At 36.1% G+C, this 144,179-nt stretch overlaps 13 protein-coding genes and 2 non-coding genes across 20 annotated transcripts; 8 read left to right on the top strand and 7 right to left on the bottom strand.

Moving 5' to 3' along the window:
* Positions 1–17,031: 17,031 nt before the first annotated feature.
* Positions 17,032–19,106, bottom strand: LOC140893091 (uncharacterized). Its single transcript, XM_073302160.1, has 4 exons — positions 18,916–19,106; positions 18,267–18,593; positions 18,045–18,152; positions 17,032–17,489 (listed from the first exon to the last, which is right to left on the bottom strand). Exons 2-4 carry the CDS (start codon positions 18,555–18,557, stop codon positions 17,181–17,183), a joined length of 708 nt encoding a protein of 235 aa, XP_073158261.1. The 5' UTR covers positions 18,558–18,593; positions 18,916–19,106; the 3' UTR covers positions 17,032–17,180.
* A 391-nt stretch (positions 19,107–19,497) lies between these two features.
* On the bottom strand, positions 19,498–21,070 carry LOC140892692 (uncharacterized). Its single transcript, XM_073301655.1, has one exon. The coding sequence runs from the start codon at positions 21,032–21,034 to the stop codon at positions 19,661–19,663; it is 1,374 nt and encodes a 457-aa protein (XP_073157756.1). The 5' UTR covers positions 21,035–21,070; the 3' UTR covers positions 19,498–19,660.
* A 558-nt stretch (positions 21,071–21,628) lies between these two features.
* Positions 21,629–27,833, bottom strand: LOC140887053 (probable CoA ligase CCL6). The gene is made up of 19 exons (XM_073294066.1): positions 27,531–27,833; positions 26,988–27,051; positions 26,571–26,660; positions 26,178–26,234; positions 26,050–26,098; positions 25,751–25,827; positions 25,576–25,615; positions 25,390–25,484; positions 24,997–25,161; positions 24,795–24,905; positions 24,582–24,669; positions 23,949–24,015; positions 23,794–23,869; positions 23,456–23,573; positions 23,003–23,248; positions 22,765–22,904; positions 22,485–22,667; positions 22,301–22,420; positions 21,629–21,888 (listed from the first exon to the last, which is right to left on the bottom strand). Exons 1-19 carry the CDS (start codon positions 27,680–27,682, stop codon positions 21,829–21,831), a joined length of 1,998 nt encoding a protein of 665 aa, XP_073150167.1. The 5' UTR covers positions 27,683–27,833; the 3' UTR covers positions 21,629–21,828.
* Positions 27,226–27,299, top strand: TRNAI-AAU (transfer RNA isoleucine (anticodon AAU)). Its single transcript has one exon. It is a non-coding gene; the product is annotated as a tRNA-Ile (tRNA).
* Positions 27,834–33,140: 5,307 nt separating the features above from the next.
* LOC140893122 (uncharacterized) lies at positions 33,141–35,919 on the top strand. The gene is made up of 2 exons (XM_073302185.1): positions 33,141–33,757; positions 35,533–35,919. Exons 1-2 carry the CDS (start codon positions 33,309–33,311, stop codon positions 35,831–35,833), a joined length of 750 nt encoding a protein of 249 aa, XP_073158286.1. The 5' UTR covers positions 33,141–33,308; the 3' UTR covers positions 35,834–35,919.
* Positions 35,920–72,377: 36,458 nt separating this feature from the next.
* LOC140893459 (uncharacterized) lies at positions 72,378–73,045 on the top strand. The gene has a single exon (XM_073302528.1). It carries the CDS (start codon positions 72,392–72,394, stop codon positions 72,905–72,907), a length of 516 nt encoding a protein of 171 aa, XP_073158629.1. The 5' UTR covers positions 72,378–72,391; the 3' UTR covers positions 72,908–73,045.
* Positions 73,046–73,919: 874 nt separating this feature from the next.
* LOC140893199 (fasciclin-like arabinogalactan protein 21) lies at positions 73,920–75,201 on the top strand. Its single transcript, XM_073302262.1, has one exon. The coding sequence runs from the start codon at positions 74,027–74,029 to the stop codon at positions 75,152–75,154; it is 1,128 nt and encodes a 375-aa protein (XP_073158363.1). The 5' UTR covers positions 73,920–74,026; the 3' UTR covers positions 75,155–75,201.
* Positions 75,202–75,629: 428 nt separating this feature from the next.
* On the bottom strand, positions 75,630–79,672 carry LOC140887055 (probable E3 ubiquitin-protein ligase ARI2). The gene is made up of 7 exons (XM_073294067.1): positions 79,306–79,672; positions 78,768–78,802; positions 78,237–78,516; positions 77,643–78,123; positions 76,601–77,149; positions 76,367–76,530; positions 75,630–76,229 (listed from the first exon to the last, which is right to left on the bottom strand). Exons 1-7 carry the CDS (start codon positions 79,433–79,435, stop codon positions 76,084–76,086), a joined length of 1,785 nt encoding a protein of 594 aa, XP_073150168.1. The 5' UTR covers positions 79,436–79,672; the 3' UTR covers positions 75,630–76,083.
* A 2,881-nt stretch (positions 79,673–82,553) lies between these two features.
* LOC140886248 (protein TIC 62, chloroplastic) lies at positions 82,554–88,169 on the bottom strand. Its single transcript, XM_073292767.1, has 12 exons — positions 87,881–88,169; positions 86,415–86,532; positions 86,249–86,321; positions 86,122–86,164; positions 85,764–85,940; positions 85,096–85,177; positions 84,890–84,962; positions 84,514–84,624; positions 84,131–84,283; positions 83,688–83,800; positions 83,141–83,248; positions 82,554–82,858 (listed from the first exon to the last, which is right to left on the bottom strand). Exons 1-11 carry the CDS (start codon positions 88,050–88,052, stop codon positions 83,185–83,187), a joined length of 1,179 nt encoding a protein of 392 aa, XP_073148868.1. The 5' UTR covers positions 88,053–88,169; the 3' UTR covers positions 82,554–82,858; positions 83,141–83,184.
* A 571-nt stretch (positions 88,170–88,740) lies between these two features.
* Positions 88,741–93,734, bottom strand: LOC140886247 (4-hydroxy-3-methylbut-2-enyl diphosphate reductase, chloroplastic-like). Its single transcript, XM_073292766.1, has 11 exons — positions 93,683–93,734; positions 92,204–92,560; positions 91,862–92,058; positions 90,964–91,143; positions 90,732–90,863; positions 90,543–90,617; positions 90,367–90,472; positions 90,193–90,287; positions 89,871–90,056; positions 89,708–89,794; positions 88,741–89,118 (listed from the first exon to the last, which is right to left on the bottom strand). Exons 1-11 carry the CDS (start codon positions 93,717–93,719, stop codon positions 89,053–89,055), a joined length of 1,518 nt encoding a protein of 505 aa, XP_073148867.1. The 5' UTR covers positions 93,720–93,734; the 3' UTR covers positions 88,741–89,052.
* A 77-nt stretch (positions 93,735–93,811) lies between these two features.
* Positions 93,812–93,940, top strand: LOC140893683 (small nucleolar RNA snoR83). Its single transcript, XR_012153274.1, has one exon. It is a non-coding gene; the product is annotated as a small nucleolar RNA snoR83 (small nucleolar RNA).
* Positions 93,941–95,114: 1,174 nt separating this feature from the next.
* LOC140887957 (dolichyl-diphosphooligosaccharide--protein glycosyltransferase 48 kDa subunit-like) lies at positions 95,115–99,225 on the bottom strand. The gene is made up of 13 exons (XM_073295603.1): positions 98,855–99,225; positions 98,608–98,744; positions 98,329–98,454; positions 98,003–98,056; positions 97,793–97,906; positions 97,541–97,596; positions 97,428–97,469; positions 97,002–97,077; positions 96,685–96,756; positions 96,452–96,577; positions 96,245–96,349; positions 95,872–95,955; positions 95,115–95,469 (listed from the first exon to the last, which is right to left on the bottom strand). Exons 1-13 carry the CDS (start codon positions 99,126–99,128, stop codon positions 95,422–95,424), a joined length of 1,314 nt encoding a protein of 437 aa, XP_073151704.1. The 5' UTR covers positions 99,129–99,225; the 3' UTR covers positions 95,115–95,421.
* A 3,817-nt stretch (positions 99,226–103,042) lies between these two features.
* Positions 103,043–106,627, top strand: LOC140888554 (uncharacterized). Its single transcript, XM_073296246.1, has 3 exons — positions 103,043–105,672; positions 105,759–105,867; positions 105,965–106,627. Exons 1-3 carry the CDS (start codon positions 104,387–104,389, stop codon positions 106,625–106,627), a joined length of 2,058 nt encoding a protein of 685 aa, XP_073152347.1. The 5' UTR covers positions 103,043–104,386.
* LOC140888555 (uncharacterized) lies at positions 103,075–104,314 on the top strand. Its single transcript, XM_073296247.1, has 3 exons — positions 103,075–103,665; positions 103,821–104,058; positions 104,283–104,314. The coding sequence occupies exons 1-3, from the start codon at positions 103,075–103,077 to the stop codon at positions 104,312–104,314; spliced, it is 861 nt and encodes a 286-aa protein (XP_073152348.1).
* A 2,467-nt stretch (positions 106,628–109,094) lies between the features above and the next one.
* LOC140892924 (uncharacterized) lies at positions 109,095–112,287 on the top strand. 6 transcript variants are annotated; one of them, XM_073301975.1, is made up of 9 exons: positions 109,095–109,252; positions 109,982–110,166; positions 110,253–110,512; positions 110,583–110,786; positions 110,865–110,957; positions 111,251–111,358; positions 111,433–111,518; positions 111,741–111,958; positions 112,040–112,287. In XM_073301975.1, exons 2-4 carry the CDS (start codon positions 109,995–109,997, stop codon positions 110,610–110,612), a joined length of 462 nt encoding a protein of 153 aa, XP_073158076.1. In that variant the 5' UTR covers positions 109,095–109,252; positions 109,982–109,994; the 3' UTR covers positions 110,613–110,786; positions 110,865–110,957; positions 111,251–111,358; positions 111,433–111,518; positions 111,741–111,958; positions 112,040–112,287. The 6 variants fall into 5 exon arrangements, with proteins under 6 accessions (XP_073158076.1, XP_073158077.1, XP_073158074.1 ...); XM_073301973.1 differs by having other exon boundaries at positions 111,732–111,958; XM_073301972.1 differs by having other exon boundaries at positions 110,279–110,512; positions 111,433–111,958.
* Positions 112,288–144,179: the final 31,892 nt, after the last annotated feature.

Genomic DNA, 144,179 nt, shown 5'->3' with positions numbered 1-144,179 from the left:
TTTACGGGACATATATCATGGTGAATGTTAACTGTGGCAATATTGCTACGATTTTTCTATAACCGTAGCAATATTGTCATGGTTTGAGTTAAACTGTGACAAATTTAATTAATTAATTATTTTTATTATTAAATATGATGTAATTTTGTTGTAAACACAAAATTACGATATTTTACGGGACATATATATGTAATATATATATCATAAACTAAATTTACATATAATTAATTTACAGCTAAAATTTAATGAATTAATTTATTTTTCCACGATTAAAATTAATCATGGCAATATTGCTACGTTTTAACTAACACCGTGGCAAATATTTTGCCACGATTTTTATAACCCGTGGCAATTTACGACGATTCTTAAAAACCGTGGCATTTAATTTAAAACGTGGCAATAATTTTGCCACAGTTAATTGACACCGTGGCAACATTTGTTAACCTTGGAAAATTGCCACGGATTATTCCAACCGTAGCAAATTGCCGTTTTTTTTAATAGTGAAAATCGACTACCCAGGCTGCTAACAAACTTCCTATGTAGTTCACTTTAATTAAAAATAAATAAATTTAAAAATATTAATGATTTTTTAAAAAAAAATGGTTGAAAAAACTTATGCATATATATTTTATTGAAATCTATGAGCATTAATAAGCATGGTTGGAAAATTTTTAATGAAAAAGTTGAACATAATTATGCATATTTTGACTAATTTTAGATATTATATATAAAATATTTTATGTATTGTTATAATTTATTAAAATATTTTTAAAAAATCAGTTAACGCTTTTAACCATCGATGATGCGTTTGTTTCCATGGCCCATGATTGTCGTTGGAATTATATTGCTACCAATATATATACCTTCATGAACCGCAAAACATCTTAGCTAGATTGGCTAAAAAGAGTCCCAGGAATCAATGTAACAAATTAAATTTGGCTGAACAAACCGCTCTTTGTTCATGTCTAGCAACCGTGAAGATCGAGGCAGCCAAATGGTACCACACTTTCAAGTGGATTTCGCATTCCGACAGCCCCAGAAGGGTATTTATTTATATTATTTTAATTAATAAAGTTTACGATTTTCTGATTTTATTTCGTTACATAGTCTCATGAATGTTAAATTTTTTTTTAATTGACGATTTTGGTTTGAGTTTGGGCCTTTTGGCATGAAAAACCTATCTGGAGCATAATTTAATGATGATTGGACGTCAAAGCTTGCCTTGCCTATTTGACATAAAAATCGTGGATCTTTCAAGATCGCACTCTTGTTCGTGTTCCCCGTATCGATATTTCTCAAACTCAATTTTTAAATATCTCCCATTTATAAAACTCGAGCGAGTAGGGATTTTCCTAGCCAAAGTCGGACCAAAATTACCAAAAAATTGAACATACAAACTAGGATGACAATTTGATTTTACAGAGGACGAATCAAAATAGAAACAAATATAACAAACTGAAAAAAAATTCCCAAAATTTATATTATCCCAATAGGAAGTTGTTACAATCTTATTTTTCTAAAATAGCTTATCGAAATTTTTATTAGCTATTTTTTTTAATAGTTTAGCAAAATAGACTTTAATTTTATATATTAATTAATGAGCAGCGTCTATGTAGTACGCAGCTCCGAAAATTCAATTGGTAACTCCGACACATGAAAATATATTGGATCTACAATATTGTCATAACTCATTGCTCCGTCGAATCATTGAGTGTCTCAGAGTACCTTATCATCCAAAAAATTATGGAATAGGGTTGAACGACCTACTAGATGATATGATTATCTCAAAAAAGATAATAAGTCTAACATATATGATCTACACTGCAAAATATATATATATATATATATATATCAATAGGGATATTATATGCTACAGTACCAGGAGAGATACATTCTCTTCGGTGTTTTTTTTTCCAGATGTTCGCACGAACTTCATGCTAAAAAACACTAGATGTTCGTGTGAACATCTTACGGAGAAAAAAAATATGTGAACCCCAACAATAACTTTTTTGGTTTTTTAACATGATGTTCGCGCGAAGATCTAAAAAAAAATGAGTGTATCTTTCATGATGTAGCATAGACCAACCCTATATCAATATGTGTGTGTGTGATATAAGTCTACATCCAACACATAGAAATGGGATTTGGATCCCCTACTGTCCGGATGAAATTTGGATCCCCTACTGTGGCATCCCCATAGTAGGGGCATGCTGTGGGGGTAAACGACCCCCACAGCCCAATTTTCTTTTTTTTTTTTCAGTTTTTTTTTATTTTTTAAATATATTTTAACTCTTCTTCTTTTTTTTTTCTTATTTTTTGGATTTTATTTAAAATTTATTCTATATCAAAATATTATTTCTTTATATTTTGTCATATATATATATATGTATATTTATTTTTCATATTTTTTGTTTCTCTTAACTAAATTTATTCAAAAATCGATGTAATTAAACCGAATTAAATGTGGTTCGTTTGGTCGGTGACCACATTAAACAATTTAGTTTTTTAAAATATTTTAAAAATAAAAATTATAAAATTAATAATTGAATATGTTATTTTTATGATAGTAAAACACATTATGCTTGAGAAAATAAAAAATAAAAAAAATTAAATATATAAACATTAACAAATACTGTATAAAAAATCAAAATATAATTGATTATTTATAATTATGTTAATTCGGTAAATTGATTTTTTATGAAAGCAAAAAATCGAATCCAATAATTAAAATTTTCTAAAAATAAAATCGAATTTTTTAATTAACCGAACCGAATTTTTGGTTCGATTGGTAATTAAAGCACACAACATATAAATTATTTATTTGGGTTTTTATATTAACAATAATTAGTTGGTTCATTATTATGTAGTATTGAAATATAAATTATAAAAAAGAAAAAATGATACAAGAAAATTTGACAAAATAAAAAAAAGAATTAGAATGTATAATAAAAACAAAAAAAAGAGAAATAAAAACCCCAAAATTTTAGCAAAAATAAAAACTTCAACAATAAAAAAAAATTAAAGAATCAAAATATATATATTTTTAAAAAAGCCAAAAAAAGAAAAAAAAAAAAAAAAAACAAAGTGGGTTGTGGGGGTAAACCACAACGTTTACCGGTTTACCCCACATCATCTCCTACTATGGGATGTCACAGTAGGGGATCCAAATCCATAGAAATACTCAATCGATCATTTTTATTAATACTCATACACCTTTATATTTGGTATAAGATTGTCTATGTTCCGACTTCCCGTCCTAGACATCACAGTCGAGTAACGACATTACTAACTTTTTATATTTGAATACACTTTTCTTAATATGCTTTGTAATTTCTCACTCTTATATATCCTCAACTACTTATGAATTTATTTTGAAATTACATATACCTTTGTCTAACGTTAGCCATTTAAGAATGTCTGTTTCGCTTGCTCGTTTCTCGTCTACTTTGGAAACACTTCACCACTCGACTAACTTATAGAAATAGAACAGAAATGCCTTAGATACCATTAGAACTAGAGAGAGATATGTGCAAATGATGCCTTGAAACTAATGTAGCCTGATTTTTGGAATTTTCAAACTATCTCGGTTTATACTTATCATGCTCGAGTTGCCATTTATATGAGAAATTGAGTTTGAAAGTTTCGATCGAGCCAGGGTTCAAAAGCTCCGAATTATTACGTGTTATATTGAACACATAGATGGTTTGTTGGTTGGTTGGGTTCGAAAGATCCGAATTGATTTTCGTTGGTTCCAAACTATCTTAATTAACCAAAGTTGATCAATTAATGAAATCATAATCATTTTTAAATAGGACTTTATTCAATATCATGCATATTATTGAATTAGATCCTTTTTTTTTTTTTTACCAATATTCTAAAATCACAAGAAATTTCACGTTTATTTAGTTTTTTTTAAGGGAAACTTCCACTTATTGTTGCTCCACGAGAATTGGTCTCAGCATTCTGGATTCTCAATGAAGTTTAAATAGATAAATATAAATAAATAATAAAACGAGTAAACGCAAAATATTCATGCAGATCATTGCACGCAAAATCTTGAAATAATTACTAGATAACTTATTTAAATAAAAATATTAAAATTTTCAAACATGTCAATGATAATCATAATAGTAGATTCCCCATCAATAAATAATGTCCCTTTGCGAATAATAGCTTGCCATTTGCCATTATATACACATACATGTTGGCACAAGTAGCCCAAATCATTGCAATTCAAATGGAATATGCCTTTTTCTCATATTCAATATAAATTTCCATATTTTTTAATTTTCTTTGGTCATCAAATATTAAATGTCTACTAGTAGAAGAAAATATGGATAAGACCATGTTCAACTCAACAACCCCAATAAATAATTACACCACATTCGACATTTGAAATATAGTTTATATTTGATCAAAATATATATACAGTTTATATTATATATTCTTTATATATTCTTACATGTATAATAAAACAACAATCCCCGTTAACCTTTCCTTATCCCCTAAACGCATCAATCCCTTGTGTCTCTTCAATTTGAAACAAGAAAAATCAAATATTATATTGGGATACAATAATTATTCTCATTGAGAAAATAATTGGTAAAATAATCGAAACCTGATGTTTTAATTTTCGTCCTATAGTTATTTTTCAAACGAACCATACGGAAAATACTTGAACAAATGACGTGGTATAAAATGTTGATTATTATATATATATAAAATAATTCGAAGAATCAAAGTTATCGTGCCAGCTAATAATATAAGTGAAAGTCTTTGAAATGTATATTTATAATAATTTTTTTTAAAATTTTTTTTTTTAAAAAAAATAGCTCGATTTAACTCATGTCTACAATATAAAACAATATTTTTTTATGAGCAAAATACAATAAAATTTTTTTAACAAAATCGAGACGTCTCATAACAATTTTTGTAATTTGAGTCGGATTAACTTGACATCGCGTCGCCAAACCAAACTTGACGGGTGATGCTACATGTACACGGAAGGTTACACGTTGAATTATACGTTACACTTGACATTACATAAATATCCTTGATGTATTTTGGAAAGAATTTTTTCAAATAAAGTGGAGAAATAATTTTGTAATTTCATGTAAAATGTGTAACTCAATGTGTAACATTTGATGTACATGTAGCATTTCCCAACTTGAGAATTGACAATATGATCAGTCGTTGGGATATTTATGAATCCATTTCCACGTGGTTTCTTTTTTAATTTTCTTAATGAATAAATGAATTCTGAGTTGGAGCTGGGTGCCATTTTTTATTTCGACCCTTGGGAAGTCGGAAGGCCAAAGATCTCGCATTTCCCATTAATAAATAAATGATTCAATAATAATTTATTTGAAACAAGTGGAAATATGCGGAAAATAGAATATAAAAAAGAAACTATATATATAGTGGAGAAAAAGCAAGATTTATAATTATAATATAAGATAAGATATCGAGAAGTGAAATAAACGATGGTGTCTCAAAGGCTTGAAATGTGCTTTGAATTGTGGAAGCTTTTCATGAAGTGTGCTGTAGTTTTTGTGGAAGCAGTTGGCTGTGTAATTAGTCACGCCAATTCTTTGATTCCCTCTAATCAAAATTATCTCATTTCTTCCACTCCTTATATTGGTATTCTCCCATGATTTTTTTTTTGGGTTGTAATTCAAGAAATTACTAAGAGGATCATATATAGTTTGTATAAGATATAGTTTACATATTATTTATTTTTCGTCAGTAAATTATTAAATTGTATTTGTTTGTGAATGTATTTCTCGTAGCTTCTCATACATATATATAGCAGAAGCCGAAAATTTTTGTATTGCTACAAGATTATTGGATTCAAGATGTATGAAGGTTAAAAGTTCGTTCGTTCTTTAATTTCTTTTTTTCTTTTTTTTTTTCCTTTCTTGTTTTTGGATCAATTCTCGGTGGCTTTATTTTTTCTTTTCTTTGGGTGTTTGAAATTATTTTTACTGAATCCATTTTTTGCCTGAATTTAAGAAAAGAAATAGGAAATTTGGAGTTTTGGGGAATCTTTTGGGAAAATAAAATGGATGTTTGGTTCTGGTTTGAGGAAAGTACATTCTTATATTTAAAAGTAAAAAAAATATGTATTTGTTTTAAATTGAAGATGAGTTGCTTTTGAAAAAAGCTATAGAGGATGAGTTGCTTTTGAAAAAACCTATAGATTGTCCATTTTTTGATCCATCCAAATTGTCTTTTTACAAATTGGCTTAATGCAGATTTAAGAGTTGATATTTATATATATATATATTTATATATATATATGTTTTATTAATCTCACAAATATTGATAAATCATCTATTGTTGTCACTACAAATAACCTTTAAATTTGTTGTCATTGTAAATATTGATAAATCTTCATTTTGAAATACATTATTGGGATAATGACGAGAAAATAAGATGAAATTATCCTTTCAAATCCATGGGAGGAAGAAATATGTTTGGTTCAAAACAAGACATAAAACGTGCGAACAAACGATAATGAATGACTTTATTCACATTCCAACAAATTGGGTCCCAATATGGTGAAAACATTAATTATTAAAGACCAAAATAAACTAGTTTGGCCTACCGAAATAAATCATTACTTTATGTTAAAAAAAAATAACAATAAATCATTACTTTTATTCTATACATGTAAAACAAATAAATATATATAATCTCACTATTAAAATCCCATGGAACGATTAAAAACATTATCTAATCAACTAGCCATTGCATTTTGTTTTGTCCGGTGATTAAGGTAGTGTTTGGGAGAGCTAAATTTAAAATTTTGTGAAATTTTATTAACGAAAAACTGATAAATGCTTTCTAGAAGCTTTCTCAAACACTACCTAAAAAGGTTTGAAAAAACTTTTCATTCTGATATATTTTGAAAAACGATCGTACAACTTCGTTTCTTGATTGTGCCATGCATATACTTGTCCAACACTTTGAAGAAAGATGATTTTGAAATAGATTTGGTATTGGGATTGGGATTGTTGTACGGTAAGAGGAGCCATGGCAGGAGGCAATAGAAACCGTGGTGGTATTGATTTTTGTTTGAGAAATGGGTTCATTAACGTTAGTATTTTCTCGGATTGCTTGGAGGCCATTAGATCAGTAAAATGTCCCGAGGAAGATGACAACTCTAATGGAATTATATCACCAAAAATTAGGCAACTTCTTCAGTCTCCTTCCTTCTTATCGCTTCAACATATGCGTCATACAACAAATGACATGACACACCGTTTAGCTCGTAAAGTTTTGGGTCAGGCTGGAAATGTTGAATGGATGGGCGGAGTTGGTCCTAGCTGGTTTAATTGTATTATAATGAATGATTTGTATTAATGTTATGTAGTGACCCTGCATGGTATCACCTACTAACTGGCAACTAATAGCATGCATTAAACTTAATACAGCAAAATAACTTAACAGAGTAAAACATGCGGAAACAAAACCATAATTTACATATCAGCTTAGTAACATAATCCAGGCTTAAATCTGTAGTGATACAACCAAATCGAAACCTTAAACAGTAAATATTATACAGCTATATCGAATCCTGCTGTATAATAAAATCCTCAAGGCTCCTGCTCTCTAGTCCTGCCTTGAACTACCAGCTCCGTCCATCCTGCGACCTGCCCCATGGAATAGGGTGTCCAAGATAACAATTAGGACGTGAGCACTAACGCCAGTACATAGACATGAGTAAACATATGTATATAATGCATGCAACATGATGACTGGTACAGGGTCATCTGAAAAATCATGCTCAGAACCGGCGCCACATGAGTGCTGCCACCGCACGGATCAATCTTTGGGTGCAACCACACTCGTCTAGTACACCAGAGTAGACAGACATAAATGCCCCCACCGTCGCGGTACTCTCAGTGACAGACTATCGAGTATAGAGCTGAGCGGCTCTATAGTCAGGTATAACAAGGTATAGGCTCAACATGTATATGCACATGGCATATGAATATAGAAAGCGGTAAATCATATCTCATGCCATATAATAATGCCAAATAAATGCAACATATAAACATGTATACTCGCTGGCAATCTCAGTCAATGTGTACGTACCTCTAGGCTAGTTCAAGTATAATAGGATCCTAGGTTCCAAGCCTATATTCAAAAGTTCACCGTATCACTACATAAATTCTATAAGCCTTAACTAAGCTAATAAGTACTCCCAAAACTTAAATAGATTCCCGGACCATACCTTCGTCCGTAGTTAGCCCTTTGGAGTCGCTAGTCCCGGATGACTATAACCACACCTTGGTTATTCCAGAACCTCTATTATAACCGATAGGGCCCTCAAGTGTATATCTCACACTATATAACTGAAGAAAGAAACTCGGGAATTCGTATTTCAAAATGAAATCGAACGAGGCCTATTTATAAGAAAATTTCCGGACGAGTTCGGATCCTCCGAAGCTGAGTTCGGATCGTCCGTTCCAACTCACTGTCTGCATGCCAGACACGTCGAGTTCGGACCGTCCGAACGTCTCTTCGGGTCGTCCGAAGTGACCTAAATCCGACACTTGTCAAAACACCATGCTGAGTAATCCTGCTTGCTTGGCACAAGGGAGTTCGGGCCGTCCGAAGTCCTCTTCGGATCGTCCGAACATACCTTAACTCCGAAGTCAACAAGCTTACCTTCGGAGCCCCCGGTGATCAAGTTCGGGCCGTCCGAAGTCCTCTTCGGATCTTCCGAACTGGCTCAGACAATGAAATTTTGTTTCTTGCTTCTGAAGTCCGATTAAATCCCGAAATTGGTTAATTACCAATCCTTAATCATGTTTAACATATTATTATCTTAAAATGAGTTCTGGGTTACTACATTCTCCCCACCTTAAGACATTTCGTCCGCGAAATAACATCTAAAGACAAATCAAGATAACAATATGAAACATCAAACCATGTTTTATTACAACAACTGTAATTACATCTTACATGGTAAATCAAAAGTATAAAGCAAACAACTCAGGATATTCCGCTTGCATACGACTCTCAGTTTCCCAAGTTGCTTCTTCAACGCCTCGGCGCTGCCACTGTACCATCACAAGTGGTATAGTCTTGTTCCGAAGAATTTTCTCCTTCCTGTCTAGGATACGGATTGGTCGTTCAACAAAAGATAGATCTGGCTCTAGCTGAATATCAGTAGACTGAATCACATGAGATTCATCAGCTATATACTGTCGAAGCAACGACACATGAAAAACATTATGTATACTGGAAAGATTTGGCGGTAAAGCCAAACGATATGCAACATCTTCGATCTTTACCAGTATTTGGAAAGGTCCAATAAAACGAGGAGACAACTTGCCTTTCACGCCGAATCTCATCACCTTTCTGAAAGGTGATACTCGGAGAAACACATATTCACCAGGCTCAAACTGAAGTGGCCTGCGACGAATATTAACATAATTGGCTTGTCTATCTTGAGCAACTTTGATCCTATGCTTTATCAAATCTACCTTGTCTATCTGCTGCACCAATTTAGGACCCTCGACTTGTCGTTCTCCGACTTCATCCCAGAATAACGGAGTACGACACCGTCGAACGTACAATGCCTCGAAAGGTGCCATATCAATACTACGATGATAACTGTTATTGTAGGCAAATTCGATCAAAGGTAACTGATCCTGCCAAGATAAGCCAAAATCCATGACAGAAGAACGTAGCATATCCTTCAGCGTACGAATCGTCCGTTCTGACTGCCCGTCAGTCTCCGGATGATATGCAGTACTCAAAATCAGAGTGGTACCCAACGCTTCCTGAAAACTACCCCAAAAACGTGAGGTAAATCGCGGGTCTCTATCACTGACTATGCTCACTGGAATCCCATGTAATCGCACTATCTCCTGGATGTATAAACGTGTCATGCGATCATAAGAATACTCCCGGTTATAAGGAATAAAGTGTGCTGATTTCGTCAAACGGTCAACGACAACCCAGATAGCATCACACTGACGTGTAGTCATAGGCAAGTGGGTAACAAAGTTCATAGTCACGTGCTCCCACTTTCATTCGGGAATCTCAAGATTCTGCAGTAATCCCCCTGGTCGTCGATGTTCATCCTTGACCTGTTGACAAACCAAACATCTAGAAACAAATTGATACACACTTCACTTCATCCCTTTCCACCAGAATCTAGTTCGCAAGTCCTTATACATTTTCATGCTTCCAGGATGAACTGATAATCGACTCCTGTGAGCTTGAGAAAGAATATCGTTCCTGAGCTCCGCAACATTAGGTAAAACCACTCGATTAGATAGGCAAAATAAACCATCTGCCTGAAAATGGAATCCAGATGTATTAACTCCATTGGCTAAACGTGCCAATCGCTGAGTCTTAACATCAGATATCTGAGCATCTCTGATCCGAGAATACAATGCTGGCTCAGATAGAATAGTATACAAACGAATCCTATTCCTCCCTTTCTTGTGTTTGAGCGTAAAACTCAATGAACAGCACTCTTGAATCATATGAGATATTTCATTAGTCTGAAGTGCAGAAAGTCTCACCTGCCGACTCAAGACATCAGCAGTAAGATTGGCAGAACTTGGATGATATTTGATTTCACAATCATAATCTTTTAGAAGATCCATCCAGCGTCTCTGTCACATATTCAACTCCGCCTGAGTGAATAAATACTTCAAACTCTTGTGATCCGTGAATATCTCAAATTTCTCACCATAAAGATAATGCCTCCAAATCTTGAGCGCAAATACAATGGCGGCCAACTCGAGATCATGCACTGGATAGTTAGTCTCATGCGTCTTCAACTGTCGAGAAGCATAGGCAATAATATGTTCATGTTGTGTCTGAACACATCCTAACCCCTGACCAGAGGCATCAGTATAAACAACATAACCTCCTGATCCAGAAGGTAGAGCTAGCACAGGTGCAGTAGTAAGACGTCCATGCAGCTCGTGAAATGACTCCTCACAATCCGAGGACCCTATGAAGGAAACATCTTTCCGAGTAAGCTGAGTCAAAGGCCTGGCCAACTATGAAAAATTCTCGATGAACCGACGGTAATATCCAGCTAGACCCAAGAAACTACGAATCTCAGCAACCGTCATCGGACGAGACCAGTTCAGCACTGCCTCTATCTTACTAGGATCAACAGATATCCCTTCATTAGAAATCACATGACCGAGAAACACTACCTGATCAAGCCAAAATTCACACTTGCTCAATTTTGCATACAGCTGCTTATCTCATAACGTCTGTAAAATAATTCTTAGATGCTGTGCATGCTCATCCTTGTCATGAGAATAGATAAGAATATCATCAATGAAGACGATGACAAATCTATCCAGATACTCTCAAAATATCTGATTCATCAGATTCATAAAGACTGCCGGTGCATTTGTCAAACCAAATGACATCATCAGAAATTCATAATACCCGTATCTGGTCCTGAAAGCAGTCGTAGATATATCTGAGTCTCGTACCCGCATCTGGTGGTATCCAGATCTCAGATCTATCTTCGAGTAAATAGAAGTACCCTGTAGTTGATCGAATAGATCATCAATCCGCGGCAAAGGATACTTATTCTTGATGGTGACACGATTCAACTGCCTGTAATCAATACACAATCGCATCGATCCATCCTTCTTCTTGACAAACAAAACAGGTGCTCCCCACGGAGAAACACTCGGACGAATATATCCCTTATCAAGCAGATCCTGTAACTGCTGTTTCAATTCCCTCATCTCTGAAGGTGCTAGACGATAAGGCGCTCGGGATATAGACATAGTTCCTGGTACTAAATCAATACCAAATTCAACCTCTCGCACCGGAGGAAAACCAGGAATCTCATCAGGGAATACATCAGGAAACTCGCTGACAACCGGTAACTGATCAATACCCGTACTACTCGTGGACATATCAACTGCATAGATGAGGTAGCCCTCCCCACCTGACTCCAAAACATGACATGCCTTCAGAGCCAAAACAAGTGGCATCGGAGGTCGCGCACCCTCACCATAAAAATACCAGCTATCACCCTCAACTGGATGAAATTGTACCAGACGCTGATAACAATTCACAGTAGCGTGATACAAAGTCAGCATATCTATTCCCAAGATACAATCAAAATCTGCCATCGCTAATATCATCAAATTAGCTGCTAACACATTACCCTCAAACTCCAGAAGACAACCCATCACTAGACGCTTAGTTACTATCTCTTGCTCCAATGGAGTAGATACAACTAAATCCATATCTAATGATACATAAGGTAATCTATGTCTCTTAACAAAGCGACTAAAAATAAAGGAATGCGATGTTCCAGTATCAATTAATACAAGTGCAGAAATACCACATAACAGAAAGGTACCTGCCAACATGCGATCGCTTCCCTTTGTAGCCTGCTCCTGAGATAGAGCAAACACCTGCCCTTGAGTCTGGGGACGATATCCATAAGAACTCTGTGGTGCTGGCTGCTGACGTGAAACAATAGAAGCTTGAGATCCAACCTGTGATCCCGATCCACTAGTAGAACCCATGCGCTGAGGACAATCTCTCCGCAAATGTCCCTGCTGACCACAAATATAACAAGCACCAGTAGCTCTTCGACATGAAGCTGCAGGATGCTTCCCTCCACAGTGACTACAAAACTCCTCCTTCTTCTTCTTCTTCCCAAAACGGAACATACCTCGTGAACCACGAGATCCAGATGAAGTAGTAGGAGTAGAAGAAGACGTAGGTCCAGATTGCACAACAGATTGAGCTCGAGGCTCAAAAGATCCACTAGGCTGTCCTGGCATCATCAACTGTGTCCGCCTGTTGCTAGTCTCCACAAGACGGCAACGGTTCACCAAAGTCTCAAAAGATACCGGGTCATCACAGACAACAGCCTGTGAGTAGATATCTTGGTTCAAACCTTGTAGAAAGATATCATACTTCGACACACCACTCTCATTGATATGAGGACTGAAAGGTAGCAGATCAAGAAATCGTTGCTGATATTGATCAATAGTCATTGATCCTTGCCTCAGAGTAAGCAACTCCATAGATCGTGCTTGGCGAACAGCCGGAGGAAAATACAATTTCTGGAACTCCCGACAGAAATCCCCCAAAGTCACCTGTCCTCTCTCAGTACGAGCCTGAGCAGCTTTGGCATCCCACCAAAAACGTGCTCGATCCTCTAGAAAAAATTCTAGAACTTCCAATTTCTGATCCTCAGTACAATCGAAAGCACGAAAAGTACTCTCGAGTTTAGACATCCAACTCCTCGCCTATTCAGGATTCTTGCCTCCCACCAAGGGTTTCGGTCCTACTTGCATGAACTTATTGATAGAGTAGCGACGTCTACCCTCATGATGATGATGATGATCATCATGATGATGATGGCGACGATGATGATGACCACCTCCCTGGCCAACACTATCGTGACTCTCGTCAGCCATATCCTGAAAAGAATTGCATATTAAAATCCTAAATGCGCAAGAATTACTCAAAACTAATTCTACATCCCAAGTACTAATCCCAAAATCTAAGCATGCTTTGATACCAAAAATATAGTGACCCTGCATGGTATCACCTACTAACTGGCAACTAATAGCATGTATTAAACTTAATACAGTAAAATAACTTAACAGAGTAAAACATGCGGAAACAAAACCATAATTTACATATCAGCTTAGTAACATAATCCGGGCTCAAATCTGTAGTGATACAACCAAATCGAAACCTTAAATAGTAAACATTATACAGCTATATCGAATCCTGCTGTATAATAAAATCCTCAAGGCTCCTGCTCTCTAGTCCTGCTTTGAACTACCAGCTCCGTCCATCCTGCGACCTGCCCCATAGAATAGGGTGTCCAAGATAACAACTAGGACGTGAGCACTAACGCCCAGTACATAGATATGAGTAAACATATGTATATAATGCATGCAACATGATGACTGGTACAGGGTCATCTGAAAAATCATGCTCAGAACCGGCGCCACATGAGTGCTGCCACCACACGGATCAACCTCTGGGTGCAACCACACTCGTCTAGTACACCAGAGTAGACAGACATAAATGCCCCCACCGTCGCGGTACTCTCAGTGACAGACTATCGAGTATAGAGCTGAGCGGCTCTATAGTCAGGTATAACAAGGTATAGGCTCAACATGTATATGCACATGACATATGAATATAGAAAGCGGTAAATCATATTTCATGCCATATAATAATGCAAAATAAATGCAACATATAAACATGTATACTCGCTGGCAATCTCAGTCAATGTGTACGTACCTCTAGGCTAGTTCAAGTATAATAGGATCCTAGGTTCCAAGCCTATATTCAAAAGTTCACCGTATCACTACATAAATTCTATAAGCCTTAACTAAGCTAATAAGTACTCCCAAAACTTAAATAGATTCCCGGACCATACCTTCGTCCGTAGTTAGCCCTTTGGAGTTGCTAGTCCCGGATGACTATAACCACACCTTGGTTATTCCAGAACCTCTATTATAACCGATAGGGCCCTCAAGTGTATATCTCATACTATATAACTGAAGAAAGAAACTCGGGAATTCGTATTTCAAAATGAAATCGAACGAGGCCTATTTATAAGAAAATTTTCGGATGAGTTCGGATCCTCCGAAGCTGAGTTCGGATCGTCCGTTCCAACTCACTGTCTGCATGCGAGACACGTCGAGTTTGGACCGTCCGAACGTCTCTTCGGGCCGTTCGAAGTGACCTAAATCCGACACTTGTCAAAACACCATGCTGAGTAATCCTGTTTGCTTGGCACAAGGGAGTTCGGGCCGTCCGAAGTCCTCTTCGGATCGTCCGAACTGGCTCAGACAATGAAATTTCGTTTCTTGCTTCTGAAGTCCGATTAAATCCCGAATTTGGTTAATTACCAACCCTTAATCATGTTTAACATATTATTATCTTAAAATGAGTTTTGGGTTACTACATATTATGTTTTATTTTTTTGAAAAAATGATTAATGATTTTCACATAAATAGTATAATATTAATTATATTTAAATATAGAGATATGAATAATTTTTTTTTGAATCCGAGATATAAATAATTAGATACATGATTTGTATACTATTTTAAAAGTGCATGATCTAGTTAACCAAAACATGTATCCGCGTACATGATGTTGTGATACAATCACAAAATGGACATAGCACTCTCAACCTATCACCTATGATATATTGATATGCAATACTAAGGGATATTACGCGCGATACGTGCTCATGTATATTTATATATGATAATTTTTTTTAATGAAATTTGAATTTTGATAAAATTATTATTATTATTATTATTATTATTATTATTATTATTATTATTATTATTATTATTATTATTATTGTATTTTTAGTATTGTTTCTGTGGGCTCTCCGCTATTATTTTATTTAAAAAAATCGTAAATTTGTAGAGATAGTTATCTAAAAATATTAATCATAAAATGTTCTTTAAAAAAATTTGCAAATTTCCAGAGATAGTTGTCTAAAAAGATTATTTATAAAATATTTTTTAAAAAATTGCAAACGTTTAGAGATAATATAGAATTTTCGATTTTCTTTGGATAAGTTATGACACAAATATTTGTAAATAAACTTAATTTTACAATTTTAGAGTGGTCATATTATCAAGGTAGTTTTTCTTGCTCTCTTTTCATAACACAGATAATATAGAATTTTTTTGAACGAAATAAATTGATTATACTCAATTATCATTCGAACTAGTTATGAAAAATCTCACAAAATACTATGTAAATACTAGAAAAAAACATGTATCCGCATAATTAGATGCATTATTAATTATATTTAAATATAGAGATATGAATAATTAGATGCATTATTTGTGTACTATTTTAAAAGTGTATGATTTATTTAACCAAAACATGTATCCGCATACATGATGTTGTGATACATCACAAAATGGACATATCACTCTCAGGCTACGTTTACTCTGAATGATGAGATTGAGCAATGATAGATTAAAGTATGATTATTAATATAATTTGATATGATAGAGAGTGGTTATGGATAAATAATAATATGTATAGTAGGATGGATTAATTTTGGGATTGAAATTATAATTAAGAACATATTACAATTTCACCCATTAGCTATCATAATAATCATATGTTCGGCAAAAAAGAAAAGAATGTGGAAGATAAAAAAGAAGAACATAATTGATTTTTTTCATTTCTCACTCCATAATATTTATAATCTCATTAAAAATTTAGGACTAAAAATCATCTCTCAATCATTTCATTAACGGGCCTAAAAATTTATACCATTTTTCAATTTTGCAAGTAAACATAGGATTACTTGGTTATCTATGTTATCCTTCATTTATCAAGGCAAGTAAACACAGCCTCAACCTATGATATATTGATATGCAAATTATATATTAGGGATACTACTCGCGATGCGTGCTCATGTATATTTATATATGATAATTTTTTTAATGAAATTTGAATTTTGATAAAATTATTATTATAATTTTTATTTTTATTTTTATTATTTTTGTATTTTTAGTATTGTTCCATGTGGGCTCTCCGCTTATTTTATTTTATTTAAAAAAATCGTAAATTTGTAGAGATAGTTTTCTAAAAAGATTAACTATAAAATGTTCTTTAAAAAAAATTGCAAATTTCCAGAGATAGTTGTCTACAAGATTATTTATAAAATATTTTTTAAAAAAATTGCAAACGTTTAGAGAGAGTGATCTAAAAAGATTAAATTAATTAATAAGAAAACTATATTTCGATTTTCTTTGGATAAGTTATGACACAAATATTTGTAAATAAACTTAATTTTACAATTTTAGAGTGGTCATATTATCAAGGTAGTTTTTCTTGCTCTCTTTTCATAACACAGATAATATAGAATTTTTTTGAAAGAAATAAATTGATTATACTCAATTATCATTCGAACTAGTTATGAAAAATCTCACAAAATACTATGTAAAAACTAGAAAAAAAAAATCACTAAAAAAATTTCACATATATACAATTTGTGCATGAGATTATAACAAATATTTATCAATGAATTCCAACAAACAACAATGTATGAACTTTCTCCAAGTTTACACGGATAGTTTCATGTACAAGTACAATCATGTCTCTCCTAAGTCAGTGCGATACGTATGACTAAATGAACAACAAACCTTAAACTCTCAGAAGAGATTTGTGAACTGAGATGTAATAGAATCCCGAAGATCAGAGTAGAGGCCATAGAGTGAGTACTGCCGGAGATTAGCAACCTCGTACCACGAATTCAGGACCTCGTCGTTTTTGTCGGTGCCGGAGAAAGCCAACTGTATGCCGATGTCACAGCCGATAGTCCCTCCATTGTTTTTACATTTGGAGTTCGGTATCGCACAATCCGTGTTGTTAAGGCAAACCAACAAGTCTCCGGTGCAAGAACCGCACCCGAACTTTTTCCAGAACAGGTTTTGGAGTGTGCCTTTCTGGAACTCAAGAACCTGTGGGGAAAAAGTGCCGAGTAAGTTGGAGAAATGTGAAGAAAAGGGTCGATATGCCATCGATCGATAGTGTTTGAAACGAACTCCAACAGTCGAAAAGCACGTGCCTAATATCACATGTTTGCCATAAAAAATAATACTTTTAATCAATTGTGTCGAATATGAGATCCATCTTATAAATTTAACTTATAACACAATATCATAGGAGTTTTCGTGATATCAAAGAGTCGAGAGACATAAAGAGTGCGATGAAACAGAGTTGGCATATCTTTAAAATTCAAATCCGAGCTCGACTGGCTTTTTGAAGATTTGGTATCAGAGCTACATTAAGATAGTGTTTGCAACCTCTAAAATAAGCTAAGAAAATCTTCAAAATCAATTATTTTTAGAGATTGCAAACACTAACTAAGTAAATGCTCGAATTCAGATTCGTGTTCGCGGGGGCGATCACCACCACACTATATCCACTATTAAAATCCACCCCCATCCAAATATATTGGGAAATGCTGCAAAGAGAAACCTTGATTTGGTGGATGAACATGCATGAACTCTTACCAGAGTGAAGCTGGTTATAGTGTGACTGTTATCTGCAACAAGTACTGGGAATGATCTTGCTGCGAATCGTCGTCCCCCAAACGCTACCATGTATCCTCCGGACATGCTCTGTACACAATCTTGTAAACATTAGAAAACAACAGAGTTAAAAAGTAACATTCAATGCTGAACTCGAAACCAAATTAGTTCATCTAAAGATTAGAGATGGAAGTATACTCATACCGGGCTAAAGGACCTATTGCTATCGACTGTAAGCAGCGAAATCTCGTCAACCTTTGGCCTAAACACTGCAAGTTGAGCCGAACCAGGGAGGGAGAGACGGCTGTCACACGGCGAAAACTGCGTGTGGTTGAAGAAAAAAGAGTCCTTGGAAGAAAACACGACGCCAAACGAAAAGCCATCCGATCTCGCAACTTTGGCATCCGAACAAGGATCATATACAGGATTGTTGTCTCCAGCAAATGCGGCCCGGATCGGTATGATCATCATCAAAAGTACAATTTCCTTCACCATGGCTGCCTAAATCATCAAACACACGCCTCTAGCCCCCTATTTTACACAATTCTAGTTCAGAAGCAGCAACAACAAAATTCTTTTATCTCATAAAAAGGGTTCAAATTTTAAGTTATATGCTTGTAAAACAAAGCGTATGATCAATTCTGTATTCCATATACTCTCAAGAATCATTACAATGAACAAAAAAGGAATCCTTTGATTAATAAACAAATTATAGTTTTGATTCCGACCCGGGTTTCAAATTTCTTGATACAATCAAATCCACAGCTCTTCATGATAAACACATAATACATCATCAAGATACAAAAATCCAAGCCACCTTCAATGAATACCAAGAAGAATCAAAATAACTCACCAGACTCTGCGCGGAAATTCTTGTTCTTTCCCCTTTCGCTTTCTCGAATATTTTTCGTTCAATGTATCAATTAATGATAATTACGCGATTTGCTAAACGAAAGAAACGGCCGGCCCGAAGTATTATTTTTGAAATGCAAATAAATATAATATCTTGGAATTCAAGGTGAAGGAAACAAAAAGAGATTTGGTGTCGTTTTCCGATGAAAGAAATTATATTATACGGAAGAAATGGATCTTGCCTCCAAGACAGTTATGGAAGTTATGTTGGCGTTGGATGCAAGGAATGCGATTATTTGACTGATTCACTTTCTCGTGGAAAATGTATCAAAAGCGTGTTTCTTATTGTGATAATATAGATTATATAGGAGAGGATCTATGTTACACTGGTTTGTTCGTGAATTTGTATAAGATGCTTGCGCGGACATTTCAGTGTAAAACAAAAAAGTGAACAAAAAGTAATCACTACAAAAGCAAAAAACAAGACGGTATTTCTCTCGATGTAGCATAGATCCACCTTATGCATAAACACCAACAGTGGAAAGATAAACCCACTAAGTTTTTTTTTGGTTCGAAGGAAAAAAAAACATCTTTGCATAAAGAACAACGCATAATCATACATGATACAAGAAATCAACATAACATTGGAGCATCTCTTACAATTTAGTGTAATGTAAGTCACACAAATCACACCATTCTAGCTAGTTTTTAGTTGTCCTCTTCTTCAAATTTGATGAAACTAAGGTTCAAAATTCATCTCTTATGGTATCATCCGTAAACGGAATCTTCCACTTCGCGGTCCAAATGATGGACACCCGTGACCACAGTGGCAGCCCAGGATACCGTCGTTCCATTGGTGAGACGGTTAAAGGCAGCCACAGGTACCTCGAGTCCCTTAAATCAGCTGTATTCCATCTATCCGCCATGAAAACAAACGATCCAAGAGGCGATCCCGGAGGCATTGGGATCACGAATGTACCCTGAGAAAAGAATGTAGCAGCTCTAAAAACTTTGTTTGCACCCACACAAGGGTTCCCTATAGTCTCCCAAGGCCCGGAAATGGTCTCTGCCTCATGCACCAATGCCTCGTTGGGCGCCAAACCGCTGCACCCCGACGTGATCATGTAGTAAATCCCCTGATTCTTGAACAAAACAGGCGCTGCCCGGTGCTGACCCACGAGTACCTTAGCCATATCAGACGTTACATCAAGATAATCTTCATTCAAGCTAGTAATGTGAATTTCCCTGTTCTCCAAAGCAGAGTATATCAGATAGGCGCCTATCCCATCGTCGTCCTGGAAAACCGTCATATCCCTGCTGTCGAATCCATTCGGTCTCCGGCTGGAAAGATACTCAAACGGGCCGGCGGGGGAATCGCTGACGGCCACCCCGACGGAGGCTTTCGTGTAGGCGACATCATCGACATGGATCCACATGACATATTTTCCACTCCTCTCATTGTATATCACTCTAGGCCTTTCGACCACATTCATCTTGTACAGATCATGAGCCTCATTCCTTTCCTCTGCAGGTAACACGACTCCTTCATTCTTCCAACTCCACAAATCTTTCGAAGAATAGCAGCAGATGCCGATAAAATCGACACGGGGCGTGCCCGTTTCAGGGGAAACATAAGTGGATCCATTCTTGCTCTCACCATACCAATAATAAGTTTTCGATTTCTTATCAAACAAAATGCCTCCTCCATGCGCCTGGATTGGATTTCCATCCGTGTCAAGCCACACACGATCTGGTAAGTAATACAATCTTGTTGCATTATCTGCATTGTTTCTTGGATCCACAAGACCAAAATATTCAGGACTTGGGAAGAAGATGGACCGAGTACGGGACGAGGGATCGAGAAATTCGTCGTTGAAATTGGTTTTCTCAGAAGATTTGAGTCCATATGGTGGGAGAAGTGTCATTTGCTCAACTAGACCAATGTCATGGAGATATAAAGGGTGGATGGAAAGAATGCCAGCAAGTTTGAGTTTCTCAACTTGTATGTTAACTTTTTGGACGAAAGATTTCAACTGGAAGAAAAGAAAGCAGCCAACAACACCGCAGATGACAACCCGCCGGCTGGAAAATGGAGCTCCGGCGGATAACCACCGTGACATGGCGGCGGGTCAACAAGCTAGAGATTTGTGTACAGAGCTTGATAATTTTCGATCCCTGCTGAATTAATAGGAGGTGTGAAGTGGAAGTCAACTTCTTGATGGCCAAGTATTCAACTTTGATTGATTTCTTTTAATTATTGTTGAGTTGGGAGCAAGTTGTTGTATGGATGGCAGATGCATTGGAGTTTCTTGAGAAGGGAACGAAGCATTAAACTAATAACTTTGAATTGGAATATTAATGGAGTTTCTTGAGATGCAAAAGTGAATTGAAGGCATACATTTAAGAAAAAATATTTATTAAAAAATAAATATATATTAATTTGTGTTTCCAAAAACTAAGAATATTTCCACAAATATTGGACAAACATTTGCGTAAATTTTCAAGGTTAAATGTGTAATTTTATACTTTCTTGTTTATTGTATTCATCAAAAAGCCAATAAAGTGATGGGAATTTCAAATTAAAGGGCATATTTAATTTGAATATTCGTAATAAATTTAATTTGTAAATAGTACTTTTCATATCACGATTAACAAAATAATTGGTTCCCTATGTATTTAAATAATACAAATTATTCAGAGAACCACGTCATACATTACATAATTCGTATTTTTATTTGAGTGAAAGAAAATTCAGAGACAAACAAATAAAATGCATGTTTCTGCAGTTGTTCTCTTAATTTTACTTAGTTGAAAGTTATTGCAACCTTTTTCATTGTATATATATATAGATAGTTATTAACAATATGAAACAAAGAACTAGCATGCTAATCCCCGACATTTGACTATTGCGGAATCAACTAGGTGCTATACCATTTTGTCCTTTCACGCCACTGTACATTTGGTCGATGTAATCCTGCAAATACATGTATGTATTAGAACGTCTTTGCCACGCCCAGGCCTAAATGTAAGCCTCAGCCAAGAGCGATCCGAGTTTTAAAATCACTTAGCACTCACCTTCTATTCGATTATGGTAAAAAAAAACGAGACAGAAATAAAACAATGAGATATTGGGAGAAACATTGTAGCAACTACCCGTTCAAGTGAGTCGAGTATGGGGTGCTTTACTCTCAAGCTCTGGGGTCATTTATTTCTAGTTAACTTCGTGAGTTCATAAAATTTCATGATCTAGATCCACGCAGAAACCACATACCAACAACTAAAGTCATAGTATATGATGAAAAAACAGCTGTGTTCTATGTCACTGGTCCTAAGTGCAAATATCCAAGGCAGGCACGAAAACATTAGATGAATCAAACTTTGAATACCTTGTAATATTTGAGCAATTGTGGCCTTTTAAGCTTAAAAGTTGGAGTCACGAGATCACGGTCAATGTCAAAAGGAACAGGCTCCAGATGAATTGCTCTTAACATTTCGAAACCACGCAGCTGAAAAAAACAATTTGAAGGTTAGATGAAGAACCGAATACTACATGGAACTCGTGTAGCATACCTTGTGTTGTTTGGCAGTGCTGTTGAGCTCATCTAAAATGTATTTCCTGGCGTTTGAATTGCCACACAAAGACTTGAAATCCCCTTTTTCTTCATTCTTTTCTGCCCATTCTTCAAGTGGCTTTCGCTCCGGTACAACCACAGCCACCAGAAATGACTCAAAACTGTTCCCATATACCCAGATCTAAAGAACAGTTAAAGCCATTTACACCACCTGTGGTAGATGATTACACAATATAGCGCACACAAAGAAACTGTTTCTTGAATTTCCTATGACTTACTGATGTTACAAGAGGGCATCGTGAGTAGACACTTTCAATGTTTTCCACGGCAACATATTCCCCTTGAGACAGCTTGAAAATATTCTTCTTCCTATCAATGATTTTCATCTCCCCATTAGGCTGCCACTCTCCAATATCACCTGCAATATTTAAAATCCACACTTCATTACCTGATGAAGATACCCGAGTTCCATTCTCTCTACAAGAAGAAAGATGATTTATGGTTATCTAATTTTACCAGTATGGAACCATCCGTCCACAAGTACTTCATTTGTGAGATCCTCGCGTTTATAGTACCCAGAGAACAACGTTGTTCCCCGTAGACAAATTTCACCTCTTGGAAGAACAGAACATGCATCGTATCCCATCTCAGGTACTGATTCAAGCCTGACTTCGATGGTACTCATTGGGACACCCACAGTTCCCATCATTGAAAACACGTTAGCTATGGAAGTGCAACATCCACCACAACTTTCTGTTAGCCCTGAAGTGAATTTGAAGTGAACCCAATATATCAGTTAAAACAAGAATGATATGAAGGAAAACTACAGGAATTAGAACCTTTTCTAGTTCAAACAAGAAAACAAGTCATTGCACCAAAAGCTACAGCCAGGGGAGTTGGCTCTCCCCAGCAAAAAATACGAAATAAAAACTCGCATGATCCTTCATTTGTTAATTTTTTTCGCATTACCGTATCCTTGCGATAACACACAACAACTTGTCACTCTTAGAAACTCCTCGATGTGCTTAGGTAAAGGTGCAGCTCCAGACAATATAAGACGGACACGTCCCCCAAATGCTTGTTTAATCTGAAATGCAAAGTAATAAATGTACAATCATGCAAACTATATATAGCAGCGGTGGAGGCAGGATTGTCAGTTAGGGGGTGAATTTAAACTTCTAAAGCTCGAAAATAAAAGTATATAAATTTATATAGAAACAGGAGGGAGTCCACTGCCATAGTCTGCTCCATCTGCTCCACCAACATGGTAGAGATCATAATGTAGGAAAAGATGGTAGGTCACCAACCTTATCAAAGACGAGTTTGTCGAAGAATGGAGATGCTTCTTCTTGCTTAAGTCCTTTCTCCATATTACCCAATTTACTGTTCAAAAATACTTTATTAGTTGGTACGAGGGTCTAAAGAGAATTAAGCTTGAATATGCTTCGAAAATGGAACATACTAATTGTATGCGAACTGGAATAGCGACTTTTTCAATAAACCACCAGCCGCAATTTTTTCCATGATGCCTACGAACACAATAGTAAATAAATTAATTTCACAGAAATGCCACTATTCTACAATATATAACTTCGTTAGGATTCATTTGGGAAAACGTTCATTTCTCAAAATACATTTCCATCATATTCTGTATTTTCTTAGATTATCATGACTCCTGTTAAACTTTTCACTTCTTTCCAATAACAACTAAATTCATATTCTAACCCAATAAAAAATATCTTCCAACTGTAAGTATCCCACAAAATATTTAAATATCAAACTACCCTGAATATTTTATTTCTACATGGCATGTTGAGCAATTGATGACAGGTGAATAAAGCGTGTGTCGTCTGGTGAATAAAACCAAACATTCATCTTACTCTGCAATCCATTCAAAAAAAATACATTTCTCAAAAAACATTTGCCGGAAAAACCCGAAAGTAATATCAAACCTCCCTGTAGTGTGCAAATAAATGTGCAACAAATAGCAAAATCTGTCTATAACTCAAGGCACCAATCTGTTTCAAATGTTGAGTAATTGATGACAGGCACAACAGAGGCTTAAATCCAATTATATCGATAAACAATTGTATACCAGTGTATATCCGGTCAAATACTCTAGGAACTCCACAAAATAAAGTTGGCTTTAACATGAGAAGATCTTCAATCATGTACCTGATATCCTGTAAGTTTGATGTAAATCGTTTTCGGTGTAAGAAAACATTGCTTCACAATTTTCGGCACTAGAATGCATTATATTACCAAAATCATTATCGCAAAAATGAAAATCGTTAAATATTTATCTCACCGCCTGCCAAAACCCAATTGAAGAACCTCGATAAATACAGTAGGTTTCAATAATTTGATCGAATATATGGGCAAGAGGAAGAAAAGAGAAATACACATCCTCTTCTGTACCCTGAAGAAAGACGTGAAATGAAATCACTTAAAATTCTTCTGTCTTCATCATATTGCAAACCTAACAAAGCAAAAATCTGCCAAATTTTTACCACTTTATCTGTTTCTCTAAGAAGGTGATCCATAGACAATACTTCTGCCATGAAAGCACCATTATTTATGATGACACCTTTAGGTTCTCCCGTTGTTCCACTCGTATACATTATAGTGCATACGTCAGTCCTTGATTTAGGAGGAAGATCATCATCCAAATTTCCCTGCCAAAACAGACAAATGAGAGTGTATCTGGTAAGTTTCCAGTATTTCTGGGAAATGTTTTAAACTTGGCAGATAATGGTTGTATTGGCAAATGCGAAATTGGGTTGAAAATGTGACTTTGGGAAAGAATTATGTTGTTCAAGGCAAAGATAAACCAATATCACCAAAACTTTATAAAGCAAACTAAAATAGTAGGCCCAATATGCACGTGATGACTTTTTTCTAACCAAAAGAGAGAATTCTCCCCAAGAGAAGCAATCTACACCAAGCTCCTTAGCTGATTCCTTTTGCTCCTCAGAAATCTTTCCAAAGCTGACAATAGCTTAACAAAGAATAGCATACCTAAATTAGCAAATCTTCAATATATAAAAATTGATTTGGCTAATAACCTCAGATTAAACAATTCATCTTACTTTTTAGATGTGAGACACAGTTGGAGAGACATGCTAGTATCTGCAAACAGAGACAACCGTTGAGAGTGTAGGACAATCCCATCTTAAACGTCTTATAAGTTCATAAGATGTTAACTAACTAAATAAGCCTTTACATCTTATTTTAAAACCAAGCTCTTGAACCAAGAGAACATACCGCGGGTAGCTTTGTTTCATGAACAAATGCTATGGAAACCTCTGCATGATTGATAATGTACTCAACCGCATTTGCGCCTGCATTGAATTTACGCCCAATCAAAAAGTGCAATAAAGAGAAGACCAAACCAAGTTTTTTTCCCCCCACTTTTTTTAGTACAAATTCGAGGTGGTGTGTTTTATCATATATTTGAACCATTGCTTCTCCTTGATTATGAGAGATTTACACCGCTGCATACAGGAAGTTGATAACTAATGAGTGCCTATAAAATCAAGAAAAAAATAGAAGCCCATACATACCAAGAGAATCATAGAGTGGAACATAGGTAATGGCATGGCTAATGCAAGCCTGTAAAGAGATCAAACAGACTAATTAACATTGTAACTCGAATGACGTTCAAATAAAGCGATCTTTAGAATGAACTTACCTCCATTGACACGATCCATTCAGGGCAATTTGCTCCATATATGCCACAATGGTCTCCCTAATATGATAAACAGTCTCCATTAGGAACACACAAAAATAAAATAAAATCAACTTCAAAAACCACAACAATAATATTTTAAATTTGATAACACACTGCGAAAATCAATGAGCTAAAAACATATACTTCTCAAATTTAGAGCTCAAATTCTAGATAAAAGATATCAATCTACAGCCCCTTGCTCATGTTGTTAAATTCCTAGCTGAAAACATGTTTTAGCTTGTTGATTTTCCAAGGGTGTTATAGCATTAAAAACGCATTATCATGCAAACACGCCAATCTCCTTTCAAAGTTCAGTTTCTATTTCAAGATTAAAAAATTTGTATAAACACGGACTGGATTGAGGCCACGAGAACGAATGGCAGAGCCAATCTTGAGGGCTGTATCGTAGACTTCTTGGTATGTCAGCCAACTGTATGCACCAGCCTGCCAGTAACATTCAAATTTGTCAAATAAAGCTAGAATCAAATCCCCCTTCAAAAATTCACATCAAAATGCCTTAAAAACTATATTTTTTGCTCCCAAAAAAAAATCTCATTCACATTTTCACTTCTAAAAGACACTAGATATCATCAATAAATACCAAAATAACTACATAAATTTATGAAATCATTTTGACATAAATTACACATCACCAACAATATGTTCTGAGAGAAAAATGCATTCAATTAACTTACTTCGGGACCAATTTTACCAATCATAAACTAAATAAAACAAATTCCCTAAAAATAAAACCCAAGTGTACTGTGTTACCTTTCCATCGATTTTTGGGCGGCGTCCCAACATCTGATTTCCAGCATTTCTTTCCAGTGACTTCCTGCACCCAAAAACTCAGAATTACACGGCAAATTCGACGGACCCATCCCCGATCAACTCTGAGAATCGGGCATCGGATAATTTGAATCTCGAATTCTCGATCAAATGGCAAATGCAAACAACAAATCTCAAAAAATAGGATCAAATATAATTTAACAAGAACCCATAGCACGAAGGCCCATTAGCTCAGTTGGTTAGAGCGTCGTGCTAATAACGCGAAGGTCGCAGGTTCGAGACCTGCATGGGCCAATTCCAATATGATTTTTTTTAAAAAAATCTCTCTTTTATATATATATATATTTTTATATTTATTATTAAAATCAACTGAGAATCGTGAAATCAGAAACGGGCAACGAATCTTTTCTCAATGCACTTGAATTTTGAAATCTTTGATACGAAACCCAAAAAAAAAAATCATCGAAATAATTGCCAGAAAACAGAGTAACACACACGACATGAGCAAAAAACGCAGAGTCTCACCTGAAAAAATCCCAAGGAGAAAGAAGATCCAGAGGTATCTCCATCAACCCATCTTTGGCGTAAATGCACCTATACACTGCTCCCGCAGAAGGCTTCCCGTTCGCAGCAGCCTTTGCTTCCTCCACTTTCACAGTATAACCGCCACCCCCCATTCTCCAAATCCAATTAAGCCACAAAATGGAAACAAAAACTTGGGGTTTTTCAAGTTCAACAAATACTCCTGGGAGAAATTCACAGTACACAAAGTAACGAAAATGGAGAGTTAATCGGAAGCTGGTATGGTTGGGGAGTGCAATGCAATAAATTGAAAGAGTACGTCCAATTCAAAGCGAGAGGCATTTATTAAGAGGTGCCTGTAATCCAATGCTCTCATTTATGTTGGTAGTTGAATTGATAATAATTATTTGGTGAGCTTGTACATATATATATTCAATTCAATGGTAATAATAATGTTGTTTTGTTATGTTTTTGTTCGAAAATAGGTTTTTTGACCCATTTTTGTTCATGTAAATATCATGTTGCAATGTGTTACATACTTCGGGTTTTTTTTTTTTAATATTGTTTGATCCTTTTAGCTAGATTTTATTAAAAGCATAATACTTAGAATATAATATAATTTAGGCATGAATGACATTTTTTTTTTTACAATGGCTACAATATTATCTTTGAAGTTTTGACTTTTGAGAAAAATGACCATCTTTTACAAAGTTTTCTCATATAAGGTATTCCTATTCGTTTTTTCCGTTCGTCCTATTTTTTCACATAAATTAATAAAAATCATTGAAAAATAAATTATGTACAAACTTCCTATTTTATCTCTATTTAGTGCATTCAAAAAATAGTTACACAGGACCTAATGGGGGTATTCAAGTTGGTGGAGAAGGTGAACTCTTGGCCAAAGGTCAGGAGTTCGATTCCCCTGCCAACACTTTCTTGGTCAGTGTGATTTACCTGACTAGCGTAGTTTGCAGGCTATTGCGTTAATCCAGGGGTTTACCCAGAGAGAACCTAATGGTAGCGGCTGCGGGTTCCCACGTCACAAAAAAAAATTAGTTACACAGTTTTCAAGACACAGTTAATATGAATATATTCTTAAAAAAATATAAAAATATTCTCTCCGATTATATAATCTTATTTTTTTCACACGAATTAAGATAAATTATTGAAAAATTAAATTATATAAAAAACTTCTAATTTTATCTCTATTTTATGTATTAAGAAAATTGTTGCACATTTTTCAAGATGTTGTTAATAGAGATATATTAGTAAAAGATTATAAAAAAATATTACTAAATATAGTGTAAGCTTATATATTTGGAACAAAAAAATGTGATGTATATTATCGAGACAGATGAAGTAATTGTGACGGAGGGAGTAATACTCTAATAGTCTATCCGTCTCGGTTATATACATCACATTCCGTCACAATTATATAGGTCACATTGTTTTTTTTGTTTGTCTCAAATATATAAGCATATATCATATTTAGTAATATTTTTTATACTATTTTACTAATATACTCATATTAAGTAAATATTGAAAATTGTGCAATTAGTTTTTGAATATATTAAACAAGGATAAAATATAAAGCTTGTATAAAATTTGTTTTTCAATAATTTTTCTTAATCATTGTTGAAAAGATAGTATGATTATATAAGTAGGACGGATAGAGTATTTCATATAGTAAGAACATATAAATTCGAGACAAAAATAAATACTGATCGGTGTAATCGAAACGATGGAGTATAGATGAATATTGGTTCAATTCTTTAAACTTAAAATGGCGTAGCCACATTAATTAATCACGAGGCAAACGTATATTTTAAATTAGTATAGGGCCAAAGAGTTATAAATTTATGACTATGATTAATGTTGGTAAAAAAAATGCATGGAGCGGATATATTTAGTTCCTTGCCCAATCAGAATTTAATTAATTAATCAATCAATCCATATAAATATACGGGTGTTTTGTATAACATTGGGAACTAGGTTGTCTTTATTTTAATTTTCCTCGTTACTTTGTAGCTAAGTGGATTAATTAAATATATAGTTCTATATATAACGATGGAGAAATTAATTAATTGATTAATCTTCAATCATCTATCTCTTAACTATATAGGTAGACAGGTGATAAAGCTTATTAATGAGTACAAAAGGGTTGATAACCAAATTAAGAGGCCATGCCAATCATCCATCATTAATTATATATTAATTTTAAAAAGTGATTGTTCGATTATAAATGGCACCAAATCTAATTCTTCAGTTCTACTTGCCAATGTTTCATTATGTTTTCAATATAATTCATTTATTCTTCCCCTAGAAAAGCAATTAAGTAATTAGATAACAAAATAATTTTAAACACTTAATTTTCTTTTAGTCGTTTCGTTTATTTTAAAAAGTAAAATAAAATCACAGGGATTTAAAAGTAATAGTACGTAAGATATATGGTTTTTTTTTAATTATCGCTTGTGTGGTTATCCCGTAATGCTAACGTTATCGGCCCACCTACACCACATTGTATATTGCTTTAGGGTTTAGGCCCATCTCGGTAATCACAAATAATGAGGTTCATCACATTGCCACACTTAATTCAATAAAAATAAATAAACAAAAAAATTGTGACAAAATATAAAAATTTAAACATAATTTTAATGACACTAATTTTAATTTATGCAAAATATCCAATTCGTGATGAAATGTCACGAAACATAAGAGACTCAATATTAAATGTGATAAGATGTATTTAACACAATTAAATCATAAAATATTAATATTAATGACCCGCATAAAATATAACCATGGTCCATGTGTCGATCTTTGACTCCTACCTCTAATATCTGAAATTAGAATTAATTACATAACATTCTTTTAAAGGGGGAAAAAATTGAATAGAACTTTAATAAGAGAATACTTTATATATATATATATAAATTTTCAGCTGCCCAACCAATGATGTCCAACTTATCTCCGATCACTAAAATCTGGTACCGTATTTTAGTTATGAGAAAAATAAAATAAAAAAAACAACTAAAATCCGGGTCGGGAACGAGTTGGAAAAATATTGTTGGGCAGCTGAAAAATACTATATATATATATATATATAATTGTATTTATATAAAGTAGACAGAATCAGATTCATGTTGCCTTTCTAACAATGCTAAATGCGATTTACAGGATCACAGGATTGGGGCTGCTCTTTCTCAAAGCATCTGACTTAAATTAATAAATAAATAAATCACATATTCTTTTATTACCTGTGAAATTTTATTTTAAAATTCGAGTTTTATCTAGTCAATTTCTAGTGTTTCTATAGAAATATATGTACTATATATCCCCCGATAAAAATTTAAGGCTATCGATTCCAATACAAAGGAAACAAATACATTTTGATATACACATGTTTTGTCCAGTGCAGTTTACTTGACTGACGTAGTATGCAAACTACCGTGTTAACTGTTAATTTAGGAGTTGAGCTAATACACATAAAAAAAATAACGACTACGGGTTCATTGTCATAATATATATATACACACATATATCTTTTGATCCATTTAAATCCAAAAACCAGTGCGATGAAGAGGCATATATGTGAGGAAAAATTCTTACATTTATTCTAGCTAAATGGGAATTTAGGGTTTATATATGTGAAGGATGATTAAATAATTATTGTATACATCAAATAAAAAATGAAGCGAAATAAATAATAAGTACGTGACGAAATAACTAATAAGTACGTGAACTATTGAATAAGGGTTGTCTCCAGAATATTAGAGGTCTTAAACAAATATTCACGGGAGAGAGCTATATAAAATTTTTAATTAAATATCGATACAATCGCTTCATCGTCTAAAGATCAAAATTTCAAATTTTTGTAACTAAAAATAATGATGTTAACAACAATTGAATCAAAATATAAAAAATAAAACTAAAACTAAAAAAGAACTCGATGAATACTCAAATTTCATGAGTTAGAGATGAATTAATGCATAATACAAATAAAATAAGAATCTCCAAATTAAGAAAGTAAGTAAAAATCAATCACATTGTCGAATAAGAAAATTACAAGATTTTAGTATGTCGAGATCAAAAATTAAATTAATTAAAAAAATCAACCGCAATACAAAAATAGACAAAAATAAATCTCATCTCATTCAATAAATAAACAAAAGATCATTAGTCCAATTTGAATATCTTAACTCATCTGACATGATCAATTTAATGAAAAAATATTTTTGTTTAAATAAAAAGATACTTTTTAACTAAAAAAATGATGAAAAAAATACAAAATATTAACCACGATTTCGAATTTTAAACAAAATAAATAGACTTATATAATATTTTAAATATAAAAAAATACTTAAAAAATTTTTTTAAAAAAATTTTAAGACCCCTGCCGAGGGGAGGCCCTAGGCAACCGCCTAGGCCGCCTCCCCTTGGAGCCGGCCATGCAGTATTGATTAAAAAAATTTTAAGGCCCCTGCCGAGGGGAGGCCCTAGGCAACCGCCTAGGCCGCCTCCCCTTGGAGCCGGCCATGCAGTATTGATTATAAATCACCAAACTAATGTTTGCATGAACAATTTTATTGGTTTAATTAATTTAGAATTAATACGTATAAGTATAACGTATCAACAAGATCATTTACATTGATTAACCATTAGAAATTTAATAATATCTATGTCAATAGTTTATGTGGCAACGAATTAAATTTAAGGTTTAGTTTGGACAAGTATTTATAAAATATTTTTATAAAAAGTTTTTTTAAAAATTTATAAGAATTTTTAAAAAGTGTTTTAAGAATAAATTAAATATATGTTTGGACAACTATTTTATAAAAATATTTTAGCATTTCAAAAGTAATGTTGTTTTGATTTTCATCATTGTCTACTCTACCATTCTAAAAACATCAAAAAATACCTCTTAATTGTTCTTTAAAAATTATACTTAGAAAACACTTTGTAAATAATATTTTTAAAAAAATTTTAAAAAAATCTTTTCCAAACACATATTTTTAAAATTTTCACTTATATAATAAAAACGCTTTTAGATTACATATCCGAACGGAAGCTAAAAGATTTGAGTGTGGAATTTAATTATATTCCATAATGCCACCTTGAAGTCTTCTTTGCATGTATAATATGCGAACCGTGTAGTTGTAGGCCTCGGTGATTGTGATGTTACTTATACGCATTGACATGAAAAACAATAATAAAGTAAACCCCACTACATACAGACTACAGTTCATCCATAAGTTGCTTTATTAATTTGGTTGAACTGGTTTTTTTTTCATGAAAATATATATATTTAGCCGAATTAATCGTGACAAATTATTAAATTTCATTTTCTTGCGAAACAAATCACAAAAAATTTAATATAAACAGTAGAGTTTATTGGAGTCAAATTGAATCCGAATAACCATTTTTGCATGATTTAGAGCAAAAAATCAAACTTGGAACTTCACTTATCTAAACTTTTTTTTTCAAATAAAATATACATGAACGTCAGATAAGCTACAAGTCTTCTCATATTTTTGCATGAAGTTGATTCGGGAAAGCAAATTCGTTGATTTGACCAATCATAGAAAGCAAAATTAAAGTTAATTCCCATTTGTGATTAAAATCATACACCTTCATGAAAGTACGTACAAATCCTCGATTCCTTCAACCCCAAGCCACACAACCTTAAATATATATACTTTCCCCAATCCAAAACCTTGAAAACCATGTTTAATTCTTAATAAATCAATCATAAAAAAGACTATATAGTATAATAATCATAAAATGGGGAACCTTTGGAGTAGTTTGTTTTCAGTGCAGCAAGTACCCCAAATGAAAAACAACCAAATAACCCATTTCAGCCACCCCGATCACCCCCTGAGATTCGACCCCACGGAATCTCCGTTCAAATGCGACGGCTGCAAGGAGGTGGGAATCGGTAGTCGGTACCGGTGCGCCGCATGCGACTACGATCTCCACAGCCACTGCGCCGTCCCCACCGCCGCCATCTCCCACCCTTTCTACACCAAGTGCTCGTTCCAGTTCCTCAGCCGGCCGCCGGGGACGGTGGCGCGTTACTGCAACGCGTGCGAGAAGGACGTGGCGGGGTTCTTGTACCACTGCAAGTCGTGCGACTTCGATCTCCATCCATGCTGCGCCAAGCTCCCCATGCTGCTCGACGATGGGGAACTCAAACTCTTTCTCTATAAAAAAGTTAGCTCGCCATGTAACAGGCATGTGCCATATATATATTTTTTTTTTCGTTTTTAATATTATACGAAATTTTGTTAATTAAATTACATAAGGTTGCGCTTGGATGAAAGTATTTCAAATTCATGGATTTCGATTATAATTTTAGTATTAATAATGTAATATATAGAAATCTTAAATTCATAACATAATTATTTACACAATAGTTAGATGGATTAAAATGGATTTCAAATCACCATTTTATTGGATGAACTTAAAATTCATCATAATTATCATGAATTACCATATAAAAATAAAAGAAGTAGATTTGATTTTTATGGTGTTATTATCTAAACAACAAAAGTACATTTGAAATCTATAGATTTGAGATACTTCTATCCAAGCGCAGTCTAATTGTGTTTTATGAATTAAAAAGATTGGTGATTTTGGATAGTTCGAAAAATAACCTTGGTGAAAGAATTTTTTTGATTTATGACATTTCTTTAAAACAAATTTGTAAAATATACCTTCAAACACAAAGAAAATATGCACTCTTGGTTAAGCGTAAAAAATTGAGAAAATTATATTTAAAAATTATGACCAAACAAAAGTTATTTAGTTAAATAATTTCACTTGGAGAGATTTTGTATCCTCTAATTAATTTAAAATTTTTATTTGGCGGAGTATGTCGTTGAAAAATATGGACGACTAAAATTTGATAATCCCATGTCATATATTATTATCTGTGGTATGTTTCTTGAAATCTTAAGATTGTAAATAGAAGTAGTACTTAAATTAAGTTCCATAATTGAGCTAAGATTTCAAATATATTAGTTTATTTGGAATAAATTCATTTATTTATTTTTTTAGGGAAAAAAAGAAAAATTCATGTTCACAAACTTTTTTTTGTTTTTTGTTGGGGGGTATCAGATGCCTCTTCATATTCTCTATCACTATGGTACATAATATTTTCATAAAGTATATGAAAGATTGATGAGAATAAAGTTTGCCCCATTTTGAAAAATTGTAAATTTGTAACGCAAGAGTATAATTCTATTTGTACACAACTTCATGCTTTCGGCCAGCGGTGACAGACCCATCTCTGTCATATTTTTCCATGTATATATTCTTACTACAAAGATTCTTTACTTTATGTTGATTTAATTTCTCGATATATCTAACAGAGAACGTGGATTTAACATTAAATATATTAACTTCACGCCAGAATCACTATAAAAAAATTTATTTTAAAAAAACACAAAGATAACACATTAACATTGAAATTTGACAACATAAGATATCAAATTTCAAAGAGATAAACATAAACGACAAAAAATCAAATCAATTTTCCTTGCTTATAATTTATCATATCTCCATGCACGTTTTTATTTATTAATAACTACTGTGATTATCATTATTAGATGAATGCTTTAAATTCAATGTTTTCTTTTCTTTCTTTTTTTTTTGAAAAATAAAATCAATGTTTTTTTGTTAAAACAAATTTGTATGAGTTGTACATATGCATAACATATATTATATTATATAAACTAGTAGTATCCATGATCCAAACTACTTTTGGATATTTGAATGAACTTTCAAAATTAGTTTTTTATTAAAAATAATAGATAAAATTAAAAGGGTTATTCAGTAATTTTATTATATATAATATAATATAATATAATATATCCGTCTATCATCTTCCATATTATACTGTTTTTTATATTCTCGAACTTGGATATAAATTTTGGACTTGGAACACGCCGAGAATAAGCGAAAGTTTGAGGGGGTAAAGTGTAATAAAAGCAAAAATTGTGATCAGGTGTGGCAGAAAGGGGAGGAGCTGGAGTTACAGGTCTTCCTGCAAGAAGTACAACCTCCACGTGGCATGCGTGAAGGAGATGTTAATGGACAGCTGGCACGAAATTTACGACGGCGGTGCAGGGAGCAGGATCCCAAACATAAAAGCTACGCTACAGCCGCAGAATCCGAAACCGGGGAAAGGGAAAGTGAGCAAGAGCTGCGAAATGGCTGCTTTGGCCCTTCAGTTCGTCATATCCGCCCTTCTAGGGGATCCCACCACCATCATTGCTGGTCTGGTTGCTTCTTTCATGTCAAAATAATTAAATATAATTCTAATATAACCAATAATTCTAGCTATTTCTATGTGATTATAATTTTAGATAACACGAAAATTGTCATAAAACCATCTCACGCATTAATTTTATGAGATAGTGTTTTTTATTTAATTTAACTCGTGAAAAAAATTATTTTATACGTGACTTTTTATTATAAATATAAGTTGGATTGATCCGTTCTACGAATTTATAAATTCGCACGAGAAACTTAATTTTTAGGTAAATTGTGTTGAAGTGATGATAATATATAAATTATTAATTATGAATACTAGTGCGAGGACTCACGCAAAGTAGGAATAAACTCGGTGGTGTTGCAATCGCGTATAATGATGAACCATATATGTGTTTACATGTGGGACAATGCGTTGAAAGTGAGAAATCACATGTGATAATTATAGCACCATAGAACAAATATTTAGGTTTAGGTTGCGTTCGGAAGGATTTCGTGTATATGGATTTCGATAATAGTTTTATTGTTTACGATTAAATACGTTGGGTACAATAATTGTTCATATGGGTAGAACAATCGATCCATTACGCTTGAGCTGCTGTATGTTTTTTATGTTGCACGAAACTTATTATCATGAAGAGGTTTTTCCGCGTGCTTCAGTCAATTAGAGTAAACACATTTTTAGGAAATCAAATGCTCCTCGCGTATCCACTCCAGTAAAATTGGGTAGATTGCTTACTTGAGCGTCAGATATTTTCGTCGGGCATTCCCCAGCGCCTCTAACTTCATTTCGTGACGCAGCTGACGACCCTAATTTTATAAGAATGGATGCGCGAGAAGCAGTTGGTTTATTAAAGTTGTGGTTTACTCTAATTGACTGAAGCTCGCGAAAAACTCTCTTTCAGGGTAACAAGGTTTCGTGCAACATCAGGTTTAACAGATTTGAGTTGCACGTCAAGCGTTCGGTCTTACAAAACAGTAGATCAAATTTTAAATACATAAATTTTTTATTTACATATTAGTAATATAAAATATAATGAATTTCAAATGATAACATAATTGGATAAATTTGAAATTTATCCTAATTAACAAGAAATGTGTTGATTTAAAGTTTATGATATTATGTGCTTTTGCGCTTACGGGTTTTCAGGTACTGAGCAATTGCATCTTTTGCTGCGAGTGCTGCTGTGTTTTCCATTAGCGTAGTCAAGTCTTCACGGGTGAGAGTAATGCTCGGCGGTGCGTTTCCATTGTTATTATTTCCTTGAGACATTTTTGAAGTAACTGTAATATGTGCTCTCAATGACGTAGTGAACAATTTTTCACAGACGGCGCCAAGCTGATATAGCCAAAAATTACTTGTATTCGACACGTTGATTTCGCAAAATCCGGAGTATCAACAAATGTTACGCCTTAAACGCATACAAATCTCGTGTGATGAGATTAATGTTTTTAATGCATTAACAAGTCTCATAATATTATGTTTTGATGATTACAAAACTCGGTTAATTGTTACTAACCATTTAAAGTCAGATTTTAAAAATTAGATTTATTGATGATTAAATTCTTGGAAGCTATTTTGAAGGTATACATGTATTTATAAAGTCTTGTATTGCTCATTGAATGGATGAAACATTGTTAAGAGATATGAAGAAATAGACAAGAAGAAGCCAAAGTATAGAGCAGCAACTTCCGAAAATTACTGGAAATTTTCTATGACTCCAAATCGGATCTCCACTGGTCATAATCTAGATAAAGAAGGTTACATGTACTGTCCAAATTTTTGAGAGCAATCCAACGGCTAGAATGAGAGATATGAATTTTTTCATATATGCTGCACAGTACCCACTTCTGCAAGGAATGAAACCATGAAGATTCGACTTCAGAAAATAACTGGGAATGTTTGATAAATCTAAATCCAATCTCCACCGATCAGATACAAGCTTATGATGTTATAAAGCTTCTGTCCAAATTTCAGGTCAATCCAACAGATGGATTGGGAGATATGAATTTTTCAACTTTGTTGCACATAACAAGTTCGAAAACATGATGAAGCGACTTTCGAAAAATACTGGGCATGATTTATTCGTTCAAATCAAATCTCCACCGTTCAGAATAAAGATCTAGATGTTATAAAGCTTTGGTTTAAATTTAAGCTCAATCCAACGGTTAGATTGTGAGATATGAGTTTCCACAAAATCTGCTCAGTGCTGGGAAAAAGTAGGCAGCGGCGCCGAACACTTTTTGTCACTCCTTGACTTCTCAACACACGCCTCATGTACTCAAATCAGATTCAAATCTTTGCCAAATATAAATAGAGGTCATCCAAGATCATTTGGAGACATCCCAACTCATCTCTTATCTCCTTTGCAAGCAATTTCTCACTATCAAAGTGTTTGTGTGATATATTTGAGAGTGTTTGTAAAAATAGTTTGTGAGTTGGTTGTGTTATTGTTGTAAACGCTTGAGTGTGAAACAAAGTGTGTTGTGCTATTGTTATAAGCACTTGAGTATGAAGCCAAATGTTTGTGTTGAGGCTATCCTTGGAGCCCTTAAGGCCAAGAGTATCGAGTTGTATCGGTGCGGTGATCGTGTCAAGTTTTACGGCTATCCTTGGAGCCATCAAGGCCAAGAAGTTGAAGTGCTAGTGAATCCTTGGTTAATCGATCTTAACCAAGAAGGGAAGACGTAGACGATTTATCGTCGAACTTACATAAACATATCTTATATCATTTATCGTTTTATTTTTTTTACGCATTTATTTACCGCATTTATTTTTGATTGATTTAAATTTTCCGCTTGCGTATTTGCATAATCGCTTTAAATTGCTAAATTTGCCAATAGAACCTAAATCCCCCCCCCCCCCATTAGGTTCTAACAAGTGGTATCAGAGCCACACTTTTGAAAAATATTTCAAAAAGGCTCTATTACAAATCTAGCGAGCGATTATGCTCAAGGGCAATCAATCAATCGTCCTCCTCTTTTCAACGGCATAAACTACGGATATTGAAAAAATCAAATGTCTCTATATATTCAATCCGTAGATTATGATCTTTGGAAAGTTACGGTAAAAGGTTACTACAAACCGATGAAAGAGGTTGAAGAGATTAAAATTCCTAAGGGAATGGATGACTTTACCAAGGAGGACATGCGATTAATTTCTCAAAATGCTAAAGCTATGAATATTTTGCATTGTTCTTTAGATATGAACGAGTACAACCAAATATCAATGTGCTCCTCCACTAAAGAAATATGGGATAAATTGGAGATATGCCACGAGGGAACCAACCAGGTCAAGGAAACAAAGATTGACCTCCTAGAGCTCAAACATGAGACATTTGAGATGGGAGCCTATGAAGATAGCGACGAGGAGGAAGCCAACATCTGCCTCATGACTAGGAGTGATGACATCGTCTCTGACGACGATGACGAGGTACCTTCCTATGATGAATTATTGCATGCATATAAACATATGTTTGATATGGCTAAATCACTTAGAAAGGAAAATAAAAACCTCAAACATGAATTAGATTCTAAGGAGCATGAAAACCTAAGATTAAAAGATAACATAGCTCACTTAAATTTTTTTTTTAATAAGTTCAATGTTAGCAGTAATAAATTGAATAATCTACTTAGCATGCAGAAATGTAGTTTTGAAATGGGTGGAATAGGGTACGGTAAGAAATCAATAGATTTTACTAGCCTTATTGCTAAAGCCAAAATGAGATCACCCCCTACATGCTCTTATTGTTGTAAAATTGATCATGCTAGATATAAATGTAGATCTTTAAGATTTCAATATGATCAAAAGAGCTATATAAAATGGAGGCCTAAGAGTACTTAACAACTCATCAGTCGGCATTATGAGATCATGATCTAAGGGAGTTCATTATAGACCGGTTTAAACTGCCTTGACTTGCGACTGGTCTTTCTGATGAACGCTGCTCTGACAAGGAAATAGGTTTTTAAAGAGGCCGTAGCCCTACCTACTACTGGGAGCACTCTTAGAAAGTGGCGATGATGTTGCTATGAGAGACTAAACTCTTAGAAGTCTATTTTGTATCTCTCTTTTTTAACACTGTGGACCCAAAAAAACTAAAGGGTACCAAAATCAATTCTTGCAGGGAAATAGGAAAACTGTTCTTTCTAGCATATGGTATCTAGACAGTGGATGTTCTAGACATATGACTGGGAACAAAGATCTACTCCAATCCGTCAAACCAAAGGAGAAGGGAACTGTCACCTTTGGAGACAACAGCAAAGGAGTAATTGAAGGAATCGGCTCAATAGGTATATCTAAATCTTGCTTGATTGATGATGTACTCCTAGTGAAAGGGCTTAAACATAATCTACTAAGCATAAGTCAATTGTGCGATAGAGGTTATGAAGTCAAATTCACTCCCCAACACTGCACTATATCACTCACGACTGACAAATCCATAAATTTCAAAGGATATAGAAGTGAAAATGTATACAAGGTTTCTTTAAATAATTTATCTTTATAAAATATCAAAAGCCTTGTATCCTTGAATGTTGATGACAACATTCTTTGGCATAGACGATGTAAGGCCCGAAAATATTAAATTATTAATTATAGGATTTGAGATTAAATTTCATATTATGGGCTAATATTGATTTGAGAAGTTATGGAAATGATAAATTTAATTTTTGAGCCGAAAATATTAATTTGAGAATTTTATGGGTTTTGAGAATTAAATTCCGAGAATTCTTAAATTAAAAGAATAAATATTAGATTTGAATATTTATGGGATTTAATATTAAATTCCATGTTTCGGAAATTAAAGAATATTAATTTTGAAGATACAACTCGATCAGAGACTGATTTGCAAATATCGAAGTTGAAGGGCTAAAATGCAAAAGGCCGGGATTATTTAATTAATTCGAATTTATTTAATTTTAATCCGAGTATATTTAATTTGAGAATATTTAGAGTTTCGATTTTAATTTTAATATTCTTAAATTATTTTGGATTGAAATTGAATTAAAACGAAGGCCGAGGACTGAATTGCAATTAATGAAGACTTGAGGGACTAAATTGAAAATATGCAATACATATCCGATTTTAACTTAATTATTCAGCATGATACGTGTAATTACTTCAGAATTCAGAAGCGAAGAACAGGGGAGCTGAAGTTTTCCTTTTCTTTTGAATTATTGATTTTCAAAACGCCGTAACTTTTGGTCCGATCGTCCGATTTCGATTCCGAAAGATGTTCTGGAATCCTTGCAATGAGAACTTCGACTTGATGTAAGTATTTTATTATCTCGGCATGTTTTGAAGATCGAAATATGGCAGAGATCAGATTATGAATTTATGTTTGTGTTCTTGAGTTGTATGCCGTTCGATATCGAAGCCGGATTGAAATGAATTAAGGAATGAACTTGTTATGATGTCCAGCTTGTATTTGATATACTTAGCTGCTGTTATGAGGAATAGAATGATGTATTAATGATTTAGAATGGACGTATGAATTGGATTGAAGTTAAATAAGTTAGATTCGAATTCGATATTTCGTCGGTTACCGATTTTTAATCGCTACGCCGTCGATTTGTGTTTTTGAACTGTTTTGATAGCCTATGTCTGAGTTAAGACATTGTTTGAAATGTTATCGATGATATATCATTTTTATTTCTCAATTTTGGATGAGTTTCGAAGGCTAATGACTCACGACTCCGAGTTGTACCGAATAAGAAGAAGTGAGGTTTGAAATAAATTTGATTGAAGATGTGTTGATGATTTTGACTCGATTCTGAAATGATTGAATAGAATGAAGATTGATATGAATGTTTTGATGCTATGTTTCAGATTTGAAGCGTTCAAAACAGAATAAATAGGAAGGTATAATGACGACATCACGAGTCAGGGACTTTGAAACTCAAGAACGACTATTCTTGAGTTATCCCGCCAAAATCACATACGTATTTATTGTTTTGATTTGATTTTGATGTTTTTGATCCATTCCAGATAGTGGATCTTTGATTTGAGTTGATATGATTATGATACGAGACTATATTGAATTGATTCTATGTCAAGGTTGCGGTTTTCTAGCCCAGAATGGCTACGTTAGATGAATATTCATGTCAAGATCGGATACGAATCTTGATGGCAATGAAATTGAATGAATCAATTCTTGATCGATCGAAAGAAGTGTTATTTACTCTATTTGTTGATTCGAATTAAATAGAGTCGATATGATTTATTTAACGCTTTTGATATGTTGCTTATACTGAGATGATTTCTCACCGGATTTTATCCGGCTATTGCTTTGTTTTGTATGTGTGCATTGCAACAGATGGGGCAGGAGCTAGTCTGAGAGGACGTTGATAGCTCGGGAGCAAGATTTAGCAAGTATGGACTCGGGTTTTAAGTTGAAAAACTTGACATGAAACTTATGTTTTAGAAGCTCACTTTTGAGACTTGGTGTAGCTTGTAGTTTCATGCCTTTTGAGCTATTTATTTGATGTAATAAATGCATGATTTGATGTTAGGAACTTGATATATGAATATGTGCATGTTCTTAGATTTTATAACATGTTTTAGACTTGAATTTGATAGCTTGGAATGGATGGAAAAGATCAAGAATGGCTGCTGAAAAACAGGGTGAAATTCTGCCCAGGAAGCGCCCGAGCTGCAGTTTTTAGCAGCCCGAGCACGAGCCTTCTATTTTGGAAAAATCAGGGGCGCCCGGGCGGTAGTTTTTGACCGCCCGAGCCCACCCCCTTTTGAAAAAAAAATAAAATAAAATAAAATTTATTGATCCTTATTCTTTCCTTATTAGATTAATGCTGCTTATTCATTAATTGCCCCTTAAGATTTGAGATTAGCAACCCGAGGCCCCCACAACAGGTGGTATCAGAGCATAAGTTTCTCGGACTGAGGTAGAAGTTGAGCGGGGTAGATTGAGTCACATGCATTTATAGTATTGCATGATTATGCATTACGCGATTTGATGATTTGATGATGTGATGATTTGCATGTGAGCGTGATCTATCTTTGAAATTTAACTGCCTGATTTACTGATTTGTAAGTTTTGAACTTCTTACTGATTTTGTTATAAGATTTTCCCTGGGTGATGTAAGCACCCAGAATCGAAGAGAACATTGTTCTTTGGGTGACGTAAGCACCCCAGACTGACAGAATAGTATGGCCAGACGAAACAGATTGGTATGGTCAGATTGAACAGAACAGTATTGCTCAGCTGAAAGAAGTATCTCTGATTGAACAGAACAGAATATCAGTGAATGAATAGATGTTAGTGCAGGTAGAAGTTGGCCTGAAGAACTTGATCAGTTGTTCACTTACCTGAAAGATACAGATGAATATCGTATCAGATTGACTGTCTACCAACTTCAAAACCTAACAACCAGCTGATAGATTTTGACGAAGAAATGTTGAGAAAACAAAGGTATATTGATTTGTTGGTAAGTACTTAGAACAAAATTTTATTTACGATTCTTTGCCACAACAAATAGAAATGATCAGAAAGCAAAATATACCTATTAGAAGTCGAATATTTTGAATAGTAAAGACTGCCTTATTTGATTTTCAAGTTTACTACAACTCTTTGAATTGTTGATGTTGATAATGAAGAAGCTCAACATTGAATTGTTAGTTATGGCTTGAATTCAAAAATTATGTCTGAATAAATGTTGACGACTGAAATATTTTATGAAGGATATAGATAAGGCTAAGAGAATTGAAGTTGAATGACAAGTTAGGAGAATGCAATTGTAGACATGCAAGAGTATGTGAGATACACACAACTTTATCTACAATTTTTATTCCAATATAGATATGAAGTGAATGATATGAAAGTAGTTCTTTAACTCTAGCGGACCGAGATAGATTTATCTGAGTCTGAATGCAGAGTATGATAGAAATTAGTACACTCATTTTGAAGGGAGATATCTTAGCAATCAGTGTAAAGACATTTCAAGCTGATGTGCTAGAATATGTTAGAAGCAAATCCGATTCAGAGAAAAGATTCGAATGAAGAACAAATTCCAGAAGTATACAAAGGATTAGAATGAAATTGCACCTGAGAATGAAATTGCAGGTAACAGATTTATTTTGTTTTTACATGTTTATTATTGGTGCAATAGATACATGATAGCTGAAAGCTTATTATATGATCACCTCTGTATCAGAAAAGAGAAGTTATGAATTGAACTGAAGAATGGAACTACTGAATTTATGAAATGAGACTGAACATGATTTTGTTCATATTGAAATATCTGTTTATGTTGCATGATAAATGATGATGCAATAACCGAATACAGATTAGCAAAATAATTGATGATAAGAAGCGGTTAAATTAGATCAGCAAGAACATAATGTGCATATGAATATGATGATATGATAGAGAATCTTGAATTAAGATTCTGTGATTTCGGTTTGATATATGATGTTTGATTACAGAAATATTCCGAAATCAGTATCTTCGATGCACTAGATATGTTCAAGATCTATGTTCAAGATCTAAATCAGCATTAATAGATATGCCGATGAATAGAGATGCAATATATATTCCAGTAAGATTTTGACTTTAGTTTAAGTTGTGAACTGGAATTTTATAACGAATTGGTGAATTGATGAATAATGAATTACCGACGTGATGAGATTATGAATTGAATATTGATCTTGAGGTTTAGAAGATAGATGATGATATGAAAACCAGTTACAGATGAGTTTTTTCTTTGATTACGCTGAATCGAATACATCAATTGGACCTATAATTCTTGAAATGTTTGATTTCGAGTGGCTCTCCTTGTTTTGTTCATAGAGCCTGAGTGATTCACTCATTCTGAGTTGTGCGATGCAAGTGAGTTGTTTTCACTTTGCAGAGTTTGTTATCCAGAAGATTTGATTTTTGGATGACCTTGATTGAGAGATTTTCTCAATCTTGATTTATTTCTTTTGATTTTGAGAATTAGTGATCCTTTGATGATATTTCAGCATATTTTAATATTGTTTGCTCGTAACTGATAGAAAAATTTGAATATGATCCATGATTTTTGAGTTAGATGATATGAATTGTCGGTATTTGGAGATAGAAATGAGAAATAAAATAGGCATATGATGAATTGATTCCAGATTTCTGTGTATTCTGGTTTGAATATTCAGATGAATATATCACTAATCAGAATGATTTTTGATTGGAAGTAAGCCAGAACTGTTCAGAATATGAAAGAAACACAGAAAGTAAGCTGAAGCGATGAGAATTCAGTAAAGAATGCCAGATTGAGATATGAATTGAAGCCTCAGATCAGAATGAATGAATTCTATTATGATTGATTATCTGATTGTGCTTGATATTTCCAAAAAGAAATATCAGATTTTGAAGAAAATACACAACAATGAATTTAAGATTCTTTCAATAATTGTTTTATCAGAAGATAAAGCAAACAGATGTAACAGAATTAGTACGTTTTCGAAGTTAAACATATAGAGAGTTTCTGAAGAGGTTGAAAATCATTGACTAGATTAGTTCAGTGATAGTTTAGAAACTCCAGAAATTGAAATGAGATTATGATTTGAAAGAATATTTTGCGAAACTACCATGATGAAACAGTATAGATGAGGTAAACAGGTGGTAGTTATGAACAGATTTATTGAAATTACTGTATACGATGATCTGTCTGTATGATCACATCACTGAATGGTGATTAGATGTGTTGCAAGATGAACAGTAAGCCAAGAAATAATGTTTCAGATTGCAACATTGGGTTTACTATTAAATTGTAATACAGATGATCCAAAGACTTTGAGTATTTTTTGAGGTAAAGGTACAGTTTATTATCCTTGAATTGGAAGAATAGTCAGAGAAGATGAATCGAATTTCGAGAATGAACTTCACTTGATATGGTACCGATTATCAACAGCTCTGAATACTTTGAAATCTGTGAATACAGCATAGTATTCTATGATTAATGAATAGTCCGAATAGACTAATCAGATTTTTGCAGAATGCACTGTATGAGATGTGAATAACATTTATCTGTTCAGATTTGTGAAGAAGATAGAGATATGATGAAAGTACAGGAATGATTAAAATCTATTGTCAGGATTAAGACTTTAGATTTATTCTACAGAATGTGGCATTGATTGATTGATTGATGTTCTGAGAGTTGGTTATATGTGATTACATTATACCATTCTTCGATTGATGGATTATCTGAGTTGATTTTCCAGATGTTGAGAATATTCTCAGAACTTTAATACCTGATTCGGTATTACTTGACTTGATGTGTTGCCACTTGATGTTTATAATTCCTGTAACAGCTATTGAGCCGATTTTGAGATAATGCTATAAGGATATGATGAAAGAAAATCCGTTTTCTTTGTGTTAAAATGATACTACTAAAGTATATGACATAAGATCAAACATAATTTGTCGATATCAGATCAGATTTGATTTAAAACACACAAAGATGATGAATATGAATCTGTACGAAGTGAGAACAGAGAAGAAGAAACATAATTAGTAATTGAATGATAGATATAACTTTGAAGCTGAAACTGATTAGTTAAGCGGAAAAGTTATTCTTGAAATATCATTTAATTCAGAATTGAGAAAGAGCAGAGGTTAATTTACAGATTCAGAATATGAAGTTGAATACTGATCTTGAAGCGATGAATAGAATGACAGTATAGACTTGATATATCTTCTATGCAGAGCATAGAATGATATAGAAAAAGAAACAAGTCGTCACTGAAATTGAATTTCACTGAATGAGATGTCGGACAGAATTGATGATTTTATTGAATGAATTATTCTTTCCAATTTGATATGAAGGATCAGATTGTTCCACGTATCTAGTATACGGAAGTGTCAGTTAGATTCTTGCCATGTACTTTAATCAGATGAGTTAGATATTGAAAAGATTCTGAGTTAACTCGATTATTCGACAGATCCTTGATTTGGGAAAAAGACATCTCTGAAAGATTTCTTTTCAATTATTTAAAGTACAACTGAATAGATATCGAATACAAGAGACTAGAAGCAGATTCGAAGAAAGAATCTGATAAAAGATGAAGAAATGAGATACGAAGTTCGGAGCTATATGATTGAAGTGATAACTTCAGATAATTATTCAGTCTATTAGATTGAATAGTTCGATTGAATGTGATTTCGAGGACGAAATCATTTTTTAGAAGGGAGAAATTGTACGGCCCAAAAATATTAAATTATTAATTGTGGGATTTGAGATTAAATTCCATATTATGGGCTAATATTGATTTGAGAAGTTATGAAAATGATAGATTTAATTTCCGAGTCGAAAATATTAATTTGAGAATTTTATGGGTTTTGAGAATTAAATTCCGAGAATTCTTAAATTAAAAGAATAAATATTCGATTTGAATAATTATGGGATTTAAGATTAAATTCCATGTTTTGGAAATTAAAGAAGATTAATTTTGAAGATTCAACTCGATCAGAGACTGATTTGCAAATATCGAAGTTGAAGGGCTAAAATGCAAAAGGCCGGGATTATTTAATTAATCCGAATTTATTTAATTTTAATCTGAGTATATTTAATTTGAGAATATTTAGAGTTTAGATTTTAATTCTAATATTCTTAAATTATTTTGGATTGAAATTGAATTAAAACGAAGGCCGAGGACTGAATTGCAATTAATGAAGACTTGAGGGACCAAATTGCAAATATGCAATACATATCCGATTTTAACTTAATTATTCAGCATGATACGTGTAATTACTTCAGAATTCAGAAGTGAAGAACATGGGAGCCGAAGTCTTCCTTTTCTTTTGAATTATTGATTTTCAAAACCGTAACTTTTGATCCGATCGTCCGATTTCGATTCCGAAAGATGTTCTGGAATCCTTGCGATGAGAACTTCGACTTGATGTAAGTATTTTATTATCTCGGCATGTTTTGAAGATCAAAATATGGCAGAGATCAGATTATGAATTTATGTTTGTGTTCTTGAGTTGTATGCCGTTCGATATCGAAGCCGGATTGAAAATGAATTAAGGAATGAACTTGTTATGATGTCCAGCTTGTATTTGATATACTTAGCTACTGTTATGAGGATTAGAATTATGTATTAATGATTTAGAATGGACGTATGAATTGAATTGAAGTAAAATAAGTTAGATTCGAATTCGATATTTCGTCGGTTACCAATTTTTAATCGCTACGCCGTCGATTTGTGTTTTTGAACCGTTTTGATAGCCTATGACTGAGTTAAGACATTGTTTGAAATGTTATCGATGATATAGCATTTTTATTTCTCAGTTTTGGATGAGTTTCGAAGGCTAACGACTCACGACTCCGAGTTGTACCGAATAAGAAGAAGTGAGGTTTGAAATGAATTTGATTGAAGATGTGTTGATGATTTTGACTCGATTCTGAAATGATTGAATAGAATGAAGATTGATATGAATGTTTTGATGCTATGTTTCAGATTTGAAGCGTTCAAAACAGAAGAAATACGAAGGTATAATGACGACATCACGAGTCAGGGACTTTGAAACTCAAGAACGACTATTCTTGAGTTATCCCGCCAAAATCACATACGTATTTATTATTTTGATTTGATTTTGATGTTGTCGATTCATCCCAGCCAGAGGATCTTTGATTTGAGTCGATATGATTATGATACGAGACTATATTGAATTGATTCTATGCCAAGGTTGCGGTTAACCTTATTTTCTAGCCCAGAATGGCTACGTTAGATGAATATTCATGTCAAGATCGGATACGAATCTTGATGGCAATGAAGTTGAATGAATCAATTCTTGATCAATCGAAAGAAGCGTTATTTACTCTATTTGTTGAGTCGAGTTAAATTGAGTCGATATGATTTATTTAACGCTTTTGATATGTTGCTTATACTAAGATGATTTCTCACCGGAGTTTATCCGGCTGTTGCTTTGTTTTGTATGTGTGCATTGCAACAGATGGGGCAGGAGCTAGTCTGAGAGGACGTTGATAGCTCGGGAGCGAGATTTAGCAAGTGTGGACTCGGGTTTTAAGTTGAAAAACTTGACATGAAACTTATGTTTTAGAAGCTCACTTTTGAGACTTGGTGTAGCTTGTAGTTTCATGCCTTTTGAGCTATTTATTTGAAGTAATAAATGCATGATTTGATGTTAAGAACTTGATATATGAATGTATGCATGTTCTTAGATTTTATAACATGTTTTAGACTTGAATTTGATAGCTTGGAATGGATGAAAAGGATCAAGAATGGCTGCTGAAAAACAGGGTGAAATTTTGCTCAGGAAGCGCCCGAGCTGCAGTTTTTATAGCCCGAGCGCGAGCCTTCTGTTTTGGAAAAATCAGGGGCGCCCGGGCGGTAGTTTTTGACCGCCCGAGCCCACCCCCTTTTGAAAAAAAATAAAAAATTTATTGATCCTTATTCTTTCTTTATTAGATTAATGCTGCTTATTCATTAATTGCCCTTTAAGATTTGAGATTAGCAACCCGAGGCCCCCACAGACGACTAGTCATGTTGGTTCTAGTACCATAGAAAAACTTTTTAAACTTGATTTAGTTGTTGGTATGCCAAAACTCAATTTAAAATTAGAATCGATTTGTGATGCGTGTCAACTTGGTAAACACACAAGGGAATCTTTTAAAAGCAAAAATTTTGTATTAACTTCTTTGCCCCTTGAAATTCTTCACCTAGATCTATGTGGTCCCTCGAGGAACGCTAGCCTAGGAGGGAAGCTTTATGCATTTGTCATTGTGGATGATTTTTCACGTTTCACGTGGACACTGTTTTTAGCCCACAAAAATGATGCCTTTGATTATTTTAAAATTTTTGTCAAACGAGTTGATAATGAGAAAAATCTTTCAATAAAACAGATCCGTATTGACCACGGAACTGAATTTCAAAATGAGAGTTTTTCAAACTTTTGTGAAGAGAAAGACATCGGTCACAATTTTTCTTGTCCTAGGACTCCTCAACAAAACGGGATCTTTGAGAGGAAAAATAGGACACTTGTGGAGATTGCAAGGACCATGATATGTGAGCATTCTCTACAAAAATATTTTTGGGCTGAAGCAATGAACACTGCTTGTTACATTATCAATTGTGTATCAATAAGGCCAATTCTCAAGAAAACTCCATATGAATTATGGAGAGGGAGAAAGCCTAACATTTCATACTTTCGAGCTTTCGGTTCCAAATGCTATATTCATAATAACGGTAAGGACAACCTTGGCAAATTTGATGCCAAATCTGACAAAGGTATTTTTCTTGGATATTCTACTACAAGTAAGGCTTTTATAGTATTTAATAAACGCACTTTACTTGTTGAAGAATCAATGCATGTAATATTTGATGAATCTATGTCTATAGTTCCTCGTAATACTAACGATGATGTAGAATTACTCGAAGAAGAGATGGCCTCCTCAAGCTTAAATGAAATAGATGTTTCTGTTGAGGAAACACCACTTCCGAAGGATTGGACTCTTCACAAAGATCATCCTATAGATCTTATCATTGGAAGTTTTTCGAAGGGAGTAACCACTCGCTCTTCACTTAATAATATCTGCAATCATCTTGCTTTTGTTTCGCATGTTGAACCTATGTGCATTGATGATGCTTTATTAGATGTGTGAGGCCTAGATTCTAATCATGAAATCTCAGGGTAATTAAATTAATCAACTCAAATAAAAGAATAGGATTAAAGAATTCAAGGAATTTTTTTTTTTTTTTAAAAGAGGTGCTCGCTCGATCGGTAAAATCTTACCGATCGAGCGGGCCAAAGATTCCAGTTCTCTGTCCAAGAATCAGGACCCCTCGCTCGATCGGTAAAATCTTACCGATCGAGCGAGCATAAAAATCACATGCTCTGCCTCGCTAATAAAGGTGCTCGCTCGATCCGCAAGAATTCGCCGATCGAGCGAGACCCTCTGCCCAGAAAAATTCTGGATTTTTCTCCAATTTCCAATTCCATTCAATCCACAATAACAACATCAAAATCCCATTCAAAAAGATACAACATATATATAATGAGTTATACAAATCTCACAAAATAAAGCATGCATAATAAGGTCCATCTAGTTCGGACTTATTCAATACCAAAAAGGAGTTCAATTACAAAGTGACTCCTAACATCCAAGCCTCACTCTATTCTCTCAATCCTCTAGCCATGTTGTCTCTGATTCGTTTCTTCCCCACCTGTTGCCAAGTACACATACAAACAAAGAGAACAGCCGGATAATCCGGTGAGAATAATATTTCCAGTAAAAGAGACTAACATGCAATCAAATAAACATATCAAGTCATATAAGAACTCGTTTCCCATATAATCAAATAATTCAATCGAGTACTGTATTTAAAATGATATGCATGTCTTTAAACTTCTGGATTATCAGACTCAGATAATCAAATGAATTTCTTCTATTATTTTTTTCTTCGGTTTGGGATCCCGAGGCTAAAAACATCCACAATCACACCGACTCTCCTTTCGAGGTGGACATGGCATGCTTTAATCCTCTAGACTCAAGAGCATTATAGTGAGCTACTCGACAAGGTAGTTAATCGCCTACCAAGCTACTCAACTACAATCCCTAGATCGTCTAATTCAAATTGAATAAATCAAGGCTCAATATGAATGCATATGTAATCTCATGCTTTCAATATAAATTCAATCATATAATCAAATAAGCAATCAAACATGCAGTATGTGATTTCTTCTAGGACACTCGAATCAATCTTGATTCGAGTTAATCATCCCATTCCATTCCAAAGTCGTATTATACCTCTTCTTTGTCGTTCCAACACTTCAATCTGAAAATAACAATTCTCAATTCAAAAACTATCCAATCAAGTTCATTAATCGATAGAGAAAGACATCGATACTATAACGGCTCAACTCTTCCAAACTTGCCAAAAGTTGCAACTCTAGCAACTTCAAGGACTCCCAATCAATCTATCAGAAGAAGTCACGGATCAAAATCGATATCAAAACTCAATACGATCAAAATATCGAACGATATCCAAAACTCAAACTGACGGCATAACGGCTATAAACTGACCAATCCGGAAATGCAGACAGCAAAACAACAGCTCAAAAAACTCATTCCAATCCTCAAACATTAAACCCAACACAAAATCAACACATCTCAAAATCATCATTCTCGAAAATGACAAGAAAATTCATAACAATTCCATTCGTCGCTCAAACTCAAAACCGACAGATAATAAACAATCAGAACTCTGTCAAGAACAACATACTCGAATCTCGCACGATTCTAACAATATCCAAAAACTAGAATGTATCCGATCATAGAAAAACTTACGATGTAACGGAGCTCTCGAAGCCGTGATCATAGATATCAAGTCAGAATTCAATTCTATCGGACGGATTGAGCTAGAATCGAAATCACAAAAGCTTGGAAAGCTTTCTCACGCCTTCCATGGCTGTACACGAGTTGGAGGAAGAAGATGGAATGAAAAAGAATGACTAAGTCAAGGAGATAATATAACAAATCCCAAATTTGCATTTTAGTCCCTGAAATTTCCAAAAATTGCAAAAAGGTCCCTAATTAATAAAAAGTCCGGTCTCGAATTCTGAAATCACTGATTATCTCAAATAACATCAATTAAGATAAAAACGGGGCGTTACAATTCTCCCCCTCTAAGAAAAGATTTCGTCCTCGAAATCATCGATATCAACTCATAAGAAGATAATTAAGAATTCAAGAACAGAATTAAAAACTCACATCAGATGAATAAATCAGGAAATATCTGTCTCATGTCAGATTCTGTCTCCCAAGTCGCTTCTTCGACTCCGTGACGACTCCATTGAACTTTCACCAAAGGTATCGATTTAGTTCTGAGCTGTTTCTCCTTTCTGTCAAGGATCTGAATCGGTCTTTCGAAATAACTCAGAGTTTCATCAAGTTCGGCTTCGTCAGGCTGGAGTACATGAGAAGGATCGGGATGGTATTTCCTCAATATCGAGACGTGAAAGACGTCGTGAATACCAGATAAAGAAGAAGGAAGTGCTAATCGGTAGGCTAGATCGCCTATCTTCTGTAAAATTTCGTACGGACCGACGAATCTCGGTGACAACTTCCCTCTCTTCCCAAATCTAACAGTACCTCTAAACGGAGAAATCTTCAAGAATACACGGTCTCCCTGATCAAAAGATAGAGGTCTGCGTCTGATATTCGCATACTTCGCTTGTCGGTCTTGAGCAGTCTTCATTCTCAATCGAATAATCTTCACCTGCTCAGCCATATCACGAATCATATCTGGTCCCAAGTCTGGGGACTCAGACATCTCATCCCAGTACAGAGGAGATCTGCACTTCTTCCCGTACAATGCTTCAAAGGGTGCCATTCCTATACTCGTCTGGAAGCTGTTGTTGTACGAAAACTAAACGAGAGGCAATGAATCTTGCCAAGTAGTGCCAAAGTCAAGCACCACTGCTCGTAACATATCCTCCAGAGTCTGAATCATCCGTTCTGATTGACCGTCGGTCTGAGGATGGTATGTTGTACTCAAGTGCAATCTAGTACCAAGAGCCTCTTGCAGACTGTGCCAGAAGTGAGAAGTAAACTGAGGATCTCGGTCAGAAACAATGGATCTCGGCACACCGTGCAATCTGACGATCTCCCTGACGTACAAATCTGCCATCTGGTCGTGTCGATAAGTCATTCGATACGGAATGAAACAAGCAGACTTCGTAAACCTATCAATCACAACCCCGAACAGATCGGGGTAGTTTCGTGACGAAGTCCATCGAGATATGATCCCACTTCCATTCCGGAATAGACAAACTGTGCAGAAGACCTCCCGGCCTTTTTCTCTCGGCTTTCACTTGTTGACAGTTCCGACATCGGGAAACAAACCTCGCAACATCACTCTTCATCTTCTTTCATCAAAACTGACTCTTCAGGTCGTTATACATCTTTTGGCCTTCGGGATGAACACTGAACCGACTGCAATGCGCCTCTCTCAGAATACGCTGTCTTAACTCATCAATCTCAGGCACAACAATATGGCTATTTTAGTAACCCGCATTTCTAATTAGTGATTAATGAGTAATTAATCACGTGATCATGTCTAGATTAAGTAAAACATGATTAAGTAAGTTTCTGTTGGGACAACGGACTTCAGAAATGGATTCAGAGCACTCGAATTAGTTGAATTGGTTCAGCAGGATCGGACGGTCCGAAGAGGAGTTCGGACGATCCGAAGTGGATCGGAGGCTCCGAACAAGATCGGACGCTCCGTCGGCAAGATCGGAAGCTCCGATCTGGACCAGGGCACACGTCATTGCTTACGTCAGCAAGGTGACATCATGGCTGACATAATATTGAGCGATCGGAGGTTCCGATCGAGTTCGGACGGTCCGAACCGGGTTCGCAGGCTCCGAACGTTGCCTATAAATAGAGGGTCCGAGAATTCATTTTCTCGCACCAATTCCCTCTCTTCTCTCTCGATTCCTAAGCCTTCTAACTCAGATCTAGGGAGATCTAGGAGTCCTACGGGGAATCCGGAAGTGGCTTAGTGATCTAGACGTTGTCGCGAAGCTACGGCCTAGTTTTGAGGCTATCTTCAGCAAAAGGCTAACGACGGACGCAGGTATAGCTTTGGCATCCTAAAAATATTTATTAGTATGCAATAGCTTAGTTAAGTCTTTTAGAACTTAATTGTTAATGCATGGATATTTGCATTGTAGTAGCTAGTAGACTGGACTAGTAGGCTTGGAGTCTAGGCCAGCAGAGCTAGGTTTGACCAGCAGTGTTAGAGGTACGTAAGTACTGACCGAGATAGCCGGCATGATATATTTGCTTATATGTTGCATGAGTATGTGCTATATGTTTCATCATGTTTTAGCATGTTTTATCTTCTTAGCACATACATGATTTTACGTGTGACTGCATCCGGAGAGATGTGAGTCATTGACAGTCTCCATAGGGAACGATGATCTCATTTTGGACTCGAGTCAGGTATGACAGTTTCCATATGGGACTTGTATCCTGTTTTGGATTCGGGTCAGGATGGGGTTGGCTCAACCCTGATATAGAATATACGAGTACCCCGCGGAGTAGCTCTCTAGCCGGTACTGTATATTTCCGGTGCCATGAGCAAGTGTTTTCACTTGAGTTTTAAATCATCTGTGTGCGCATATTTGTATTTATATCATTGCTTCATATTGAGCGTTCTAGCTCACGCCCCTGTTTGGGTATCGTGTACCTTGTGGCGGGGCAGGTTTGAGGCTGAACGGTCCAGGCGGTTCTCAGCAAGATTGAGCTTGGGGAGTGAAAGGTTATAGAGGGTAGGGATTTATTTACCCTGAACCTTCGATTTGGTTGTATAACAGTATTTATATACTTGTGATAGCGTCGGTTGTATTCTGCCGATTGGATTTGTTGTATTTTAATTATCCGCTCTTTACGCTTTAAGCTTTTATTGCGTGCGCTTTTACTATAACTCTGATTAGGTAGTGGATCTGGGTTGGGTCACTACATTTTTGGTATCAGAGCGACGCATTGCACTAGGAATATCGTAAAGCGGATTAAGTAATTACCTGTTCTTATATAACAGATGGCAGATTACGACGAGAATCACGGTAGTGGCGGTCGTTGTGGCGATCCAGATGATCGTAGACGTCGGGGACAGCCCGAGGAGCGCAGGCGAGTAAGCATGCGTAGATTCAAAGAAGTTAGCCCGAAGCCTTTGACGGGTGGTGAGACAGCTGAAGAGGCGGAGGATTGGATGGAGAGGATGGAGCAGTGCTTCCAGGAGTTCCATTGCACGACTGAGGATAGGATGGAGATCCTTGCCTTTATGCTTGAGGGCAGAGCGAGGAAGTGATGGAGATCTACTTCCGCATCATTCATAGTAGCTAGAGGTGCATCTACTTGGGTGGAGTTCCGTACTTCTTATCAGAGATTTTATTTTCCTCCAGCTCTTTGTCAGGCGAAAGCCAGTGAGTTGTTGAGTTTGCGACAGGGGACGATGACGATGACGATCGAGGAGTAGCAGCAGAAGTTCTTTGATCTGCTACCCTTTTGTCCTCATATTGCTGATAGCTCTATGGCGAAGTTTGATCATTTTCTTCAGGGTTTGAACCCTGACATTCATCGTATGGTTGCTGTGGGCGGAGATGGGACTTACGAGGATTTGGTGGACCGTTGTCGCCAGGCTGAGGACAGTATTCGGAGGAACAGGGGACTTTACTCTTCTTCTTCCAGACCAGCGAGCTCTAGTCCTTTGGGTCCGAGAGGACAGTCCTTCAAGAAGCCAGGAGGTACTTCTTCTTCTTCCTCTGGATCTGGTGGAGTACATCGTTTTAGTGGACAGAGACTGAACCGGTGTACTCAGTGCCGACGCAGACATCCGCCAGGGCAGTGTGGTTGATCAACCACTGCATGTTTCCAGTGTGGCTAGGAGGGTCACATGAAGAGAGATTGTCCTATGCTGATTGGGGCAGCGAGTGGTTCCGGAGGTTCTCAGGCATCTGTTCAGCCACCTCAGTACCAGCAGCCACCTTTTCAGACAGCATTTTGTACGCGGTATGGACACTATGAGTTTCTAGTGATGCCTTTTGGTTTGACGAATGCTCCAGCTGTTTTTATGGATCTGATGAACAGAGTTTTCCGCGACTTTCTGGATAAGTTCGTGGTGGTGTTCATCGATGACATTTTGGTGTATTCTCGCAGCATGGATGAGCATGCCTACCATCTCTATACTGTACTGCAGGTCTTGAGGGAGAGACAGTTGTACGCGAAGCTGAGTAAGTGCAACTTCTGGATTGACCGAGTTGTGTTCCTTGGTCATGTCATTTCTCAGGATGGTGTATCTGTTGATCCTAGCAAGACAGAGGCTATTTTGAATTGGTCACGTCCGACTACAGCTTCTGAGATTCGTAGTTTCCTTGGTTTAGCAGGATACTATCGTCGTTTTGTGGAGAATTTCTCTCAGATAGCTAAGCCTTTGACTCAGTTGACGAAGAAAGACGTTTCTTTCGTTTGGTCTGATGCTTGTGAAGACAGTTTTTGTGAGTTGAGACGTCGTCTGACGACAGCTCCAATTCTTGCCTTACCGTCTAGATCAGGTGGTTTTGTAGTCTTCACTGATGCTTCTCTCCAGGGTTTGGGGTGTGTGCTGACTCAGAATGGCCACGTGATTGCTTATGCCTCCAGACAGCTGAAGACTCATGAGGAGAACTATCCCGTACATGATTTAGAACTTGCAGCCATTGTCTTTGCTCTTAAGATATGGCGTCACTATTTGTACGGAGAACGATTCGAGATCTTCACCGATCATAAGAGTTTGAAGTATCTGTTCACTCAGGCTGAGTTGAACATGCGGCAGCGTCGTTGGATGGATCTGTTGAAGGATTACGATTGTGAGATCAAGTACCATCCAGGTTCTTCAAATCCCGTTGCTGATGCACTTAGTCGCAAGGTCTATGTGAGTTCCCTTCGTACCAGTTCAGTTTCGAAGGCAGTGGAGGAGTGTTGTTCTTCAGGGTTCACATTCCGTCATAAGAAAGAACAGCAAGGGATTCGTGTTTCCTCTGTGCTAGTAGAGCCAGCGCTATACAAACGAATCCGAGAATCTCAGAATTCTGATCAGAAGACTCAGAAGTTGGCCCGCCTGGCTGAGGATGATAACACTTTTGGTTTTCATCTGCAAGGAGACGGTCTGTTGTGTCTTTCTGGTCGAGTTGTGGTACCCGAGGATTCTACTTTGAGGGATGAGATCTTATCGCAAGCTCACCGCAGTCGATTCTCTGTACATCCAAGAAGCATGAAGATGTATAAGGATCTTCGCACTCGATTTTGGTGGAAAGGGATGAAGCGCAGTGTCTATCAGTTCGTATCCCGATGCCTTGTGTGTCAGCAGGTCAAGGCAGAGTTTAGACGACCCGGAGGATTACTTCACAGCTTAGAGATTCCTGAATGGAAGTGGGAGCATGTGACGATGGACTTTGTCACCCACTTGCCTATGTCTTTCAGGAATTGTGACGCTATTTGGGTTGTCGTGGATCGGTTGTCGAAATCAGCGCATTTTCTTCCCTATAACCGCGATTACACCTTTGATAGGATGGCGCAATTATATGTGCGAGAGATTGTTCGATTGCATGGGATTTCGTTGAGCATTGTCAGCGATAGAGATCCGAGATTCACCTCGAGATTTTGGGGTAGTTTCCAGCGAGCCCTTGGTATTACTTTGAGCTTGAGTACGGCTTATCATCCAGAGACGGACAGACAGTCGGAGCGTACTATTCGCACTCTAGAGGATATGCTTCGCGCAGCGGTGATGGATTTTGGTCCAGCGTGACATGATCATTTACCCTTGGTGGAGTTCGCTTACAACAATAGTTTCCATCGCAGCATTGGCATGGCACCATTTGAGGCTCTTTATGGACGCCGTTGTCGTACACCTTTGTTTTGGGACGAGGTTGGCGAGCGTCAGTTTGAGGGTCCTCAGATGATTCAGCAGATGATTGATGCAGTAGGATTGGTCCGACGCAGGATTAAGGCAGCCCGGGATCGACAGGCTAGTTACGCGAACACTCACCGCAGGCCACTTCATTTTGAGGTAGGAGAGTATGTTTTCTTGCGTGTGTCACCTTTCCGGAAGGTGATGCGGTTTGGTCTCAAGGGTAAGCTGACACCTAGATTTATTGGTCCCTTCGAGATTCTCGAGAAGGTTGGGGATGTTTCTTATCGTCTGGCCTTGCGACCTGATCTTTCGGAGATCCATGATGTGTTCCACGTGTCCTTGTTAAGGCAGTAAGTGGCAGACGAGTCGCATATTTTGCATCCGACCGAGGTAAAGGTAGATCGAGATCTATCGTATGTGGAGAAACCCCTGCGGATTCTTGATAGGAAGGAAAAGGTACTTCGTAACAAGCGCATACCATTGATTATGGTATAGTGGCAACGCAGAGGGATAGAGGAAGCTACTTGGGAGTTGGAGAGCCGGATGTTAGCCGAGCACCCCGAGTTATTTTGAGATTTTGTACTTCTTTGTATCGAATTTGTACTTGTTCAGTTGTAATAAAGAACATTTGGTTGGCTATTTATGTTTTTCTCTAAGACTTAAATTTCGAGGATGAAATTTCTTAAGTAGGGGAGAATGTAGTAACCCGCATTTCTAATTAGTGATTAATGAGTAATTAATCACGTGATCATGTCTAGATTAAGTAAAACATGATTAAGTAAGTTCCTGTTGGGACAACGGACTTCAGAAATGGATTCAGAGCACTCGAATTAGTTGAATTGGTTCAGCAGGATCGGACGGTCCGAAGAGGAGTTCGGACGATCCGAAGTGGATCGAAAGCTCCGTGCCAGGATCGGAGGCTCTGAACGAGATCGGACGCTCCGTCGGCAAGATCGGAAGCTCCAATCTGGACCAGGGCACATGTCATTGCTTACGTCAGCAAGGTGACGTCATGGCTGACATAATATTGAGCGATCGGATGCTCCGAAGGTGCGATCGGAGGTTCCGATCGAGTTCGGATGGTCCGAACCAGGTTCGGAGGCTCCAAACGTTGCCTATAAATAGAAGGTCCGAGAATTCATTTTCTCGCACCAATTCCCTCTCTTCTCTCTCGATTCCTAATCCTTCTAACTCAGATCTAGGGAGATCTAGGCGTCCTACGGGGAATCCGAAAGTGGCTTAGTGATCTAGACGTCGTCACGAAGCTACGGCCTAGTTTTGAGGCTATAGCAAAGGGCTAACGACGGACGCAGGTATAGCTTTGGCATCCTAAAAATATTTATTAGTATGCAATAGCTTAGTTAAGGCTTTTAGAACTTAATTGTTAATGCATGGATATTTGCATTGTAGTAGCTAGTAGACTGGACTAGTAGGCTTGGAGTCTAGGCCAGCAGAGCTAGGTTTGACTAGCAGTGTTAGAGGTACGTAAGTACTGACCGAGATAGCCGGCATGATATATTTGCTTATATGTTGCATGAGTATGTGCTATATGTTTCATCATGTTTTAGCATGTTTTATCGTCTTAGCACATACATGATTTTACGTGTGACTGCATCCGGAGAGATGTGAGTCATTGACAGTCTCCATAGGGAACGATGATCTCATTTTGGACTCGAGTCATGTATGGCAGTTTCCATATGGGACTTGTATCCTGTTTTGGATTCGGGTCAGGATGGGGTTGGCTCAGCCCTGATATGGAATATACGAGTACCCCGCGGAGTAGCTCTCTAGCCGGTACTGTATATTCCCGGCGCCATGAGCAAGTGTTTTCACTTGAGTTTTAAATCATCTGTGTGCGCATATTTGTATTTATATCATTGCTTCGTATTGAGCGTTCTAGCTCACGCCCCTGTTTGGGTATCGTGTACCTTGTGGCGGGGCAGGTTTGAGGCTGGACGGTCCAAGCGGTTCTCAGCAGGATTGAGCTTGGGGAGTGCGAGGTTGTAGAGGGTAGGGATTTATTTACCCTGAACCTTCGATTTGGTAGTATAACAGTATTTATACACTTGTGATAGCGTCGGTTTTATTCTGCTGATTGGATTTGTTGTATTTTAATTATACGCTCTTTACGCTTTAAGCTTTTATTGCGTACGCTTTTACTATAACTCTGATTAGGTAGTGGATCTGGGTTGGGTCACTACAGCTATTCACAAACAAAACATCATCCCTGACCTGAAACTCAGACTGGTGTCCTGATATCACTTTCTCTATCGACTTCTGAATACTCTCATCTGATTTATGTGCTTCTCTGATCGACACAAACAATTTTGGCTCGGCCTGAATCGCATAAACTCTGATCGGATTCCTTTCTGACTCAAACTCCAATCCAGAATTGCAACAGTCGTCAATCAAACGAGACACACCGATCGTCGAAAGAGATAAAGAGCAAAGCTTACGACTCAAAGCATCGACAGCTGCATTCGACTTCCCCGGGTAATACTTAATCTCACAGTCGAAGTCTTTCAGCAAATCTAACCATTTCCTCTGTCTCATATTCAACTCAGACTGTGAAAATAAGTATTTAAGACTCTTATGATCCGAAAAGATCTCAAAAGACTCACCGTACAAGTAGTGACGCCAAATCTTCAAGGCAAAAACAATAGCAGCAAGTTCAAGATCATGAACTGGGTAGCGAGTCTCGTGCGGTTTCAGCTGCCTCGACGCCTATGCTATCACGCGCTTCCTCTGCATAAGAATACATCCGAGACCAAGATGAGAAGCATCGCAATAAACTGTGAAACCTCCAGTACCAGATGGAATAGAAAGAATCGGAGCACTGGTTAATCTTTTCTTCAACTCAACAAAACTGGCTTCGCAATCATCTGTCCACAGAAAAGGAGCATTCTTCTGAGTCAGCTGGGTGATAGGCTTCGCAATAGAAGAGAAACCCTGAATAAATCTACGATAGTAACCCGCCAAACCCATAAAACTGCGGATTTCTGGCACAGAAGTCGGCCTGTGCCAGTTCGTCACTGCTTCTATCTTGCTGGGATCCACATCAATCCCATCTCCTGAAATAATGTGTCCCAGAAAGGAAACTTTGTCAAGCCAAAACTCACACTTTGAAAGCTTGACGAATAACTGTTCTGTCCTCAAAATCTGCAACACAGTTCTCAAATGTTTTGCATGCTCGGTACGGCTCTTAGAATAGATCAAGATATCATCAATGAAATTAATCACAAACTCATCAAGAAAACGCTGAAAGATTCGATTCATCAACCCCATAAAGACCGCTGGGGCGTTCGTCAAACCGAAAGGCATGACAAGAAATTCAGAATGACCATACCTCGTTCGAAACGCCGTCTTAGGGACATCCTCTTCATGAACTCTCAGCTGGTGATACCCAGACCTCAAATCTATCTTCGAATAGATACACGAACCCAGCAATTGATCAAAAATATCATCTATACGCGGTAAAGGATACCTGTTCTTAACTGTCGTCTGATTCAGTTGGCGATAGTCAATGCAGAGACGCATAGAGCCATCTTTCTTTCTAACAAACAGGACAGGAGCACCCCAAGGCGATACACTGGGTCAGATGTATCCCTTGGCAATCAGGTCTTCCAACTGCTCCTTCAGTTCCTTCAATTTGATCGGAGCCATTCTGTACGGAGCTTTAGAAATTGGTTGAGTACCTGACGTCAGTTCGATGCCAAATTCAATCTCACGAATAGGTGGTAATCCCGGAATCTCATCTGCAAACACATCAGAGAATTTCCTAACCACTGGTATATCGTTCAGCTCAGGGCTAAACTTCAGAATATCGATTGCATAAACAAGAAATCCTTCGGCTCCTCTCTGTAATAATCTAGTCATGGATAAGACAGATATCAAAGGAATTTTAGAACAAGAACCCTTACCGAAGAATCTCCATTCATCTGCCATTTCTGGTCTGAAACGTACTATCTTCTGAAAAAAATCTACTTTAGCCCTGTAATTAATCAAAACATCTATGCCAACTATGCAGTCAAAGTCAGACAACCCAAGTACAATACAGTCGAACTCGATCAAATTTCCTTCAAAACTCAAACCACAATTTCTAACGAAATTCTTCAAAACAATTCCTCCACCCAAAGGTGAAGTAACAGAAACTACAGCAGGCAAAGGCTCAAAAGGCAAGGCATGCATCGACACAAATTTCTCAGATAATAAAGAGTGAGAAGCACATGTATCTATCAGAATAAATGCAGGATAACCAAAAATCTTACAGTTACCTGTAATCACATCATTCGGTGCAGCTTGAGTCTCATCTTCGTTCAGAGCAAACACTCTAGCCTGAGGTCGGGAAGATTGATTCGAACTTTGATTACCTCCCTGACGATTCTATTTTTGAGGTTGGAACGAGTGAACTGCAGTCGATTGCCTCTGAGGCTGAGATGACTGTCGAGGGGCATTTCCACCCTGAGTCTGTTCAGAACCCTTCTGAGGACACTGTCTGGCATAATGTCCCGTCTGCTGGCAGATGTAGCAGTTCCCAAAGATTCCCCTACACTGGTCGCTGGAGTGTCGTCCTCCGCACTTGCTACACAAAGCTCCAAAAAATCCTGAACCCTGACCAGAACTGAACTGTCTCGAACCACTCGAGCTCGAAGAACTGCTTCCAGACTTCTTGAACTGCTTTCCTTTGGGACGGAAATAGTTCTTCTTGCCACCACCACTGTTACCACCCTCATTCATCTACGGCTGATTTTGATACTGCCTCTGCTGTTGCTGTTGAGGCTGGTACTGATTCTCCCTCTTCCTTAACATTCCCTCTTCTGCCCCCTTGGCCTGATCCATCGCATCTGAAAAGTTATCTGGCCTCCCAGTATTCACCAGAATAAAGATGTCAAGGTGCAAACCATTAATGAACTGGTCTGCTTTTGCCTCCTCATTGTCGGCAATATGCAGGGCGAACCTCAGTAAACTGTCAAATTTCGCAACATAGTCCTCGATACTCATATTCCCTTGCTTCAAATTTGCAAACTCGGCACCTTTGTCCTTTCGATAGGAAACTGGGAAAAATATTTTATAGAATTCAGATTTAAAAAGTGCCCAAGTGATTTCCGTACCTCTGTTCTCTTTGGCTTTCTTGGTTGTCATCCACCAACTTTTTGTCACTCCTTGCAGTTGATGAATAACCAATCTAACCCTGCGGTCGTCAGAGTAGTCGAGCGAATCGAATAGCTGATCTATATCATCAAACCAACTCTCACAATCTACCGGATTCTCTTTCCCATTCAAATACGGTGGCCTGAAGGATTTGAATCTTTTCAGTAAGGCTTCCATAGGCGTGATCGTTTCATCCATCTGTACCACCGGAGGAGTCATAACCGGAGGAGTTTCTGTAGTAGGAATAATCGGTGGAGTATTCATGTCTAGCCTTCTTCGAGTACCCATCTAAATTGACAGGGGTTAGAACACGGATAATTCAATTCACATCTTACCAATTCAGTGCTAAGAAACCTCTGGTCGTCTTACCAATACGATAGATGGAACTCAGGTCAATGCATGAATACAGTTCATATCTCAATCAAATCATGCTTTAACAATTTGAATCTCCAAGTCACGTAATTCAAATAAATTTTCAATCCATAAAGCATGCTCGCATATTCTGTAATCTTAGAATTAATCAATCACATGCGAGAAATCAAGGTCAAGCGGATTCGGTCTACCCCGCTCACTTCTAGAACAAAATCCAGGAACTTATCTCTCTGATACCACTTAATGTGAGGCCTAGATTATAATCATGCAATCTCAGGGTAATTAAATTAATCAACTCAAATAAAAGAATAGGATTAAAGAATTCAAGGAAAACTTTTTAAAAAAAAAAAAAAAAAAAGAGGTGCTCGCTCGATCGGTAAAATCTATCGAGCGGGCCAAAGATTCCAGTTCTCTGTCCAAGAATCAGGATCCCTCGCTCGATCGGTAAAATCTTACCGATCGAGCGAGCATAAAAATCACATGCTCTGCCTCGCTAATAAAGGTGCTCGCTCGATCCGCAAGAATTCGTCGATCGAGCGAGACCCTCTGCCCAGAAAAATTCTGGTTTTCTTCTCCAATTTCCAATTCCATTCAATCCACAATAAAAACATCAAAATCTCATTCAAAAAGATACAACATATATATAATGAGTTATACAAATCTCACAAAATAAAGCATGCATAATAAGGTCCATCTAGTTCGGACTTATTCAATACCAAATAGGAGTTCAATTACAAAGTGACTCCTAACATCCAAGCCTCACTCTATTCTCTCAATCCTCTAGCCATGTTGTCTCTGATTCGTTCCTGCCCCACCTATTGCCAAGTACACATACAAACAAATACAACAGCCGGATAATCCGATGAGAATAATATTCCCAATAAAAGAGACTGACATGCAATCAAATAAACATATCAAGTCATATAAGAACTCGTTCCCCATATAATCAAATAATTCAATCGAGTACTGTATTTAAAATGATATGCATGTCTTTAAACTTCTGGATTATCAGACTCAGATAATCAAATGAATTTCTTCTATTCTTTCTTTTATCGATTTGGGATCCCGAGGCTAAAAACATCCACAATCACACCGAATCTCCTTTCGAGGTGGACATGGCATGCTTTAATTCTCTAGACTCAAGAGAATTATAGTGAGCTACTCGACAAGGTAGTAAATCGCCTACCAAGCTACTCAACTACAATCCCTAGATCGTCTAATTCAAATTGAATAAATCAAGGCTCAATATGAATGCATATGTAATCTCATGCACTCAATATAAATTCAATCATATAATCAAATAAGCAATCAAACATGTAGTATGAGATTTTTTCTAGGACACTCGAATCAATCTTGATTCGAGTTAATCGTTCCATTTCATTCCAAAGTCGTCTTATACCTCTTCTTTGTCGTTCCAACACTTCAATCTGAAAACAACAATTCTCAATTCAAAAACTATCCAATCAAGTTCATTAATCGATAGAGAAAGACATCGATACTATACCGGCTCAACTCTTCCAAACTTGCCAAAAGCTGCAACTCTAGCAACTTCAAGGACTCCCAATCAATCTATCAGAAGAAGTCACGGATCAAAATCGATATCAAAACTCAATACGATCAAAATATCGAACGATATCCAAAACTCAAACTGACGGCATAACGACTATAAACTGACCAATCCAGAAATGCAGACAGCAAAACAACAGCTCAACAAACTCATTCCAATCCTCAAACATCAAACCCAACACAAAATCAACACATCTCAAAATCATCATTCTCGAAAATGATAAGAAAATTCATAACAATTCCATTCGTCGCTCAAACTCAAAACCGACAGATAATAAACAATCAGAACTCTGTCAAGAACAACATACTCGAATCTCGCACGATTCTAACAACATCCAAAAACTAGAATGTATCCAATCGTAGAAAAACTTACGATATAACGGAGCTCTCAAAGCCGTGATCGTAGATATCAAGTCAGAATTCAATTCTATCAGACGGATTGAGCTAGAATCGAAATCACAAAAGCTTGGAAAGCTTTCTCAAGCCTTCCATGGCTGTACACGAGTTGGAGGAAGAAGATGAAATGAAAAAGAATGACTAAGTCAAGCAGATAATATAACAAATCCCAAATTTGCATTTTAGTCCCTGAAATTTCCAAAAATTGCAAAAGGTCCCTGATTAATAAAAAGTCCGGTCTTGAATTCTGAAATCACTGATTATCTCAAATAACATCAATTAAGATAAAAACGGGGCATTACAAGATGATTCATGGATTATTGCTATGCAAGATGAATTCAAGCGCAATGATGTTTGGTATCTTGTTCCTAGGCCGCATGATAGATCTATTATTGGTACTAAATGAGTCTTTAGGAATAAACTTGACGAGCATTGTACTATCACTAGAAATAAAGCTAGGCTTGTAGCAAAAGGATATAGTCAAGAAGAAGGAATAGATTATGATGAAACTTATGCGCTTGTTGCTAGACTATAATCTATTCGCATGCTACTTGCTTTTGCTTGCTCTAGAAATTTTAAGTTATTTCAAATGGATGTCAAAAGTGCATTTTTTAATGGTGAATTAAAATAGGAAGTGTACATTGAACAACCTGATGGCTTTGTTGATGCATTATTTCCTGATCATGTGTACAGACTAAACAAAGCATTGTATGGTTTGAAACAAGCTCATCGAGCTTGGTATGAAAAATTATCAACTTTCCTTCTTTCAAATGGTTTTTCAAGAGGAAAGATTGATATTACGTTGTTTACCAAACATGCTAAAGATGACTTATTGATTGCGCAAATTTATGTTGATGACATAATATTTGGTTCTACTAACGAAACTCTTTGTCAAGATTTCTCCAAACTTATGCAGGAACACTTTGAGATGAGCATGATGGGAGAACTTAACTATTTTTTTGGATTGCAAATCAAACAGTGCAAGGATGGGTTCTTTGTGAACCAAAGCAAATACATCAAGGAGATTCTAAAGAAGTTTTGGATGGAGAACACAAAATCATCATCCACACCGATGAACAAAGCAATCAGACTCGACAAGGATGAAAATGGTAAATCTGTAGATCAATCTTCCTTTCGTAGTATGATTGGTCCTTACCATATGCTACTGCTATTAGACCGAACATTATGTTTAGTGTTTGTTTGTGTGCACGATTTCAATCATGTCCAAAGGAATCGCATTTGTTCGCCTTAAAACGCATTTTCAAATATCTTTCAAATACTCCAAATCTCGGCTTGTGGTATTCGAAAAATTCTTTATTTGATTCAAAAGCTTACTGTGATGCCGACTTTGGTGGATATAAGGTGGACCGTAAAAGCACTAGTGGAACTTGTTTCTTTTTAGGAAATTGTTTAGTTTCTTGGTTTTCAAAGAAACAAAATTGTGTTGCGTTGTCAACGACCGAAGCCTAATATATGGCTGCCGGTAGTTGTTGTGCGCAAACTTTTTGGATGAAGCATCAATTGCTCGACTATGGTGTATCTTTTTTAAAAATTCCTATTTTCTGTGACAACACAAGCGCCATATGTCTTACAAAGAATCCGATTCAACATTCGCGTACCAAAAATATTGACATTCGTCATCATTTTATTCGTGACCACATCGAACGAAATAAAGTTGAACTTCAATATGTTGACACAACTAATCAAATTGCTGATATTTTTACAAAACCACTAGATGAAAATAATTTTATTCGTTTGCGTGGTGAACTTGGCATGATTGAGTTGTAATCGCTTGTAGATATAAGTTTAAATTTAATGTCATATTAAGGGGGAGCTTAATATTAAATTCGAGCAATTTAATGTTGGATAATACAAATTAATTGTATTTATTCAAAGTTATAAAGCTCACATTTTATGTGAAATTTATGTGTTGCTTTTTAGAAATTATATTTCAATTCTCTTGTTTTGCATTTACTTTTCCAGTCTTTTTGATTATCACAAAAAGGGGGAGAATTAGTTTGGTTAAATATTTTAACTAAGGGGAAGAGTTAGTTCGGTTAAATGCATAGAGAATAAAATTGGTTATTTGATAAAAATTCTCTTCTTAGCTAATTGTTTAATTTCGGGGGAGTTTTATTCATGCAATTATATTGTGCAAATTTAAATTTTTTATTTAATATTGTACATTTATTTCTCCTATTTAACCAAGTTTTGTGATCATCAAAAAGGGAGAGATTGTTACGCCTTAAACGCATACAAATCTCGTGTGATAAGATTAATGTTTTTAATGCATTAACAAGTCTCATAATATTATGTTTTGATGATTACAAAACTCGGTTAATTGTTACTAACCATTTAAAGTGAGATTTTACAGATTAGATTTATTGATGATTAAATTCTTGGAAGCTATTTTGAAGCTATACATGTATTTATATGCTCATTGAATGGATGAAACATTGTTAAGAGATATGAAGAAATAGACAAGAAAAATCCAAAGTATGGAGCAGCAACTTCCGAAAATTACTGGAAATTTTATATGACTCCAAATCGGATCTCCACCGGTAATAATCTAGAAAAAGAAGTGTTACATGTACTGTCTAAATTTGAGAGCAATCCAACAACTAAAATGAAAGATATGAATTTTTTAATATATGTTGCACAGTACCCACTTCTGCAAGGAATGAAACTATGAAGATTCGACTTCAGAAAATAACTGGAAATGTTTGAGAAATCTAAATAAAAATCTCCACCAATCAGATACAAGCTTATGATGTTATAAAGCTTCTGTCCAAATTTCAGGTCAATCCAACAGATGGATTGGGAGATATGAATTTTTCAACTTTGTTGCACAGAACAAGTTCGAAAACATGATGAAACGACTTCCGAAAAATACTGGGCATGATTTATTTGTTCAAATCAAATCTCCACCGTTCAGAATAAAGATCCAAATTTTTAAAGCATTGGTTTATATTTCAGATCAATCCAACGGTTAGATTTTGAGATATGATTTTTCCACAAAATCCGCTCAGTGCTGGGAAAAAGTAGGCAGCGGCGTCGAACACTTTTTGTCACTCATTGACTTCTCAACACACGCCTCATGCACTCAAATCAGATTCAAATATTTGCCAACTATAAATAGAGGCCATCCAAGGTCATTTGGAGACATCCCAACTCATCTCTTCTCTCCTTTGCAAGCAATTTCTCACTATCAAAGTGTTTGTGTGATATATTTGAGAGTGTTTGTAAAAATAGTTTGTGAGTTGGTTGTGCTATTGTTGTAAACGCTTGAGTGTGAAACCAAGTGTGTTGTGCTATTGTTGTAAGCACTTGAGTGTAAAGCCAATTGTTTGTGTTGAGGCTATCCTTGGAGCCCTTAAGGCCAAGAGTATCGAGTTGTATCGGTGAGGTGATCGTGTCAAGTTTTACGGCTATCCTTGGAGCCATCAAGGCCAAGAAGTTGAAGTGCTAGTGAATCCTTGGTTAATCGATCTTAACCAAGAAGGGGAGACGTAGAAGATTTATCGTCGAACTTCCATAAACATATCCTATCTCATTTATCGCTTTATTTCTTTTACGCATTTATTTACCGCATTTATTTTTGATTGTTTTAAGTTTTCCGCTTGCGTATTTGCATAATCGCTTTAAATTGCTAAAGTTTCCAATAGAACCTAAATCCTCCCATTAGGTTCTAACAACAAATCCTTGTATGCTCCCTGTAGAGCTTTTCAGTGGGTTGTTCCTACGTCACAAAACAAAGTCAGAGGCGCCGGGAAGGTTCCCGGCGTAGGCACTCCGACGCTCAAGTAAAAAATTACTCAAGAAATAACAATCGACAGTAGAGCGTTATAGTGCTAAAGAAAGTGTGTACCTTAATAATGAGGTGACTTGAGCTATTTATAGATATTCGGAGAATTTCACGTGTTTGAGCCTCTTATGGGCTTTTGTAGTATCTACTTGAATTAATATATATAATATTTAAATAAGCTTGGGCCTCAAAAATATTTGGAGTGGACCTTCATGATTGGGCTCAGACCCAATTAAATTTTTAGGTGTAACCCATCACCAAGCAACAAAAAATCATTTGAAATTATTCTACCAAGTGTTAGAGTTTCGTAGTGAAATTATTCTACCAAGTGTTAAGAGTTCTCACTACGAAATCATTAATATTCATATTAAATTATCAAAAATCATTTATCTAAAACATACCAAAATCCATAATAACGACTTCATTTTAGACGAAGCCTTCCACAATCAAATCTCCTTAATTCTTTATAGGTTATTTCTAATGCCAAGCACAACCTTAGACTTTCGTGTCTTGCCTTAAATGTAAAATTGAATAAATCGTACCGTAGAGTAAAAATCGATGTCTGTCTCCGTTGCTTGCCCAAAAAAAACAAAAACGTGTCTCACGTATAAGATCGAATATAAATCATAATTCGTGATGGAAAAACCAGTATTTGTCTATGTTGCTTACTCGAAATTTATTTATTTATTTTTCTTGTCTCTATTGGTCATTTAATAAAGATTAATGTTTTTTTGTTTTCCTTCAAAAAAAGATGAGTGTTTTTTTTTTCCTAAATGTAAACTGTATTTAATTTGAATACTTTTGATAACATTTTTAAAGCTCAATATGTTTATTTATACTAGCAATCAATGCACGTAAATGTAATTTATATTACATTTTAAAATAAATTGTTTTTTATATTTAAATAAAAAATAAAGTTAACATTTGCGTCAAGGTACTAGTGTATATATATTATAATGTCCAATTTTTTAGATATGTAACACACACATATCAGTCGTAAACACAAAAAAATTATAACCAATTCAAAATGCAACGTAACCCATTGATTTCCTCTTCCATTTTGTGACACATCTGATTATTCACAGCTGCAAGCAATCCATGCTTTTTCTTTTTTTCAAACTATTTTTTTTTAAAAAAAAAAAAAAATTTGTATTTACACAATAAACCATTATTTTTAATTGAACTTCTCGAAAATCTTCTATTTTTATTGTATATATTCAAACTTAAACATAGTTGTTTAAAGTTTAAAAAACTATTTTATCAAATAGATTTATTCAGGATTTGACATCTATAATCAAACAACACAAATTACATTAATATCTACGAAAAAATACTTCCCCAAAAGCTTCCAAAACAAAGTCCATAATGTCGTGGAAAAATATTTTGTAAATAAGAACATTCAACTTTTGAATAATTTTTTCGCCGCAAAAAGAAAAATAAAATCAAACACTGAGTCAACAAAACACACAGACCACTTAATATCAATGACTCGTACTAATCACAAACCAGAATTTCTACTTAATCGATGATCGTATGAAAAGTACAGCTAGCCTCTGAAAATCAAAGGTAATTAACTAATTTTTCTCAGCTAACCTCCTAGCTAACTACTTGCTAACTGTCCTTATTTGTTAACCAATCGACTAAGATAAGCTAGCCATTGTAGAAATCCCCTCAAGGATGATTAATTATTAATATTGAATATCTTGCACATCTATCTTGAAAAATAATGGGAATTGAAAGTGGTTCGGTGAAAATATCTGTGATCTAATGTTGAGATAGAACATCATGTAGTAACTTAATATATAAATCTTCATTTGTAGATGACCACACTAACACTAAAATTTACTCCGTGCACGTCGAAAGACAAGAGTTTTTACGTCATAAAAATAATTAATTGTCAACAGACTCAACACACTCTTTGCGTGAGCATGATATATATATAATAATTTGTAATCATGCATATATATTAAATTTATTTTGATTGAACAAATAACATAAAATTATAAATATTTGTAACTATATTAAGTAATAAATACCTAATATTATCTCTCTAAACAACTAAAGAGATAAGTATAATATACTAATACAGAGAGAAAATTAAGGGGAGTGGAGTGTGAGATAAGTTAAAGGGATATTTGTGAAATTTTTAAAAAACTTCAACCAACACTTAAAATTTTACTGCAAGTGTCATAACGTAACTCTCAATCATATAATAAGACTCGTTTTTTTTTTTTCCCCAAATACATAAGTTTACATCATATATATTTTAGCAATATCTTTATACGCTTTTACTAATAAATTCTTATTAATCGTGTCTTAAAAAACAACACAATATTTTTTTTAATGAAATAAAGATAAAACAGAAAGTTTATAGCTAAACTTGTTGATAATTTTTTTTCCTAACTATTTTTGTTAACATGTGCAAATAAAATATCTTTCCAAAATCATGTGTACGTGGCAAGGCTAGATCTCAATCGTGTCCCTACTATCCAATAATGATTTTCCTCTAAATATTGGAAATGTCATATTTATTTGAGACGCGTGTTGGTGTTGTATCTCCGCCATATATATCTATAGATGTAATTAATAGATATAGACTCGAATGGCTCTATAGATCACGAGTTCATAATATTTAATTTCTACATATAATATCAAGTGGGGTCGTAATTATAGTTATTGATTTAGTATTATTTGAGTTTTGAATTTTGCGACCAAATTTTGACCTCAAAAAACAACTGTATACAGACTATAATGTAACCGAAACTCGGGTCCAAAAAACGACGGGCTAAACGAAACTCGCCCCCTCTATAAATCCCGCAATATTCCTAAAAAACTTCAAATATAAATTTTATTATTCCAAATTATTAATATTTTTTTTTAAAAAAAAAAAATATGGGAAATTGTAGGTCCTGTGAATCCAGGTCCGCTGCAACGGCCAAACTGATTCTTTCCAACGGACAGCTTCAAGAATTCTCGTACCCGGTTAAGGTTTCAGCTTTAATGCAACATGGTGGTACTGCGAAATCTCTCGACAGATTCATATGCAGCTCCGACGACATGGAAATCGGCGAAGCGTTGGTTGCGGTGGGCGGAGACGAGGAGTTGCTGCCAGGGGAGGTGTACTTTGAGCTACCGTCGAGGTGGCGGAATCACCGCATGCAGGCGGAGGACATGGCAGCTTTGGCCGTGAAGGCCAGCTTGGCTCTGGGCGGCGGCGGCGGCGACGACGATAGGGTTAGCTGCAGTTGCTATGTGTTTAAAAGGGTTGATCATGCGGTGGTCGTGTTGAATGAGAGGGAGAGACCGCTGTTGGTGGCGGCCGGAGGCGGAGGCGGGGGCGGAGGTTGCGGTCGATTTAAGGGGGGCAAGTTCCTTCCGAGGTTGAGCGTGATAGTGGAAGAATTGTGAAAAACTATAAATTTTGACGTGGGTAGTGAAAAAGTTTTATGAAAGCTGTATTTTTTCAAAGCTTTGTTATATAAGTATCATCTATGATTTGATACTTGTATTAATGGTGTAATAATTCTGAAGTGAGTTAAATTTGGAAATCACAGTTAATATATATGGCAATAAACTCTGTTCTATTTTCTGTTCGTATTTTGCTCTGTTGAATTCATTTGCTCCAACAATCCTAAATATAAAAGCATCCATCTCCAATATATGTATAGTCGATTATATGTAATGTATTATTTTCTCAATTACCAATCCATCCTCACTCATTAAATACATATATAAGCTATTTTAAACAAATTTTTATATCTTATTAAAACACTCTTAAAGTATGTGAAATTTGTTTAATTTTTGAAATAATCTTTTTAATCTTTCGGAAAATACAAATAAAATTTACATATATATTGTCCGGACCGAATATGAAATATGAAGTAAGTTTTTAGATGTTTTCGTTACTATAGAGCTTTTGAATTATAAATTTGTTATAATAAAATATAGCATGCTTTTAATTTAATTTAATTAAAATATAATATAGCTTCTTTTTTAACCCCAAAAATCAGACCGATCATTTATAAATATATTAAGAATTTCAATTTTTTCTTTAAAAAGTTAAATATTTACTTAATAAAAGGACCAACGTTGCTCTAAAAACAAATTAAGAAACAATAAAAAATACAAAGGACCGACCAACTTATAAGCCTTTCAAATTGGTCAGAGGAATGAAACTGAAAACATGATAAATTCAAACTTAGGCTGAGTGATCGACATTCATATTTATTTGTGATTATATTTTTATAAAAATTTCTAAATTTCCAATATATATATTTCAATTCACTTATTTAAACATTTATTAAACTATTGAGACATCGTTTCTCTAATTTTTTTAATAGTGACAATAATAAATTTTATACGGTAATTATAAAATTTATAGAATTTTATCGTGCAAACTGCAAAGAATCCAGAGGGCAAAATCGTCCAACGGAAACCAACAAACTTCCCCCTGAATACAATGTTCCCGCGCGCCCACTTCACACTCTGTAAAGTGTAAACTAAACTGTACTGTACTCTGCTCCATTAATGGCGATTTCTCTCCGATTCCAGCTCCTCCTTCTCCTCCTACTTCTCATCCTCATTTCCATTTTCATCTCCGCCGCCGCCGCCGCCGAAGAACCACCGTCAATCCAAGAGGTGAATCCTTCCATCTTGTCCAACTTACTCTCCACCCTCGGCTTCGAGAAACTCTCCACCGCCAATCTCTCCGCCTCCACTCCCATCACCGTCTTCGCTCCCTCCGACGCCGCCGTCTCCACCTGCCGTAACTGCTCTCTCGACCTCCTCATACGAGAACTCTCCCTACCAGGCCTCTACCCGCTGCAATTCCTCCAATCCCTGGTCTTCGGTACCAAAATCGAAACCCTAGCCCCCAATCGCTGCCTCACCATCACCACCGCCGCCACCGCAGGCCGTAACAAGAACAAGGTGTACGTCAACGGCGTGGAGATCGCGCAGCCCGACCTATTCAACGATGGTACGGTCCTCGTCCACGGTCTCCAAGGCTTCGTCTCCCACCTCTCTCCACAATCATGCAACGTAGAACTCATGACGTCACTCTCCTTCCCTTTCCCTACGTTAGCATCACCTCCGTCTCGCTCTCTCACGCCGCTCATGTTGAAGGACGCTATCCTCCGCCTGCAGACCGTCGGGTACGGAGTCGTTTCTATGGCTCTCCGATTCAGGTACGAGGAGCTTGCTAAGCTGAAGGCCATGACCATCTTCGCGGTCGACGACACCTCCATTTTCACCGGAGAAGGTAGCATCTACTTGTCGAGTTTTTTGCATCACGTGGTACCGAACAAGAGGCTTACGGCGGCGGATCTGGTGACTTTACGTCTGAAAACATCGTTGCCGACGATGGAAGCCGGAGAGGATCTGGTGGTGACCACCGCTGGAGGCGGAGGAATCATGACTCCGATGAAGGTAAACAACGTGAAGCTGGTGACCATTGATCTGATGCACAATCCTAAGATGGTGATCCATGGAATCTCTACTCCTTTCCCGCGCATACAACGATATCAAGATGCAGAGATCCAACGGACGAGATGCGGGCGATTGGATTGGAATGGTGGAATCTGTGCGATCGATGGCCAGGAGCCGGGTGGTCTTCAATCGACGGTGGATGTTCAAGATCGGGATCGTGGTCTTTGACATCTGGCCGTTTAGTTCACTGGCTCTTTGAGCGCTTGTAGCTTCATCAGATCAAAGTTGTAAGAAATTAATAAATGACTTGTTAATATCTATGTTGGCACGTATATCTGAATATATATAAATATATATATATAATTAATTGTATATACCATATAAAATACATATATATTTAAAAATGAAAAATGGGTTGCCACATTATCATTAATAATTTCAATATTAAATAATTGTAATTTGGATATTATTATCAAAACCATCCACGATTAAATAGTAACAAATGACATAAAGGGAAGTGGGTTCAGAGGGATAAAGATAAAATTTTCAAGTAAGATAAAAGGGAAGTGGGTTCAGAGCAGACGAGGAAGAAGAAAACCATTAAAAATATATATATAATTCAATAATCACTCTTGTTTAAAGGATGTAAATTTCAAGAAAGCTATAATCCAATTAATTCAGCTAATATATATACATACATAAATAAAAATAAAAATAAAAATAATTGAATACCAGAGCTTGCAATGCAAGACTATACAACCTTGTGCTAGTTTTCGTCTCCTGAATCTATCATATATTTATATAGGACCAACTCAAAAAACAAACCCAGAACGTCCCTACGGAGGTGTTGGGGAAGAAACCTACTACCATTGGTTAAAATGGACAGAAAAAATCTGATCTAAACCTTCTTTCTGTGAACAGTAATCATAGAGTAAACTACCCACACCCAACACGATAGCTTAACTCCATCAAGATTGAGAAATTTATTCTACGAAAGACCGCCGATTCTTGACCCAAAAAAGTATCAGTTTGCCTATCCATTTGCGACCAAGTTTCTTTGGGAAATGTAATAGATCCATCCAGCCCAAATCGATTGGGATGAGCTGACCAAAATTAAGCTAATTGCTAAACTCATGACAGAGAATCACTTTTAGTGATCAACTTCCCCGATGAAACTCCGCAGGCAAGTTTAGATCAAACACTGTGCCTCCGGAACCTCCTTTTCTAGCCCGCTTCCGAGACAGCTTTTGTCTCTCGCATGAAGTCCCAGACGCCGTTGCTTGTCCTGCTTCTGGTGCGTCTCCTGCAAAACGGAAAGTGTCAACTATTAACAATAAGTGCTGAAATTAATTCTGTGGACACTCTGCTGGAAATCATAAAAATTAATAATACTTCAGCAACAGGAAAGCACGACAATCAGGAATAGGAGCGTTATTTTACCGTCCAAGTGATCCGCAGTTTTATGATTGTTGTAGCCACCTGCTTGTGCACTTGCTACAACCGTAAGCTCTTGAGCCTTCTCAATGCCTTTTGACTGGTATGGGGCAATGCTGTGAATCGTGAATTGAAGAGAGCCCAACAAATCATTCTCGATACATTCGTACCTGCAAGATAAGCGAGAGAGTAAGCTTCAACATTTCTTGTTAAATTTAGACAGCAGTCTTCAATACTTACATCTTTTGGCAGAGGTTATCAGTAATTGCAGAGAGATTAATGATTTGCATCCTTATACGCATAACTCGTTTCTCGGAATACTCATCAAATGGCTCCTCAAGAAGTTTCGATAATTTCTCAACATTTGACTCGAGCTGCTGTTGCTGGTCCTCAAACAAATTCTTTTTAATTTCCCTTTCCTCGTTGGTCATTTCATCTGTAAACAAGTCATCACCAAACATGTAGAACGCAAACGGATATGAATATGAAAGAGACCTTCTTGATCGAAAGAGCCTGTGAAGCCCATTTATAACCCAACTGAAATCTCTTAGTTTGGAATCCTTTGCTTCCAAAGTCGCTATTTTTTCATTTATGGTTTCACTCAGTCTAGATTCCTGCTTAAAGGAGTCCGTATGAGCTTTATAGCGATTATGATAATGCATGTATCTGTAAAGTTCTCGCTTTGCACACTCGGCATTTTTCACGATATCTTCTTTGTATCGGCCACAACTGTGATTAGCAATTTGGGACCATGTATGCTCTCGGCCTGTAGCTCCACCACATAGCCAACTGTAGAAAGCACAAGGGTAAACCAAAATGTGAAATGGTAGCAGTATTCACTAGAAAAAAATTAGATGATCTAAAAAACTACTGTAGAAAGCACATTCATTGACCCTCAAGATTAGCAAATTAGGAGCTAAGTCCAGATTTAAAAAAAACAAAAAAACCAACCAAAAAAAAAAGAAAAAGAAGAGAGAAATCGGTCATCATGGGAAAGGTGCCGTCAAAATTAGTTGCTGTGCAGCTCGTCTACAAAAATATAGAAAACAAGGATATTTCCAAAACTTCCCAAACAAAACGTAAAAACGAATAGGCAGGAGAAGAATGGAATCTAATTGCCACACTGCACATACCCCCAAGACAAAGGAGGGGTGAGACTGTCTAATGATACAAGACAAAAGCGAAAATAATAAAGGAATATTTCTCAGCGGCATAACATGTTATTGTGTCAATACACATTAAGTAGCATATATGAGGAATGAACTCTAGCAAGAACCCTTACCAAAATGCTTGCCCGCATATGCAACTAACTAAATTACATCCACCATTCTTCTCGACAGGTTTGTGACACTTAGGACAGGGCTTGGTATGTACAGCAATCCAATTAACTGTCTCCGATTCATCTCGGCATTTCTTTGTCCACAGTTCCCACATCACGCATGAGCAAGGGGAATGTGCTTCTGATAAGCAACTGAAACAGAATTGTGAACCACAAGAACATTCAACCTCACAAAATTCATCATTTTCTACCCGTATTGCATTCCCACAATGTGGTGTGCTGGGACACCATTTAACCATTTTGTTGTCTTCAATGTACGACTCAAGGAGAAATCTCTCAAATTTCTCAGCCAAATCAGGGTGTTTGATGCTAACTAGTTTCCTGACAATAGCTTCATCACAGATAGCATTGCATTTATGGGCCATACACTTGATCCGTTTGCTCTGCCCCTCGTTTATTTTCACAACAAAATGCTCCGTCCAACCTGAAATTTTAAATTATAATACTAGATGTTCCAAAAATGTACTATTCTGAGCACATGTAAATCTGGAAAACAAGGCACTGAGGCTAATCGCAATAAATGGAAAGGGTGCTTACAATTGTCACAAAAGCAATGCCCGCAGTCCATTGTAGTTACCACTTGTGCAGGGACATCATCCATACATATATTGCACATCATCATTGAGGAAGGCTCAAGTGGATCAAGGTCAACAAATTTGTCTGCAGTGACACCTGCTTCAGAAAACAAGAAAGCTTTTCCCTTTTCAACATACACTGCGATCAATTTCTCAACGTCCCAACGATGATGAATGAGAAGAGTTCTGGCATGCTGTTCCCTTAGTGATATTAAGTCCATCACTCTTTGCAAATCTTCCCTCTGCATGGATGAAAAACAACCACATTCTTCAGGTCAGCACGACATATACTCCACCAAATTTGTTCTTCTAATATGACCTTACAGGATTAAGAAACCACACCGAGAGCATCTCCGTCCTGTATTTGATATGTCACTTATCTAACCTAATCTAACTCTAAGAATAACGCAGAAGCATAAAATAGTCACGCAGAAAATATAAAATGACAAAGTATGCCCAGTGTGCACACAACATAATCGAAATAACATTGTACCTGTGCCGCCAAGAGAGACTCTTTCGTGATTACCTGCCAAAAGCACAACAAAAATCAATAAACACCTTTCAACCATTATACCAACAAGATAAAAAACTCATTCCACTGCAGAAATCTGACTTTTCGTTCAAATAAGAGGACCCTGCAGATCTGAATGACCAGAAATAACGCCGAGGATAAATAAACAAAACCCCAATTTTCTAAGAAAAAGAAGAACACTCAGGATTCCCTCTTTAAAAGCACAGAATATCATCAAGAAGAACGATGTACACCCTTCACTCTAATCACCCAAAAAAAAAAAAGAAAAGAAAAACCCCCCGTATTTTTACCTCAAATAAAATCAATTGACATTCTCAAAAAAAGCAAATAATCGAACAATAAGATGATTAAAAAAAAAAAAAGCGCCAGCTCCAGAGTCCAGAATATTTCAACTTGAAAAATTACAGAAGAAAAAAAGAAGACGAAACCTTATTCACATCATAGTAATTAGTACACACGCACAAATAATCAAAGAAGTTAATAATCTAAATACATTCCTTGCAAGACGAAGTTTTTGATGAAGCACACTGAGCATCGGAATCTTCATTCTCAATCCCGTCCAACGATTCCGCCTCCCCATCGGAAGAGTAGTAACGATCCTCTTCGCTGCCACTCACAGAATCCTCCATCTCAACGACCCAACACCCAATACCTCTCTATGCAACCGAATTATTACAATCAAGTGCATCAATCGACAACAGAATCGGATGCCAACATTGATCGTCGTTGATCGGCGGCTGTCATCGGCTCCGGTGATCGGTCGACGAGCGAAATCGCCCGAGAAATTCCCGGAGAGGGTTTATTTGTTTATCGGGGAGTGCAGACTGTAGAGCTTCCAGCGGCCTCAGTTTTTGCGAAATGAACACCCAAACTTGTCATTCCGCCTCTATATATTTGTCATTTGCGGTATATTTTAGGGGAAATTGCAATTTTTTTTAATGAAGGGAAATTGCAATTTAGTATGCATATTTGTGTTTTCGTGAGATTTTGATTCTTTATATTTAATTTTTGAACCCAACAAAATGAAGAACAAGAAGGTTGTTTCATTCAAAACCCCATTTATGACCATTATGCAAATGGTGGTGGGCGGGGTGATCGGTGACCGTTTATCGTCTCGGTTGTTTTGGCGGTTGAATTTTTATAAATTAGTTTTTATAGATGGTTATATATAAGAAGATAATATACACATAAATTAAATGATGTTTACGTATAAATAAGCTTCGTACAATTTATACAGAGTACAAATAAATATATAAACTCGGCTGACAAGATAATTAATAAGATTTATCACCATATTAATACTGTAATAAGTAATAAACTGATATCTAACCTAGTGGGCGGCCGGTTGCGGTGACGGATTGAGGCACAGCAAGGGGAAGGGCTTGTGGGACTTGTGTTCTGAAAAGCTAGGTTTTTAAAAATGTTCAATTTGTTGATTGACTCTTCATTTCCTAATCACCCGTCTCAGCCGTCTTGCCCGCCCTAGACCACTTGTGACCGCATCTTTAACCACCTTAAGCAAAAGCGGTGCGGCCGAGGGTTGCCTACCGCCTCGGCGACCATTTCTAACCGTGATTATAACATTTCTTCTTTGACACTTCATGTCTTGGAACACGCATTCTAATGGAGATAAAAATAAACAAAAGCCGAGGAAAAAAAAAGGTTTATAAGTAGCATTGATACCCGGAAGAGGAAATCACCTCAGCTCATAGATGACCCTAAGGTAAAGATCAATCCTTAGCTAGCCAGAATCGTCCGGGGGGTCAGCTCGGGTCGAGAGTTTGGGAACTCGGGAGCTCGGCCAAGCTCTCCCATTGTAATATCCAGCTCAGCTCGGGAGCTCGGGAGCTCAGCCAAACTCCTCCACCATCACCTCCAGCTCGGCTCGGGAGCTCGGGAGCTCAGCCAAATCCCTTCACCATCCTCTCCAACTCGGGTTGGGAGCTCTGGAGTTCATCTCAACCCCGATGTCAGTAGGGAGTTAGCTTAGTAGAGGGGTTGAATAACCTTGATGAGCTAACTAAGATGTTAGGATAAGTGTTCAGGTGGAGTTCGGGGTTCAACAATAACTCACTCACACCTTTTTCATATGACCTCAGGGAAAGCAGCAGTATAGCATCCTCATGATGGCTGTTCAGCTCAGATTAAGTGTATTGTTATTTCCTTTGTCAGACAAGATTCGGGCGAGATCTCAGCCTAAATATTCGGGATTGTGATCCCGGGATTCGCGGATTCTTGATAAGAAAAGTAGGCGCTAAACCCGGAGCCCTCTCCTATAAATACCAGGTTCACTTTCATTATTTGGATCCTAATTTTTTACTTGTGTGCACACACCACTCTCTATATTTTCGCTATCCTAGCATCTGACTTGAGCGTCGGAGGGGATACGCCGGAACACCTTCCGGCCCCCCTTAATACTCTTGTTAGTGGTTTCAGGTCAACAGCAGTTCATCTTTTATTTGGAGGAGCTTCTTCAGCTCATCCAAGGAGATCACTTTATTGAGGTATATCAAACATAAAATCTACAATTGGATTATTTGACCTAAAGGTCCCAACCCGTCTCTGCTGGATCTGTTCTCGGGGTTGTCAATTTCCCGTCTTAGTTTACTATTTTTGCAATTTTTACAATTTTGATATTTTTATGAGCTTTGATATATTACATATAATCGTTTACGTGATTTCAACATGACAATAATGCACTTATGATAGAAATAAACTAAAATTGTCAAAAATTAAAAGATACTGAACTAATGTTGTAATTATACTATATAGAAGACCTAAATGATAAATAAATAAATATATAAAATCAAAATTACAGTTTTCCTAATATTTACATCCAAACATAACCTACAAAATGAAATTAAAGAATTTTAATTTTTAATCATATGTTTATTATATAATAATAATAATAATGATGATGAATTTTAATCGTATGCGCACATTAAAAAATCTGACGTGGAAAAATCAGAAATATTGTGTATTTATGTTAAATTACTAAGTATTAATGGAAATAAAGTTTCATTAAAAATGCTTATCCTACATTTGACGATGAAATCCGTGGAAATTTCGAATAAACATTGAATTTGACAAGATTTTTCTTACCTTATTCAAATCAAGAGAGGGTTGACTTGATTTGATAAGAATTACGAAGACTATTCAATAGTTATTCAGATTTATCCTCCAACTATATATATTTTTATATATCAATTTTGTGAGATAAATATATCACTCAATTCGACTCATGAAAAATTATTATCATTTATGTCAAAAGTATCACTTGTAAATTATAATCGTAGATATTGATCGGATCAATCCGTTTCACAAATATAGATCCGTGATATCGTATCATAAAAAACTTACTCATAAATATGATAATCTTACCTGTTAAATTTACCATGTTCTAATAATTTTTTGCATTAACAATAATATGGTCATTTAAATTTAGAAAAGATTTGAGTAAACCTTGGAGTATTATTTCAATTAATTTAAGGTAGCACAATTTTTTTTATTAACATTAAACATTTTATATGAATGGGGATAATTTTTCGAGGAGAACTTGCAATTGGAAGCTTCTATTAATTTAATTTAATTTCGGTGAAGCATGAAGGTTAATGGTTTCCCTACGGGTACCAAAAAATAAGTTAATGTTTTCGTATAAACATGTAATTATTGGTTGTCAATCAAATAATAATCAAAATTATTTATGTCTTATATATTGACTGTACGATACAAACTAACATGGGATCATATAAAAAATTTGGAAAAAGGTAATTTTGAATACCAATTTAAAATTCATCAAAGTCAAAGAATATCTGTATAATTAAGCGCACAACAATTTTCAAGATTTTCCGAAAGCGGCCACTTTTGTCCGACTTACTCAAATTGAATGCTCTGGCTGAAGCTAGAACAAGAAAATCACTGGACTAGTCCCACAGTTGGATGTGCATGGAAAAACCCGAAAAATACACGCTCTGTCGACAATCAAAGATTCAAAGCATTATATGGAGAATCCACAGATAAGTTGATAGCCTCAATCCTCATGTCCTCATTACCTGTTCACAGAGAAGATTAGCATGTAGTGTCAATCCACTTTGTGACAAGACATTTGTGTACCAAATGACTGAATGTCCTCTGCTTTATAAAAAAAAAACGTTATAGCTGATAGTAACGGTAAAAAATCCATATAACACGCTCAGATCATTATGAGCCACAACAATGGAAGCAATTATTGTTCCTCGATGCAACAGTTTACAATCAATACAATGTTTCAGACAAGAATATGTTTCCAAGAACCTAGAATTGTACTGCAAATTTGACAGGTGAGAGGGATCCACCTTTTGATTCTGAATATTTCTTGATATCAACTGGGTTCTCAGGTTTATTGCAGTTTGACAAAGTTGGCACTTGGAGATGGCGATGTAGGGGGCTTGAGGTCATCATATCTGAGAAATAAAAATCATAAGTGGATGATATTTTAGCCTGCAAAAAATTTTCAGCTTTCAAGAGCATATACCAAGTATTTGTTTGGACAGAGAAGTTTTTCTAACAAGTTCTCTTTCAGATGTTTTTCTTAAAAAATGCGATTTTTGTTTGAGAGTGCTTAAAAAATCAAAAGCAAGAAGCTAAAGAATTCGTTTAAGGCTACAACTTCAACTTCTCTTCAGAAATAATAGAAATTCGTTTACTTAAGTTAACTATATAATATAGATAAAGCAGTTGATGCTTTAAAAAAATATTTTTGGGGTATTGACATAACAAAGTGTTTCTCAAAATAAGTGGTCATGAATCCGAATTCATACCGAGTCATGCGGTGAAATTAGACATGTAATAGAAAGTTAGAAACATCAATCATCAACTTAATATGGAGCAAACTGTACTCACGCTGTGTATGGAGAAAGTGGCCTTGTAGCAGTTGGCTTCAACGGTTCGGGCTCTTTCTTTGAGGAACTACTTTCTGAAACTGGTGGCGTAGGGGTGTTTGCATTATCTGACACCTAAAGTCGAGATATAACTTTCAGCCTCGACAAAGAACAACATAGCAAAGATCTCATAAATTTCCCAGGTTGGCATGCACACAAAAAACATTCAAGTACCAGCAAGCTATGTGATATTTTCTATTGATTACAAATGCAGTTCTTGCTGTCCTGGTGCATAAATCCAAGCAAACCAAATCTTAAACAAATTTTGTGGCACCGATGCATCTAAACTCTCGGAGCAGAAAAGGTAAAATGCATGAACATATGAAACACATTCATGGATATCAAGACACTTGAAACGCCATGATAAATGATAATTACATCAATATGTATTTGACTGAATTTTACCCCGGAAGCATTAACTTCAGCACGATGAGATGGTATCTTTTGAAGGAGTTCTCCCATGGGAGTCAAAGGAGCTGAAGTTTCTGCAATTACTTCAACGATTTTGAAGGATGAAAGGCTGCGATTTTTTGCCATGAATGCCAGTAGTTCTGCTACCTGGTATTCATAAAAAAAATGCTTAATTAAAACTTAATTAGGAAAAAACTAACCACCGTTATCCATATGTTACTTTTTCTTGAAAAACTCTCGTCTTATAAAAGGAGATCATATTGATTGAATGATTAACTCGACTCTGAACCTACAAAAGGTTCAAGTCAAGCTAGTATGACTTCTCCAAAACTCGTCCAAAAATTTGTCATGCATGTAAATGTAACAGGGAAGAGAACCTGCAGATTTGACACTAATCCACCAAATAGAGTGTCCTCCTCTGACAAGGTAATATTATGTGTTTCTTTGAAAGAATCGGTAGGCCGCTCCATCCCTCCAGGTCTCACAATCTGCAATATTTGTTCGAGTATGAGTATGAAAATCGTTTGTATCAGGAAATTATATATCCCATTTCACACATTTCAATAGGCTATACATAGGATTGAGCACTTCTTGTTGTTTGTACCTTTTAACATTAGCTCAACGCAAAATTTTTTAAATCATACAATATTCCAATCACTAAAATTTGATCGATGTGCCACATAAAAAAACAACATGACAGCTAAACAAGTATTGATATACTCTTCACAATGGTATGGTCTGAACAACACTCACCGTGTATGAAAGACCACTGGCAAGAAGTGCTTCCTCTGCTTTCCTCTTCCAAATTAGGACTCCCCAAAACAAACTTTTTTCGGAGCAAGCGTGTGACAATCATAAAGCAGAAAAGAATCAAAGACTAGAGACTTCCAGATTTTTTCTTGAAACTTCACAGCCTAAGGTGATTTGAATAACTCATAATGGGTATCTCATGGACTTACTTCAAGATAGCAGCAGGAAATCCAATTTTGTTTGTTCCAAGAGATGTGACCAAAATGAAATGCTTAACTTTAGCAGAAGTTGCTGCAACCAAAAATGGGAGTGGACATTTATAGTTCAATAATAAAATATTTCTGGGGGGGGCCACCTTCCATGGGTTTGAGTTTAGGGAAAGTAGTTTATAACATGCCACCAAGGTCAGAGGATCACATGCAAAACCATATATATTTAATCATTGTGGTCTTGAGAGCTTATTTCAGGGCCTTTACTCCCCCATAGTTAAAAATTTGCATATATTTTTCCCAGAATTCAATCATGCAAGGGTGTGTTAAAGTACAAAAGTATTGTAGGACCAATCGCACACTCGAGCTTTGAAATAGCAATTTCTAACATTTATTGCAACTTTTTGATTGATAGACTACAAAATTCCATCTCAGGACAAATAGTTCTCAACCAAGAACCAACTAGACCATAACTATATTTAAGCAACCAATTAGACTATAACTATATCTCAACTATTGTACCATTTGTAGTCCTTCCATTCATTAGAAACTTCAGTTCTACAAATCAAGAATATTTGTTGAATTATATGATCTTGCATTACGATTAACTTATTCAATCATGTTAAAAGCGGATTAGGATCACAAGCCTAAACCAGAAATTTTCTTACCTGCATCAATCAAGTTTTTGGTAGCCTGAAAGTCAATACGGTATGGCCCTGTTATATCAGAAATCTCCTTTTCGCTTGCACCGATGCAACATATAACAGTCGAAGACTTTCCAAGTGCTGGCTCAATCTGATCCCTTTTCTCCAGGTCGCACACCACAAGTTCAAGCCTATCTATAGCTGGACTAAAGACCAAAAAACTATAAATGAAATTCCCAATTGACATGTAGACATCAATCTTGCTAGAACAAACAAGTCCATATAATCACACATAGAAATGCCAAGAAATCCTATTAAACATATCAACACCAATTACAAACTTGATTTTATGTTAACAATCTAAAAGCCCATTTTATCTTACGAGTGCCTCCTGCCACATCGTCGAGCTTCATGTTCTGAACACTCTGAAGAGAAGAAAAAATCATGTGGAGCATTAACAAAAGAAGAGAAACTCTGTTTCAATAATAAGCAAGTATAAGAACTCATACTTGCACTAGTGATTCGGCTCTCTGAGTACTTCGAACACCAGCTTGAACTTTAAATCCTAATTTTAAAAGCTCCCTGCAGGAGAAAACAACATTTAAGCAACCAAGAATCAATTTTTAAGCATCACAGGCCAAGATTTCTCATCAAGTAATTAAGTCAAAAGGGCACCTCACAGTTCGAGATCCAACTTTTCCAGTGGCACCAGCAACAAACACAAGATTTTCATCCTTTCCACCAGCATCACTTGACGTAGTATTTCGTGCCTCAACTTTTAGTTTTGCGGTGCCTTGTAAAGGAGCATAGCAGTACAATAAATAGAAGGCCGGAGATACAGCATTGACAAACAGGGATAACAATAGATTAAAAAAATTATAGTTTTTCCTTTCATTATTAAGACGATTCGTTGGGGCGCCTCATTGGGGTTCAACTAACTCATACAATTCAGTGTTCCCCTTTACTTCACCTATGGTGGGAAAATCCACTTCGAGGAAATTCACGTCTCGGGCTCAATCTCAAGCATTCCTCCATCGGGATGCTTAATATACATAACAGTTCACAAACCTACTGTCTATTCCTACCTCAAATTTGACATGTACTCTCCTTTGCACTGGATATTGAAAAACAGACAAATCATAAAATCCCAAGGCAACAAGAATATTCCAATAGGAAAACAACAATTTCAAATTAAGGAGGAATTCCCAAAAAATTAAATTAATTTTTACAAGCTTACCATATACATCAGAAACCACTGAAAAATCAAAACCATATTTTTTACCAAAAACAAAATTGCACATGTTCATTCATCAATCTAAATTGTATTTATACTATAGATCCCCAAAGAAACAAAAAGCGAAATTTTAAAATGAATAACTATGTTTAAGTCCTACATTCAACACACTAATGTTTCATTTCTAGTGATCTAATTAATAATTATGGTGACCACCAAAAATGAAGTCTCTTCCAACAAAGAACACTGTCCTTAACTCCTTAACTAAATTGTCGGCTCACCCTAACAATCATGATTTGCCATAACGGTAGCTTATGGCAGCTGTACCCGCTGGCTATATCATGGAACCATCATGGCATATCCATATATTTTTGGTTAAACAACTCAGAAAAATTTTAGAAGAATACCAATACTGATATATCGATCATAGCATCACTCCTTGTATGTTAGTATATAAAATATACAACCCTTCAATATAAGCTCAGAAAAGGTAGATCATGGTCTACAAGAATATCCATCGTTTTCAAAAAAAATTTAATTATTTTTTACCAAATTCTATCTTCTGCTTCGACGCTTACATAGCGCCGTATAGACACTAGTTCGGCCTGTTTTTCTCCTGACACATGCTCAATTCTTTACAAAAGTTGAACTATGACACACAATCCATTCCTGTTCCATAGGTCACCACGGCATTCCATCAAACCATGATCACAATCAGATTCCACAAAGGAGCGAATCACATTAAATCTCATACAATCAAATAAAGCTTGTGCAAGGAATCCCAACAAAGAATTCAAAACAAACAAGAACAAACAAAAATTCGACAGAATTCTCCACTCTACCCCCACAATTCACATATGAATTCAAAAGGGTTGCAGTGAAATCACACAAAGAATCATCGCAATACCAGACACTCGCGCTTTATGATCAACAAATTGAAGCTTTTTGCTATTTGGGCAGTTTCTGTTTTCCAACGGAAGCTTGATATTGGTGAGTCCACATAAAAATGGTTTCTCTGTAAACCCGCCATGAGAGATGCAGCTCACTGCACAAGGAGACTGCAGGGAACGGAGCTCCATGAATGCGAGAAAATAGCTAGAATTATCTTGTTAAAGCAGTAGCAATATCCATATCCCAGATGGTTCCCTTTTTGATCTGATTGGTCCCCGCCAAGAAAAACTGCCACCACATATTTCATTTACTAAAGCAGATACTAACAATTGCAAAGATGATACTCACTTACACGCGGACGAACTACGAAGCATAACCGTGAATAAGAACTAGTCATTTATTAAATTTTAATTTTATATTAAATCAATTTTTACGTAAAATGTAATAATATTGGTAAAATATTCCTTAAATTTTTATTAGTAGAAATGAGTAAAAATAAGGTCAACAGAAATGAGTAAAAATAAGTCAAAGAAATAGTTCTAATGTTCATTTCTTCTTCTTGCAACCATTAATTTAAATTATATATATATATGCGTATATATATGTAACCATTGGTTTATGATTCCCCAGTGTTAATTTCCCATTTTTATGAAACCAATTAATAACATAGTTCTAATTTTAATTTAGTGCTTGAAAAAAACCTGGCGAAATCAAATTTCACCTAAAAAAAATTGGTATTAGTAAAGCTAAAAACATAAAAATCAATACCATCTTTCCAGTGTAGGTTGTATCGCTGTATAATGAGGTCCATGCTACATTTTTCTTGGTAATATCTGTGTAAAATTTAAACTATGTAGGATAAAATTAGTGAATTTCACGAAATAGTGACCAAATTATCATTAAAAATTTAAAATAAACATTTCCACAACTTTTATATCCAAATAATCACCCTAATTATGAAACAACTAACCCACTGTTTTTACATGCCTTCTCTCAAGGTAAACAAGATAAAGAAACTAAACTAAGCTGCAGATTACAAGCAAAGCACTGCACTGCACTGCACTGCACGGCACGGCACGGCACGGCACGGCACATTCACTGCATTACAATTCACTCAAAATAATCTGATGACTATCAAACCGAGCTGTAACTTAGGGCGTATACTTGTGATGCCAATTGCAAGACAGTCTAGGCATATTGCAATGCTTCCTCTCGCTTCATGTCAAACACCTTTACAAGGACATCCTCCACAACCTGGCCAATGTCATGAGAACCAACGGAATAGATCGTTACAGGCGACATTAATGACATTGTAAGCTGTCTGCGGAGTAAAAAATTAGGCCTAGACTTAAAGAAATGACTGAATATGGTTATGGACGATCTTTTATTCATCTTCATTCATCCAGTAGCGGCTTTCATCTGACTAGTTTCCTTCGATCTCGATAGAGGTCATCTATCTCAATACATTGTGGTGCAGATAATAATAGCACAGATTAAGACATTGCTATAAGATGTTGGGCTAAAAATCTCAGCTAAAGATACATATAATCACTCAAGATCTTAAGTAAATTATGGCATTCTCTGCTCATGTCTGAGAGGGTCCACGTAAGAAAATAGAGGAGCCACAAATGGTAAAATCCTAAATATACTTAAGAAAATACTTCATCCTACGAGCACGGTTGCACATTTGGATTTATGATATACCTCTATTAAATCAAGTCCATTTAAAAACACATGCATTCATACCAAGACAGAAATAGAACACAATCTTGGAGAAGAGATCCGGACTGCTGAAGAAATGTATACCCAAGTGAGAAATTAGAGAGAATTCATGCAGAATTACCTTATCAGGGGTGGATGCACCAGAAGTTATGCCAATTGTGATGGGACCCTCTGGTAGCCAGTTCTCCTTCTCGACCAACTCACCGTGCTGTAATACACAATCATGTCATGTTTGCAAGACAAGGATTTCCAATTTCAAGATAGAACATATAGCAGGCACGCACCATCAACTTGTAACTTATTCTGTTTCCAGGGCCAATTCTTTTCTCACTGTCAATCCAGTATGATGGAATTCCACGATCCTCGGCAATTTCTTGCAAGTGTGACGTATTGCTCGAGTTCCATCCACCAACAACTAAAATGAGATCCACTTGTTGTTCCACCAGCTTATACATGGCATCTTGCCGCTCCTTAATATAACAAAGAAGGGCTTAAACATGAAAACATTCATATTGAACAAAGATAATAATCGAGTTTGTGGCTTCGCATCTTACAAATTCGTATCTAGTGATAATATACACAGAAAATTAATGGGATTAAAATTACTTGAGTTGCGTCGCAGATAGTGTTGAAACTCATGAAGTGGTCATTTATATTTTCCACTCCATATCTGCGCATCATAGTTCTCTCAAGCAATTTCCCTTCAGAACAAAGAATAAGCATAAGTATTACAAGCTGCATATGGAAGCATGTTGAGGTTATGATTCTTCAATAACTAACCAATCTCCTCTGTCTCTCCTTTTAACATAGTTGTTTGATTAGCAATACCAAGTTTCACAAGATCCTTGTCAGGATCAAACCCTTTCGACACAGCAGATTTAAATTTCTGCGATCAAACAAATCAAATAAAATTCAGCGGTAAGCAAAAAATTTCAAGAGTAAGATACTCATCCTACCTCAAGAAATGCCTCTCTGGTTGAGCTAGATCCATCAAGTTCACCACCAAGAATGTAATCACATACATATGTTGCCTGTGATTAAGTAAAACCATTACTAAAATTAGTCAAATATGACGATTACCGTAGCTACGTTTTTCACCAATACTGAACAGACAAACATTATAGGTAAAATGAAGTAAGAAACACCTCTTTCAAGTTCTTCACAATGAGATACTTCCCAGCAAAGGAGGCAGTTGCAATAGTCTCTTCATGAGCATATTTCCCATGTATTATTGAAGTATAGTCTCCTCTCTTGTGCTTCTCAACTACATTCCAAACCTGCAAGTATAATAATAGAACGGGCAAATTTCAAAGAGATTCAGATCGAGGAAGGAGACTAAATTTTTGCTTGTTAAAATTTATCATCATAACATAATACCTTGGATACCCATGGGCAAGTTGTATCGACTATCTGTACGCTTTTGTCACTCAAAATCAACATCTCATCTACAGAAGCTCCAAAAGCGGGCAGCACAACAACATCACCCTTGTCAACTAGGTCAAATTGCTTGTTCCCATCCTCAAGAGGAATATTTATCACTTCCATCTCTTCAAGTCTCTGGTGGGACAGAATTGAGTGGCTTAATTGCATCCATTAAAGTTTGTCTCCTCACTTGATTCATGAGTAAGATTTGCATTCTTAATTAACAGTACGCATAGTAAGGGTGCCAGTAACAAGATATTTTATTCGAAAGGGGCACAACTCAGCACAACCACCGCAATCAGACCAGTTCGATATTTTTGGCAGCATCAGGAGCAGAATCATTATCCTCAGCAATGGAGCGACAGAGGGCGAGGCGAGGAGCCCATTTAATATGGTTGGGAAATGTATTTTAGATTTTTAGAACAATTATGGAGAAAATTCATTCAGATTGGTAAAAGATTTCCACGATCCAACCCAAAGGATATACACAATTCAATTGTACAAACTGGTGGAAAGGGGTTAGTGCATATCTCGAAATATAAATCATATTTAGGAGGGACCAACAGATGCAGTACATATTATTGCACGTCAAGGGTGATCATAATCAACAGATAATCAAACCGAAAATCACATTTTCATCGTTTTACCAAGTCATCAGCCAAAATAATAGAGAAAGGGAAGAGCCAACAAAAAAATCAACATTTAACTGAAAGGAAAATCAACCAAACTATTTATGGATTCACACAGAACCATGAACTAATGTTGACTTCTTTTTTCTCCCTCACCCATCATCTATATCCCAAAAAAGATTTGAATTTCTGAGCAAATAGTTAACATTTAAAGAAACAGGAACCTGGTTAACAGTGGGGTTATGGATGATTTCATTAGTTATCCAGATCTTCTCCGTTGGAAATTGTTTTCTAGCTTCATAAGCAATCTGGACAGCTCGCTCAACCCCCCAGCAAAATCCATAAGCTTCCGCGAGCTTCACAGTTACATTTCCCCATGTATACTCATATCCGTTCTCCTTCAGTTTCTTTATAATGTCACCTGAAAACTCAGAAAACAAGCATATTCTCAGTTAAAACAAACTATTTCATTCCAAATAAACTAAATCGGAACCGCTCAAATTTTTCACTAAACCAGCGAGAACAAAAAAATGGCAACAAACAGTAAAACCAAAATCGAAAAATACTCGTGTACTCGCGGTTCATTAGCTCCAGAGTCTCTTCTTTATGCCCAAACCCCTTGCGATTGTAATTCTTGCTCCTCGTCAAGTTGCGGTGAAACGCCTTGGCATTAAACTCCAAATCCGCGGATGCGGTGGACGAAGACTCAGCTTCTCCGGCCGCTTCACACCGTACGGAGGAGGATCTCCGACACCAGGAAGCTCTGCACGGCGGCAACCGGAAGTCCGGGCTGGTGGGGACACGATAGAACGGCAGCGCGATCGCCATGTGGCTGAAATTATCTAAGCGCGCACGTTGTACAGGTGCGTATGGTAAATGCAAGCGTATGGTGCAGAATTTATCTCCCGCGTCACACGTGTGGACTGGTTTCAGAGTGTTGTGAATTTGCGCCAATCGCGATGCACCACGTGTCCATGCAAAAAAAAAAACATGCCAATAATAATATATGTTCTAGATTTTTTCTTTTTAAATTAGCGGTCGATAATTTATCGATGCAATGAATAAATAAGTCTTTTGTAAATATATTATATATAGTAGTAGCGATCCACATATATTGTATGTGTAACTCCATAGATGAAAATTATACAATGTATATGTTAGAAGAAGAATTTTAAATTAATGCATCAGCCGGTCATGAGATAATCGGGAAGATGACAAAACCGCTCCACTTAGAAATTGCTATGGAAAGTTTGTATTTTTTTTAGATAAACTGCTATGAGAAGTTAGTGGAGAGTGTAGTGGGAACGGTTCCAACCTTGTTTAAAATTTTTTTCTTTTTGATTTTGTCATACCATTTGGTTTGTATATTGCCCTCATGCTTAATAAAATAACGAAATATATATATATATATATATATATATATATATTCATTTATGAGATAGGTCCAATGTTGTAACACATTTTTATATCCGTGATTAGTCACGACAATCAATCCAGGTGAACACATCATTTTGGGAGAATATGTGCTCTTCTTGTGGCCAAACCAATGCGTTTTTAGGTTGTCATATGCATCACGAAATGTATTTAGAGGCACCTAAATACTTGATGAATACGTCACAAAATGAGATTAAAGATGCTGAGAATAACTAACTAAAATTCTAGGACGCTCGAGTTAGTGAAATTCTGTGGAATAGAGACGAGTCCTCAATTTATCGGATTTTCAAGATGAATTGTGGGTTTAAAGGTGTAAGGCCCATTCTTGTGTTCAAATTTTTTTAAGGACTATAAAAGTTAACTTCCTTATTATTACAATAATTTCAAAAATTAATTTTAATATAGTGAAATTAATTAATTTAAAATTTGCTACTATCCGTGTAGAATGTTATCAATCAATTCAATTCTCAGTTAATGAATAATCTATAAGAAAACTATTTTTTAAAAAAAAATCAATACGAAAACTTGTTTAAAGCCCATTGGGCTTCTTCGTCATTCTCAAGTCCAACCTAGTGTATTTGTTATCTATAAAAGTCATTCATTCAATTTACCTTCACGCCGTCTCCAAATGGTGGGTAGCTTTGTCATCGGCTTCTGCTCATTTTCTCTTCAGTTTGATTTTTAAAAAAATGGCTTCGAGTTTAAAGAAATTATTGGGTTTTGGTTGATTGGCCTTCATAATCCCAGATAAGTAAAATTGATTCTTGTCTGATTCATGGGAGGCCCAAATGGATTTTGCGGAAGTTTCGCTGATAACGCCGTCGTTTCATGGGTGAGATGGCGTTTACTAGTAGCTTTGCCGTATATCGCATGGAAATCCAATCTCTTCGATAATTTTAGCTTTCTTCTTATTGTTTTTTTATTTAAAAAAATAATTATTTGGACTAGAGAACAAGTCTGGTAGTGGGATTAAAAGTTGTTTTTTTTTTTATGACGTTTTTTCGTTTCTTCCAACAATGCAAGATCTAAAAAATAATTTACTGTCCATCTATATAATCCAGTTCTAGGATTATAGAACACTTTTGATGACAATTGACAGTGTAAAATATTGATCCAATGGGTTTTTAATAGCCATTTGATCGATCGGGTCAAATAACCCTACTCCAGTAGTTTGATTTGAGGATCGAGTTGCACGTAGAGCCACTGTAGTATGTGTGGGTTAAAAGCATGAAAATAACTTTGTTATTTAAAGAAATAAAATTATAAATTTCAATTACATCCTTATATGTTTATATAATATTTCATGTAACTAATATGAATTTCAAATTTATCAAATAATAATTTCATTTGAAATTCATTATATATTGTGATAAAAGTAATGCATGAATTTAAAATTTGATATATTATTTAATTAGTAATAATTTGCCATCGAAATTCATGGATTTTCATTGCTGGCTAACAATTTCATTTGAAATTCATTATATTTTGTGATACAATTAATGCATGAATTTAAAATTTGATATATTATTTAATTAGCAATAATTTGCCCTCGGAATTCATGGATTTTCATCTCCACCTAACAGAATATTATGTAAACTGCATCTTTTACGAACTCGATGACGATGGTTGCAAACTAAGTTAAATTTGAGCCAAAACTAAATCCATGAAACGTAATCTTCGATGTGAAACTAAGCTCGAGAGCTAAATTTGTGAACTTGCGCCTCCAACTGCAACACTACATTATATAAATTTTGACCTGATCAGCACGAAACGACGCTTCATCAGCTTGCATTTCACAAGAAAAATACAGACCTAATTACTATTTCAAAAAATTTAAAGCATCGTAATTATAAAAATCATTAATATATCATTCTTCGAAAATTTCTTACACTAAAGTTAACATGATAGAGGCATATTTTTTATGAGTGAAAATGAAAATGACAAATTTATTTTATCCTACATTGAGGATATTCCTTTTCCCCGAGATTTAATAGATTTGAGTCGATTTCATACGGGGACAAAAAAGAAAAAGGCTGCTTACACTGACACTCTCCATTGTTCCTTAATAATCCTTATAGGCAAAATTTGAGGTTAACATGCAAAAGTATTGCCCCATCGATGTGTTAACAAGAGAGTACAGACTAAAAACAATGGACAGAAAACAAGAGACCTATCGATGTGTTTTTAGATATAAAATTTGCAATCCTCATCTTGCTTTTGCCTTTTCTATCACCTGGAATGAATCCTTTGGAATCAGGCCCGAGATACCTGCCGCTGGCTGAACTACCTTTCATGTCACCCATCGGTTTCAATATTCGATATTTGTTGTCTCCGTCAAAGAATTTTGCAGCTACTTTGTGTAGAGGTACACCATCGTGAAAATAAAGAAACCAGCCATCTGAATCATTAGGCAGAATCATAAGAGTGTGTTTAGAATTCTGTTGTATGTATTATTGAATTACAATGCATAACAAAAAGCTATAAAGACATAATTAAAAATACTTTAGCTGCCCTGAAAACTGTATGCTTCAGTATAGACTTGCAATCGATCAATTTTCTCCTTGTAAAAACTAATATTTATGTCGATTGCAAAAAGAATAAAACTAAGTTCCTCCAACTAACCAAGGTATCCAGAAAACTACCAGTAACCAACAGGGACGACCATTTTGAGGCACTGAGAATTTGTAGAGTATATCTACTATTGAGAAATCAACGTGATACAAGATAACCTCAAACTTTAACAACCATGAAAGTTCTAGAACACACAAAAGAGGCAGAGAATAATAAAAGAGGAAAGTACCATAGAAAATGATGCTCCATAATATGGATAAGCAGCTGGAATGAATCTCTCATATTCATTATGCCTGAATGGTCGAACTGGAATCTGTAAATTGCAACATTTCAATCGAGCAATTCGTGAGAATTTAAACATTAGTTAGAAATGTTATTAGTAGTTAAAGACATGAAATGTCATAGGGCCTAACGAATGGATGGTATTCATTAAAAAGCTACATATTATTCGCCCCGAACACACATATTATTACAAGTCAGAGCCACTAAACAAAATCATCTACAAAGTCGGTTATTATCCAATTAGATACAAAGTAACAGAACCATGTAATCCTAGGGTTTTTATCACAATAAAGGCATACTGTGAGAAAGAGAAAAAATACCTGTTTTGATAAACTTAAGCTTGTATATCCAAGTCTTTGGTACTCAACCTTAAATTGGAAAACACCATACACATCGGGAACCCTGAATGATGAATGATAAAGACCCTGTGGCGAATTGCATCAAACAACAATAAGGCATGCATGTCGTCCATTAGAACAGTAGCATAATAAATTGTTCAGAAGGTTTGACTACTATAATCAACTCACCTTCTGATTGGTTGACATTGTTTTCAATACATAGGGACTCATCATATAAAACTGAAGTTGCACATCATCAGCAACATAAGGTTCCCAACTTGTGCCGGACCACTCATAAATCTCCACCGAGTATTCCTTTAATAAAATTGAAACGTCAATTAACAGCCCACAGCAGACGTTTCAGGCTTCTTCAAGGTTACAACACTAGACGCATACTTAGCAATCAGTGCACAAAATGTTACCAGGTCATCTTTGATTCTGTAGATTGAAGGTTCAACAACTTCACCAACTTTATGATGTCTTACATTAACCGCCTAGAAAAACACCAACATTTTCAAACATAAAACAGTGACAATATGGTTCTACAAAAAAATAATGAGTATATGCATGTGTCGAAAATATATACACTAAGACAACATATACAAAAAGAAGAAAAATGAAGATAATTCTATTTTTGCAGAGATACAAATACATATATGAAGTTACGAGTTCTGGGGACTCAATATTTGTTGGGAAAATGAAAAACTACAGAATCGCCATAACTCGAGACATTGCGCACCTTCAGGTGACCTCTTTCATGGAAAATCCACTTGCTGAGTTCAGTCAAAAATTGCTCGTTCCCAGATTTCTCATGCCTGTTGACATGATATTAGCGCTATCATTTTGTGTTTTCCGAAAGAGAGAGCCAATGAATAGGCATATTGAACACATCACAGTCGAAATATAATTGATACTAGGTGCATTTCTAACAATGTGCAAGCACTTTCTTATTAAGTTGCATCTTTCCAATATCACTTGCCAACACAAAAACTTTTGTCTTATAATGCCAACGGATTTTTAGAAGAAGCTCAGGGGAAATGAACTTTTGATGTGGGATTTGCCATAGAAAAATAAAGGCTAGCAATTAACGTTACAATAACTAGAACGATCACCCAAATATTGAAGATAACATTGCTGTCTCAAGCCAGCATTTCAAATCACTCACTTGATAGAGCTTCCAGCTTTTTGTACTTGAGATCGAAAGAACCTGAATACAAAGCCAAATCTTTCAACCCGCATAATGTAGACAAGGAAGAATATAATACATTATACACTAACCGGTTGCTGAACATGCTTAGTGAGCCAGATATCAAAATCCGGGCATTGTTTCTTGCCTGAATGTAATAAATATCCGTGTTACTAAGAAAAAGGATTGCAAAAATAACTTCACTTTCTTGGAAATTGATGGAAGTCGGGTAATTTTTTTGGATACTGACAATTTGAATTCATTTTGCCATCAATTGGAGCAAATATATCCGCACAGAGCACCTGGAAACCCATACATGAAGTACTACATAAGAACTGACATACCTGCACAACAGAAACTAAAGATATGGCAGAACCAGTCAAAGAGGGGGGATTTGACAACTTCGAATGTGGATTGGCCGAATACGCTGCTGGTGAAGCTGAGAGAACTTTTATCACCTAAGTAAAAGTCAGATAAGATCTAAGTTGTATGGTTAAAACTTAACTTGCATCACATATGTCGTATTTTCTACAAATTGCATCAAGAGATCTTACCATGCTGTTGCCAGGATTCACCGAGTGGCCATTACCCTTAAAAAGAACAGGAGCCTATTGCAGAGTTAAGAAGAAAAAAATGGAAGATCAGATTATAATGATTGGGCAAAATGAGCATCCACAGAAGTTACGAAACATTGTCCTTTTGACCTCTGCTGTCAACAGGAAAATTGTACGCGAGAAACAAAAAGCAAATGATGATAAACACTGTTTTTTACCATCACAGCAGGAACCATTTCAAAAGCAGATTACACTTATGATAAATCGATAATTTATGTGATTGGCATCTGTTTACATGTTAGCTTGAAATAACAAACCAACTTTACCTCAATTTTCTTGCTTCCCAGAATAACCTCGGATTGAATGAAATCATCACTGGCAAGAAGTGTATGATGCCCTTCAATTTCTGAAACCGCATAGCTTGTATGATCAATCACCAAAGCCGATGGATCCTATTATCCAACTACATGTTATTAACCTCAGCTGAAATGTAATTCCGTAAACCTATTCTCTTCTAATTTCTAAGACAAAACAAGCTACCAATAGCAGTTCCATAAAATAGAACCAAAAAACAAGGTTTAAAAAAAACAAAGATAAGTAAGTACCTCATCAAAGTCAACACCACACTCAAATGCAATGTCTCGAATCAATTCTGAATATGATATATCAGCAGCAATGATCAAATCATTGCCAGAATCAACGAATTCCAGTATCGATGCTGCATCAATTGACCCTCCAAAACCTAATCTCACTCAAAACAGGCACGCGATCATGATCAAAACAGAAACAATTCAATTAATCCTCTATTTTTTTCACAAATCTCATGCGCGGATGGTGTGTGTGAACACTTACGGTCCACAGTGGGGCAGAAGAGAATAAGTCCGTCATATAAATATTTTCCATATCTCTGCAAGGCGATTTTGGGATCATCGGCTAGCTTGAAATCCAGGTCAAATCCTCTGGCTTGCAGCGACTTGAAGAAGAACGAGTGAGAAGATTTGATAGCAAAATCGTCGAGCAAGACCAAAATTCGCCGATCTGTGGGACTCTCGGGGGAAAACGAAGTGCATAGAATCGCGAAGAATGGAAAGACAATCAAAAGCGTCGATAGCAATCTCAGAAACATGGCGACGAAGCTCCCTTGCTGAGGTTTACGCGACGGAGGTTTTTTACCCCTTACTAGTGGGAGCCAAATGGCGTAATTGTGACGTAATGGAAGATTTATCATTTGCGTAAGATTATCAACCTCTGATATTTAATTAATGAGAGTATTTTAAAGAATTTCTACTTTTTTTAAAAACAAAACAAACCACATAACGCCATTTAGCTAAGTCTCAATCTTGTACTTAGAATTTTTGGTATTGTTTGGTTCGAGTTATAGAATAAATAATATATGGATAAGTAATTTAATGTAATAATAAATAAATATGAAATGATAGTTAATATAATATTTAATTTGATTGATAGGTTATAGTTTGTTTGATTTGATTGATTAAATTTTATATAAAAATGATAAATTACGATTTTGTCCTTTAACAATAATAAAAATATGAATAATATTATTTTATAAGGGATAATAGAGTAATTTAAATTTAATGATTTGATTGATATAAAATAAATAATTAATAGATGGATAAATAAAATGACAAGAAGAACGCGAGATTAGACAAGATAACTAGTATCGGGATTACAAGAAGTTGTACTTGTTGATTTACGATATGGTATTTTTTTTAAAAACAAGTAATCAATTCAACAAATCTATCAAAATAAATGTATATTTTTTGACATGGGCCAAAACCATGGAAAAGAAGAAATATCTTTTACATATCCCCGGTTTGTTTGGAAATGATAAATCTAGGATGTCCTCGGGCTTCTACAAGTCCTGACTTTATATTGTTTAACACAATATATGAATATTTATTATATTTAAATACAACAATTCATATATTGTAACTCTATTTAAATGGGTGGGACATGCACTCTAATATATGTGGATAGTTAATGTTTTATTGAATAAATATAATTATCTAAAAAATGAGGATGATAAATGTAATTTTTAAGTGATCACACCAAAACATTTACTTTAAGGACCACACCGCGACTAATTACATGAATAAGAAATGACTCGTTAGGTAGTGTTCCAGCAATTTTGGCACACGCGAGCGTGTACACAAAATATAAAATTAATGATTTTATTTTCTAATAAATAATATGATTATATAAAGTTAAATGATTTATAATTATGACACAGTGAAATAAATTCAACATTTTTTCACTAAAAAAAAGAAAATAAAGTTTAAAAAAATAAAAAGGTAAATCAAAACGGAATAAAAAAAAACAAAAGTAACAACAAACTAAGTGTACATTTGAAATATTAAAAAAAGTCTCACAAAAAGTAGTTATTATTAGTCTCTCTGCCTTTCTTAATAGTATATATATATATAAAGTTTTTTTATGGTGTCCAACACTATATGCCCACTTCATGCCCACCATGTACAATAGATGAGTTGACCGGTACAATAGATGAGTTGACTTGTACATGGTGGACATGAAGTGGGCATATAGTGTTGGGCACCATAAAAGAACTATATATATATATAGCTTACTCTTAAAAAAACAAAAAAAATTTGTATCACCCAAGAATTTATTTTATTGTTCGTTCTATCGGGTTGTATAAGAAAATTTTAAATAAATAAATAAATCGATTTTTAATAAAAATTAGTCAGGTGATGAGACACTGTTTTTAGAATAGTGCTCAAATTATGTCAAATGGTTAATATCTCAACACATGAATATAATTAATATTATAATGTTACTGTGATATATTATAAACCATTAGATCCACAGTTAGAATTATACCTGAAGATTGAACTCTATCAATTTCTTGTGCATGATTATGTTTCATCAGTGTCGCAGTGGGTCAGTCTATGTTGCACAAGTTATGGCTCCATTTGAAGTGTATTTGTAAAATATTTTTATAAAAGTGTTTTTAATTTTTTTTTATAAAGTGGTTTAAAAGTTGTTTTAAGAATAAACATGTGTTAGACAACTATTTTATAAAAAAAATTTATAGGTAAAAATGTGTTTGAATAACTATTTAAAAAAATAATTTTAAAGAAAAAATATAATTAAGAATGTGTTGAGACAACTATTTTATAAAAAAAATCATTTTTCTTTTTTTTAATGGAGAGATTTATTATTTATTTTTTCATTTTATTATATGTTGGTGATCGGTTTTATTTTTATTTTTAAATTTTTTCATTTAGTGCTTTATTAAATTAAATATATAAAATATAATAAATACAAATTCATATTTATAATGTAGCATTAAAAAAATAGATAACAAGTGCATTAAATATATAAAACTTAAAACATACAAAATCTCATTTAAATTGTTGAAAGCAAAAAAACATAATTTATAATACTAAAATTTTTGAATACACACCAATCTTTCCTCCAAATTCGTAATCATATTCTAGAATATCGTTCGAGAAACATGAATTCCATAATTTTGATTCTCATTTAAGTGGAGGAAACGCTAATGATAGTTTAGCAAACAGTACACTTTAAGAGCTTTATGCTATTATAATTTTAAAAAATAAACTAACATTGCATACAAAGAGCAAGAAAATCGAGCAAAGGAAAGCCCTAAATCAAGAAGATGAAATGTCAATTCCACTAAACACTCGCATGATACATCATATTTCCACATCCCATAATAACAATTTAGTAATACCAGCATATTCTTGCCATCAAATCATCAATCATCAATTCAAAAATCCCAATCATTTCATCCACGAAGCAGTAGGCTCGTCAATACCTATTTTCTTGAAGTTGAATCTGCTAAGCTAATGGATAGATTTGTAGCTAATTTAGTGGGAACAAACCAAATATCGTTCCTACTCTGACCATGCACTATTAGTATCGTTAGTTCAGGATTAAGGCAGAAGTACCCAGAAAATATGTATCAAACAACATATCGGGGACTATACCTCAGATTGTTTCAAATTCACAAAACATGAGCGTTACATCCCATAATCACATATAAAATGTTTTTTTTTTTCACGTTACAACAGAACGAATATCACTACAAAAAAACAGGGGTTTGAGAATCGTTTTTTTTGAAGCGGTTGTGTAAACGAACCGATTGCCTAGAGCTTTCGGCGCGGTCACCATACTTCCGCTCCTATAGAATATTCAATTGCAGCGATTACAAGTCACCGCTTCCATAGAGTACTTTAGATGCGGTTAATAATTAACGCTTGTAAAAGACTCCTGTAGAAGCGGTAGCAACCGCATCTAAAAGTACCACGTTTTCTTTTAAGAAAATATATATATTTTTTTGAATCATCTTTTACGAAAATATTGATCCATAATTAGATAAATCGTGTGAGGTTCATAAATATCTTTAGAATTTTGGTTCTTTTTGTAACTTTGATTTTTTTATCATCAAAGTTTTTATATAAATAATTTCTGAATATGTTATAAACAAGTATAAATATGTGTATCTAATATGTTTGTTGAAATGACAAAAAGAAGCAGTGTTCGAAATCTATATTTCTTGGCATATATATGTTGTAATGTTTAGTGTTTCAGAATTGTACAACAGTGAAATTGATCGTGAATGAGTTATATTATACTTCAAATGTTGAACGTGTATGATACTTGAATAAATTGATAGACTCATGCTTAGTCATGTAAAAATCTTTCAAAGTGATTGTATACTGGAGTGAGTTTGAGTGCTTAAATAAAGGTGTGCATGCTTTATATTAAGATTGCATAATGTATTCTAAATGGTTGCCAATTAATATAATTATGTATAAACTATAGTGTTTGGATATTCTAATGATAATAATGTACACTAAACTACAAGGATATGATAGAATGTTTACATATATGTAAGAAATAGAACAATTGACACGGGACATATAGTGTTTGAAATTATGAAAGGAAATCCATGACATATGCATTTCATTTCAAAAATAAAAATTTTATTTATTATATTAATGTCTTCATGAATTCTTATTCAAATAATTTTTTTAATTTGTAAAGTAATTTAACAGGTTCAAACAATGAAGGAATGGATGGATTATCCCCGTGGCAGTCTTGAATATCAGGTAGGAATCCGAAATTTTTTACGTTATGCATTTGCTGACTTGACAAATGAAGTCACGAAACCATGTCCTTGTCGTAAATGCATCAACTCATTGAATCATGACCGTGAGACAGTATATGAACATTTGATGGTGAACGGTATTTTACAAGATTATCGTATTTGGAATTTCCATGGAGAAAAGTTGATTGTACAATCTCATGATAACATAAGCAATGAGCTTCATGACACAACGGAAGTGTATGAGACAACAAATCATGAATCAATGGTAGAAGAAACGGTATGTGAAGTATTTGGGACGTCTGAAGGATCACCTGTGATGGATGAAAATTGTATTGGTGCATCGACAGAGTCTAATGTGGAAGATTTTTATAGATTGGTAGAAGAAGGGAAACAATCGTTGTATGCTGGATGCACTGAGTTTTCTAAATTGACTTTCCTTGTTGAGTTATTTCAGTTGAAAGTAAGTGAAAAATGGAGTGACAAGTCCTTCACAACATTATTGGATTTTCTTCGAAGGGGGTACTTCCACCTGAAGCAGAAGTACCAGGTTCTTTCTATGAAGCAAAGAAACTAATTTCTAATTTGGGACTTCATTACGAGAAAATACATGCTTGTCCGAACGATTGTATGATTTATTGGGGCGAGGATGCGAATGAGCAAGCTTGTAGAGTATGTAATCTTTCAAGATGGAAAAATTTGCAGAAACAACCAAAAAAGTCACGCAAAGGTGGGAAAAAAATTCTTCAGCTAAAAACTTCAGCCAAGGTTTTTTGGTATTTTTCATTGAAACCTAGATTACAACGATTATTCATGTCATCTAAGACGTCTGAGAATATGCAATGGCATTCTAAAAAACGGGTTTCAGATGGAGTTTTAAGGCATCCGGCTGATTTGCCAGCATGGAAGACATTTGATGAGCGGTACCCTGAATTTGGAGCAGGTCCTAGGAACATACGTTTAGGACTCGCCACCGATGGGTTTAATCCATTCAAAAATCAAAGCACGTCACACAGTACATGGCCTGTTGTTCTAATGCCTTACAATTTGCCACCATGGGAATCTATGAAGCCTCATTCAATTATTTTATCCACCTTAATTCCAGGACCCAAAGCACCTGGAAACGATATTGATGTATATTTGCGTCCTTTGTTGGCTGAATTGAAGGACTTATGGGAAAATGGGATTGCCACTTATGATGCTTGCAACAAAGAAATGTTTCAAATGCGGGCTGCATTGCTTTGGACGATTAGTGACTTTTCAGGTTTGGGATGTTTGTCTGGGTGGAACACATATGCCAAGAATGCTTGTCCCCAACATGTGCGGATAAGACAGATGCAGTGTACTTGAAAAATGGAAAGAAATGGTCCTTTAGAGGGCATCGCCACTTCTTACCCACAAATGCCGAAATTCGAACTATGACAAGTTATGGCATGCCTGAGCATCGTGAATTAGATTTGACACCATTGTCTGGTTCTGATGTTCTACAGATGACCCAAAATCGGAATGTGGTATTTGGCAAGAGTAACATATCGAAACCATCAGTGCGAGCAAAAACTAGCTCCATTGAACAAATGTGGAGGAAACAAAGCATTTTTTTCACTCTACCTTATTGGAAGTTTAATTTGATAAGACATAATTTAGATCCTATGCATATTGAGAAAAATGTTTGTGATAATATCCTTGGAACACTTTTAGATGATTCTAGCAAGAGCAAAGATAATGCTGCCGTACGCAGAGATTTGAAAATCTTGGGCATTATGAGACAATTATGGCCACGGCCACAACCAAATGGCACAGAATATTTGCCACCTGCATGTTATTCTATGAACAAAGATGAAAAAAAATTGTTTTGTTCAGTGCTGAAAGATATCCGTGTTCCTGATGGTCTGTCATCTGATATTTCAAAATGTGTGGATGTCGGACGTTGTAAGATTATGGGTCTGAAAAGTCATGATTGTCATGTCATAATGGAACAGTTTCTACCAATAGCTCTTCGTCGTGTGTTATCAAAAAAGGTAACTGCACCTCTGATTGTTTTGTGCGAGTATTTCAGAGCCGTGTGCGCAAAGTCTTTACGAGAAGATGAATTAAAAAAGGCTGAAGATGGGGTTGTGTTGGTCTTATGTCAGTTAGAAAGAATTTTTCCACCATCATTTTTTACTGTAATGGTGCATTTGGTGGTGCATTTGGCGTATGAAGCAAGAGTAGCCGGGCCTGTACATTATCGATGGATGTATCCTATAGAAAGGTATCTTGGAAAACTAAAAAACTTTGTCAAAAACAAAGCACGACCCGAGGCCAACATTGCAGAGGCATACTTGGCAGATGAATGTGTAGAGTTTTGTTCTCATTATTTAGAGTGTACAAACTCATTTGGCAATAAAAGTGCAAGACACCAGGAGACACCCGATAATGAGTATCTTTTACTACCATTGTTTCCACAAGTTGGACGGGCTACAAAAAGGCGTCAAGTGGTTACTTTAGACAACAAAACTCTAAGCCAAGCTCACAGATATATCCTTTCTAATTGTACATCTCTACAACCATATCGTGAGTAAGTATAAGTTTGTAAATTTAAATTTTATTTTATTCTTTTGTCAATATTACAAGTTTCTGACCATCTATTTTGTGATTGAATAGAGAATTTAGAGACGAATTGAAGAGGAAGCATAGATATGGTCATCGTCCAACTAACTTTCAATTGGATGATATGGTTAGAATGCAATTTTCAGAATGGTTTGCTAAACGAGTAAGTAACATATCGAATGATTTATTGGTCAGTGGACTTATTATTATTTAAAAAATATTAAATATTAATATCAAAACTGTAATTTGTGTTATTATAGGTTGATCGGAGAAATGAACAAATTGATGACTTAACTCTAAGAGCACTTGCACGTGGTCCGAATCCTGTAGCATTTAGTTATCATGGGTTCAATGTGAATGGTTTTGCATTTCGCACAGTAGAATCCGAAAAGAACAAAAAAGGGCAGAATAGTGGGGTCATGGTGCCGTCAATGCATGATAATGATGATGTTGAGTCAACCTATTATGGTCGGTTAACCGATGTTATCTCACTTGATTACAGTGGTCATGGACGAATAGTTCTTTTCCGATGCGACTGGGTTAATAATGCTGTTGGAATGAAAATTGATCCTTTAAGATTTACAATGCTGAATTTTTCGCGTTTGATACATACAGGAGAACGAGAAGAGCATGAACCTTTTATTTTGGCCTCGCAAGCTCAAATGGTTTATTATGTTCGTGATCCAAAAGAAGAAGATTGGCATTGTGTTATTCGCCACACACCAAGAGACACATATAATATGGGCAATAAAGATGACGCTGATATAATGCAGTTCGTTCCAAACAATTTTAATAATGTAGAATTTTTGTTAGATGACGTAAACACTGTAGACATTGAATTAATAAGAAATGACGTAGAAGGCTCAATCGTTGATGGCACGCACATTGTGAACAACGAAACCGATGATGAAAACTTGGGTTGATTTCTTGTGTTTTCTTTCATGGTTATTGAATCTCTCTTGATATGTTAAAACTAATTTGATTGATTTGGATTACCTGGAATTATTCTGCAGTTAAATATATAAGTTCTGTTCTCTTGCTGGCATTAAACCTCCGGAACTATTCTGTAGATAAATATAATAGTTGTTTTATCTGGACTATCTGGAATTATTCTGTTGATGGCTAAAGGTTTGAGTAGCAGCTGGTATGAGCTCACTTGATGAGTCTCAAACTTATAAACTCATATGGTACTTTACGAAGGAAGAAAAGACCTCTAGCATCTTTTTCAATTCGTTGTTAGTGGTGTTTTGTGTTGTTTATTGAAAAACCAATGTTGTTAATCCAATTTTTCTGTTCTGTGTTGGTATTAGAGTGGTCAATTGTGCAGGTTTTTTTTTCTTGCGCAGGTAATTTCATTACCACTACCATATAGACCATTATTCTTGTATTTTATATGCCAATTAATTGATTTCTAGATATTATGGCTGCTTGTGCTCTGTTCTTTGTAATGTAAGTAATTGTGTCAAAGTTTTATTACTCTGTCTCTTCTCTTGAGTGCAATAATATGAGCATATTTAGGTTGAAGCTGAATGTATAAATATACAGAGACTCAAAATCTCAATTTTTTTGTTAGCAATGTGGAAAAAGTTTTAATTATTATAATAAAATATTATTATTATAGCCACCAAAAATGGCTAATTTTCGTTGTTAATTCAAATATTGTGAATTTTTTACTATATATTTTGCCGATTATAATAAATTTATGAGATGATTTTAGTTATTATTATTTATGAATGATTTTTTAAGCAGTTCGTTTTTTTTATTCCATCAAAAGTATATTTATGGTTTAAGTTTGCTTGTTACCAAAATAAAATAGTTACATGTATCAACTTCTCTGAAAAGTTTTTAACAAATTTTATAACCAAATAATTATAAATATATCCATATATAAAATTTTTATTAGTGAACTATGTTTAAATTTAGTTTCGATCAAAGCCACGTGATTGAGCCGAACAAATTATTGATGAATACTTTAATGTTATTTGGGATTTTTCAAAATTTTCTATTAATATTATTGATTGTTGAATTTATGTTTGTCTTGTGAGTTGTGAATGATCTGACCAATTATTTGCTTGCATGTTAATTGATTCCGAGTCGAAATATTATGAATTAATTTTGATCACTTCAACGATCAACACAAGGTTAAATCGACCAGAAATAATATTCGATTTTATTGTATGGCTTTAGGTAAAAATTGAAAAAAATTTCATAATTCCTTAATGTATTTGAATTTGATTAAAATTAATAAAAAATAATTAATCCGTTAATATTTGAATATTTATAACTCTTCTAGAAATTAACTGTTAAATAATTTAAGAAAATTTGCAGAGATTTAAGATTAAATTTGGATCCTAAATTTACTACTTGTTTCATGATTTGTTCAGGACCCGCGTGTGTCCTTGATCGAATTTCGCATTATTGAATTACACTCCAAAATTCTTGTTGCGTTTTTATTTTAATCCCTTTCATTCATAATTTAATTAGTAATTGAATCAAAATCAATTTTATTACTTAGTCTAGATTAAGTTAGAATAATTATATTTTTGTAATTACATGAATTCAGTCTTTATGGGTTTGACACTTGAACTCATCATCCACTTTCCATTGCTTAACCCAATATACTTGCTAATTGAAACTGAATTAAGCGGTCAGCAAGTCATTATGCAACGGGAATAATTCTAAGTTTTCAGATGTTATTCAAAATTATTATTGTTGGCATCCAAATCCTATAAATAAGAAGTTTGATCGGTTGAGAAAAATGATTTGACCTGCAATGATGATCCGGGCCGTCCGATCTGGCTTCAGGGCACAGCATCGACCGAACCAGGTCAAATCAAATAAATTATGTGATCATGAGATTTGATCCAATCGAATTTAACTAAATGAAATCTTCACAAAATTTAAAAGATTGAGCTATGAAGAAAATATAATTATTTTCAATATCAACTTTTTATATCTACCTCATAAATTTCATATTCTTTTTCCAAATTTCAAAAAATATGATATAGTATGTACATAGTTTTATATCTATATATATTTATATTAAGGAAGTTATGTAAAATCAAATAAATTATTTTTATTCTTAAATTTTTTTATAAGGTATTAAAATCCTTATTTTAAATATTAATTTTAATTTATCAAAATTTGGCCCAAAACCTGTTGGTGAATTTTGCTATTCTATTATCGTTGTCTCTTTTTTTCTAAAAAAAGATTATGATTTAATTTATAGTGATGGTCATGAAATTAGTTAATTAAATCATTGACAATATTTACTCAATAGCTAAAACTTTACATATATCATAAATATATCTAATAATAATCTAATATCTTTTTATAAAATTAAGAAATGCTCTGCTTTAATTAAAACATGAGAAAATGAAAAGACTCTGATTTCTCTCCTAATTAATAGCTACCTCATTTTTCAGAATCGCGCGTTAATAATTTATATTCCCGCCTGTGAAGTTAATGATTTTCATCACGATCGATTCATTCCTTCTCATTCAACCACCACTCTACCGCAAGTTGCAATCTGTTCTCAGGTTCTGAAGGTGAATTCGCTTTTCATTATGTTTTCAGCGAATTTGGAATTTAGATATTTATGAGAATCTGCCGTAAAATATCTTTTATGTTGTTAAGGATTTTGAGCAGTGATTCTTCCAATATTGTGTTCATTCTTTGTTTGGTTGCTAATTTAATATCATGATTTCTCCTGCTTCTACTTCTGTTATGTAAAAGCTATTTTTTTATAGCCTGACCTCGTTTATAACTAGTTATTTGGTAGAAATGGAAATTCATTTCAGAAATTGAGCCAACTTACTTATGAGTTTTGGAGTTTATTAAGTGTTCCAGGATTTAAATCTGTTTCTTTTAGTGTTATAGAGCTCATTCATGTCATACTTAATTTCCTTGGAATTGATACACATCTGGTAGACTTCCATTTCTCAGTAATATCCGTGGATGATACTTAATTTCCTTGGATCTGATTGCGAGGAGGTTAATTTTCATACGTGTTGTTATCCATCCAAGTTCATGACCAATGTTGATTGAAACAAACAACCTGTAAAGCATCACGATTTTTTATATATATAATGTATAATTAAATTTAAAAACTCCATCACATCAGATATTATCTATATACTCGTGGATACTGGGGTCTTTTTTCTTTTAATCTCTACATTCCTATATCAATTTGCAATTATCTGTCATGTATCTTTACCATCTTCCCGATTGATGTGATTTTATATTATTATTATTATTATTATTATTATTATTCTCAGGTGCATAAGAAAAATGGCAAACAAAAGACTTCAGAAGTTGATTAAGAATATCAGAAGGCGATCTAGGGGACAAGAGTCAAATAATAGGCGTGAAAATGACGTTGATTCACAAGAACAATCACCATCGGAAACCCAAAACAGTGCACTGGAATCACAACAAGATGACGAGGAATTCCATGAGGAAGGTCAGAAATATTTTTTAAAATATACATATATTTAAGTTTAAATCACCAAATAACAATCATATTTTGCACACATATATATATATCAGACGAAGATGAAGTGTTGCCTTCGCAGAGGCAGCAAAATAGACGTGGGAGGACTGTAATGAAGGATGTTCATGCATTGCATCATAATGATTTGCTACACGTAACATTTAATGAAAGAGGACAGCCTTATGAAGATTTACAGCCGGTACTGGCTAATTATGTGGGGACCATAGCTCGGAATGGAGTTTTGTTGCCCCTTGACTATTTAGACTGGAGAAAAGTCCCAAAGCATAAGTTGGAGGAGGCATGGAAACTTGTTATTGTAAGTTGAGAAGTACTTAATATCACATATAGGTTTCAAACATTAACTTTTTTAATTATTATGTTTATAGGCACGTTTCAAAATCTCAGCTCAACACTGAGATTTTGTGATGCAAATGATGGGGGTTGCATGGAGGCGATGGAGGAATGAAGTTAAAGCTACGTCTTATGACTCGAATATCCCAATAGAGGAGCTTGTGTCCATTCGCTCTATTCCTCATGGGTTGGCTGCTGAAGTTTGGGGAAAATTATGTGTGCACTGGAAGAATACCGAGGTAATCATGAATATTTATTATTTTATATATATATATAGTCATTGATATTCTAAGGAAAACGTAAACTTTTTTTTTTAGAAAAGTTCAAAAATAAATCGAGAAAATGGAAAAAAGAAAAGGGGAACTCATGCACAGGGACGAACGAGTATTCCTTCTTTGGAAGATAAATTTGTAAGCATCAGACCATGATTTTTCTTTGCAACAAGTTTCATATTACCTATTTATTTTTTGAACTTCGAAGTTATAAATAACTAGTGTTATGCTTTTGTGGTGTTGTAAATGTAGATTAACAATGCCATAGAATGTTTTTAAACTTTAAATTTATGTCGTTAATGGTTGATTCTAGTTTTTCTTTTCATTTATTTTGTAATTTGTGAATGTGTGAATTAAAAGTACATGTTTTGTTGTTTGCAAAATTTCAGCTGTCTTAATTTTTCGTATTTGGATTATTGTTCTTCTATTAGTTGAAAGAAAATGGTAGAAAGCCGACTCGCATCGAAATAATGCATTTGAGTCGAAGAAGTAAAAGAAAAGGAGGTGCTCCGGTTGATGTTGAAGCCATACGCTATGAGGTACTGATTTGTTTCAATTTTCTAAAATGACTTTTGAATACTTTTTTTAATTTAATTGATGTATTTTTTGTTAGAATTTGTTGGATGAGGCTGTGCAAACTCGCCTACAAGACATGCCTGAGGGAACACAAGCAATAGAAGTGCATGAGGATGCATTTCGGTTATATTTTCTTTAAAATTTCATATCATTTTTGTTGAGCCTATTACAAAATATATATGCATTAATTATAAATTTTATGTAGTGATGTATTCGGAATTGAGCATTCTGGTCGAGTTTGATGTCTAGGAGCTGGAGCACTGCCTAGCCAAGTTTTCCCTGAACAATGTAGACGTAGCTTATTCTATAATATGCAGACCTTTCACTCTACTACAGATATGACAGATAAATTCAAAGCAATGCAAGAACAAATGAAGAAAGATATGGAGATGCGTGAATCACAGTTGCGAGCAGAAATGGAGACGCAAAAAGCTCAACTTCAGACAGAAATGGAGCAAATGAGACAAATGCAAGATCAATTCCAAAGTTTTACACGTGTTATGCAGAGTATGACACCTGGGACTGCTGGAGGTTCATGTGGACCTGAATCATTACCAACACAGGTATTTACATGTTATATAAAACGGTTGAACAAGTTTGTTACTTAAACAAGTCTACGATACTTATTTGATTTCTTTTTACAGATGGCAATTGTCATGGCAAATATCATTCAGCAACAAATGCATGCCACATCAAATCCAAAAGAAAATGGTAGTAGAAATCCTTCAGAAGAAACATCCGATGATTAGATATTCAGCGGAAAAGTTGCTTTAGTTTTAGTCTTCATTTGCAATTACTATTCTGCTTTAGCTTTTAGAATTTTCTGTTTCTTGAATCTTAAAAGACACTCGTTTGTGGATTGTTGGATTTTGTTTTGGTTCCCGATGAATGACAATTATTTTTTCCCCTATTTTCGAGTTATTTCTATTACATTGACCATGTTTTTTCCATTGCTGAGTTGCATGTCTGTGCAATAGGAATAGAATACAATAATCTGGAATGGGGAAAAGAAAAAAATTACTTTCGAAGCGGTTTTAAACCGCACCTACAAAGGAAAATTTAAACCAATGGACATGGATGTTCCACCGGTTATAACCGCTTCTAAAGCCATCAATACAAGCGTTACTTTGGAGCGTTAGCCCACCGTCGCAGAAACAAAGCAACCACAGCGCTGGTTAATCGATTCTACAGGTATGGGAACACAAGCGGTTAATGACCGCTGCTGGTACATCCTATAGGAGCGGTTAGCAACCGCTTCGAATGAAGTTCTTAGGACCGGTTATTGCTGTTTCACCACCGGCTGTTGTTGCGGTACAATAGGTTCAAGGAGCGGATGAAATTGAGTCGGAAGGAGAACCGCTTCAAATAAATTTGCAGCGGTTGCGAAACGCTCCTGATGGTCACAAAAACCGGTCCTAAAACCTCTATTTTTTTGTAGTGTATAAAAAAAACTCGAGCATTAACAAGATAAACTGCTTCTTTCTACCTCAACAATCCCATTTGGATCAAGCATAACCAAGAAAACTAATCAAGCTAAAGAAACACCTTACATGCACTAGACCACACCTAAGCTCAGTTCAAACCTTTTAGTTATTTCTAACATTTATTGAAGAAATTTAGCTCCAGTTGAAAGGTTGCCAGATTAACTTATCAGATTTGGCTCAATCGGAATTATAATATCTAATAAAAATTTAGGTTGTTATACTGTCTCCATCATTTTTTAAAATTTTCCTAAAATATGACTGGTCAATTCATAAATACAGGACATGGTGAGTAAATGATCATAAGATAGAAAATGAATCCCCAAATACTAACTATTTAAGCTAGCATCAGACTTGATAAAGCTAGTGTGGGTACTGTACGTCTTCCCTGTCATCCAATCAAAAAAACCACAAGCTAACTGTGGGGAGAGACACAAAATAATTTGATAAATAAGCTAAAATGGGATGCATCATCTTGCAGTCAGGCTAGAACGTCACGAGGAAAATTTTCTTCATAGATGCGAGAACAGATTTGTAAAAGTAAATCATTCAATTACAATGAAACTGCACAAAGAATTTACAGCAATATTAAGAACATATCAAAATGTCCCGATCTTGAACGTTCTAGGGTATTGATTAAGAGCAGCGGGGGAAATGCAATTTGTTGACTTATGACTTTTTAGGCTCTGTTTTGACGTGTACTTGTAAAACGTTTTTGTAAAAGTGTTTTTAAAAAATATTTAAAAGTTTTTTTAAGAATAGATATATGTTTGTCAACTATTTTATACAAAGGTTTTTATAATTAAAAATGTGTTTGGATAACTATTTTAGAAAAATAATTTTAAAGTTAAAAAATAATTAAGAATGTGTTTGGATAACTATTTTATAAAATATTTTTAATATTAATTTTTAATCATTTTTTCTTCTTTTGTTTTGTAATGGAGAGATTTTATTTTATTATATGTTGGTGATCGATTTTATTTTTCGTTTTTTAATTTTTTCATTTAGTCCATAATTAAATTAAATATATAAAATATAATAAATACGAATTCTCATTTATAATGTAGCAACCAAAAAAAGATAACAAGTGCATTAAATGTATAAAACTTAAAACATACAAAATCTCATTTAAACTGTTGAAAGCCAAAAAAACATAATTTATAATAATAAAATTTTTGAATACACGTCAATCTTTCCTCCAAATTCGTACTCATGTTTTAGAATCTCGATCAAGAAACTTGATTCTCATTCAAGTGGATAAAACTAATGGTAGTTTAGCAAGCAGTACACATTATTAGTAGCTTTAACATTGCATACAAAGAGCAAGAAAATCGAGCAAAGGGAAGTCCTAAATCAAGAATATGAAATGTCAATTCCACTAAACACTCGCATGATACATCATATTCCCACAATATCCCATAACCACAATTTAGTAAACCCAGCATATTTTTGCCCTCAAATAATCAATTCAGAAATCTCAATCACTTCATCCACGAAGCAGTAGGCTCTTCAATACATGTTTTCTTGAAGTTAAATCTGCTAAGCTAATTGAGAGATTGGTAGCTAATTTAGTGGGAACCAACCAACTATCGTTCTTACTTTGAATATGCACTATCAATATCGTTAGTTCAGGATGAAGGCAGAAGTACCAAGAAAACATTTAGCAAACAGCATATCGGGGACTATCCCTCAGATTATTTCAAATTCAGAAAATATGAGAATTACATCCCATAATTATCACATATAAAACTGTTTTTTTCACGTCACAACATAACTACTAACAAAAAAAAAACTCGAGCATTACCAAGATAAAATACTTTTTTCCACCTCAACAATCCCATTTGGAATTTTGGATCAAGCATATTACCAAAAAAACTAATCAAGCTAAAAGAAACACCTTACATTCACTAGACCACACATAAGCTCAGTTCAAACCCTTTAGTTAATTTCTAATATTTCTTGAAGAGGGAAAAAAACAAATAATATAACATAAAACAGTAACTTTGGGATCCAACCCGAGTCCACGGTGATCTTGTTTTGAATATATAATATGCAACACAAGACAATAACTTTGGGATGACACTCCAAGCAAAAACAGATCAACATATCAACAAAAATAATGTTTGAATTTACTATAACATAAAAATGAAAATCAGTTTTCTTTCTACACTTTATTCCTCGTTTTTTCACATCCATTTTTATTCGATTCACTCAAAACTCTCATATGAAACACTAAATATAAAATCAATCATGATACAATTCAAAGCAAAAACATAAATTTTATATGACAACAAACAAATAATTCTTGATTCAATATACATAGTCAATTCATTAGCTTTGGATTGATTAACTCCATATGAAACTTGACACGCCAAGCCAGAAGTTCCATTTGTGCCAACCACAGCACTAGCACACATACAGATTGAATGAAATAAGGGATTACAAGGCACATAGATACCATACAATGCAAAGAATGTTACACGTTAGCATATGCAAAACACACGTAATTCAAAGCAATATAACCCAGATTAAATCCCTGTGGCTATGTTTGGTACGGATGATGGGAAAAATAATATATAGATTAGTAATGTGTTGTAATAAAAAATAAATAAAAAATGATAGTGAATAAAATATTTGATTTGATTGATAGATTATAGTTGATTTGATTTGATTTGATTGATAAAATTTTATATAAAAATGATAAATTACCATTTTATCCTTTTATTATTAAATAAAATATAAATATATATTATTTATAAGGGGTAATATAGTAATTTGAATTTAATGATTTGATTGATGTAAGATAAATAATTAATGATTTGATTGATGTAAAATTATAATTAAAAGATGGATAGATAATATGATGAAAAAAACGTAGGATTAGATAAGGTAAATTTATACATGGATTATTAATAATCCAACCAAACATAGCCTGTATGAATAAAGTCCTTTCTTGACGAGACATAAAATTTGTACTCCTATTTAGCTTTCTTTATAGCTTGTATTTTAATTATAAGACACGTTTCTATCATGAAATCAAAAGTTATACTTGAAATTGTAAACCATGGTCAATCATTGAAGGCACAACTATACAAAAATATTAAGCTGAAAAAGGAATTATACCAAAAATTAAGATGAAAAAGGTAAGGAACCTTGAAATGAAAGATCGGATTCCCTAGCCTTGCAATATTAAGCAAAATATATGCAAAAAAATCATATTCGTTTAATTTAAAAACATCCAAAATCAAACATTTGAGAAAATACATTTGATAGCGTTGTTGGGATCTCTGAAGATAAAGCCAGGAGACGAGAATCAAATTACCGATTCCATTCTTCTCCTTAGGTTTGGGCGATGGCGGCGGAATTTTTGGGATGAGAAGAAGCCAGAGAAAAAATTAGGGTTATGAGAAAGAAGATTCGAGAGAGTAATGACCCATTTACAATATGACCCGGTTCATGATCCGTTTGACACATTTTTTACCCGCGTTTTTTCAACAAATAGTAAGTAACTGATCATAAGCTAGAAAATCAATCCTCAAATACTAACTATTTAAGCTAGCATCAGACTTGATAAAGCTAGTGTGGGCACCGTATGTTTTTCCCAACATCTAATCAAAACAACCACAAGCTAACCATGGGGAGAGACACAAAATAATTTGATAAATAAACTAAAATGAGACGCATCATCTTGCAGACAGGCTAGAATGAAACGAGGAAAATTTTCTGCATAGATGCGAGAATAAATTTGTAAAAGTAAACCATCCAATTACAATGAAGTTGCGCAAAGAATTTACATCAATATTAAGAACAAATCGAAATAAGGGAAACCTACGTAAAACAAAGGTTTTTTTCAAACTATAACTAATTCTTTCGTGACTGACATCCAATAGAGGTCTTGATTCAAGGATTGCATATTGGTATTTAGGGTCTACCTCAAATTTGCAGACATCTCTATAGCCTCTATATTTTGATGCTTCAATTCTTGAACAATCAACTCGGGCAGTTTATTGAGAGATCCATATATACGAATAAGGATCTTTTCATTGTATACCAACTTTTTAAATACTGATTTGATGTTTTCTCTATTTTTGACCTGTCATCGAGTTTGGGGAGTGGACAATTGGTGACATCTCAAAAGATTGATACATAATTGACTTTTAATTGATCAGGTGCATGTGCCAGAATACTTCGAATGACCTTCATTCATATTGCAAAAAATTAAATAAAAAAACAATCATAAATAAGTAACAGAATGGTAAGATTTATAGAATACATAAATAAAAAAATTAATCAATGAAAGCAAATAAGCTACACGTGTTGATCGACTCATATTAAGATAACTACAACAAAAATAACCGACTCCATGCATGAACAAAAATCTACAATTCAAGCAATTCAACTTCTATTCAACGTCAACAATACATGTACTCCATTTCAATTCTCATCAATAATTTCCATCAATAAGGCTATTGGAGAAAACCCATCTTTATGACCAGAAGTAGACAATGCAATTGAAATGTCTGCAAATTTCATTAATTTACCAATAATCACTCTGCATCTTCACACAATGATCAACAATAAAACTAGTGATGGAGTCGAGAAATTAGCAAAAGCAACATAATGAATGTTGTTGCTGAATCATATGTATGTAACACAACCAAATTATTCTTTTGTCTTGAAGGTGAACAAACGCAACCACTAATGGATTAAGGCTTCCAATCTAAGGCAAATAACCAATAGATAAACACAATCATTCCACATTTCAGAATTTATTGATTTTTTTTACAATTTTTGTACACAAAGATCGTTCATACCCATTGATTAAGAAGAAAACTATAGAAAAAAAATCACAATTTTGAACCACAAATTTTGAACGGAACCATCAATATTTTTGTAGGCAAAAACTAGTAGATTTAAAAAATGTATACATTAAGTTAACATTTGAAATATTCTCCAACATATATGCAAAAAGAATCATATTCATTTAATTTAAAAACATAAAAATCAAACATTTGGACAGATACATTTGATAGCATTTTTGGGATCTCTGAAGATAAAGTCAGGAGTCGAGAATCAATTTACCGATTCCATTATTCTTGTAGTAGCCCAGTTCCATTTTACAAGATTAAGTGATTTTAAACATGTTAGAAAATGACATATAATTTTAAAAATGTCAAAACATGTTTAAGGAGTCCTTATTTGGTTAAAATAAGTGGAAAATCAGATCCAAAACATCCAAAAATGGTGGGGTAGGTCCCGGGGGTCCCGGAGGACCAAAACCAGTTCGAAAGCATGAGAAACAGTTCGAAGCTACCGGGCAGATCAGAGCTTCCGATCCGAGAACGGAGCTTCCGATCTCAACCAAAACAGGTGTCAAGGAGATTGAAACACGTGGCCAGATGCTATAGATCGGAGCTTTCGATCCTGCGATCGGAGCTTCCGATCTCGGCCGTCCAAAACGTGGCAAACATGCACCGATCGGAGCTTCCGATCGTGGCCTATAAATAGGGGTCCGAATCCCTCATTTTTAAGTGCAATTTTCCCTCTCCTCTCCCGGTAATCGCTCTATTTAAGGGCTTCGGGACTTTTTCTTTAAGAGTTGGAATAGGAAATAGTTTATTTTATAGCGGACAATGTCCGCAGTAGCAGCTAGGCGGCGGAGCTCTGGCGAGGTGTCTAGGAGTCGTAGCTAGGCTATGCCCAGGCTCTGGGGCATGCGACATCAGCGGGCTGACGACGGATGAAGGTATGGCTTTGGTTCCCTATAGTAAATAGGGAGTAGGCTATAGTTTAATTAAGGCTTTTAGAGCCTAGTAGGTAATGTTTGGCATGCTAGGTAATGCATGGTTATTTATGCTGTAGTGCTGCATGGTAGGCTTGGACCTAGAAGGGGAGCTTCTAGGATCTGCCTTAGTAAGATACGGAAGTATTATTCGAGATATCCAGATTAAGTATGCATGTATTATGTGTTTGCATGGATTATGTGATTGCATATTTTATATGCCTTTATATACAACATGTCATGACTGTATGTTGCATACATGAGCATATTGAGCTTTTACCTTAGAGGTATCCTGTAGTAGGGCGCTCACCCTACGAGTTTGTGGATGGTTGGATACGTAAGTCTTGTGTCAGGTCACCTTTATGGTTGGACACATGTACTAGTATCAGGTCACCATTATCCATTGGGTATATGAGTCACCTCCTGATGCGACGGCGCAGCGTGCTATATACCCTGGGCCCGGTCTATGAGCTTGTTTCTTGACTTGAGAGTCTTGGTACCCAGTTCACTTGCATACATGCACACATAACATCGTATACTCATACTCTCGTACTGAGCATGTTAGGCTCACTTCCGGTTATTTTCTGTTGGCTGGATACACTATTCCATGGGGCAGATGCAGGTAGTTCTCCCGGAGACAGGAAGGTTAAGTGGTGACCAAGGCTGGATAGCGGGGTTGACCACTAGGTTTTGCTTACCTGGTATTTGACTTACTTTAATTCCGCAGTTTCTCTGATTAAGATTATTTTATTAATTAATTGCATGCTTAAGTTCTAATTAGTAAGTGATCACGGTGTGGATCACTACATTTATGGTATCAGAGCATGCAATAAGATTCTTTGGGACATAGTATTGATTTTGGGTTATCCTTTGTAGGATTACAAGTTGGATTCAATAACGATAGCAGTATCAGGAATTGGAATAACAGGATGTCTAGGATTTTCCAAGATCGTCATTGCCAAGGTTGGCAGCGAAGGATCGTATTATGTGGATCCCAGCAAGATGGAGCTGGAAGAGAAGATCCAGTTTTCAATGCCAGGCACTTCTCCAGGTTGAACGGAATGTGTGACATGTAGTCATCCATTCTAAGTCGACCAAGGAAGCCACCCCGGAAGACTCTTCACTAGTAGTTGGAGAGATTGACGGGAAAATCTTGTCTCATCTACCAGATAAGGAACCCAACAATATTGGAAGGATCCGGTAGATTAGCAAGATTTTATTCTTTGAGATCTTGTGAGGTAGAAGTTCTGCTGACATGAGTAGCAGACGGGAAACTTCACATTCAAGATCAGTAGACGGAATGAAAGACTTCCGCATGAATTTAAATACTGTATTTGATTGTAAATAGTATTTCAGTTGTAATCAGATGTATTAAAGATTTCAGTATTTGATGTACTCAATTATTGTTGTATTGTACATCTTTCAGTGTAATCTTTTGATTAAGTTATGTATTACATGGGATTGTAATAAAGATTGTATTAGACCTGGATTTGTGGTTCAAGTGTTGTAATCTTTGAGATTAACTTGGTTATTTTGAATAAAAGACTGATCATTGTTTTAAATGAGTACTTGGGAATTTTGCATGTTTTCAATGAATAGTTCTAGATGTTTTACCTAGAATATTCTTTTAAGCCAAGTGTTTGTCAGGGATGATGTGACTCATCAAGACGCATGAATGTTTGTTCTAGACGTATTTTCTTAGAACAGTTGGCTGCTTTGATCCTTTTAGGTTGTTACCTAGTGATGATGGATTTTCATCAGGATGACAGATTAACTAATACCAAGAGTTGTGGATTGTGACCAGTACTAGACATGAGGGGGCGCCACCCTTAGTCGGTTATTCCTCTGGAAGTTTCTATACTTCGGAGATTGTTTGGAGGCCTTGGTGCTCCAGGGACTATATAGGGAAGGCTACTCAGTTTAGAAATTTGGCAACAGTCACAACAGGGTATGACTTTGGATAGGACAGATACCAGGTGTGGTATCAAGGTTTAGTTATCGTTTATTTGAGATAAAGATGTTCCGTTGTCAGAACAGTCTTGGAATGGATTTTTCCTTGACAATTAATTGTTCTGAGTAGATAAGTTTTTGATCTTGATTTGTGATATCGGGATTTAATCCAGGAGATTAGTTGAATTGATATTCAATAGGATTTAATTATCAGATGCTTGCAGACTCGGGATTTGAGTCGTGCCTCTACAGAGAATTTTCCTTGACCAATGATTTTGGTCCAGAAAGGAATGATTGCATAATATCAGAGACTCAGGGATGAGTTATGCCAGGGTGCTCTTGACTGTCAGGTTTCGAGATGGTATAGTAAGTGCGACCTTATGTCGGTGTACTCTGGAAGGATTCTTTTGTTCCAGTTTGGCATTATAGGAAGACTTACCTCAGTCTCATTGTTTGTATAGTCATAACAATGGATATAACTATCAGGAGAATATTCAGGATTTATTTGAGTCTTCTGGAGTTATACTTGGTACTGGATTAGTTCCAAGGGATTTGAGTTATCATCTGACTTCATCAAAGATACAGACTTTCGTTTCCGTGGACAGAATAGTCTTGGAAAGGATTCCTTGACAAGTGAATATTCTGGACGGGTAGTTCTCGCACGTGATACTGGGGGAGAACCAGGAGGTTTTACCAGTATTGTCTGATTCTATCAGAGGTATTTTAGTGATCAGGATCTTGATTACGAGATGAACAGGAAATTCTAAGTGATGAGTTTACTTAGGTAAATTTTCCTGTAAGAATTGGAATTCGATCGATGGATTGTCAAGCAAAGAAGAATTTTATCAGGGCACTGTGATGACTTATACTAGGAGACGTGAACTGTGATCAACGATAGACATGGGAGAGTATATTTTCATTGATATTCTGGAAGTCTTTTGTACTTCAGGAAAGGATGGAAAATTTACTCAGTCTAGAGATCATTGCAACAATTACGTTAAAAATATAGTTTGGTGTCAGTTTGATAACCTTGAAAAGATACTCGATTCTATTGACAGATGTCATGAGCCTGCTAAGTTACAGCATGGATTCATCAGTATGAGAATTCACTTGGTTAGTGAAAGCTGGGCACTTAGGTGTTCATGTATGTTTTGAAATGGTCAGTTAAATTGGTGCAAGTTTGGTGCCAATGACTATTTGCAACTATTTGTCTGAGGTAGATACAGATGTTATAACCCCGTGACGGAGGAGCTAAATATTCTTTTGCATAAAGAACGATTGGAATTATTCAATTTTTGGTAGACTGATAAGATGAGTATAGTACTCAGGTATTCAGTTCTCAGGAATGATTTGAAGTAATTCTCGGACTTCAGTGACAGAAATTGATCTAGCAAGCATTTGAATTTTAATGAATACTAACAGGATATCATAAAGTTTTTAGACATGGAAAAATGATAGCAGCTGAGATCTAAGGTTATCAGATTCAGCAGGATTGATATCACCAATTTTTCCCGGGATGTCTATTGGATGCGTTAGGTCATTTATAATTCTGATTCAATGAGATTGAATCAGGGGTTAGCTAGATTGTTTTGGTTTAAGGATTTGCCATAGAATGATGAAACAGTTTTGTTCATCTAATAAAGTAAGTTAGAATTCAGCAAGAAATTGTTATCCGTGGCAGGATAATCAGTATTCTCATTTTCAGATGTTATCTCAAGTTATGAGATAGATGTCATTATATTAGTACTAGATATTGTACTAATCAACTTTTGAGTCAAAAATAATATTTGTATTGATATTTCCAAGAAGAGAACCTGAGGGATTGAAGAAATCAAGAATTGTGGACAACGACGTTGTCACAGGTGTTATGACAAGTGTTAGTCATAAAGTATGAGAATCCTTTCGGTGTACAAAGATTTGCATATGATGGAAAGGAATGAAAAAGAGTGTGTATCTTTATGTTTCTAGATGTTTGATGTGTCCGCAGGTCAAGGTAGAGCACCGATAACTTGGAGGATTGCTTCAAAGTTTATTCATTCCTGAGTGGAAATGGGAGTTGATCATGATGGACTTCGTGACCCATTTACCTGTGAGCTCGAGGAATTGTGATGCTATCTGGGTTGTGGTGGACCGACTCACCAAGTTAGTACATTTTATTCCTTATAACCAGGACTACAGTTTTGATAGGATGTCACGGTTGTACATCCAGGAGATTGTTCGATTGCACGGAGTGCCTGTGAGCATCGTCAGCGATCGAGATCCCAGGTTTACTTCCAGGTTCTGGGGGAGTCTTCAGCGCGCTATGGGTACTACTCTTAGTTTGAGTACAACATATCACCCAGATACTGATGAGCAGTCAGAGCGCACGATTCGTACTCTTGAAGACATGTTGCGAGCATGTTTTATGGATTTTGGTCCAACATGGCAAGATCAGTTGCCATTGATTGAGTTCGCGCACAACAACAGTTACCATCGCAGTATTGGGATGGCTCCGTTTGAAGCGTTGTACGGACGACGATGTCGTACTCCACTGTTCTGGGAGGAAGTGGGGGAGCGACAAGTTGAGGGACCAGAGTTAGTCCAGCAGGCTGTTGATATTATTGGACAGATCAAGAAGAGAATTAAGGTTGCGCAGGATCGACAAGCTAGTTATGCGAATGTCAAGCGCAGACCTTTATAGTTTGAGGTGGGTGAGAAAGTATTCCTGAAAGTCTCACGATTTCGCAGGATTTTTGAGATTTGGTTAAGCTATCTCCTAGGTTTATTGGTCCATTTGAAATATTGGAAAGTGTTGGAGATCTGGTTTACAGGTTGGCTTTACCCCCGAATTTTTCTAAGTATCCACGATGTGTTCCATGTTTCACTGTTACGACGGTATATGGCGGATGAGTCTCATATCTTACAGCCATCTGAGGTACAGTTGGACTCGAATTTGACATATGTGGAGAGACCTTTGCGTATCATAGGTCACAAGGAAAAGGTTTTACACAACAAGACCATTCTTCTTGTTCTAGTTCAGTGGCAGCGCCGAGGCACTAAGGAGGCCACTTGGGAACTTGAGAGTTGTATGCGTACAGATTATCCAGAGCGATTTTGAATTGTTGTATTTTCAGGTTGTAACTTGTAAAATGAATCAGTTTGAATAAAAGATGTTTATTCAATATTTTACTGCATTCAGTACTTAAGATTGTTCGAGGAGGAAATATCTTAAGTAGGGGGAGAATGTAGTAGCCCGATTCCATTTTACAAGATTAAGTGATTTTAAACATGTTAGAAAATGACATATAATTTTAAAAGTGTCAAAACATGTTTAAGGAGTCTGTATTTGGTTAAAATAAGTGAAAAATCAGATCCGGAACGTTCGAAAATGGTGGGGTAGGTCCTGGGGGTCCCAGAGGACCAAAACCAGTTCGGAAGCATGAGAAACAGTTCGGAGCTACCGGGCAGATTGGAGCTTCCGATCCGAGATAGGAGCTTTCGATCTGAGAACGGAGCTTCCGATCTCAACCAGAAACAGGTGTCAAGGTGATTGAAACACGTGGCCAGATGCAGAAGATCGGAGCTTCCGATCCTGCGATCAGTGCTTCCGATCTCGGCCGTCCAAAACGTGGCAAACATGCACCGATCGGAGCTTCCGATCGTGGCCTATAAATAGGGGTCTGAATCCCTCATTTTTAAGTGCAATTTTCCCTCTCCTCTCCCGGTAATCGCTCTATTTAAGGGCTTCGGGACTTTTTCTTTAAGAGTTGGAGTAGGAAATAGTTTATTTTATAGCGGACAGTGTCCGCAGTAGCAGCCAGGCGGCGGAGCTCTGGCGAGGCATCTAGGAGTCGTAGCTAGGCTATGTCCAGGCTCTGGGGCATGCGACATCAGCGGGCTGACGACGGACGAAGGTATGGCTTTGGTTTCCTATAGTAAATAGGAAGTAGACTATAGTTTAATTAAGGCTTTTAGAGCCTAGTAGGTGATGTTTTGCATGCTAGGTAATGCATGGTTATTTATGTTGTAGTGCTACATGGTAGGCTTGGACCTAGAGGGGGAGCTTCTAGGATCTGCCTTAGTAAGGTACAGAAGTATTATTCAAGATATCCAGATTGAGTATGCATGTATTATGTGTTTGCATGGATTATGTTATTGCATGTTTTATATGCCTTTATATACAGCATGTCATGACTGTATGTTGCATACATGAGCATATTGAGTTTTTACCTTAGAGGTATCCTGTAGTAGGGCACTCACCCTACGAGTTTGTGGATGGTTGGATACGTAAGTCTTGTGTCAGGTCACCTTTATGGTTGGACACATGTACTAGTATTAGGTCACCATTATCTACTGGGTATATGAACCACCTCCTAATGCGACGGCGCAGCGTGCTATATACCCTGGGCCCGGTCTATGAGCTTGTTTCTTGACTTGAGAGTCTTGGTACCCAGTTCACTTGCATACATGCACACATAACACCGTATACTCATACTCTCGTACTGAGCATGTTAGGCTCACTTTCGGTTGTTTTCTGTTGGCTGGATGCCCTATTCCATGGGGCAGATGCAGGTAGTTCTCCCGGAGACAGAGAGGTTAGGTGGTGACCAAGGCTGGATAGCGGGGTTGACCACTAGGTTTTGCTTACCTGGTATTTGACTTACTTTAATTCCGCAGTTTCTCTGATTAAGATTATTTTATTAATTAATTGCATGCTTAAGTTCTAATTAGTAGGTGATTACGGTGCGGGTCACTACAATTCTCCTTAGGTTTGGGCGAGTATTAACCCATTTACAATATGACCCGGTTCATGATCCGTTAGACCCATTTTTGACCCCCGTTTTTCAAAAAAATAGTGAATAACTTATCATAATCTAGAAAATCAATCCTCAAATATTGACTATTTAAACTAGCATCAGACTTGGTAAAGCTAGTGTGGGCACTGTATGTCTTCCCCATCATCCAATCAAAACAACCACAAGCTAATTGTGGGGAGACACCAAATAATTTGATAACTAAGCTAAAATGAGATTCATCATCTTGCAGTCAGGCTAGAACGAAAAGAGAAAAATTTTCTGTATTGATGCAAAAATAAATTTGTAAAAGTAAACCATCCAATTACAATGAAGCTGAGCAGAGAATTTACATCAATATTAAGAACAAATCAAAAGGAGGGAGACCTATGTAAATTCTTTCGTGACTGACATCCAATAGAGGTGTTGATTCAATGATTGCATGTTGTATTTAGGGTTTATTTCAAATTTTCAGCCCTATAACTAACTCTCTTTAAGAAAAATAGGTCACAAAATCAAAATCAAAAAATCAAAATACGAAAAAATCTATGTCATGTCACGCTAGACAAAATGTAGCAATGATTCCCCCGTTCGCCAAATGAAGTAAAAGTGAAGGACCAATCAAATTAGGAATTTATATTAACAATCACCCGATGATACCTTGAGCTTTGTAGAAGGGCAAAGATTTGTTTTCGGCCCTCTCTAGTACATGCAGCTCTATTTTTTCCGATTATCTCCACCAGTCATGCTGCTCTATTGAGAAGCATAAATTTAGTATCTTCATACCATATAACGTTTATTATCATGTTCCACTGACCACAAATCAAGGGGTGCCAAATAGTTTTAATAATCCAGTAAACTAGATTACACACAGAACCATCAAACTTCAAAATCTCCCATGTTAAATGTAATCATTCAAATGGTTTCAAGTTTCAAAAAAAGAAAAAATTTAACTTGTAAACTGAAAGAAGACATAAGAATTACATTAACTAAAATCAAACACTAAGGAAGAAAAGTTGATAAAATTTTCCTGACAAAACCTATTCATTTCTATGAATCTTAAACTAGATGATATTCTTACATCCACACAAAAAATCGGGAAAATACAATGTTGTATACGATGAGCAAACAAGGCAACAACTTTCCGGTTTCAAATCCGGATACACCAATATAATGTTAATTTTGTTAAATTTGAGTTTGTTTAATAAGCTTGCATGTTTCTCGTCCTTCACAAATAAACAATATGTTGCTGGATCTTTTTGCCTCATCTTCCAATTTAACATATCCACATGAATCCTTCCGCAAAAGGCATCTAACACAAAAAAATTTGATATTATAATAAATACTAGCAATAAATAGTGCCAAACACCAATATTTGACAACAAACGCAAAGTAATTCAGCTTTTACATGAAATATAAAATATCTGCTCACCTGCAGACATCTCTATAGGCTCTATATTTTGATGCTTCAATTCCTGAACAATCAACTCAGGTACTTGATTGAGAGGTACATATACACGAATAAAAATCTTTTCATTTTATCCCAACTTTTTAAATACTGATTTAGGGATGACAATTTTTTCCGCGGGTTCGAAATCCGCGAAAAAAACCCAAAATGGGACGGATTTGGGGGAGTATTTTGGGTATGGGTTCGGGAACTTTTAAAAATCCTCAAAATATATTGGGGCGGGTATGGGGATGCTATCCCAATCCCCGAATCCACCCCAATAATAATAATAATAATAATAATATAGTATACAAATATTTTAATTATCAAATGTTATTAAATCTAAAATATAATAAAAAATTAAAATTAAAAATATTATTATTATTATCATTTGGTTTATAAATATTTTTATACATTATACATAATATCCGTTTATGATAACATAATTTTTTATAACATAAAAATATTATTTGAATCTCATTCATATTGCGTACACATATAAACTATTAATATTAGTCTATATATATATATATTATTTATTTTGATAAATTTAGAAACAATATATAATCTTAATAAATTTTTGATACATAGTATTTTCTTTAAAATAATAATTTTCATTGATAGTGATGACATCCCAAAAATTCCTTCGTCATCTTTGTGAATCTTCCGATCGTCCTTGCCTGAAAATCATGAATAAATCGGTTAGGGGGCGCCAGGATTTCTCCCGGCGTGACCCCTCCGATGCCTAAGTCAGGCAGAGAAACATGGGAGAAAAGATAGAGGAAAACATGGGAAACATCATGGGGAAGAAAGTGTCTCTTCCCACGTTGCCCGTAATCAAGAAGAGAACAGTCTATATAATAAAAACTTCCCTGTCCTTTAGATAGTTGAGAACGTGTGTTCATGTCAGACGTGTAGTCCCTAGTGTAAGCCCATAACTCAAAGGGCACGGCCCATGATCTGATTGGATGCGGCCCATGATCACATAATACTGACAAGTCCAAGCCCGAATGTAGATAGTAAATATTTGTGAGGCCCATATCCAATAATAATTACAAACACCAATTACCACCAATAATCTGTCTCATGGTCACAAATCCCGATCTAAGTTCATGCGAAAAATAAATATATCCCGAGATATGAGACGATATCTCGGGATATATCCCATAACATCACTACACCTCCCTTAAGAAGTCGGGCTAGAGTCACCACTCGCTGTCCCGATTTGTTCACTTCATCCATGAACTTAGACAAGAATGCGCCAATCACCTCCTGAAGTCGAATCGATCAGTCAGGTAAGAAGATTCCATGCATGCAAGGCCGAGAGAATGGCCATGTACTTGTGTTGGACGAGGGGTCGAAATAATATAATAACTGTTGAAGAACATAAAATCCTCGGGTTTGACTCGATATAGTCATTGGTGAGTAAATGATCCAATAATCTCCCATGCCAAGTCAATAGACTTGTAGTGCCGAATGCATCGGGCTTTGGTAGGTGCCGGGGCATGGAACCTCCCGGGCTTTGTAGGGTGCCAAGGCTTAGAATACCTTGGGCTTCAAATAGGTGCCGGGGCATGGACCTCCCGGGATTTGTAGAGTGCCAAGGCTTAGAATACCTTGGGCTTTAGATAAGTGCCGAGGCATGGAACCTCCCGGGCTTTGTAGAGTGCCAAGGCTTAGAATACCTTGGGCTTTAGATAGGTGCCGGGGCATGGAATCTCCCGTGCTTATAGAGTGCCAAGGGCTTATATATGCCTTGGGCTTGAATGGGTGTCGGGGCGTGGAACCTCCCGGGCTTATATAATGCCAAGGGCTTATATATGCCTTGGGCTTGAATGAGTGCCGGGGCCTAGAACCTCCCGGGCTTATATAATGCCAAGGGCTTATATATGCCTTGGGCTTGAATGGGTGCCGGGGCCTGGAACCTTTCGGGCATATATAGTGCCAAGGGCTTATATATGCCTTGGTCTTGAATGGATGCCGGGGCCTGGAACCTCCCGAACTTTGGATGCCATGACGTATACAGTGTCATGGGATTTTCTGGACTGCCATGGCGGAGATATTGCCATGGGCTTTTCTGGACTGCCATGGCGGAGATATTGCCAAGGGCTTTTAAATGAGTGTCCGGGCCTTGAAACTCCGGGACTTTAAAATACAGATGTCATGGCCTTACTGCTAGATTGCATGCCCGATAAATAGATCCTGGCTGGGCTTACTGCTAGATTGCATGCCCGATAAATAAATCCTGGCGGGTCTTACTGCTAGATTGCATGCCCGAAAAATAAATCCTGGCGGGGCTTACTGCTAGATCGCATGCCCGAGAAATATATCCTGGAGGGACTTACTGCTAGATTGCATGCCCGAGTAATAAATTCTGGCGGGGCTTACTGCTAGATTGCACGCCCGAGAAACATATCCTGGCGGGGCTTACTGCTAGATCGCATGCCCGAGCTCGGTGTGACTGCAAAAATCATAAGACCGAGGAAGAAATAATCCAAGATAATAATATCTCATAATTTGAATGCATTATGTAGGATGCCAAATCTTGAAAATAATTCCGAGTCCATAGATTTCGGCTTATGAATGCAAAATATAACAAATAAAATACCCTTAGCCTGTGAGACTCATCACAACCACATAAAACATTGCCCTTTTCCGACAATTTTCAAATAAATGTTTACACCATGCCTCGTGCGCAATAGACTTTTAGCAAAGTACTGCCCATCATTTCAATATTCATCCAAATTAAGTTAGTGGATCGAAGTGACAAGGCACTAATTAATTAATCCATGCATTGCCTGATCCAATCCCATGAGGGTGCTTTTAGGGAGTGAACGGTGCAGTCCCGCGCATACATTCATGCAACAAATAAAATAAAATTAAGACTTATCCCTTATCATAGGCGAGTGGGAGCGCAGTGTCCCAGTTCTTGGAAGATGTCAGCAGTGTGGTAAGAAGCTGAAATGAGCCAAAAGTACCACAATCCTCCAAATTCTCTTGGCTATACTTCGTGCTCTGTCTAGCATTAATAATGTGAGCCGGGTAAAATGTAATTTGTTTAGAGTCCAATATAATGAAGATGCCAACAATAACTCTCATAATGAATTAAAGCCCGGAAATGCATTTGCTGAAATAATACATTTTCACGCTCTAAATCCAGCAATTAGAGATATGAGAGAATAATAAAATAACTATTAATGGCCACCGATTTGTGACGTTGGGCGATAAAGGTGACATGACAATATTGTAGAGTGTCCTGTCTTATGCTCGAAACTCAAGCAACTCGATGATGTGCTCTATAATTCCACCAAAATCTGGAGCATGGCACGTGGGCTTTGAGGTGCAATAAATTCCAGCATTTAAAGGTGATAAATAAGATTCCAATTCTATACAAACACCAGCTTCAGGGTAATAATGCTTGTCCCCACCATTATCATATTAATGTCATGCAAGAGCATGGACTCCATAAAATATTTTCCCCCCCACCTGCGACTCCATGGTCACATATAAATTCATTTCACATATTGAAACCACCATATTAAAATAATTCTCCAAAGATTCTCGTATTTTACCTCCACTAATGCTTCATGGATTTATGCAATTTAATATTAGAAGCTATCCTCGTGAGTGGGCCTTTTTGCTAATTATGTAAGCAAAAATATATTGCTCAAGATAGAGTTTGACCCATTAAACATCAATATGAAATCTATCTTCCAAACCCAACCAAAATATCCCCTGACATAATTACGCCTTGCGAGCTCCAGTAGGAATAAACAATATATCATCCCAACATAGCTACCCAACATCAGATGAAAAGTGATTAAACTAGCAAGATGAGATTTCTTGTTGTTTTTACGCTAAGAGAAAAAAGACTTATCTCTTCAAGTTGGTGCTCATATCAAGTGAGATGCTCTGGATTTTCATTTCTTCCTCTAAAGACAACTCAAATTTTTGCTGGGATTCTCGAGTTTCGTTCGTGACCCTGGCAACTTTAACCACAAAGTTTCAATTCCCAACTCACAGCTCGGGCTCGAGCTCATCCTTCGACTCGAATGTTTCCATCCGCGCTGCCTCGGTATTAAGAGATGATCATCTCAATCAACATGAATTCCTCGGGCCAGCTCTGGAACAAAACAGAATCCCGAGTCACCGGGAACATGAGGCCATAACACAAGCACTTGGCGAACAAGAAATAGACAATCCGTCTAGCAGCACAAGGGGATTGTAAACCAGCTCCAAACCGAATCCAACCAATTTCACATCAACCATTAAGCATGCCTCAAGAAATCCAGCCCTTTCCTGAATCAATTCGAACCTACCTTACACCATTGCGGGAACGCAAGCTGCCGAAAGGAGGGGAACGAGGTAGCAGGGGATGCAACACGATTCTCGCCTCCAACCCATGTAAGAACGCCTTCGAAACAATTTTACAACACACGAAACCACCGCTCTAACCCAGATAACCAACACAGAGCAGCTAAGCAACCGGCGAACTTAGCCCCTACGCAGATTCAAATCTGCCCAAACACAAATACAAGCCCCAGCAGCTACACAATCCCCAATCCGCCACCAAAATCTCACAAAAACACGAGTTAAATCAATAAAAACAAAACCTGAAACCCCAAGCTCGATTCACAGCAGCCGCCCTATACCAAGAAAATTTATGTGCATCGTGATTGAAACCCCACGAGAAGCCGAGATTCCAATGAGATGAAGCAGTTAAAATCGAGGGATGAAGCGGCAAGAAAATCAATCCAAAATTATTGGAGAAGCAGAAAGAATTGAGAAGAAGCGTCCCAGAAATCTCATAGTTACGCTCTTTTTTTTCGAACGAGAATTAGGGAGAAATTAAATCTACGTCTCAGACTCAATTTCCCACAGACGGCGCCAATGATGACATCCCAAAAATTCCTTCGTCATCTTTGTGAATCTTCCGATCATCCTTGCCTGAAAATCATGAATAAACCGGTTAGGGGGCGCCAGGATTTCTCCCGGCGTGACCCCTCCGATGCCTAAGTCAGGCAGAGAAACATGGGAGAAAAGATAGAGGAAAACATGGAAAACATCATGGGGAAGAAAGTGTCTCTTCCCACGTTGCCTGTAATCAAGAAGAGAACAGTCTATATAATAAAAACTTCCCTGTCCTTCAGATAGTTGAGAACGTGTGTTCATGTCAGACGTGTAGTCCCTAGTGTAAGCCCATAACTCAAAGGGCACGGCCCATGATCTGATTGGATGCGGCCCATGATCACATAATACTGACAAGTCCAAGCCCGAATGTAGATAGTAAATATTTGTGAGGCCCATATCCAATAATAATTTCAAACACCAATTACCACCAATAATCTGTCTCATGGTCACAAATCCCGATCTAAGTTCATGCGAAAAATAAATATATCCCGAGATATGAGACGATATCTCAGGATATATCCCATAACATCAGATAGAAATATTTTTTATTTAAAATATTTTTATTAAATTTAAAAGTTAATATTATAATAAAAAATTTGACCCAAAATATTTTAGGCATTTTATCATAAAATTGAATAATAATTTTTATATTCTAATATAATAAAATTTACTAATATATATATTATAATAAAATTTATTTATTATATATATATATATATATTTTCGGATATGGGTACGGGGATGGGGACTTGGTCCCCGCGAGGATGAGGATGGGGAATCCCCGATAAGAAATAATGTGGATTTGGGTGGGTATGAGGATGAGGTTCGAATTCGGGGACGAGGATGGAGAAGTGAAACGCCGACTACTAATAAATGCAAAATTTTTTTTTTTTTTACAATACTGAAAATATTACTATACATATATGCCCATACACATATGTACAAACATGCAAGTAAAATATTTCTTTTAAATATAATATCTCAAATAATAATAAACAACTAATAATTAAAAAAGTTTCATGCATGAAACAAAAATATTAAGTATTACATGTTTAAAACTCTCATATGAGAAAATAATAAATAAAAATGTAATTTGTTTAAAAACTCAACGAAATAATAAACTGTATCTGAAAATAACACTAAACTCTGCAACGGTCACGAAGCCACTGTTCCGTGAGCTCATACTGAAACGACCCTAACTCTATAATAAATAAATATGCGGAAATTTTTTTTTTTTTTTTATACTACTAAATAAAATATGTACATATATGCCCATACATATATGCACAAAATAAAATCTTAAAATAAATTCATGACTAAATAAATAAACAATTTAAATACTTAAATAAAATGCATTCTATGAATTAAATAAATATCTGAGTCAACCCTATAATTTAAAAATATACTGCATAATTAAAATAAATAAAAAGTGTGCATGCACTAAATTATTTAATAAAATATTCCAAACAACTCAACCCTTATAAAAATAATAAAATGTATCATAAGACTCAAGCATGGTGACTCAGAAGCTGTCACGGTCACGGGGCTACTGCAGCACTGCTCATACGTCCTCACCACCGGTAGGGGTAACCTGCTCCTCTACATACTCACCTGCACCATATCAGTGTAGTGAGCCTAGAGGCCCAACATGCATACTAACAAGGGTTCAAAATAATTTAAAACAATTTAATACTAATACATACATATACGTGAATGAGCATGCTTAAAAATTTCATAACATAACTTACATAAATAAACATAAATAACATAATACATAACATACATAATATCATACATACTTGAGTTGTTGAGCATTTATTTTCTGAACATCGAATGGTCCTATCCGTAAGTGTAACCCATACTTATAGTGCGACTGATCAGTCTAAGAAACCATCGTACGAGGCTGGTGGCGAACCACCCATACATAAATGGCAGAAAACTGCCCATACATAAATGGCAGAAACTGCCCATACATAAATGGCCACACTACTTCAATTTCCACCTAAAATATTTTTATTTGCTCAACCATAGAATTTCAATCATAGCATAAAAATTGATTTCATGAATGCATGTACTTAAATAAATTGTGTGTCCTTCATTTATATTTAATTTATTTTCTAATATCATATAAATATTCAAATAACTTTTCATGCATAAAAATAATTAAATATAAACTCAGGACACATGCAATTTCTCATGGTTTGATTCAGCTGCTGGCCCTAGACATGCAAGCCCATTAACTTAAGACTTAGCCCAATAAATCAACCAAAGCCCATTAAGACTAAATTAGGCCCAATAACACTGTCCCTGGCCCAATGGGCTCAAAAGCCCAATAACAGGCCCAATAACTTTCATGGGCTCCCAAGCCCATAAAAATTTCTGGCCAACTTAAAAATTTAAATAAAAATTATTAAAAGCCCAAAAATAATTAAATTAACCCAAATAATTTAATGAAGCCCAAATAAATTAAATGGTACTAATTAAATTTTTGGGAATTTAATTAGTCCATTTAACTCCTAATTAACTTAAAAACTTAAAAATAAAAATACCCGAGCCCAATTAAAATAACCCGGACCCGGACCCAACTAACTTAACCCATATTATTTTAGACCCGACCCGGACCACATGACCCGACCCGGATCCACCAACACCCAAAAACCCGAAACCCTAATCTTCCTCTTCCTACCCTCTCGGCCACCGAGGGCTTGGGCAGCAGGCCTTCAACGCCTGCTGCCGCCCTGCTCCGGCCACGACCGGCCGGAGCGCCGCCGGCAGGACCTCCCCAGGGTCCTGCCGGTTCGAACCCCACCATGGTTCCAACCCCATGCTTACCCTACGTCGAACCCGATGCTTCCCAACCCAAAACCCTAATCTGCTCTTGGCCGAGCACTTGAGTGAAGAAGGTGACCACCTGGGCTCGTTTGGCTCGAACCACTCGAGCCACCCGAGCCCAGACCACGTACCCACACCCCAGGAGACCTAGCCATCAGCCGAACCATGCATGGAGAGAAAGAAACCGTGAGCATGCCATGAATTCGAAGCACAATGCACAAACAACAACATTAAATCGATTTTTCTGAAAAATACTAAAAGGATTTAGATGCCTACCATAACTTACATGATATATATACTGATATGGCGTAAAAATGAGAAAAAGATCATGCCTTTCACCGTAGATATGGATTTAACACGTGTAGGAAGGACTTCGGGACGACGGGACGACCTTGGCTTGCTTGGAACCTTGAAACCGATCTTCTATGGAGTTTTAGGGCTGAAGATCGATGAAGAAGATGATGAATGGTTGGGGTGGGTGTCGGCTGAGTGAATTATCGTGGGAGGTAGGGATAGGGTTAGGTTTTGGTTTATTAGAAAATAGGGTAATTAAGTATATAATTAAGGATATAATATATATATAAAATATAACTTAACCAAAACTCTAAAAGAAATCTTTAAAAATCTGAAATATTATTGAAAATCCCGAAATTAAAATTTAGGGAATTTTTAAAAGTGATTAAAAGTCATTATCTTGACTAATTTTGGATAAAAATGACCCCTAAAATTAAATAAAATTAAATACTTAAAATTTTGAGATAATAAAACTCGAAATAATATTTTAAGGCTCCAAAAAGGCTCATGAAATAATTTGGCTAGAAAGTTGTCATCTCGTCCGTCCACGGTCCCGTCTACGCGATTAAATAATAAAAATACTAAAAATCATAAAAATCACTAATTATGGGTTAAATGCTTAAAAATAAATTAAATCATGCATAAATAATTCACATAATTATTTAACCCATAAATCATAAATTTAAATAATTAAATATCCTAATTATGCAGGCGGATTTACGAAATTAAAAAAAAATACCGGGTGTTACAATTCTCCCCCCCTTAAATTAAATTTCGTCCTCGAAATTAAAGTACTTACCCGAACAACTCCGGGTAGCGAGTCCTCATATCCTCCTCGGTCTCCCAAGTAGCTTCCTCCTCCGAGTGATTCAGCCACTGGACTCTGACCATCGGTATGACCCGCGTCCTAAGCCTCCGATCCTCTCTAGCCAAGATCCGCACTGGTCTCTCCTCGTATACAAGATCTGGTGGCAACTGTAAAGACTCGAAATCCAACACATGCGACGGGTTGGAGACATATCTCCGAAGCATGGATACATGGAAGACGTTGTGCACTGCCGCTAGCCCTGGAGGTAGAGCTAAACGATAGGCCAACGTGCCAACTCGCTCCAAGATCTCGAATGGCCCTATATATCTCGGATTAAGCTTGCCTCTCCGCCCAAAACGCGCTACTCCCTTCATAGGTGACACCTTCAAGAATACGTGATCACCTACAGCGAACTCCAAATCGCGTCGTCTGGCATCGGCATAACTCTTCTGCCGACTCTGCGCAGTCCTCATCCTATCTCGAATCTGCGTCACGATGTCAGCTGTCTGCTGCACAATCTCTGGACCCAACAAAATCCGCTCACCAACCTCATCCCAATGCACCGGAGATCTGCATCTCCTCCCATAAAGTGCTGCATAAGGAGCCATACCTATAGACGACTGAAAGCTGTTGTTATAGGTAAACTCCACTAATGGCAGTCTAGTCTCCCAAGATCCTCGAAAATCGATGACACAAGCTCTCAGAAGATCCTCGAAAACCTGGATCACTCTCTCGGACTGACCATCTGTCTGGGGATGAAATGCTGTACTGAACAAAAGTCTAGTCCCCAAAGCTGTGTGCAGACTCTTCCAAAACGCTGAGGTGAATCTCGGATCTCTGTCTGACACGATAGACACTGGTATGCCATGCAGTCTAACAATCTCTCTGATGTAAAGCTCTGCATACTGTGTCAAAGTGTAAGTAGTCCTTACCGGCAAGAAATGAGCTGACTTGGTGAGTCTATCCACAATCACCCAAATCGCTGTACACCCTCTAGTACTCCTCGGTAAGTCAACCACAAAATCCATCGTAATATTCTCCCACTTCCATTCCGGAATAGGGAGAGGTCTAAGAAGTCCTGCTGGACGCTGATGCTCTGCTTTGACTTGCTGACAAGTCAAGCACTCTGACACCACTCTCCCGATGTCACTCTTCATCCCAGGCCACCAATACAATAACTGTAAGTCTCGGTACATCTTCGTACTTCCGGGGTGAATGGAGTACGGAGATGCATGAGCCTCTGCTAGAATCTCGGCTCTCAACTGATCAACGTTCGGTACCCACATCCTCCCACGGTACTGAACGATGCCATCCTCCACTGTATATAAGAGATTTCCTCTAGCCTCATCTCTCTGTCTCCAACGCTGTAGCTCCTCATCAGTGGAATGTCCCTCTCTAATCCGATCTTGCAAAACTGGCTGCACCGTCAACACTGACAAGCTCGGTGCATGGCCGCTCGGATAGCACTCCAAACCAAATCTCTGAATCTTGGTCTGTAGTGGTAACTGTACAGTCAAACATGATACCACTGACGACTTCCGACTCAAAGCATCTGCCACTACATTAGCTTTACCCGGATGGTAGCTAATGTCACAGTCATAGTCCTTAACAAGCTCAAGCCATCTGCGCTGCCTCATGTTCAACTCCTTCTGTGTGAAGAAGTACTTGAGACTCTTGTGATCGGTGAAAATCTTGCACTTCTCGCCGTAAAGATAGTGCCTCCAGATTTTCAACGCAAATACCACTGCTGCAAGCTCCAAATCATGCGTCGGATAGTTCTGCTCATGAATCTTCAACTGTCGCGACGCATATGCGATAACTCTGCCACTCTGCATAAGTACTGCGCCCAAACCAAGCTTGGACGCGTCGGTGTACACCACTAACTCCTCATGTGGCACTGTCATAGCTAACACAGGTGCTGAAGTAAGTGCATCCTTCAGCTGATCAAAGCTCCTCTGACAATCTGGACTCCAATTATACTTCGCGTTCTTCTTGGTTAAGGAAGTCAAGGGTACTGCAATAGAGGAAAAACCCTTGATGAACTTCCTATAGTATCCTGCTAAACCCAAGAAGCTACGAATCTCCGAAGCATTCTTTGGAATCCCCCAATCCCTCACTGCCTGCACCTTGGACTGATCCACTGCAATCCCATCCCTAGAAATAATGTGGCCTAGAAACGCCACCTGATCCAACCAAAACTCACACTTACTGAACTTTGCAAACAGTCGATGCTCCCTCAAAGTCTGCAAGGCTGTATGCAAATGCTGTGTATGCTCCTCAATGCTCCTCGAGTAGATCAATATGTCATCAATGAATACAATGACAAACTGATCTAGATACGGCTGGAAGACACGATGCATGAGATCCATAAAAACTGCTGGAGCATTGGTCAACCCAAAGGGCATCACCAAGAACTCATAGTGTCCATATCGTGTCCTAAAGGCAGTCTTAGACACGTCTGAATCTCTGACTCTCAGCTGATGGTAACCAGATCGCAGATCGATCTTGGAGAATACCGAAGCTCCCTGCAGCTGATCGAATAAATCCTCTATCCTCGGTAGTGGATACTTATTCTTCACTGTGACTCTGTTGAGCTCTCGGTAGTCGATGCACAATCTCATGCTGCCGTCCTTCTTCTTCACAAACAACACTGGAGCTCCCCATGGAGAAAAGCTAGGACGAACAAAGCCCTTCTCCAACAGCTCCTGAATCTGCTCCTTCAACTCTCTCATCTCTGTAGGAGCAAGTCGATACGGTGCCTTAGAGATAGGCACAGTATCCGGCAACAACTCAATACTGAACTCCACCTCTCTCACTGGTGGAACTCCTGCAACATCGTCAGGAAAAACATCTGGATAGTCACGTACCACCTCTATATCTGATAAAGATCTGCTAGAAACATCTGAGGTAGTGACCACACTAGCAAGAAAACCCTGACATCTATGACGCAACAGTTTCCTCGCACGAACAAGTGATATCGTCTGAGGAATACTGCTAGACTGAGATGCAAAGAAAGTAAACATCTCACCTCCTGCTGGCTTCACTGACACTGTCCTACGTCGGAAATCAATCGAAGCTCCATTAACTGATAGCCAGTCCATACCCAAAATCAAGTCAAACCCAGTCAATGGAAGAACCACTAGATCTGCTCGAATGGAGTGTCCCTGCAACTCCAATTCCAGATCCCTGATGACACTAGTGGTAGTGATAATCTGTCCGGATGGCATGGTAACATCGTAACCACAGTCTACAACCTCCGGTGTAATGCCTATCCGTATGATAAAATCTCGGGAGATAAACGAATGCGTGGCTCCTGAATCTAGCAACGCAAACGTGGAGTTGCCTCCAACTAGAATTCTCCCTGCACGCAGAAGATTCCCAACAATTCATACCACTATGCTCCCAAGGTTAAAACACTACAATCCTTAATTCTAATCACAAAGAAACAAAATTCTTATTCTAGCATGCTGATAGTTAAACTCAAGTAACAGGCATTCAGATATAATCGCAATAAACAAATGCAAAGAATTGAAAATATTCTAGGGGTTAGGTATATCGGTGATCAAGGAGGTATCTGGGTCTGCCTCCTCTGCCTGCATCAAATATACTCGCCCACTGACGTTCTGCCTCTGCGGGCAGTTGGCAATCTGATGCCCCGGCTCCTTGCAACGATAGCAGACTCCTGCTCCCATAAGGCACTGTCCGGAATGCATCTTCTGACACTTCGGACATACTGGATATCTTCCTGGAGTAGGGGCCCCGCCCCTAGTCTGCTGCTGTGGCTTCCCCTGAGGCCTCTGCTGATTCGGGCCCTTAGATGGCCCTGTAAACTGCTTCTTCGCAGGTGGCTGCGAAGATGGACGCTGATATGCAGCCTGAAGCTGCCTCTTCCCCTGCTGCTCCCTCTGGATCTCTCTCCGGCCCTCCTCAGAACGCAAGGCTCTACTCACTGCAGACTCGTATGTAAAGACGTCTGCCATACGCACATCATGCCTGATCTCAGCCTTCAGGCCCTCCACAAACTGACGCAGCTTCTCCTGCGGGCTCTCAGCAATCATGGGCACAAAGTGACAGCCCCTCTCAAACTGGCTCACATACTCCACAACCGACCTGTCTCCCTGACGGAGACTCATGAACTCACGGATCATGCGACTGCGCACATCCTCAGTGAAGTACTTGGCGTAGAAGATACGCCTGAACTCGGCCCACGTCAGTGTAGGTATATGGACTCCTCGAACTGCACCCTCCCACCAAAGGGCTGCATCACCTCTCATCATGTACGTAGCACAGCTCACCCTGTCGGTGTCTGTGATCCCCATATAATCAAAGATGGACTCAAGAGAGCGAATCCATCCCTCAGCCACCAAAGGATCGGTGGTCCCCATAAACTCCTTAGGCCCCTTCTTCTGGAACCTCTCTGCGACGTCCTCCTCATGGGACAGTCTGGGACGTCCCGCCTGCTGCTCCAACAGAGCAGTAATTCCTGCCATCATCGTCGCACTGGCCTGCTCCAGTGCTGTCATGGGGTGCTGCGGAGGTGGCGGTGGAGGTGGAGGTGGAGGTCTCCCACGTCGGTTCACTGGTCTGGGAGGCATTCTGCACCACCACATATTTATTTACGTAAATCGCCATGCATAACTAAGTGTTTAAAATTAAGGCTAACTTAAATTCTAGAAATTAAATCATACTATAAACATTTAAAACTTACAGACCGGTAGCATGGATTTCTGAGCTAGCATAGCAGTAGTGACCCCTCCAAGGACCGTGCTCTGATACCAACTGAAACGACCCTAACTCTATAATAAATAAATATGCGGAAATTTTTTTTTTTTTTATACTACTAAATATAATATGTACATATATGCCCATACATATATGCACAGAATAAAATCTTAAAATAAATTCATGACTAAATAAATAAACAATTTAAATACTTAAATAAAATGCATTCTATGAATTAAATAAATATCTGAGTCAACCCTATAATTTAAAAATATACTGCATAATTAAAATAAATAAAAAGTGTGCATGCACTAAATTATTTAATAAAATATTCCAAACAACTCAACCCTTATAAAAATAATAAAATGTATCATAAGACTCAAGCATGGTGACTCAGAAGCTGTCACGGTCACGGGGCTACTGCAGCACTGCTCATACGTCCTCACCACCGGTAGGGGTAACCTGCTCCTCTACATACTCACCTGCACCATATCAGTGTAGTGAGCCTAGAGGCCCAACATGCATACTAACAAGGGTTCAAAATAATTTAAAACAATTTAATACTAATACATACATATACGTGAATGAGCATGCTTAAAAATTTCATAACATAACTTACATAAATAAACATAAATAACATAATACATAACATACATAATATCATACATACTTGAGTTGTTGAGCATTTATTTTTTGAACATCGAATGGTCCTATCCGTAAGTGTGACCCATACTTATAGTGCGACTGATCAGTCTAAGAAACCATCGTACGAGGCTGGTGGCGAACCACCCATACATAAATGGCAGAAAACTGCCCATACATAAATGGCAGAAACTGCCCATACATAAATGGCCACACTACTTCAATTTCCACCTAAAATATTTTTATTTGCTCAACCATAGAATTTCAATCATAGCATAAAAATTGATTTCATGAATGCATGTACTTAAATAAATTGTGTGTCCTTCATTTATATTTAATTTATTTTCTAATATCATATAAATATTCAAATAACTTTTCATGCATAAAAATAATTAAATATAAACTCAGGACACATGCAATTTCTCATGGTTTGATTCAGCTGCTGGCCCTAGACATGCAAGCCCATTAACTTAAGACTTAGCCCAATAAATCAACCAAAGCCCATTAAGACTAAATTAGGCCCAATAACACTGTCCCTGGCCCAATGGGCTCAAAAGCCCAATAACAGGCCCAATAACTTTCATGGGCTCCCAAGCCCATAAAAATTTCTGGCCAACTTAAAAATTTTAATAAAAATTATTAAAAGCCCAAAAATAATTAAATTAACCCAAATAATTTAATGAAGCCCAAATAAATTAAATGGTACTAATTAAATTTTTGGGAATTTAATTAGTCCATTTAACTCCTAATTAACTTAAAAACTTAAAAATAAAAATACCCGAGCCCAATTAAAATAACCCGGACCCGGACCCAACTAACTTAACCCATATTATTTTAGACCCGACCCGGATCCACCAACACCCAAAAACCCGAAACCCTAATCTTCCTCTTCCTACCCTCTCGGCCACCGAGGGCTTGGGCAGCAGGCCTTCAACGCCTGCTGCCGCCCTGCTCCGGCCACGACCGGCCGGAGCGCCGCCGGAAGGACCTCCCCAGGGTCCTGCCGGTTCGAACCCCACCATGGTTCCAACCCCATGCTTACCCTACGTCGAACCCGATGCTTCCCAACCCAAAACCCTAATCTGCTCTCGGCCGAGCACTTGAGTGAAGAAGGTGACCACCTGGGCTCGTTTGGCTCGAACCACTCGAGCCACCCGAGCCCAAACCACGTACCCACACCCCAGGAGACCTAGCCATCAGCCGAACCATGCATGGAGAGAAAGAAACCGTGAGCATGCCATGAATTCGAAGCACAATGCACAAACAACAACATTAAATCGATTTTTCTGAAAAATACTAAAAGGATTTAGATGCCTACCATAACTTACATGATATATATACTGATATGGCGTAAAAATGAGAAAAAGATCACGCCTTTCACCGTAGATATGGATTTAACACGTGTAGGAAGGACTTCGGGACGACGGGACGACCTTGGCTTGCTTGGAACCTTGAAACCGATCTTCTATGGAGTTTTAGGGCTGAAGATCGATGAAGAAGATGATGAATGGTTGGGGTGGGTGTCGGCTGAGTGAATTATCGTGGGAGGTAGGGATAGGGTTAGGTTTTGGTTTATTAGAAAATAGGGTAATTAAGTATATAATTAAGGATATAATATATATATAAAATATAACTTAACCAAAACTCTAAAAGAAATCTTTAAAAATCTGAAATATTATTGAAAATCCCGAAATTAAAATTTAGGGAATTTTTAAAAGTGATTAAAAGTCATTATCTTGACTAATTTTGGATAAAAATGACCCTTAAAATTAAATAAAATTAAATACTTAAAATTTTGAGATAATAAAACTCAAAATAATATTTTAAGGCTCCAAAAAGGCTCATGAAATAATTTGGCTAGAAAGTTGTCATCTCGTCCGTCCACGGTCCCGTCTACGCGATTAAATAATAAAAATACTAAAAATCATAAAAATCACTAATTATGGGTTAAATGCTTAAAAATAAATTAAATCATGCATAAATAATTCACATAATTATTTAACCCATAAATCATAAATTTAAATAATTAAATATCCTAATTATGCAGGCGGATTTACGAAATTAAAAAAAAATACCGGGTGTTACACATACACCCTTACTATCGGTAGGAGCTATAAAGAAATCATCTGACTCACCTGCACCATATAAGCATAGTGAGCCTAGGGGCTCAACATGTCTACTTTTGAATAACAAGGGTTAAAATAATTTACACACCATCATACTAATACATATACATGAACATGCAAGCATGGAAAACTTTCATAATCATACCATAATCACTTATCATAATCTTATCATAATCATAACTTAATTCTTCATCATACTTAAAATAGTTGAGCACTTATATTTTTGAAGCAGTCTTTGGTTCTATCCGTAAGTGTGACCCAAACTATACCGACTGATCAGTCTCATGAACCAACGTACGTGGCAGTGATAAATCACCTCCTATGGTAGTAAACTACCGCTTAATTCATATGCTGGATAACCACCCCTGTGTCACACTACTTCAAGTTCTATCAAAAAAATACTTTATTGCTCAACACATACATAATCATAACCATATAAAATTTCATGAATGCATGAAAATTTGTCTGTAATATATATTTAATTGATTTTCATAATATATATACTTATAATTAAAATATTTTCATGCACTAAAATAATTAAATATATATTTCGGACTTAGGGATTTTTCATGGTCTTGGTCCAGACTGTTGGTCACTCAACCCGACAAGCCCACAAAAATCATTGGGCTAACTTAAAAATAATATTGGAGGTCCAAATAAAATTATTTGGAGGCCCAAAAAATTTTATTTCAAATAATTTGACCCAAAAACCAATTAAAACATAATATACTTAAAAATTAAAATACTCGAGCTCGGCCCACCTAACCCGGACCCAAACCGACCTAACCCGATCCATGACATCCTGACCCGACCCGGATCCACCCCTAAACCTAACCCGACCCAGCCCTTCTCCTCCCCCTCTCCTTGCACACGACTCGGCGGGCAGCAGCCTTTACAGGGCTGCTGCCGCCTCGGTCCGGCCACCACTGGCCGGACCGTCGCCGGTAGGACCTTCCCAGGGTTCTGCCGGTTCGAACCCAGCCTTGGCTGGGCTGGTTCATGGCCTAGCATGACCAG

Source organism: Henckelia pumila, chromosome 3, assembly GCF_033568475.1.
Source record: "Henckelia pumila isolate YLH828 chromosome 3, ASM3356847v2, whole genome shotgun sequence".
In the NCBI taxonomy this organism is placed as follows: Eukaryota; Viridiplantae; Streptophyta; class Magnoliopsida; order Lamiales; family Gesneriaceae; genus Henckelia; species Henckelia pumila.
Note: the sequence above shows the minus strand (reverse complement) of the source record. Positions and strands in the feature narration are given on the sequence as shown.

What these genes read in the sequence shown, in the direction of transcription:
- LOC140893091 (XM_073302160.1), bottom strand. Translation starts at nt 18,557, where the DNA reads ATGGTGAAGGAAATTGTACTTTTGATGATGATCATACCGATCCGGGCC. An exon ending in GCAATAGGTCCTTTAGCCCG is followed by an intron (nt 18,153 to 18,266) that starts GTATGAGTATAC and finishes GATTGTGTACAG; the next exon opens with AGCATGTCCGGAGGATACAT. An exon ending in CTATAACCAGCTTCACTCTG is followed by an intron (nt 17,490 to 18,044) that starts GTAAGAGTTCAT and finishes TTTTCCCCACAG; the next exon opens with GTTCTTGAGTTCCAGAAAGG.
- LOC140892692 (XM_073301655.1), bottom strand. Translation starts at nt 21,034, where the DNA reads ATGTCACGGTGGTTATCCGCCGGAGCTCCATTTTCCAGCCGGCGGGTT.
- LOC140887053 (XM_073294066.1), bottom strand. Translation starts at nt 27,682, where the DNA reads ATGGGGGGTGGCGGTTATACTGTGAAAGTGGAGGAAGCAAAGGCTGCT. An exon ending in ATTTGACCGGATATACACTG is followed by an intron (nt 24,016 to 24,581) that starts GTATACAATTGT and finishes TTGTGTTCGTAG; the next exon opens with GCATCATGGAAAAAATTGCG. An exon ending in TGTGTTATCGCAAGGATACG is followed by an intron (nt 23,249 to 23,455) that starts GTAATGCGAAAA and finishes AATTCACTTCAG; the next exon opens with GGCTAACAGAAAGTTGTGGT.
- LOC140893122 (XM_073302185.1), top strand. Translation starts at nt 33,309, where the DNA reads ATGGGGAACCTTTGGAGTAGTTTGTTTTCAGTGCAGCAAGTACCCCAA. An exon ending in GTTAGCTCGCCATGTAACAG is followed by an intron (nt 33,758 to 35,532) that starts GCATGTGCCATA and finishes AATTGTGATCAG; the next exon opens with GTGTGGCAGAAAGGGGAGGA.
- LOC140893459 (XM_073302528.1), top strand. Translation starts at nt 72,392, where the DNA reads ATGGGAAATTGTAGGTCCTGTGAATCCAGGTCCGCTGCAACGGCCAAA.
- LOC140893199 (XM_073302262.1), top strand. Translation starts at nt 74,027, where the DNA reads ATGGCGATTTCTCTCCGATTCCAGCTCCTCCTTCTCCTCCTACTTCTC.
- LOC140887055 (XM_073294067.1), bottom strand. Translation starts at nt 79,435, where the DNA reads ATGGAGGATTCTGTGAGTGGCAGCGAAGAGGATCGTTACTACTCTTCC. An exon ending in GCATTGCTTTTGTGACAATT is followed by an intron (nt 78,124 to 78,236) that starts GTAAGCACCCTT and finishes TTAAAATTTCAG; the next exon opens with GTTGGACGGAGCATTTTGTT. An exon ending in ATATGCGGGCAAGCATTTTG is followed by an intron (nt 77,150 to 77,642) that starts GTAAGGGTTCTT and finishes TGCTTTCTACAG; the next exon opens with TTGGCTATGTGGTGGAGCTA.
- LOC140886248 (XM_073292767.1), bottom strand. Translation starts at nt 88,052, where the DNA reads ATGGAGCTCCGTTCCCTGCAGTCTCCTTGTGCAGTGAGCTGCATCTCT. An exon ending in CGATGTGGCAGGAGGCACTC is followed by an intron (nt 85,941 to 86,121) that starts GTAAGATAAAAT and finishes TCTTTAGTCCAG; the next exon opens with CTATAGATAGGCTTGAACTT. An exon ending in CTGAAGTTAATGCTTCCGGG is followed by an intron (nt 83,801 to 84,130) that starts GTAAAATTCAGT and finishes TCTCGACTTTAG; the next exon opens with GTGTCAGATAATGCAAACAC.
- LOC140886247 (XM_073292766.1), bottom strand. Translation starts at nt 93,719, where the DNA reads ATGACAAAGCTACCCACCATTTGGAGACGGCGTGAAG. An exon ending in AGGAGAGACAGAGGAGATTG is followed by an intron (nt 90,288 to 90,366) that starts GTTAGTTATTGA and finishes TTTGTTCTGAAG; the next exon opens with GGAAATTGCTTGAGAGAACT. An exon ending in CTATCTGCGACGCAACTCAA is followed by an intron (nt 90,057 to 90,192) that starts GTAATTTTAATC and finishes TGTTATATTAAG; the next exon opens with GAGCGGCAAGATGCCATGTA.
- LOC140887957 (XM_073295603.1), bottom strand. Translation starts at nt 99,128, where the DNA reads ATGTTTCTGAGATTGCTATCGACGCTTTTGATTGTCTTTCCATTCTTC. An exon ending in CTTTAGTTTCTGTTGTGCAG is followed by an intron (nt 97,597 to 97,792) that starts GTATGTCAGTTC and finishes TATTACATTCAG; the next exon opens with GCAAGAAACAATGCCCGGAT. An exon ending in ACAGAATCAAAGATGACCTG is followed by an intron (nt 96,578 to 96,684) that starts GTAACATTTTGT and finishes ATTTTATTAAAG; the next exon opens with GAATACTCGGTGGAGATTTA.
- LOC140888555 (XM_073296247.1), top strand. Translation starts at nt 103,075, where the DNA reads ATGAAGGAATGGATGGATTATCCCCGTGGCAGTCTTGAATATCAGGTA. An exon ending in ACCTGAAGCAGAAGTACCAG is followed by an intron (nt 103,666 to 103,820) that starts GTTCTTTCTATG and finishes AAAAATTTGCAG; the next exon opens with AAACAACCAAAAAAGTCACG. An exon ending in GTACCCTGAATTTGGAGCAG is followed by an intron (nt 104,059 to 104,282) that starts GTCCTAGGAACA and finishes GCTGAATTGAAG; the next exon opens with GACTTATGGGAAAATGGGAT.
- LOC140888554 (XM_073296246.1), top strand. Translation starts at nt 104,387, where the DNA reads ATGTTTGTCTGGGTGGAACACATATGCCAAGAATGCTTGTCCCCAACA. An exon ending in TCTCTACAACCATATCGTGA is followed by an intron (nt 105,673 to 105,758) that starts GTAAGTATAAGT and finishes GTGATTGAATAG; the next exon opens with AGAATTTAGAGACGAATTGA. An exon ending in CAGAATGGTTTGCTAAACGA is followed by an intron (nt 105,868 to 105,964) that starts GTAAGTAACATA and finishes GTGTTATTATAG; the next exon opens with GTTGATCGGAGAAATGAACA.
- LOC140892924 (XM_073301972.1), top strand. Translation starts at nt 110,622, where the DNA reads ATGCAAATGATGGGGGTTGCATGGAGGCGATGGAGGAATGAAGTTAAA. An exon ending in CTTCTTTGGAAGATAAATTT is followed by an intron (nt 110,958 to 111,250) that starts GTAAGCATCAGA and finishes TTCTTCTATTAG; the next exon opens with TTGAAAGAAAATGGTAGAAA. An exon ending in TTGAAGCCATACGCTATGAG is followed by an intron (nt 111,359 to 111,432) that starts GTACTGATTTGT and finishes ATTTTTTGTTAG; the next exon opens with AATTTGTTGGATGAGGCTGT.